The sequence below is a fragment of the Dromaius novaehollandiae genome, chromosome 20, assembly GCF_036370855.1.
Source record: "Dromaius novaehollandiae isolate bDroNov1 chromosome 20, bDroNov1.hap1, whole genome shotgun sequence".
Lineage (NCBI taxonomy): Eukaryota > Metazoa > Chordata > Aves > Casuariiformes > Dromaiidae > Dromaius > Dromaius novaehollandiae.
In genome coordinates this window covers 1,293,057-1,410,500 of record NC_088117.1, presented here as the reverse complement: position 1 = coordinate 1,410,500, position 117,444 = coordinate 1,293,057, and the positions used below count along the sequence as shown (strand labels likewise).

Below are 117,444 nucleotides of genomic sequence, written 5' to 3'. Positions count from 1 at the left end.
AATGGAGAGTAAAAGAAATTCTCATAGCCCTGAAGCTCCGCTGACACTCTCCAAAATGTGCTTGCGTCAGGAAAATTGGCAGCGTTGTATAAAACAAAAGATGAAAGCGATGTTGCTAATGTGTGCAGCAGAAAATAACCTGCTCACCCGGATGTGCTCACTGGCTGCTTGGCTTGTCTTCAGAGGCAAGTGGTGTGGATAGGTTGGCTATTGCTAGCACTGGCACTAGTTTTCCTAACAAATCGCAGCCACTCAGGACAACCCCACCCCCCCCGCTGAAAATGCCATCCCCTGCTGGGTTGCAGCAAGATGCGTGTATCGTGGCTTTTGGCCACTGGCAATCTTGTGAGCTGGCCCTGAGGGTCCCCCTACTACCAACGCATGTGTGATGAGAAGCTACAGGTGGTGCTTCCTTGCCCTGTAATGAGGGAGAACAATGCACCGTGGGCAAGCCAGGTCCGCACTCAAGATTGCAAACCCATGTTAGCTGGGGGCAGCCATTTCTCCCTCTGCCCCACCGGTCTGTGCTGTGGACGGCAGGGCGTTTAGACCTGCCCCAGGGCCTCATGCTGCCATTCCTCTTCTGCGCTCACCGTCTCGAGCAGGGGAGGCCAGAGCTGTGGCCCGGGGGCAATGCAGGTACAGGCTGTTGAGAGGTTTTATGCTGGTGCTCGCTCCCTTTTCTGGCTTTGAGCCCTGGGGAGAGGAGAGGGGACGCGGGCCGGGCACTGCGAGGCCATAACGGCCCAAACCGCGGCCTAGGCCCGGCGTTGCTAGGGCATGTCGCAGCCGCAGGCCGTTGCTAAGGGCGCTATAGAGCCGAGGCCGTGCGCTCGGGCTAGAGCGGCACCCGGAAGCGGCTACTCTGCCCCTCCGCTCTGTGGCCGGGAGGCTGCAGGATAATGGCGGCGAGCGCGCGGGGCGGCGGGTGGCTCGGAGCGGAGTGCGGGGCGGGCTGGGGCCCCTGAGGCCGCCGCCATGTACTCGGCGGCCGCCGCCGCCGCCTCGCCGCCGAGACGGGACTTCATCTCGGTGACCCTCAGCCCTGAGGAGGCGGTGGGGGCTGGTGGCTACAACAACAGCAAGGCCTGGAGGCGGCGCTCCTGCTGGCGGGTGAGGGCAGCCGGGCGGGGAGGGGGCCCAGGGCTGCGGGGGGCCCCGGCCGTGGGGGTGCTGTTGACTTTGAGGGGGGCCCCAGCCGTGGGGTGCTGCCGGCTGTGGGGGGAGCCCTGGCCTATAGCGACCCGGCAACGGAGGGTGCCCGCAGGCAGGGTGGGGGGAGCCCCAGGCAATGGGGTGCTCCCGGGCCGTGCGCTGGGGGTCCTGGGCTTTGGGACCTGGGGGGGGGGGCGGTTCCTGGGCCGTTGGGGGGTTGCAGCCGGAGATGGGGTTGCCCCTGGGCAGTGGGGGATGCGCACCCGGCTGTGGGTCCCCGGCAGTTTGACTGTCCCCAAGCTGTGGAGCAAGGGGGTGCTGCTGGGCTGTGGGCACCTGGCAGTGGGGGTGCCCCCAGACTGTGGGGCATGTCCCACACCGGGGGCTCTGAGAAGAGCAGCGTTGGGGTGGCAGGCGTGAGATGATGTTCGCATTGCTCCCCGCCTGGTGGGCTGCAGGCTGTTTGGGGGGTGCTCTAGGCTGCGTCCTCCTCCGTTTTTGTGAGCAAAGTGGTGGAGAGTAGGGTGTGTGTTTGGGGAAGGAATCCAGCCCTTTACAGGTGAGGTGGGAAGGGGATTTGTTGGGGGGACTGCACTCCCTGGACAGGAGCGAAGGCAAGAGAGATTTGGACTTGGTATCTCTGCTCCCTATTTTGGGGCTTGGAAGAGAAGCCGTGTCCTCTGCCCTGGAAAAGTAAAGGGAGTGGTTCCGCTTTCTGTGGGAAGGTTGAGCGTCAAATGGAGGTCGCTGGCAGGGCTGTGTGGAAGTGATTTTATTTTCTGTTTGGGGGTAAGGAGTGGTCAGGAAGCTTGAATGGGGATGACTGTCTTGGGTTGGAGAGACAGCGCGGACAGGTGTGACTCCAGGAGGTGACCTTGCACCCTTTTGCAAAAAGGGGGGAGAGGAATAGCCACCTAGTAGAGGCTTGACATGTGGTCAGATTAAGAGTATAAACAGTCCCTTTAGGGACATAGGGCTGCAGCTCCTCTCCTATCTACAGTTCGAGGATTGTGGTTTCCAGGTACAAGACATTTCACCCTTCTTTTGTCTTTATTCTTTATCTGCCAGAAAACTAAGTTGCTGATGAATGCACTCCTGGGGATGTGTTCTTTGTTCTTGGGATGGATAGGAATAAAGTACAGAGTTAATGACTCTTTTCTGCCCTGAGTAAGCAGAGAGCTGCTGGCTTTGCAAGCATCCTTCTGAAATTGGGAGGTCATGATACAGCTGGCAGTGCGGTTAGAGTCAAAGGTGAATGAGCAGGATCAGCGTTTTGCTGTGTGCGTAAGGAAGAGTGCGCAGGATCACAGTGCCATCAGCGGTAATAATGTACAGATGTACATTGTGGGCCTTTGCAGTGTGGACACACTGACATTTCCTCATTGAAATATGTGCAATCTGTGGTTCTTACTAAGCAGGTGAGAACTGTAGGAAGTTATTCCTATAGTCAGCACTGAAACCTCCCTTGCCATATGCCAAAGCAAGTCATTAGAAGCAGACTGCTACTGCGGTGCACTTGGATAGCACTGTTAGAAAACTAACAAAATAGTAATTTAACAGTTAGTTAAGATCAAAGTGTTAAAGATTCCAACTGCTATAAATGGGAAAAGCTTCTCTGTTAGGCTAAGGTAGCATTCGATGTCTGACTTTTAGTGGTTTTGTCATAAATACTTGCATCCATTTGAAAAACATGTTTTTGCCCAGTACTAATCTTGTGGATGTTGTGTTCTTGTCTTGTTCATCGTGCTGTTGGTTTACTTCACTTTCACATTGCTGCAGGTTGGTGACTATATTTGTGGTGGCAGGCCCTAGTTTGGATGATATTTTCACAAAGGTTATTTGTCAGAGGCAAAATGCCTAAATTTTCTTCCCTAATTACCAGTCTTTAGCTTTATTTTGAGCTTTTCTTCTTTGCTGCGATACCATTCTTAGTTTTCCCGCCACTTTCTTTTGTTTCTTACTTTGCATATCTCTTCCGTTCTGGTTAGCAAAGTATTATGAAAGAGTCTCATGGCTCATTTCAAGATTTACATCGGGGCAGATGCATAGGTCAGACAGCAAAAGGTTGTGATGGAAATCAGTGTGCTCTAGATGATGCTCTCTCTGGGAGTCTTGGCACTTGGCAGTCCCTAAGGTTCTTGCAGCAAGTGGCTCTGTTTCTCTGAGCCTACTGTGGCATATGCTGGCATGTTATATTTCTGTTCTGTCATCAAAGAAAATAAGTGATGGACTTCTGCAGTTGGAAACTGAGGGTAAAATTAAACTTAATCAGTTTTGTTTGCCTTGCTCTGAATGAACTGATAGGAGTTTATTTTTGACTGAGTGGGCTCTCTAATGTCATGCTAAATATTCTTCTTGTTATTTATTTTCTTTCTCAAAGAAATGGAAGCAGCTGTCGCGACTACAGCGGAGCGTAATTCTCTTCCTGTTTGCCTTCTTGGCAGTCTGCGGAGTCATTTCATATACAAACATGGGAGAGCCGTGGAAAAGTATGTGCTCTGTGTGGCTCAGAATGACCTGAATATGTGTTATATTTAAGAGATTGTTTTAGTTTTTGCAATTAATTTTAGTTTGTATTGACAATGACTGGGTGCATTCATTAAAGTGTAGTTGTTAGATAATTTTATGTGATGTGTTTCAATGGATATCCTTACTCAGAAATGCTTTTAATATGCCTTTTTAGTTCTTTATCTTGACTAGCAGCCACATTTTGTTGATTAAGGTTTGGAGACCGTGAATGTTTTTTGATTGTGTTTGTACGTACATATTGGTAACCCAAATATACACACTGAAGATAAGATAATCCTCTCTTTGGATTTTAAATTGCATGCCTTTCTGAAATGTAAAGGCACATTTACCTTTGGTATTATCTTGCTGCCTGAATTGAAAAGCTGAAATAAAAAAGAAAAGCATACTCTCTTCAGCAGCCTCCTTTTATATTATGGAAATGTTAATACCAAAAGACACTTTGTATCTAGCAAGCAGTGTTTATTTACCAATGTTTCTTAAATGGAAACACTTTTTGGATGTGCAGATAGTATGTGAATGTAGCTGACTATTCATAAATTTCTAGCTGGAGTCTAAATTGTGAACTCCCAATGTTAATTCCCTGTGCTTTCGTGTGTCTAGGTCTAACAAACAAATCATTGGACGATCAGAGAATAGAACCAGAAATTCCTGGGCTAAAGTTGGCAAATCCAGCTGTTTTGCCAGCACCTCAGAAAGCAGATGCCAACCTTGGAGACTACCCAGAGCTTTCACCTCAGGTACCATGAGATGAAATGAGTTTTTATAAACCTGCCAAAGAATTTGTGAAAGCTGCAAATAGTGCTTGGTTCCAACAGTTGTCATGGAAAAAGAAATTATAGCCTGCAATAAAAATTTTCTCTGGATGGAATGATATCCTCTCAGGAAGAGCTTTGGTTATGGTATAATATGTGTTGGCTTTAACTTGTATGCAGACTGAATTGAAAGAAGAGGGACCGTGTGGGGTTCCTGGGAATTCTCTTATTCTATCTGAAGGAGTCATTTCTTTAATATGAATGCTGCTGAATAGTGTAAGCATTTAGGAGGCACTGGGTGGAAGCAGGTGTAGCAGGAATCTTTATATGTAGTATATGCTCTTGTTTTGTTAGTAGTGTTAAGCGTTCAGTGTGCTTTTTCTTAATCACTGATACATCTAGGAGTGAAGAGCTTTAGGTCACGTTGACCTGTTACTTGAGGCTTCACTTTCCTGCTGTAATTTGTTTGGACTTTTAATGCTGTAGAGTGCTCCAGATGTCAGTCTTGCAGTTGCCAGGAGCCTAAATAGTGTGCATGGCTGAATATGAGACGTAGGATACAATGTCACACTGAATTCTTGCTAATTCTAATAAAAATTTACTGTACCTAGTAAAATGAAATCAAATATCTTTATGCTCCTTTGACAATGCCTTATGGTAATTTCATATCTGGTAGAAATAGTGTGAATTAAAGATAATTTGTCAGTGTAGATTTAACAACTGGGTAGTTTTACCAAAAGTTTAAAAACAAACAAACAAATCAGGCAAGGTCTTCAGCATACCTTCCATTCAAGGCAGAATTTGTGGGATGATATCAAAATAAGATTTTTTTGAGGTTATATGTAACATGGGAATGCTTTGAATTATGAATTGGGATGTATGAACTCTGCAAATACCAAGCACATCTTGATTTTGTTTTTTTCCTTTATTTTCTCAGAAGAAGCAGCCAAAGCTGCCTCATGTCCGACGTGGTCCTCCTAATCTTCAGATCAAGCCACCACGGAGGGACATGAGGCTAAAGACCCAACGTGATACCAACAAGGTTGTAGAAGAACCAGTCCAGGCTGATAAGGAAGAGAAAACGGAGAAATCTGTTATCAGGTAGAAATATTTCCATCAGGTTACAGCTTTTCTCATTTTGTTTTCTTCTTTGCAGCATCCATTGGACGTTGCAGCAAAAATTGTAAGGCCTTTTTGTTGTCTGTGTTGGCTGACTTTTTTTTTTTTCTTTATGTGTGTTCTTCAGTCTTGCCTGACAGCTCTTGACATGCTGGGTTGATTTATTTAATTTGGGAAAATGTGCAGCTTTTCTGTTTATATTATTTGTGTTATAGAACTCCAGAGAGGATTTGGAGCCCTGCTAGACTGTCTGTTTCTAATGCATTTATACACTGTTCATACCATGGAGAATTTTCAGTGCGTGTAGATTTCTTCCACTTGTTTTGTGGAAAATGTGAACATACCAGTATCAGTATAATAATACTGTCACAGGTGGCTTTGCCCTGGCCTAGATTCAAAAATTATACCAGTATCACAATGTCGGTTAGGAATATGATGGCAGTAAATGAAGCAAGCCCAAGCGAAACTGGCAGAAGCTGTAGATGTGTAGCTGTGTAGATGTAACTGTGTAAGATATGCTTACCCCTTTCTTGAAAAGGGATTAGTCGTACCAGTTCAAAGCACCTTTATGCAGATAAAATAAATGCTTTATCAAAGGGACCTATGATGCTTTGATTATATTGATACAAAGATATAATTCTCAAGGATATTACTGATGGAAGTCTTTTGATTTGGGGATAACTGAAGGGATGCAACTTTGAAATAGAAAAGACTACTAGAAGTTCAGCAGAGATGCTTAAGATGTGAGAGTGCTAGACTTCGTTTGTGTCCTTGTCAGCACTGACACAGCTCAACTGATCATAGCATCAGATTTGTGCTTGCATCAGCATGCTGTTTTGGCTATTAGGATTATCTGAACGCTCTCAGAATGACTTGAGTATTGTTCCTGTTTCTCTGCTGATGCTATTGCTGGTAGACTTAAACCAGTAGTAACAATTAGGAGAACTTAGGAAAACAGTTATAGCACAGCAAAGACTTGTTACAAATTTTAAGAGTGAAGGTAAGAAAAAGAAATGATTGGATTTATGCAAGTCATAAGGTATGCTAACTGTAAACAGTATGTCCTTTAAAGGTTGCATAAGCCAAGGTCCCTTAGCAGGTATATCATGAACTCAAAGTTAACGTATGTATTTATTAAGCATGGTCAAGATTGTTTGATCTTGACATGAACCTGGCAGGACCCGAGGTCCTTTCTGAAAGAGTTTTCCTTCAAAAGGTTCTTAATAAAACTTCTTTCAATTGTTTTATGCTTCTCTGTTGGTAGGAAAGGCTTGTGAACCCCTTGGTAGTAAAGCAAGTACTTTAACTGGCTACTCCTTTGTGCTTATTCATGAGTTCTTAATGATGTTCATTTGTACAGTGCTAATTTAGTGTTAGTGGCTCCTCTGAACATTACAGTTCTGAAATGAAACAAAATACTTCAAATGCAATCTCAGATGTTTCCATATGTATTAAAATTTCTTTGTTAAATTCCATTGCCAAGATATTTAATAAAATCCCAAAAGCTATAAGACACATTTCTTAATTCAGTAGAATTTCTCTGGTGCCAATGACTTTTTCTTTGAACTAAACAATTAACTAGTGAGTAACACAGTTATTTTGATCTTTGATACAAAATCCAACTGATGTTTCATTAAATGTAGTGAAAAATAGGAAATACACAGGCAAGTCTCGTTCATCTGTGCAATTTTCTGTAATCAAATTAAGCGTTAATTTCAGTTCCTTGTATCTTGCAGCTGGAGAGGAGCAGTGATAGAACCTGACCAAAGCACTGAACCTCCTTCTAGTAAAATAAAGGAACCAGAAAAACCTTCATCTATGGAAGCTGAAAGCCAGAAAGAACCAGGTAAGTAGCATAGTTAAAGATACCTTTATCTCTGACTTTCACAATCGAAGTTGTGCAATTCCTTCTTCTGCCCCCGTACCATTTTTTCCCCCCCAATTCACAGGAAAAAAAAATCTGATGGGAGAAGGGCATAGGAAGGAAAAATTGTACAGGAAGAGATTATGTTCCTAGAACATCAAAGCCTTTCAGTGTCTTTATTCTGCAATGACAGCCTACATGCTTGTTAAACTTTTTCAGAATTTTGGTTGAATTGCAGTCTCAGTTCTCAGTATTGAATAAGGAATATTTTGATGCCTAAGTGCAACTTATCTGATGTGACTCTGTGTTTGAAAGTTACAGAGTGCATGCTATACTTCCCATTTCATGCAGCTCACTGCTACTTCTCTCCTCTCCTAGAGTGTTTGTCTGCTTCTGAAAAATGTGTTGGGTGTCCTCTTTCATTTTTGTTACCAGGACCATAGCTGCGAAGGTGTATAAGCTGTTTACTTATATGAAAATTTATGAGCATATTCCCCCCATGTTATATATTTTTGCAGCAACATTGTTTCCACTGAGATTTTGAAGCAAGGTGATCCCAAGCTAGAGAGCCTTTTGATTTGGGGCTTCTCTGTTGCTTTTCCAGAAGATAACTTCTTCATGTTTTAGGGGATTGTAGATCTGCCCTCAGTTTCATCCTTTATCTTGTGAATTTTGTATGCTTTCCCTCATTGTTATCTTTTCAACCTATAGAAGAGAAACCAGAAGAATGGGCACTGAACATATGCGCTGTTTTTTCTTTTTCTTTTTCCTCTTCTGTTTATGGAGGGCATACGCTCCATTTGGGTTGTCTTGCCCACTTTTTTGCTTACCTTAAACAATTAGAGTGGCATTGAAAATAAATTTTAGTACCAAAACTTTGAAATCTGTCCTCTGGGAAGAGGCAGACATGCCCATCTCTTCTCCAGGAAAAAATAGTTTAAAGAGAGAGAGCTTGAACAGAACAGTTTCCTTTTCCAGCAGTGGTTTTACTTTCCCTGGATTGCAGAACAAAAGGCACTATCTCCTTGAATTAAGCTGAACTGTTTTTAGGGCTCACCAGGAAGCTACAGTTGTTTTTGCATTTGCCATCCTTGTGGAACCTGTTGTTCTGCTTTCCAGGTTCATGCGAGGAAATTCTGCCATGATAAACCCAGACACTGGAATAATACAATGTGATGTATTTGGCTTGTGTTAGTTAAATATAAATGGGGTTACTTATGCTGCTTGATGTCTTCCACTCTAAAATTCTTTCTTCATTAGCTTATAAATTTGCTAAACTTCAGCTAATGTGTTTGACAATTTTCATGCTGGATGTGTAACACAGGCTCAATTTTTATAGTAAATCACAAACATAAATTTCAACCATTTTGAGTAGTAGAACAATGGAAAAAGACATGGCTTTGCCCAAGTTAGAAAATGTCAATTTTTTCCTTTCTTTTTAAATGAAAAATTCAAGAGAAATCATTTTGTGGAGCTGGCTTAATTTAGCAGAAAGGAATGAATAAGGCATGGAAGATGCAGAAAAAATGATATGTAGTAAATTAGCTGAGGACTATAGTTTAAAGCATATGTATACAACAGCTGAATTACAGTTGATTAGGTAATCTTAATTCTGGTATATCCTGACTTTCAAGTATTTGAGCTTTAATGATCTCATCAAGCAATTATGCACATGATCATTTTAATGTTGTATTTGGAGAAATTGCTTTTTTTGTCAGGGAGAGATCTCTGTTTCCACTTGGCTGAACTGCTGACTAGAAATACTGACTGCTTATTCCATGGAGAAAAGGCTGTACTGAAAAAGAATAACTTGATGATGGTTTTTCCTTTCCATTGATCACTTAATTTTGGAGGGGAAAAAAAACCCCTCGATTTGAGGTAGAATTCAGCAAAACGATGTTTGGTATGGCTGTATAACTCCACTGTGGAAGTCTTAAACCAGGTGTTGTTTTTCCTTTTGTAGTGCCCATAAATGAACGTCAGATGGCTGTCATAGAAGCATTCCGCCATGCCTGGAAAGGCTATAAGGAGTTTGCCTGGGGACATGATGAACTGAAGCCTTTGTCCAAATCTTACAGTGAGTGGTTTGGACTTGGGCTTACTTTAATCGATGCTTTGGATACCATGTGGATTTTAGGCTTAAAAGAAGGTAATTTTTTTTTCCTTTTTTTTTTCTCTCTTTCTCACTTTCTCTAAAGTAATTCCTTATTATCTCTTCAGACAGTATGCTCAGACTTCTTTGAAGAGAACACTGATTATGTGTTGGTGATGAATTTAGTTTTCCTATGAGGGTAAATATGTATGTAAAAGAACCTAAACATATTGAAGGATACTTTTGCTCTTGGATAAGAATTTGAGCCACAAACAAATTATGTATAACTGTGGATATTTCTGCTAGAAATTGAGGAGTGGATTAGTAGGCCACCTGAGTTTGTTTCTGTACTAAATCTCTGGTGTTATCTTTGTGGCATTATACAGCCACCATAGGCTTTCTACCTGTCAGCTTTGTCATTAGCCTGGGCTCTCCTGCTTCTGTTTTATGGCACCTCATAACAATATTCACTATCTAGATTTAAGAGGTTAGTTTCTCTAAGGAGTCAGCGAGGGGAGAAGGGGAGTGTTCCATACTTCTTTCCTGAACTACTGTACCGTGAGTATTTTTTCACGGTTCATTGTGGAAGTGACTCTGTTTCTAGAAGACTTTCAAACAGATTTTAAAAACTAAGCCAAAAATTCTGCAATTCTATTGCAAGAAACTACTTGCTTAATTAGTCTTCAGGCAGGTTTTTTTCTTTTTCTTTTTTTTTTCTTTTTTAAAGCAGTATTTTAAAATTTCTGGACCTGGGTCTGTTCAACTTTAGTAGACAGCCCCCTTAGTATAGTTTTAGAAAGGATGCTTTTTTTTTTTTTTTTCTGTCAAGACAGGAAGATCGGAGCTGCAAGTAAGGATGCAATGAACAGTATAAGTTTTTCCCACTTCTTTCTTTTCTACCTTTGAAGTTTGTGTTCATGTAAAATATTAAATCGTTTCCACAGCATGAGTCACCAGCTCTAGGCTTAAGCAGGCTATCTTGAAGTTTGTTCAAGTTGACAGGGTGCTGCTTTTTTAATAAAAAATTGTGAACTGCGTAGAGTTTTTAAAATAAATTATTAGTGATTTAATGTGTTGAAAATGGATTCTAGTTGAAGGCTTTTTCATATTTTATAGCAGTTCTTTTGCTGATTGCTTTAGAAAGCTCTTGGGGTTTCTTCTGAATAACAGATACTATGTAAATGAAAGTTCTGTCTGGGGCTGCTCATCTTTCTTACAAGCTGATGCATGCTAAAGCTCTTGTGGAAGAGGACCTTATTTTTCTATTGTATCATGTTGCTGGATAGTGATAATGTCTAACAACACAGATTTTCTTCTGTGGCTCATCTCAGTAGACTTAGCATGTTTACCCAACATCCAAGAAAACCCAGAATTTACAAAGCTGCGTAAATTTTCCTGGCTTGTGTAGTTAAAACAGTTTGTTCAATTCAGGATAAGCTATCTCAGATTTTATTCTTAAAACACAGGAACGGGAGTTGCAGGTTTTTTCCTTGTGAGGGCGCAGAGGCATCCTTTCACTGAGAGTTAGTCTCCTGTGCAATACCTTGCATTTCTGGGGAACTGGTTGTTCTTGGAGACGGGCTTTTCTCTCTGGCAGGCGTGAAATGGTTTGAAGTAGCTTAGCCCTAAGTGGTGGTAGAGGCATCCGCTAACTCACCAGAGCCTGTGAAAAAGCAATCACTGAGAGATACTGCTGAACAGCTTGCTGTCAAATCTGAAGTCTCTTTTTTTCCATTCCTTTTTGAATTAGTTGTGTGTTATAGAACCGTTTCTGTTTCTGGGGGAAAAAACCTGCAGACTGTCTTAGACACCATTTATCTTTGATGCCTGTAGATTTTGTGGGTTAAGTACTGAAGTAGGAGGCAGGCTCCCCAGGACACTGCTGGGCTGGAGGCATTAATGGCTGTTAATTGAAAGTGTTATCTGTTATGTTGACAGATAACAGCTTTGGCTTAAAAAGACTTCATTTTAAAGATCAAAAGGCTTTTGTGGAAGCGTAACTGATTGTCCAATCAAATGGATGGGCTTGAAAGATCTCCGTGTCTAGATGATTTTCATGGAGATTTATTTATTTATTTAAAACTAGTAGGAGCTTGTTATTTTGCTGGGTGTTTCTCTTTGTATACTCTGTTGCACACTAAATAAGAATTAAGAATTTTCCCCGCATGTGCTCTTCATTTTATTTTTCTGCTTAAGATTATGATCTCTTATATGGTAATGAGTAACTACCTTGGATACATGGAATAGTAATGTCTCTAGTCTGGTGCTTGGAACATGCTGGAAGTTCATCATAGATCTTCCTTTTATGTCTTGCAGAGTTTGAAGAAGCAAGAAAATGGGTAGCAGATGACTTAGTATTTGATAAAAATGTGGATGTGAACCTCTTTGAGAGCACTATTCGTATCCTCGGGGGCTTGCTGAGCACCTACCATCTCTCTGGAGATAGCCTCTTCCTGGAAAAAGCAGTGAGTGATTTGAGTCTTACAATTGAAAGTGGAATATGTATCTTATATTGGGCAAAGATGAGGGAAGATTCATCAGAAAGTTAAATGTTACCGTTTTTTTCATCTGTTTCTTCTTTAAAACAATGGGAGAGTATTCATTTTTAATCTTATTAGCCTGTGCCTTTGTTTGCTGCCTGAGTAACATCAGAGCCCTGCTGTGTTTTATTAGGCATACTTATAGATATGCCTGTTTTTAGTTAAGAAAGGGCTGAGCATAATGAGAAAATTCATGAAGGAAAAGAGAAAATAAATAGCTGGAAAAGAGTATTAGTTGTCTTTTTCACCTTTTCCGTGTATCTTAACAGCTATCAGCCATCTCCTTAAATTAGTGCTCATCTAGCTGCAGATTCAATGATTTCAGAATTAAATCATGTGGTTTAGGGCTTGCAGAATAAACTAAGGCATACGATACTGGGAACAAGGTGGAAACTCGGTAGTCCTTACTGTGAATATGTCCATGATCCTTTTTAATTTTTTACTTCCTTGTACCATCTAAAACTAAGATGGTGTCGCCTTTTTTTTTTTCTGCCAGCTTGCTGAAAGAAAATGTAAAGATTTTTTTTTTCTGTCCCTTGCTCTTGGGTTTTCTTTAGAAAGACATTGGGAGCAGGCTTATGCCAGCATTCAACACACCCTCCAAGGTACCTTACTCGGATGTCAACATTGGCCGAGGCACTGCACATCCACCTCGATGGACATCTGACAGCACGGTGGCAGAGGTGACCAGCATTCAGCTGGAGTTTAGGGAGCTCTCTCGTCTCACCGGAGATGAGAAATTCCAGGTATGGGAGAACCAGTCAATTCCCCCCCCATGTACAGTACCACCTTTAATGCACACGGTCTGTGTGAGCTCTCAGTGATGTTAAATGAATTGTGAAGCGCTGGATGAAGAAAGGAATAGAAAAAAATCATTCCAATTCTTTTCTTAAATAACAAAAGGTAATAGTGGAGGTGAATAATTTTTAATAATAACTTTGATACTAGGTTATCAGATTTATCAAACCTAATATCTGATATTAGGTTTTCAGATTTTGAAAAAATACGAAGCTAAAAAAGGGCTATTAAGCTGTGCCTTGCTTAATATTGTTAGAATTTGGTGTGAGGTTCCTGGCTGCCCTTTTGTAAATGCTAAGAATAAAACCATGGTGTTGTCCTCCCTGAGCCCTCCAAGGAACTTAACTAAAATGTGAAATCACTAGATCTGAGCCCTGTAGAAGGTTCCATTATAAGGGAAAGTTAGTTGAAATGAGTAATTCCAGAGAACAAGAATAATTTCCACTGTCCTTTTCATTTAGCAATTTTTTCTTTATTTAAAACAATATGTATTCATGGCTCATGTTTAAAAGAAGTGCAGTTATTTAAAGAAACTAACTACAGCATGGTTCATGGAGTTGTTATTTTTAGCTGTATTCCTAGTTTGCAAATATCAGTAAATAAAGATGGTTGTCCCATGGCATAGTACTGCCTTTAGAGTAGACTTACAGCACTTACTGAGGAATATAGATGAGCTTTGTGTGAGGGGAGGAAATGGTTACAAATATCTCGGAGCACTTAAATGTACCCAGACCATTGTATTTTGAGAGTCAAAGTTTGAAATCCTGTATTTAATATATTGTATGAGCTGAACTTGATATCCATCATGCTAATTTGAGGAAGACTAGTTAAAGATTTGTTGTTGGCCTGAGGTTATTTGTCACAGTTTTGTGTATCATTTATATATGTAATTTACATTCAATGTATGTTTTTTTTCCTTTTTCTCCTTGTAGAAAGCTGTAGATGAGGTGATGAAGCATGTTCATACCCTCTCAGGGAAAAATGATGGACTAGTGCCTATGTTCATAAACACCAATAGTGGGCAGTTCACTCACCTGGGTGTCTATACTCTGGGAGCCAGAGCTGACAGCTACTATGAATATTTGCTCAAGCAGTGGATTCAGGGTGGGAAAAAAGAAAATGAGTAAGTTCTTTCTACTCTTCGTATTTAGTGTGAGAATGGTGCAAGCTAGAAAACTTTCTGTTGTAGTTTGCTGCTTAAAGAATAATAAGCTATGTACCCAACAGTCCACTAAAGATATCGCTGAGTTTTTAACAGCAAGCTAGGTAAAAAAGAGAATCTGTGGTAATTTGATGTAAGAGGACAGAGCTTAGTCTCAAAGCTTCTCTTCTTTAGTGCATCAGGTGTGTGGAAGGTTGCAGACAGGAAACGAGAATTAAGTCCTTGCAGTAGATGTGGAACATACTTACACTGCCTTTGGAAACACCAGCGACGCTTTGTTTCACCAGTGGTGTCTAATTCCAGATGCAACTCTACAAAGCAAGTTTGTGTCACTGCTTTTTCTGTGCTGTACTTTGACTGTAAACTGAGAACCATTGTCTCTGGGATCATGAATCATGGCTTTTTGTCAACATCAAATGGACTTATTCAACAGGGTTTTCTTACACCACAGTACTTGCATGGTAGCTATAGTTAATTCCCAGTTGATGGTGACTTTCAGTTTTTGTCAGTTTTTGTATTTAATTAAATATCATTTTTTAGACAGAAAGAATGGTCTTCTAAAGGGTTGCGTGGAACATCAGCCATGGTTAAACCTATTCTGAATGTGTGTATTTGAGCTAACTGGGAATGATTTTAATTCACAGACTGTTGGAAGACTATGTGAGAGCCATAGAAGGAGTGAAAAAGCATCTTCTTCAGAGATCACAACCTAAGAAGCTTACCTTTGTAGGAGAGCTTGCTCATGGCCATTTCAGTGCCAAGATGGTAAGGAGCATACCTCCATTATTTAAATAACTAAATAAAAAGACACTCCCCACACCCACCCCTAATACAACCCTTGACAGCTGTTGGGCTGTCGCTCTCTGAGCAAAGACGTGTTCTCTGGATATGTGAATCAAGGGCTTTGCTGTGCTGCTGGAATACGAGTAGCAACAGCTTTTGAGGTTGCACATACATGTGGTGTACCAAGGAGAAACTGAAGTGTATGTGGGGAAGGAGGATTACTGCAGGTCTGTGGGCTGGTATAGTCCTGTTTTAAAAGAAAACCAGGACTATAACCAGTATAATGGCAGTACTTCATAACTTGTTTGCAGATAGTGGTTGCTTGTGCAGACCAGGGGCCTTCTCTTTGGCTTATATTTCCTTCTCTGAGTCACTCTAGAAATTCCATTTATGTTCCTGCAGTAGTGAACTTCATACAATTGCTGTATCTGAAACTGATGAGGCAATGCCTATTTATTTGTGTTTTTCACAAATCAAAAATAGGTGGTTGCTTTCACACCTGGCTTCTCAGATTTACATTTAAAAGAGCAGGTGGTCTAATACTGTGTACTGGATGTAAAAGTCTGAGAATTTTGGATGGTAGTGTCCATTCAGGACATGTGATTCTTTTTCTGCATTTAGGGTTAGTGAATGAAATACCATGCTCTTGGCTGTAGGGAGAACTTTTGAGCTTAACTCCCTGGTCTTAATCTTTGTATTTATTCTCTTTAGAATGCACTTTAAGATTTCTTTCTTTCTTTTTTTTTTTTTTTTCTTCTCAGTTAAAGATCTTAGGCAAGTGAAAGTATTGTGTGTGGGTTTTTTTGCAAGATAAGTGGTGTATTATTAACGTATGTGTAAACTTGCAGGTACTTTTTTCAAATCAACCTGCATTGAACTTCAGTGAATTCTTTGAGTCATCTGGTTTCTGGGTTTTTAGTTTACCAAATGTTCAGACCTGTTCTTGAGCATGTGCTTCTAGCATCTGAATTTCCCAAAGCCTTTCCCAGCCTGCTATTAGTGAGACCAGAGTCTAGGTTTTGGTTAGAGGGGGTTCCCCCCACCTCAAAATCTGACAAGATTGAATTCATTTGAAATTAATTTCCTTGGCTGTAGGCTTCTGCATGAGTGAATGCACTTGCTTTTGTCTCAGGGAGATTTGGTGTTTCATCGATTATCTTTGCCTAAAAGGCTTGACAGGTATCTTGCCCTGGTTGACTGGAAAAGTGAAGGTTGTTAGTCTCGTAGGTTTATGTTGACTCTCACCACCTTCAGCCATTTCTTGTAGGACTGGACAAGGTGCTAAGAGGTTAACAGAGGTGCTGTTTGCGCACCGGGGCTTTTTCGCTATATTTTTGAGTGATGAGAGCTGAGCTTTCATTTTGAATGGTAAGAATTATTTAAAATTCTATATGTGACACTAATGCGTAATTCTTACACTCGTAACACCAGCGGTGGGTTAGCCCCTGAAAGAGGATGATCAGTCTTGTAATGCAAATTGAATTTAAGTGGAGTTGAATTTTTGGCATTTGATATAATGCTGTTCTCAGATGTGTTCATGAACTGACTTAGTTAAATTCTTGGAAATGTGACTAAATTCATCTCGGTTGTTTGCCGATATTGCACAGTTCTTGTGATAATACTGTTCCCCATGCCCTTTGAACACAGTTTACTATAGCATGCAAAAGCTAAGAAAGAAATGTCCCTGTAGTCCTTTCATTGCTGCTGCTTTGTGTTGGGATAGTGAGCATGAATACCATGCACTGTATTATCCTCAAATACCTCTTTCCTGTGATATGTGAGAGCCAAAGATGTTTTGCTCAAGGTGTCTGCTGGTTTTGGCACCCAGCTAGAAGACAGTAATTCTCGGAGAGCTAGCGGTAAGAATGGGAGCCAGCTGTATCGCAGACCCTGTACAAGAACAGTACTTTTGTAGCTTTGATGCTCTATAGATGTTTGGGATAAGGAAAAGCTATTACCCCTTCTCAAGTTGCAAGAAAGGGGCAAGCTTTCAGGCAGAAATAGGCTTGAAAGCTTGTCATTGTTTTTCAGTTGTATCAGTGGGTGAAATAAAAGCTGTTTTCTCTCTCCAGTTACTGTTGTTCTTTCATTACTCTCTGAAACAATCATCTTAGCATTACTGTAAATCTCCTTCAGAGGACCTCTCCCCTTTCCCCTTTGTTTTCTGTGGTTAGCTCCGATCTCCCTGTGGTCTCGCCTCGGTTTGTGTTTTAAAATATTGACACTTGAGAAATATATTTCTTATGTCACAGGGTTATTTTAACTTTCCCTATCATGTTCCTCTCTGTTTGTTCTGGGTGTCATGGCTTAAGTACTCGGGATCACTAAACGTTTTACTATCATCACAGATATTTTTCTGAGAACAGTCAATCTTCGAAATATGCTAGGATGTGTTTTAAATGGTGTCTCAAATTATTTTCTTTTTACAGACTAATTTTGCAATGGTATTTGTATTCCCTTTTTAATTTTTAAGTTCAGATGATGATCAGTTTGTCCCTGACTTAGTTGCCTGTATTGAGAAACCTTGAGATGATTTTTTTTTTTTTTTTTTTTAATGAAGTGTTATTAAAAGAACACTTCTGGTAAACCAAAAGACTCTCTCTTCCCCCTACATCAAACCTTTCCTGTTTTCAATAATTCGTCATAACTATAAAAAAGCAAGCACAGTCTTGTACCTTTTTCAAATTTGGAAAGTCCCTGTAATAATGCTGCCTGCATTACATCAGTTTCTTAAAAATTTACCCTTGAGATGTTGGTACCTGAAATGTAATACTCATTTTACTTTAGTTGATTTGTTTGTTTTTTCCAGTAAGAGTTGTCTTATCTTGCAGGATCATTTGGTTTGCTTTTTGCCTGGTACTTTGGCACTGGGAGCTCACAACGGATTGACTGCTGATCATATGAAATTGGCTGAGGCCTTAATAGAAACCTGTTACCAGATGTATGTGCAAGTGGAGACAGGCCTGAGTCCAGAGATCGTACACTTCAATCTTCATGCACAAAAGGGCCACAAAGATGTGGAAATCAAGGTGAACAGCTAGTTGACCTGAACTATAATTTGATGTCTAGTTGTGTCTTGAGTTAGTTCTGTCCTTTATTCAGCTGTTGAAACACTTCGCAGGACATCAGTGATGTCCTCTATTCTTACTGAACAGCTTTGCAGGTGTACCCTAGCTTTTTTTTTTTTTTTTTTTAATGACCACTGTAATGTATTTAGAAGCTGAATTATGTCTAATAAATCATTTGGGATATATGGAGATGGGAAATACCAGTCTGATCACACTATCTCCCTGCATGTGTGTTGGAGGAAACTCCCTATCTGAATTATTCATGTGTTGATTTTTTTCTTTTTCTCCTCCTCTTGCAGCCTGCAGACAGGCATAACTTGCTGCGACCGGAAACTGTGGAAAGCCTTTTTTATATGTACAGATTCACCGGAGATAAGAAATACCAAGACTGGGGCTGGGAAATCTTGCAAAACTTCAATAAGTATACACGGGTAAGGTCAGCCTATAATGACCTCCTTTTTTTCAGGACTGTATCTTCTCTCTCTCTCTCTCTCTCTCTCTCTCTCACTCTGTCTTGCCCAAGAACTTCTAAAACTTGCTGTCTTTCAAGAGTCATCAAATATCCTGTGGGGAGATTAAGATACTGCATGAACTGATTTTTTTTGGTTCTTAAAGTTTATGCTACACTAAATACTTAGTACGTTAAGGGATGGAACTTGTCATATAATACAAGATTAAAATGAAGATGCTCTATACAGATTATCAAAGTGTCTGTATGTCTTCTTGCTAGCTATCAGAATCTCTGCTGTCATCTTTGTAGGATTCAAAAGTTGAGAGAGGTCTGGCTGGATTGATAGAACACTTTGAAGTTTCCAGGAAAAAAACCCAAACCCCACCTGCCACAAAATAGCATTAATGTTTCAGTAGGCCTAGAGGGTTTTTTTTTTTTTTTTTAATTTTTTATTCATTGAGTACAGTGATCATGGAGCAATCCCTTTGACGCACTGTGAAAGTGCGATCCAGATGCTAGTGGTCATTAAATATCCATGATCTGTTCTTAAAAGAATAGGTGTGGTACTGTGACTAACTCTAATGTAGAAATTACAGTATTTGCTTCCTAAACATTTCTCCAGAAATTTCTGTGTGATGTTCTTTGTGATGCTGCTTTTACACTAAGCATAAATGGACATTTTTTTCCATTTTATTCTAGTGATTTGTATGGTAAAGTGTTTTAAAGTGTACTGTTTTTTTTTTTTTCATAGTAAGTTTTATATATACATGAAAAATAAGTACTTAGTAGCTTAAGTAATTCTGCTTCTTAGTACTTTCATTTCTTAATTAACATTCAGATGCTTTTGGAGAAAATAATTTTTTAGGTTACAGAAATATACAAATTTTCTGCTTCTTTACACAGGTTTCTACGGGCGGTTATACTTCCATTAACAACGTCCAGAATCCCAGTAATCCAGAGCCACGAGATAAGATGGAGAGCTTCTTCCTTGGGGAAACGCTCAAATACATGTTTTTGCTGTTTTCAGATGACATAGACTTAATCAACCTTGACAAATATGTATTTAACACAGAAGCTCATCCACTTCCAATTTGGATGCCAGCATAGACTTGGTGTCAGTAGATGTTCCAATGGTGGCATTTTTATCTTCAAGTCACTTTACTTTTCAGGGTTTGAAGAGAGATGCTGTATTTGCACCTTTCTTGTTTTAAAATGAATGAACAAAACAGTTGGGAAAGCATCTCTGGTTTAGAGAAATCTCGTCAGTCTTAAATCTACCCCCTGCGCTTTAGTTTGGGGATGGACAAACCGTGCCATGCTAAGCTGCTTTGCCTGGCATTGATGATTAGGTCGAGAGAATAATTGTAATGTGGACCATGACATTCACTGGGCTCTGGTGAACCAGAACTCACTTGTCAGTCTTACTAAATGGTAATTAAATATCAGGAATGCAGCAAGCTGTCTTACAGCACAGGATAGATTTCTGGTTTATTCTGGACGTACTGAAACACTTGGTTTATGGTACCATTCCTTTGTAAGAACCTGTAGTGTTTCAAGTGGTAAGTGGAATAACCAATGAACTGTACCATTGTCCCAGGTAAAAGCGAAGGTATCGGTGTTGTTACTGATACTCTGATTTCATTCCAGACTGTTGAGCTATGCTGCATTACGCTAGCAGAAGAAAGTTGCAGCAAAGCACCTGTCGTACAGTATCTTAATTTTCTAGAGCACTTTGAACAGTCTGTTCAAGCTGTGGCTGAAATGAATGATGGAAAGTTAAGTAGAAAATTTGCTGCTGGTTTGGCTCAAAGTGGTATATAATTTTGTAGAGGTGTTGCAGTTTTTTTAACTTATCTGCAGGAATGCAGGAGACAATGTGAAACAAGTGAAACTACACATGTGTTTTATATATTATTTGCATCAGTTAGACTCAGGTATTCTGACTGAAAGCTGCTTTGTGAGGTTGGGCACTGGGAAAGCTTGTGAGCACATTAGATATAGTTCCAGCTCAACCTCCTTCCATCCCTTCCTGTCCAGATCTTGCATATTAAGATGTTTGCTGGCTTAAAACAGGCTTACAATTGTACAGCAACATTCATGCTTTTCTGTTTTTTTTTTTTTTTTTTTTTTTTTTTTTTTAACTGAGGAGAAATTTGCAATTCTTGTTTTTTCTTAGCACTACCTTGGGTGGAAGCATTTTCATCAGTAGTATTAAAAGCAGACAGTCTAAATATATTATGGCAGTTCCTAGTCCCAGTAGACTTACTGAAGTCTGTTTAGTTCCTTGAAGGGAAAGCAGACCACAGATCTGTTTATAAAGGAATCTTACCAGAGCCCTGGGGTCTTTCGTTTTTACATGTGCAAATAGGTTTTAAACCATAAATTTTGAAATTAGCTTTCTAAAGTGCATTTCCTTTTGATTTTGTAGCTACTTGAACAGTTCTGTGTTCAGTAATAAGTTCTCAAAAATGTGCTTTTTCATATTTTTAAAGAGGTTGTTCTCACCAAAATGTTCTTCCCCCTATTATTGGGAGCCGTGGGAAGTTATATGCAGGTGCGTGGCAGTGAGAATGAAGTCCAGTCCCCTCCAAGTCTGGGGCTATGAAACAGAAATAATATAAATCTGACTATAACAGTTAATTTTCCAGTAGATGTGGGGGTTGTATGTGTTTTACAATATCTGTAACCTTTGTTTTGTTAAGTAAGCTACATCTTTATTTGTTTTACGCTGATCAATCCTGTTTGCTGGAGTCAGAAGTTACCCTTTGGACCACTATTTAAGTCTCTTAAAGAATATTTGTCATTCCGTTTACTAATGATGGCTTACGGAAATTGAGAATTTTTTACACATTATTTAACTTTACCATTCTTTGTCATCAAAGAGACCCTGGGTTTTGCAGAGTGTTGGTGTTCCTCCAGTTCAAACACCACGAGTAACCCTGGAAATAGCTGAAGTTTCTCACTTAAGTGTGCAGTGGAATCTAGGAGTCATAGCCTGAACAACTGATTTGTTACTAAGGCTTTTGTTTTCTTTGTCATAACAGTAAAGAAGGAAAATGCCATTGAAATGTAGGAGGAAACACCTTCAGTGTTTTCTTAACTCTGTGGAGCAGGTATGGGGTTACTGTGGAGTTGAGCTTTGGCTAAAAGCCGACGGGTTAAAAAGAGAGGTTGTGGAGGGGGAAACCAACTCAGTGAGACTGCTTAGCCTCTGCTCACTTTTGCTGCTTTGGCCTTGTGCCTTCGATTGAAGCTAGTATTGAACCCCTCATTGCTGATTTTGCTATGGGCTACAAGAATTCCAGAGTGTGGAGGTGTTTCACCTATATGACGGCCTTACTAAACAGGAATAAAGAGCAAATTCTTAGAACACGGGATACGTTTAAAAATACTCGCCAAACATCTACTGTCGAAGTCCTGTGTTAGTCTTAAAAACTGGTCAGCCCTACAAATGGCACTGTGGAGCTTGTGTTATAACTCCCTTCTGTCTCTCACTTGGCTTGAGAGTAAAAAGACGTGGAATTAATTGGCCTCAGAATGAGTAAAAGGGAAGAATAAATCTTCCCTTTCCAAATGCAGTTTTTGTCTTTTACCTGAGCAGGGTCTGATTTCTTCTCTACCTAATTCATCCTAGGAAACTGAGCTCTCTTTGCAAAATACAGCTTTATTGTCCCCGTCCTTTAAATTTGAAATTATTATTGTTCAACTCTCTGCTTAGTGTTGAAAACAAATGATTGTTTCAGACTCCTGCATCGCACGTGAAATGCCGAGAACCTAAATAATCTGATAAAAGCTCACCTGCTTCTTCCTGCTCTTCTGCAGTCACTTTAATTGCTAATATATTTTTACTTCTTTAACATGATAGGTTGTGTCAGATTAGCCTGTGAAATTCATGGCCCATCTCAATTCCACTGTGCATCTCCCCCCAGCCGAACAGGACCTTTGTACATCTCTGGAAAGTTTTCCTTCAGGTACTCTGTGGTTCTTTGAACCAAAGCCTTAACTGCAGGGTGTATAATCCATCTCGATATTTCAACGTGGCACGCTTCTGATGCTTAGATCACCGGACGCTGTGGAAAGGCCACATCTTCATCCACTGATCCTGCCCTTTTGCACAGAGAGCTGCCTTGGTTTCTCTCCAAGAGCTTGAGTGCCTTGCCTAATTTAAAAAAAAACAACAAACAAAAAACCCCCACCCAGCTACACCGTTCATTTATGCTTTCACTGAGAAGCAGAAACGGGTATGGTCACAGCTATAGAGTACCACACAGCTACAGAGCTTGGAAACCTCACACTCTGGAGTTTGTCAGAGCTCAGAAAGAAAAAATATGTACCTTTTTGCTCAAAGTTAATTAGGGAGCTGGATGGAAGCACATCTAAGCATCTAATCTCTAATCACTTCAGAACTGCAGCCTTGCTACCAGTCTTGGAAATTGGGAGTTTTTCAAGGTGCTTACAGGGGCCCTTCCATGTTTCACATGAGTGTCTGTTAGCAAGATTTTCAGCATTACATGCTAAACTCAAATAGAGCTGTGTTCACTCCTTTAAATACTAGGTAGAAAACCAGCTTTGTTTCCAATTCTATTTCAGTGTGATACTGCAGCGATGAGGGATTGCAGACAGGACAGGTTTTTGCAACTAATATGTTAAACAGTGCTGTGCTTTTCTCCTGCCCTTTAAAACTATAGTTATTTGCTTCAGCTATGCTCTCCCAGAAATAATCCTGCAGGCAGAGCAGCTCCTTATTTCCAATGCCACACTCAGTTTTCAGCGTGACACGACAGGTTAGCTCTCTGCTGCTATCTGGCAAGCTTGTTGCTGCTATGGAAGAGTTAAGAGTTTCCTGATTTTTTTTTTTTTTTTTTTTTTTTTTTTTTTTGGATTGAGGAAAAATGGTTTGGATTTTTTTTTTTTTTTTTTGGTCTCTCTGAGGTATTGTTAGAGGCTATTGGCAAATTCAAAGTCTGGATGCCTCAGCTTTTGCTAAAAAACCAAACATGTTCTACTGAAATTGATGCCTTCAACTTCCCAGGGAAACCTGCTAACTTTAACGTTCTGTTTCAAGCTCTGATTGAAAGATATATGACCAGAGACAGTTTTTACTATTTTGTGCAATGTTCCTGTCTTGGCCTTATGCTTTCTGTGCTGGTACGTGATGAATAATACACACCTCTTCTCAACAGTACTGCTGCTATGGATCTGAAATCCTTATGGGGGCTTCATCCATGGATGGTGCTCCCTATCACTTATTGCCTGCTTACATTCCACTTTCCTTTTGTGTTCAGTCATCAGCGCTGTTTTCAAGACATGCAAGAACTGTGACTGTTCTGGTTGGATTCTTCCCTCCAGCTCACAGAGCACCCCACAACCAGCATTTTCCGCTTAGATCCTGTTCTTCCTTGCCAAAGGCTTCAAAGCTGTTTATAGAAGCTTGCTGCATTCATTTCAGACATCTCCAAAGTTTTTGAAGCATCTATTTGTAATTATTTTCAGCAATGCTCATCTTTCATCTGCATGCAAGTCTGTTATGCTTTGAAGTCCACGTGTATCTTTGCTTATCCCTTTGCCATAGTATCTGAAAGCCTTTAGTATTCCTCCTTCTGTACAAATCAAACACTTGATTTGTGTTTCTTAGACTACACTGATTCCTTTGGTGTGAGCAGTATCTGCAAGAAGAGAATAACAGATCTGTAGAATCCCTTAACTTCATAGTTATAAGATTGAAGAACTTGTATCCCTCTGGAAGGTCAAAAAACACCTAAGCATCTGTTCACTCAAAGGCACAAAACAAGCCACTGTCCAAAGTTGGTAACTTGGAGAATACTTTCCAAGAGACTTATACTGAACTTGGGTGCTTTAATGCACTGTAAATCTCAGGCAGATCCTCACTGGGTTGGTTTAATTAGGAAGCCTGCTTGCAGGAGTTAGGGATGTTAGAAAGGCAATATAAACAAGAAGTAATCCTCTTTGTCTGTGGAGATATCCACCATCATCATCTTTCTCCTGGGGTGCTGGTCCTGAATAATTGCTATAGGATAGCAGATCTCAATTCAGAAAAGTCTTGGTTTTAGCACCTCAGTCAGGTTGCAAGTGGGAACATTGTATAAGCCATAGCTGCAACAAACCTGAAGCCTGACTTTTAGGATGAACAAAAGGGACACTTAAGCTCTTACCCAGGTTTTCCTACAGCGTGAATGCAGAAGATTCAAGTCTTAGTGAGGATTGTAGTTCCATTAATAGTCTTAAAATATTTCTGCTTTCTGGGGGTGCAGTTTGACTAATCAGGTCTTTTGTTCTTTGTTTGTAAATATCTGAAAGATCTCAATAATGGACCTTATCTGTTCCTACCCAGTGTGGGAGTGGGGGAGAGGCTTTGCTATTCTGTGCTTAAGAACAGGGGAGCGGTAAGTGGGTTTTATGCAAAAACCTTTTGTCAGCACCTGAATATTGTGAAATAACATCAGTGACTGACATAGTAGCTCTGGGAACCAATTGTACTGTGATAGCAGGAAGGACATAGAAGTGCAAATACTTAATACAAAGCCTTGTTTTTGAGCAATGTAATAGAAGTCGAAGCAATGCTGTGACTTTGCCTGTATAAGTAATGTTAGCATTTGATGACCTGGGAGGCTTCCCCCTACCCTGTATAAATCACTGTAAATTGATCAACTAAGACATTCAATCGATTACTGTGGTGTAGTATTTTTGCAGTTATGCTAATATTTATTGGTACACAGTAATTCCAGTAGGTAAGAATCCACCTGTTAATGTGCAAAGATGAATTTATTACACCTTGAAAGGTGAGAACTATCCTTTTTTATCTTTGGTTATACTACCAAGCCATGAAATTATATCACACACTTTAATAAACTTGTAATTTATTTTAAAAAGATTTGAAGATGTCTTAATTGGAAATGCGCCTTACTGGTACCTGACATTCAGCTCCTGAGTGACAGCAATACATGCTGGCATTACTTTGTGTGAATCACTTATCCACCTGACATCTCTTGTGTGTCTGATCAGTACTGAGACCTTCATAAAAACAATGAGTGAGAGGCTGACAGAGTCTTTTTGTGTGTAACTGCTGACTGGTGGAATCCCATGTGAACTTTTGCAAGTAATGACTAGTGGAAAAGTAGAAGTATGATCATCTGATTTTTATTTGTTTGTCTAAAACCAATTTAACTTCAACTTGCAAGCATACTGCTAGGGACAGTGATGATACCCTGTTCAGAGGAACAATACCTCATGTATTTATGTCAACATTAAAACATGCTTCCTGTGGCACAACAGGTACAAGTGTCACTGTTCTTAAGGCTTTCAAGCAAGCTTTTATTCTTTTCTCCATTTACAATGACTTCTCATTCTATACAAGTAAGCATGAAACCCATGTAAAGTGGTTCTGGCTTCAGTCAGTGGTTTGGCCTTTTGATTTTCTTGTGATGCTTGATTAGGGGCAGATTGGACACTTCAGGTAGATGACTTACTGTCTTGACAGAGGAGATAACACTTTCTCAAACAGTGAGGACAAACACAGCTCAGTGGGCTGTGGTCTTTGTGCCTCCTGTCACAAATGGTGGCAGCCTAGCACATCAGGTGGAGGCCAGGTGGCTATATTCATGGTGATCCACCTGCAAAAGTGCCAGATAACTTCTCCTGTGCTTTTTCCATCCATGCAGATTTTACCCAGTCACTAATGATGCTTGCTTCTAGCTTGCGTGCCTCAATGACAGATGGGGGGTCAGCTGGATTATGTCCTCTAGAGAAAGCAAAATAATATGAGCTAGTTAGCAGGGAGCCCCAAAACATTTCATGAGGTCCAAACTTTTGGTTTTAGTTTTTCTTCTCTTACACTGGGAAAGTCAAGCCAGTGAACTGGAGAACAGAAACTGCCTGTTTAATCTTCTGTTTTGTACTTCCAGTTCATGTCCTGGGAAAACAAGTTGCAATGTGATGCCTAATGGGGGGGGGGGGGGGGGGGGAGAGAGGCAGCCAGAGTGCCAGGAAGAGCACTGAGCTCCCACTGAGCTTCAGTAGCTGCTGACCTCTCTCTTCAGGTTGACAGCCAATGCCCAAAGAGATGCTGGATTACTTTCCATGATTGTACTAATTTCAGTACAAGCAGAATGTTATAAACAACTGTGCAAAGACAATAGTCTAGTGCTTGGCCTCCTCCTTAAGAGCTCCTCCTTAAGAGCTCCTCCTTAAGAGCTCCTCCTTAACAGCAGGGCTTCCATAGGGTCCATATGAGCCCTGCATTAGGAAGAAGATTGCTCTTCCAGTTATGCCCTGACAGTCTGGTATTTTGTTCTGTTTAAATAAAATATCTCCTGTTTCTTTGGACCATTGCCAGCTGAAGATAGAGCACCCAGAGCAATAGGATATTTTTTATCCAAAGAGTTTAGTATCTTGAAGCTCTCAGTTGCCACACACTTACCGGAGATCCAGGTGATGAGCACCTCCCTTAATGGTTATTGCAATTAGTGAAGGACTTAGGCTGCTATTTATCTGGAATGAGAAGAGTCAGTAACAAATGCCAACCAATTTACCAGGCAGAACTGAATACTATTTCTGAAAACTAGAAGAACAGCGGGGCAGGGCTGGGGAAAAGCAAGGGAAGATATCCTTGGTATGGTTGATACTGTGTGTGTGGCTACAGTCATAATGAATCAAGTGGTCTATCTCAAACGAACTGACGCCTTCTGTTGTGAAATATGGAAAGTATCAACTTGCTCCAGTATAGGTAGTCTGAAGTGACAGGCTTCTATGGGCCCACCTGCACCCCAGGTTGTGAACTACCTCTGGACAGGCTGTTTCTCTCATAGCAGGGTGGCCAAGCCACGTTAAAATGAGGATTGCAGGAAAGCTGTATTATAACTAGGGGCTCTACTAACCCAAAATCCAGTTCAGGGAATTTTTGTTGGGGAAGGAGACTCCTGCTGTGTTGGCCACTAACAAAGTCACCTTTGCTGGGGCACTGTTCCAGGCTGTGTTACAACTTGCTGTTCAGGTGCCTGTCATGAATGTCCAGGGGCTCCCGAATGGTTCGGCATAACATGGGAGCCACTTGCAGAAAATCAAATGGGCTAAAGATGAATTGCTAATTTTGGTTTGAAAGGGAGAGGCAGATAGATGTATCACCTGGAGGGGCTACGGTTTGTGCTGGGCATCTGGGAGTGCACATACTTACCCCACCCCCAGCCCATGGGTCCAGGTCTCCGTTTGAAAAAATGATGTTGCTTGCACTTTTCAGATCTGAAATGCACAGAGATGACATTGGAGAGGCCTCTTTCCTGCCCATTTGGCTACTACAGCAAACACAGACAGCAGCAGGAAATGCAGGAGAATAAAACAAATTCTTGGCAGTTTATACATTTCCCACCTCCTTCTAAAGGAAAGACAGAAATGCCTACGTGGCTGAAGCTGGCCTCTATTATCCTCTGCCAGCTGCCCCTGCTCCCCCAACCTCCAGATGGGAGAGGCAACACAAAGTTGTGCTACAAAATGACTCCTGTGCTGTTTTTCAGAAAGAAATGATCCCATTCAACTCCTTGCTGCATGATGGGAGCATTAGAGGCTGGCTGCTGTGTTGGTACAGGGATGGAGGCAGGAAGGAGAGGTGGGCGAAACCAAAAGTGTATCAGTGCTAGAGGAGGTAGTCAGTGGCATGAGAGAAAGGCAAAAGGTGGCTGAGTGCAGGGAGAGGGCAGAGAAGGGAGCTGTACTGAAGAATTGGGAAGGACTGGAAACCAACCTGTTTGGCTCAAGTTGTTACGCAGGAGCACAGCAGCTGCTGGCTGCCTGTGAGTTTCTGCCTGTATTTGTTAGTGGGATGCCCTTCTCCACAGAGCTCATCAGGCCAAGGGGAGCACGTAGAGAAAAATCACAGGAGAATCATAGAATGGTTGAGGTTGGAAGGGATCTCTGGAGATCATCTGGTCCAACCCCCACCCCTGCTCAAGTAGGGTCACCTACAGGACCAGGACCCTCCAAGGATGAAGGCTCCACAGCCTCTCTGGGCAACGTGTTCCAGTGCTCTGTCACCCTGCCAAGGGACGAGCAGCCAACATAACTCACCTCCTCCCCAGAAGTTTGTCTGCAGCCAGCGTGGTCGTGGACTCACACGCCATTTGCTCTGGCAGTACTGCTCTCTCATGGCCTCTGTGAATGGCATCTCGGGGAACATATCAGTCACGTTGTTGCTGTTGAAAGTTAAGTTGATCTCAGTACAAACCTGTAACAGGTACAAGAACAGTCATGGTGGGAGTGATAACCAAGGCAGCTGGTAAAGTCTGTTGCTGTCTCTGAACACAGTACCTGGTAGTCCCACGCCTCAGCGGCCGAGCCAGTGCCGCAGCCCGTGGGGTCGGCGCAGGCCCGGTACAGCTGGTAGATGTTGTAACACGGCGCCGTGCCGGAGGAGTTGTAGAACACTCCTGCCAAGTGGAAACACAGCACAAAGCCCAACTTGTCACTATGTCGCTGCCATATAACCCATCCTAGCCTCATGGCATTCATGGCCAAGACCAAAGAGAAGGATGAACACAACAGCTAGATAGGCATGTAGGGCTGGGACAGACCTATCAGGATCTACGCCATTTTTAGGTAATGATCAAACTTTAAGCCTTAGATGTTAGCGCAGCAAAGCTTTCAGATGGTCTCACTACTGTTTGTGTAATAGCCTTTGCTTTTACAGTATCCATGGTGACGAAAAGGCTCCCAGGAGCTCCCTGCTTTCTCTGCTCAGCCAAAAAAAAAAACCCCTGAGCATCTCTAGCCCTTGGGAGAGCACCAGCCTCCAACTCTATAACGCATTCAGGAACAGGCTGTATAGAAGAAATTAGCTACCAGCGAGATTGTCTTGAATTCTTCAAACTGAACAGGCTTCTCCTATCATCTGCCTCCAACCCCCAGCCAAAAGTAGCTGTAGTTTGAACGCATCAAATTAAGCCAGAAGGCCAAGGGCTGCCCATCACAGAGAGCATTTTGTTTTACTGTTGTTCAAAAAGGGAACCATGGCATGTACAGGCTTGCCCAGAAGAAGAAGCACCTGACCGCTGTGCCCCAGCGAAGCATAGCCAGGGAGTTGCAGAAGAATGGGCCGCTTTTGTACGGCTAAATAGTTCCCAGATAGCGCGAGAGAGGAATGCAGTTATGCAAGGGGCTGTCAGCTACTGCCAGTGTCACAGGCCACAGGCAGGACACGCAAACACTGCACAATAACCAGCACCAATAGTGCCACTCGCAAACGATCTCGCTCAGCCCTGCAAGGCACACGGCACTCTGCTCCTTCAAAAGCACCAAGGACGGTCCCAGCAGGGACAGAGGCTACTGCAGCTACTGCATTTTGGACTGGACCGTGTGAGTTGGCAGAACAGTCCCCCTTTGCCCTCAAAGCATGAAACCACCGTTTCTACTGCAAGAGATTGCCCAAGAGACAGTCTGACTGCGTACGACACCTGCGGCGAGCCCTGGGGTTGCTCTCAGGGCCGAGTGCCTTTTGGAGAGATGCTGCTCAGCTCACAGAGCAGCACAGAGAGGCTCGTGTCAGACACGTACCTGGTTAAGCTCCTGGAAGGGATCAGCAGCCTTCGCTCGCAGAGCGCGCTGTGTGATGTAACACTGGAGGCAGAAGGGGTTTGCTTTCCAGCACACAAGATCATATTAGCATCAGCAAGCAATTACTGTAAAATCCTGTTTGTTGGAAACTTGACAAGAGCTGGAAGCCCTGACAGTAACGTCCATCTGAAAGCTGTCAGTGCTGCAGGGCTGAGGAATGTTCTCAACTTCATTTATTCCAACAAACTAGAGCTCTCATTACAGAATATTGAAGAGACATTCAAAGCAGCGGAAACCCTGTTCGTTCGGGAAGTGATCAAGTTGTGCTTTCGATTTCTGGAAGGCTGCTTGAATTGTGAGAACTGCATGGAAGTTCTCAACATTGCTAAACGACTTGGTCCAGAAGAGTTGAGACAGAAAGCCATGTGCTACGTGGGGCAGCATTACAAACAGATCCTGTCTGATCCCCAGTGCTTGCAAGATCTGGACAGAGGGACCCTTTGTGAAATCTTAGACAGAATTGACACCGTGGGATGCAGCGAGCTGGATCTGTTCAAAGCTGCTGTAAGCTGGCTGCAGCATGACTGCACGAGACTGAAAGGTGCAGCAGATATTTTAAGGCGTATACGATTCCCTCTCATTCCTTTGCGGGATCTGCAGAAATACATCCAGGACATTCCTCTTATGAGGCTGGATTCGAGCTGCCACAGGTACATTCAGGAGGCTCTAAATTATCACTCCCAGCCGTATGCCCAGCCAGTCCTGCAGACTCAGCACACAAGCCCCCGTTGCAGCTCCACTGCGCTGCTCGTCGCCGGTGGCAGAACCACCAATAACCATGTGTGCAGAGAGATGTGGGCGGCAGATCAGAGGTGCAGCTCCTGGCGCAAGGTCGGGGACCTCTGCATGCCGGTGTACAACCACTGCGTAGCTGTCATCAATAACTTCCTCTTTGTCATTGGGGGCCAGCATCAATTTGATCCCACAGGAAAGCAGCCATCAAATGAGGTAAGACAAGAAACCTTTAGGTTGGAAAAACATTTAGTGGAGGGAGGGAGGAAGGAAGGAAGGGAAATGACCTCCGAGTTCCCAGCTCCCACTGGGACTCGCAGCTGCTAAGTGCTTCTGGAAGCAGCAAACCACTCATTTAAAGAACTCATTTTTAAACACTGCAAGTTGGAAATTTCTCCCCTAGGAGATACGGTTGGCTGCTGGGATGGCAGCGTGAAAGCAGCTTGAGTTAAAAAGCATCCCACTAGCAAGGAGGGCTGTGCAAAGCTACATAGGAATGTGTGCGGAGGCCATCACTGTCTGGGAAAGGCAATGGGATGAAAACTCACGTTAGAGATGGGAAGGAGTCATTTCATTTGCTCACCACAGACTTCTTGCCTTTGCGTATTTCTTATAGCTCTGTTCAATAGTGACAGCCCTTGGGAATACATCTCCCACGCTCTCTGGGAAGCAGCCAACTCGTGGTCAGGTATCATCCTGCTTCTACCACAGTGTCATGTATATCTCTAATACAAATCCTGTGCAGTACAGGTTCAGCCATATTCCACATCACTCGAGCAACCCCATGATTATTCATCCCCACCTTCTGTTGCTGCCCTAAGCCTGTTCAGAGGGATCAAACTCACATTTGATATCCCCTACCATGAGAATCACACTAGGAAGGCATGAATTAAAGCCTACCACTTCACTTAAGAACTGCTCCTTCCTTCTTTTTGCACTTGAAAGGTCAATCTCCTCTAGTGCCAAAGACCTTCCCCTTCTGCCTGGAGGGTAAGACTTGCACAAGATTTTACGTTTTCCCGAATTGCTAGAAAAAACAGAACACACCTTTTCCATGATCGTAGGGGGCTTATTGCAGTGTTAGACTTAGTTCAGCAGTGCCACTGCAAACAGGAACTCTCTTTTCTATTGCCTTGAAGGTAGGAGGCAGCTTAGCAACAGCTGAGCAGAAGACACTGAAGCAGCAGGGCTGTGGCTTTCGCGGCTAGGCTCCAGGATACAGCTCAAGCCCAGCCCTCAGAGTGCAGTCCTGCGGATATTTCCCTTGTTCAGTGACCTGGACTTTCTAACCAACATTGACCAAACAAGGTTGGGAAGGTTTTTGCTGTTGAAGAAAACGTGGGTGGCACCCCAGCCATAGCAAAGGTGCTATGCCTGCACGGTGGTGCCAGTGGGGAGGAAGGGGTGGGAAACCCCTCTTGCCTTCGCTCACAGAAGAGCAGCAGGGAGCACCGATTCTGTTTTATAAGAGCTCAGCTGCCCTCTTTACTACATACTCATACACAAGCAGAGATATACAGTGTACTTGTGCAAACCTCATTGGAACAGCTTTTAGGTGACACACGCTAGTTCACGTTTGAAACTCAAAGGTATTTCATTAAACAAACATGTTTTGTCCTGCAGGCAAACCTGCAGGAACACAGTATCTGAGCTAAGTCGGAGAACACACACGGCACTTGCAGGGTGCCAGCTATGTCAGGGAGACACTGGAAGGATTCTGCTGTGTGGCTGGCATCGGATGTTGAGCCTATTTATCCACAGGCCTGTTTGGATCTGAATGTAACCTCTCCTTCATCTCAGAGAAGGCATTTAAACAGTTCTCGACCCCAGACATGAGATGCAAAGCCAGTTGCCTGCCTTCTACTAACCATCACCATTCCTGTTGCGATTCTAGGTTTTCCGATTTGATCCTCGCAACGCTTCCTGGCTCCAGGTTGCCAGCATGCTGGAGAGGCGAACGCGCTTCCACGCAGACGTGCTGTCTGACCACATCCTTGCTGTGGGCGGTGGGACACTGCTGGGGAGCCTCACTCGAACCATGGAGTTCTACCAGCCGGCTGACAACAAATGGGAGTTTGCAGCTCCCTTCCCCATACCTATTGCTGATCACGCAGGCACAATCCACAAGGGAATCCTCTATGTTTCAGGTGATACAGCTCGTAGAAAGCAGCATACTGCCACATAGCTTCATTGAGTTTTGTTGGCATCTTAACATCACAGGCCAAGCCTGAACCCCAGCCAGTAACGCCCACAGCTCCAGAGTCGTCCTTCTGCTGGGTTAGCACAGCCTCACTGCAGTCCGGAATGGCAGGAGCTATTTTCTCTCCAGGATGTAAGAAGTGACATCATCTGCTTGCAATCCACACTCCTGCTCTGAATGGTGGCTTTGCTCTTGCAGTCCTGGCTAAAATCCCAAACCCTTACCAGCTCAAAAGGCAAACCAGGGGGAGACTGCCATAGTGTTAGGGATGGGATTAAACTCTAGTATTAATCTGAATGGAAGATGTGAGACTAACTCCACTGTATTGCTTCGTTAGTACAAAATAAGTATAATGCAGGCTCTTATCCACTGGGCTTGTACAGCTCTCAGCCTATAACGGATCCTCAGGATCCTCAGTCTTTACAGGAACCTTTAGTAGATGGTGTAGTATGTTTAACAATAAAACAGCATGAATACAGTGGTATACACACTTCTGGCAGTTGCTGTAGGATCTTTAGCTTTTGTAAGTACTAATTTGGACCGGAAACATAATTTTCAGTTTGTCCTAGGAAAAGCACTGTACTGTATAAGAGAACAATGTTTGTGTTATTGCTTCTGCACTTAAAAGAGCTGGGCCAGTCTGCCATTGCTGTAGGATCCTTGCTTCTTAAACACACTATGAGCATCTGGGATCGCTGTATTGATCCAGTCTAGGTTCCTGGTTTTAATTTAACTGTGCAACTGCAATGAAGGGCACTTCTCTAAGATGGACCAAGGCCCTGAGAGCAGGAAAGGCAGCACTTGGGCTGAGTAATCATTTCAGGTTATCTTAGAGACATACTCCACTGCTACCAGTGCTGTAGCGCTGGCGATGAAAACAACCAGAAAGAAAGGATAATAGCTCAGAGGAACGACTAAGGAGCTACAAGGCTCAGGTTCAAGTCCCTGCTTTTACAAAGCTAGCCCATGGTGCCACAGACAACTCATTTAACCTCAGTAGACCTCAATTACTATCAGGGAACAAGGACAAAACTGCTGCCGTGCGACACAATTTCAAACATACTGTAAGTGAGCTTGGCTGGATAACACTGTCCCAGAGATATCCCTTACACGTGGGACTTTTCCTGAATTCATTCATTTCCTCCTAAACCAGCGGGTTAACTCCAAATGGGATTAGGCCAGCCTAAAGGCCTGCCTAAGCAAACTGAAAAAATAAAAATGCTAATTTAGTACAACACTTAAAAGCAAGCTCCATGCAGACCGAATTTCCACACTCAGAAAGAGCATCAAAGCCCCAGTGAGTTGTGGCATATGTCCAAAGCTCATATATCATCTTCCTTGTTTGCAAAGGCTCTTTGTGTTTTGGAATTCAACAGGCAGACAATTAAAGAGGTTTACCCTTCAAATCGCAGCACCTTCCTTCTGCAAAAGGTTTTGTTTTTTTTTTAATGCAATCATGAAATGCTCAATGATGAATGTCTAACAAATATGAAAAGTTGCTAATAGCAATGGCAGATTGGCTCTGACTTTCTGAAAAGATCAAGGTTCAAAGAACTTTGAATATTTTTCTTTTAAACAATCATTTTGGTGACTGCATAAGCTGGAAACAGATTCTCTAACCACAGCTGTTACTGCTTCCTGGTTACAGCTGAAATACCTAAAGAGCTGATAGTTTTCTACAGAAAATTTTTCTATCTGCAGAAAGAGCTGGGACTGTCTTTTTGCTTTTAATATCTAAGAAGCTCAGGTTTTAAAGCCACCAAATTTCATTAACATCCAGCAAAAACTGTTTGTGTCAATAAAGCCTTCTCATTTCCAAATCTGGGCATGCCAAGGCAAGAGAGAAATCTATGTCTTTGGGGTAGCATCTATTGAAAGCTCCTAAAGGAGCAGAAATTTCTTTTGTTTCAGTGATACGTTGTCAGAAACAGTTTCTGAAAGCTCTGCTTCTGTTTGCAGAGGGTTCACTGGATGTCTGAGAGAATGGTGAATGGATTTTCAAGACTTCTGCTTTTCTTCTAGGGGGCTTCTCTGGTGGTAAAACCTTACGAGACACTTACAGCTACCTCCCTCGCCTCCGACGCTGGGTTGGTAACTGCGCCATGACTTTCACCCGCTGTGATCACGGGATGGCTACAGTCAGAGACAGGATCTTCTGCATCGGAGGAAGAACATTAAATGCAGTAAGGTCATTTGCTCCTATATTATCAAATCTGATCTAAAATGGAGTCTCTTCACTGCTAGGTTCTGGCTGTATTATTCCAGCAGGATGACCAATAACTTCATTATTTTTGGTCTCTTAGTGGACCGATAGAGTTGTGAGTCAGGCCAATACACTTATGAAAATGTGCCTGCCATTACAATTGTGTGCAGTAAAAGCTGCTCTATTATCCCACCCTATTTGCTACCACTATAAAGGCTGTTTAAAGCATCAGGTTTTTTTAAATAGGAAAAACATACAGTCCTCTGCAGCCACAATCTGCTCATACAGAAAAACTTAAGTGTAAAACTGATCACGTACCAGCCCAAAACACACTGACTACTTGATTTTCCTTGTTTGAGCTAAGAGGGGCTAACTGCAGACTGTGAGATGGATAGACTGTCTGTGGTAAGGACAGTAGCCTCGACTTTAGCTGGGATGGGTTCAAGTCCTGGAATGCAGAAGTCTCTTCAAACCTTAATTTTCTCTCTCTGAAACAGGACTGAAAGCACTGCCTGACCTCCTGTGGAGGGGTGCTTGTAAGGAGACAGCCAGTAGGGACTACAGTGCTCAGTTGAGGAGACTCTCATTCCCTGAAGTCACAGCAACTGAGCTTTCAAAAATCATTCAGCAATTCTCGTTTGAAAGTATAGAGACTCACTTTGCCCCATTTTAGCATGAGCAGCAGTGCTATTTTCAAAGGGAGGATGATATTGAGGAAGGAGTAGAACTCTGTTTACAAAGAGAAACTTCACATCAAGTCTAACATCAAATTCCTTCAGATGACACAAACTCACTTACTGTCCACAGTTCAATGCAATATAACACTCTTCAGATGAGTTCCTCCATAATGCCTTAAATCTATGGCGAGCAAGCAGGACTTGGGCTATGCCAACTCTGATTTTTCTCAGTTCATTCCTCTTCATTTTCACAAGAAGAACAAAGCTCTTTCAGAGCAGTTCTTCACTGCCACTATGGTGTTTTATTCAGTCTCTTCAGAGGCTCTGATTGCTAAATCTGGATCATGAACATGGCACCCTGAGGTCTGCAGTATGCACACACATGTTGAGGCAGTGGCTTCCTTTATCATTTAACCAAATGAATCTGACATGATAGTAATACCCACCTGTGGCATGACACGATGGGTTAGTGTTCATCTGATTATTTGCAGGTGGAAGAATGGATTCACGTCAATGAGACGGAATATTATTGTCCAGTAAGCGATCAGTGGACAACACTAACGATATCCCCATTCAACTGCTGCCAGTTCAGCATCACAGCCTACGAGTCTACATTCTACCTTGTGGGAGGTGGGTCGCTGAAGCACATGCAGAAGGAAGACAATGTTTTCTTGTATGACACTGTTGGGCGGGTATGGAAGAAAGCCAGCTCCCTGCCTAAAGCTTTGGTTGATCATGCCTCTTGCATGATTAAACTGCCCCAAGTGAAAGAAGCCGACTAGGAGGGGAGAAGCATGAAGTGTTCACCCACTGGCAGGAGGAGGAAGTCTACTCTCAGCTTGTTCATCACAAACAAACAAGAGTCCCACCCTGCTTCCGAGAAGTAGGATGTGAATGTGTGAAGTGGCCCTGACAATGTTTGCCAAGCCCTATTAAGTATTTTAAGAGCTCTCAGGTATTTTAACAAACTCTACTAGCTCATAGCCAAAACCTTAACCTGTAATTTGGAATTGGTATGTTCCTTAGTGTTATCGTGGTGATACAAGCAGTTTGCAAGAAAGAAAATTAGTTTCCAACCTTACTAAGCTGGGCCTAAACCCTTTTGTTATCTTAGAAATAAAAAAAATATACTGATCTCTTAAATCTATTTTTCATCATTCATAACTTGTTTTTCCTGAACAAACAATGATGATATGCAGAATCTATTTTTAATGAGCAACTTGAGAGATTTTATCAAGGACATCTTTCAAAAGAACTTCGAATTCAGTCTGCAATAATTTCCTTACAAACACTGCTGGCTGATAAGTATTCACACAGATATACACACAATGTATTTAAAACTGTGTTGCTGCTGGATTGTAGGGCACTAGGATGACAATCTTGTCTGCAACATGTGGACCAGAGAACTTCCTTCAGTGAACCTGTGACTGCTTGAGCTAGAGTATGGGTAAACTTTAAAAAAAAAGAACCAAGTAACTTAAGAGTCCACATATCATGGACAGTCAACAGGCTAAAGGGCTGCAATGGCTGAAAAAATCTCATGAGAGTAAGATTGGAGAGATGAGAGAATGAATTCACTGCCCATAAAACAATAAGTATGCAATAAATCAATACAGGGCAGGGCAAAATATCCCAGTGCAAAAATGAATTCTTATCAGCTCACATGATTTAGGACCTGTACAATAATGGAATTGCTCTATTTACAGATGCTTCTAGGAAATAGGGTTTTAAATAAAAGACCAATCTGATAAGATCAACTCACCAACAAGAGCTGCCAGGCCTTGAATTGGGTCTGCGTGGGCAAGGATTTGCTCACAACCAACCTGGATGAAACACATGACAGGCGAATTGCACATAGGTAATATAAAAGTTGCACATGTTGGAGTTGGTTATTAGGCCTCCATTCCACAGAAGGGCTAAGCTGGAAGATTTGATGAAACTGTGACGGGGGTAGGGGGTGAAAAGTATCACACATTTTAAGGTTCAGGTGCTTTGCAAGGGCCTAATGGAACAGTTCTTTTGCTCCCCCCACCCCAGCAGCAAAATACATAGAAACAAGGAGAAAGTACTGGGACAAACAGTTCATTCACCAAGTTAAGCAACAGCCACTGATGGTTCAGGATCTAAGTTGGTAGACCTTTTAAAAGAAGCTGACTACATAGAAGTGTTTGTAATCCTCTGAGAACCAGGCTCCTTTCCCCCACTTGGGTATCTACTCTCTTGAAAGTAGATAGGTTGTGCAGTCCACACATCAGGAGATATTTCTCTACATTTTATTCTGGGATATATTGTCTTCCTGGCTGATGCTCAAAAAGAAGCCAAATTCTTAGACCTCCCCACCCCGACCACCAAAACAACCCACATCGATGAAAGTGTGTTGAGGTAGGCTACAACAAAACTGTACTTTTTGAAAGCTGCAGAAGGTTTTTAGTTTTTAAAAGCCGAAATCAACAAGCTTGCACAGGCCTTCATATCTTAAGTAAAAGCAGAGAATGATAGGAATGGGTCCAGCCAGCTCTCCCAGATAAGCCTAATGGCAGTGAATTTCAAATACAGCAGTTTAAAACAGGTGTAGATTTACTATCAGAGTGGAAGGACTTTAATATTCACAGCTTCCTCCTCCTGTAACAATCACTGATAGTGTGTTTCTAATTATAGGCTGTGCGGTCCCTCCCCTGCATTCAGGGAGGTGCATGTCCATAGCTTCAGAAATTGTGATTCTCACCAGTGTCTGGTACTCACCTTCACTGGATTAGCAGGGAGGTGACCCATGAAGTCAGTTTTGTAGGGGTAATCCATCATGGCCATCATGGTGAAGGCATTTCTAGCAAACCCAGAAAGCTGGTAAACATCTTCCTTGCTGGAAATCTTATTGCATGTGGCCATTTTGCTGCTGATTTTATCATAAGCTGCAAAATGAAGGAAAACAAAACGCACAAACTTCAACAGAGTAAACTAATAGCAGGCTTCAGCATCTAGTTTCACTCAGGAGTAATGAGCTGCTATAAAACAAAGATGAAGTTTCGAATGGGAAGGATATGTTACCTCTTAATTTACACAAAAATGGATGTTAAGTTGCACAGGAAGGCTGCGCCTGAACAACCCTGCACTGGCCCACATCCAGCCTTCTCCTTCCTTGCTGAGTCACAGAAGCCTCTCTGGAGAACTCCAGATGGAAGAAACACAGTCTGAGACAAACGCAGACCAGGCTGATGCAGTGAGAAAAACAGCTAAGTACAAACCTGTCATCCTCGGAACCCTGTTTGTCAACTTCTCCTCTCCTCTTCAAGCACTACTGACTCCCACAGGGGACCTGCTGTGCTCTGCAGTACAAAGCTTGGATTCCTTAGCACAGCCAGGCAAGAGAGGCTCATCAGCTAAGTTGTTAACACAGAAGGACAGGCTACAGTCACAAAAATCCCAGTGGAATTCACAGATTAGAAGAATTGGCAGGAAAAATATCTCCTCAGCAGCTAGGTACTAGTGCGGTAAGATTTGCCAAATTTGGAGCTTGCAAGTTTACTAAGGACCTTCCTGTCACTTTCCTACCCTGAGATGTGCCTCCAAACTTTAATATAATGCAGAAATGTCAGCTGGAGTCTGGAGACCCATCTTCAAAAAGATTCCTTCAAGAGCTATTCCACCTACCTTCGTATTTCTGTTGGAGAAAGCTGCTCCCTTCCTCTTTCTAATCTTCCGTACTCCAGAGTCACAGCTCCCGTCTGTCCCCAACTATAAAAGCTAGCCCACCAGAGCCTGACTATCTTCAACTGGACACGCAAGGCCTGGGACCTGCCCCTGGATACTGGCTTGAGAGGCTAAGCCTTAAATTTGACCTTATCATAGCCACCCTGCTGCAGAAAGTGTGGTCCCAGGCAGAGCTTGGGTACCTCAGATACTTAAAGGTAACATACCTTCCACTGTGACCCAAAACTGTCTCAGAAAGGCATTTTGGACCCTCTCCTCCTCTGGGCAATTCCCGGACCAGTCACTGCAATGAGTCAGTGACAGCAGCTCACAGAGGAGGCACACAGCCACAGCCTCAAACGTGTACTAGCACAAGACAAAGCCAAGCCTTGATGCTGCCCTCCAAAAAGACCAGGGACTCACCACAGCTGCTCCAAGACCATGCAGGGCTCCCAAGAAGAGCTACATCAGGTCATAGTGTCTGACCTGGCCTAACTGGGACACACTGCAGAGATCAGTCTCTGTCCTTGGCTTAGCCTAACTGTCCAAGGTTGGGGATGAGGAGACTGTGATGGCTGCTACAAGGATTGCCTTGCAAATATCAGTCAGATGTGTGCACTAAGCTGGGCCACACTGTTGCCATACCCATCTCAACAGTTTTGAGCACTGTGGGTGTGGAGGACAAGTATCCAGTAAAAGATCAGGCTTTATCAGTGTCAAATGCAGGTGTGGTTGCACTTTAAACTGGTTTCATTAACACAGTCCAAGCACCCACACAGGTGCTTTCATTTTGATGTCAGTCACTAATTTTAATGCTACTGAAACCATTCATTAAATCAAAAATAAGTCATGAAAGCAGAAATAAGAAGTCAGGTGAGCATTTGCACTGATTTAGCTGAATCAATTTAAGACCTAACTGAAGTAAAACTGACTCAACACTTTTTCCACATCCCCAGGCCTGCCTCCTGCCCAGCTGCACTTGTGAAAGTGTCTGTCCTTACCTCCACTCAGGTACAGATCCTTAATTTGCTTGAAGGCTTTGCGGACAGCTGTGACACAATCTGGGCTGGACTTCTGAAAATCCTGAAGAGACAGGAAAAAGGCACGAGGTTATGGTTGCACAGAGAAGATAATACCTGCGAATGCTGCACCAAGAAGAAGCTGCCAGAAGTAGCAGGAGATCACAGGGGTCACTGCAAGGGCTAACTGGCCCACTGTGACCAGCGTAACACCTGTGTCTCCAGGATCAGTAACACTAGTACTTCTGCCTTGTCCTTCAGACAGTCAGCATGTTCCAGCAGAGGCCAACAGTCTGCACAGCTCACCAGACCAAGCAGCAACTGTTTCATCAGGTCTCTGCTAGGATGAGCTATTAGACAGACCACTTCCCAGGGCTAGGCAATGAGAGGGGACATATTCCTTGGCCAGGACACAGGTACAGGGTGCCAGGTTGCTAGACCCTAAGGCTTTTTTTTTTTTAAAGCAATAAAGTCCTCTTACTGCACTTTGTCTATGAGAAGGAGCCCTGAAGAGGTCAGTTATGCGTGGGGGCCAAAGCACTGGACTGGGTAACAAGACCTGCTTTTCTTCTTAGCCTTGCCAGGTGACCAAGAAGGCCATGTCCTTTTTGATGGGAAAAACATTACTGATCTCCTTGAAAAAGACTTTAAGATATGTTTGAAGACTTAAGGGTGGTTATGCTGCAAGAACAAGTTGTTTCTGCCACTTCAGTTAGCAATCCAAACTGTTTCTCTTCTGTCAGCTTTGTAAGGCAGTTTGAGATTTGCTAGTATCCACTGCTTTGAAATAACAGGACTTATCAGGACTCTTTTGAAGTCTCTTTACCTATCCTAGAGTGATGCTAAGTAACAACCAATAATTAGTTTAACATTTTTCTTACAAAGATCCAGCCATAACTAAAAATAGACTTGGGATCTTTCTTTCATCCATATCTCTTCTTTAGTTTGACAGTTCGGCTTAGAGAAATCACTTTTGGGTTATCCACTAAGTCTACTTGGGCATCCATTTCAGGAGCTCCAAATCCCTTTCTGGATGGCCTCACAGACCTTTACCACCTCATGGCTCTAATTTGAGCATGGGGACAGACCAGCTTGGGACAGAGGAGCAGTTCCTGCTCTGGCCACAGTGACTGCTTAGCTCCCTGCCTGACACATTAAGGAACCAGCACTGATTTCAGTTTTCCTCAGCAGACTACCTTAAACCTGGCAATAGTTCAGCTGAGCCACTGCAGGAGCAGAGGCAGGAACCACTACAGCTGTTCCAAGAAAAGCTGTCCCCATTTGTTAATCAGAACCCTTCGGCTACCAGCTTTAGTCTTTTGAATCACACTTAGGTTAGATGTCTAAACTGATCTAAAGTTGATGGCATAAGCAGTCCCTGTACTAGTAAGCTTGCTAAAAGCATGCATGTGGCTATGTGAGTACTGTTCACACAAGTGCTTTCTGCCCAGCTGCAAGGAGAGCAGTTGGCACACATAACCTAGTCTTTAACAAACCATTTGCAAAATAAACTTTCTGCCCTGCAAAATAAACTTCTTGCCATTTGCTCACCTCTCCCATGAGCTGCAAGTTTAGGAAGCCTGCTGGAAATCCTCAGTAAAAGTCACAGAGAAAGTTGCTCTGGGACAATGCACTCTGACTCATGGAAACAGAGAGGAAGAGAGAGCTCTTGCAATGACTCATGAAAGGTTTGCACCTTGATTAGTACTAATAGCTCTCAGGAGCATTCTCCAACCAAGGGAAGCAACTGAATTCAGACTTGTCTTCTCTTCAAATGTACAGACTGCTGTTATGCAAACACTCTGAAGGTAAAAGGAGTTATTTTAAAAACAACACAAAGTGCTTGTTTAGAATCTCAGCCCAGAGGTCTGTTTACTCCTGTGGAGAGAACATATTTCAAGATTAATTGGAAATATTTTTTCCACAGAAGAAGTCAAGGCCCTAATTTGAGGGGTGTGTAACAATTCACAGCACATTAATAACTGAAACAAAACAGCTATCAGCTGAGCAGGGCTTTTGATAAGAAATTAACTTGACAAATGGAAGAATTCAATGGAAAACTTTCAGGTTGGAATTTGGCCAAGTAACTAGTAATGGGAAAATTAATGGTTCTAAAGGTGCTGGAATTCAGTTCTGCTACTCAACAGAGCAGCACCCTTGGGCCTGTGCTGCCTATAGCTAAGGCACTGCTTAATCACCACATCTGCAGCTGCTGCTGCTTTTCCTTGCAGGTCCTCATTTAACTGCATCCCCTGCCCAGCACTGATGCTGCTAAAACTGATGTCTGCTTAAAGATGAGGAAAAGGAGGGAAAAAAATGCTGCCTTCTTCAAGGAAGAAAAGTAATGTTCCCGGAAAGAACCCTTACTTACTGCAGTTACGTCTCTAAAGAACTGAGCAGGGTCTCCAAGTCCAGCCACAGACAACAGAGGAGCACTAGCAGCTAATGCTCCAGCCACAATGTTTGGGTATTTCATCCTCATGTAAGCGCTCAACATTCCTCCATAGCTGGCATAGGAGAGAGAAGAGAGAGTTACTTCCTTTAACACTCAGCTTACAACATATTAATTCAGACCAGCAGTTACAGGCTCACCTGACCAAGGCAAAAAAGTTTATGGAAGTTTAGATGCCCCGTGAATGTAAAAAGATCTAGTTATGGTTGATGTATAGCACATAGTATTTGCTAACTGGCCTTTCCCCCAAACACTCAAGCCAGCTCCGGTGAGAATATAGCAGACTGATTTGCTTCTGCAGCCAAATGAAAATCCCGCCTCAGTATTTAACACTGCACCATCCTGAGAATTTCCTGATTGCTTCAGTGCAGAACCCAAGTTGGGTTTAAGTAAAGCTGCCCCTGTTTAAAGGAGGAAGAAAACATATTTTGCATAAATGATGTTTAAAAATGGATTATAAAGACTATCTGAGTTCTCAGCAGAGGGTGTCCCTGAAGGCTACACAACAGGCGTCCCTCTCTAGTGCTGGGAAGTGGGAGGTATTCCCCCTTAGGCACCCCGAATAATAGCTGTATAGATCAGTAGCGCAGATACAGGGAAGTGAAGACATCATCAAATATTCCAACAACTCTCAAAGCCATCTTGATAGTTTGAATATCAAGGCCATAGCTCTGCAGATATATCAGACATTGCTAGATAAACCCAAGGCCACAAAAGCTATCCAGCTGCAAATTCTTGTAGAGTTATTCTGAGGCCGCTCCTGGCAATGGCGAATGACTCCCCCAACATATGGGTAATATCCTGACTGACTCCAAATTCCTCATTCACAGCTTAGATGTATTCAAGTCTCCCTCCCCATCACACTAAATGGTTGGAAGAAATACCTTTCCCACATCACCCACAAGTAAAACAATATACGTCTCTCATACACTGCTCTTGGAGAAATACTTTAGCTGAAACCAGCCACAAGAAATTTCAGTTCAAATGACTAAAGTCTGGCAAAGTTATAAGCAACTGAAGATATTTTTTCATGGGAAAAGTTGTGCAGTTCCTACGCTGCCTTATTTCAGCATTCTTCACATGACTTCAGTGCTGTTCAGACCTGTTGCAGATTGAACTCTGCTCCAGCATAAAGAGCTGTAGCAGCCCAGCTAGCTGAGCTAGAATCCCTAGAATCCCTTTCCCATTTGCCTGCCTCAGGACATGCTCAGCTCCCAGCCCCTTTTGCACCAGTTACTGTGACGATATTCACTGTGTAAACACAACTGAGACCCACGCTGAGGGACAGACAGCCCTAAGTCATGTTCAGTCACCATGACAGCAAGCTGGATGTGCGCTGATAAGTTACTGGCCAAATGCTTCATAGCTCACTGCAACTGAGTTAGAAGCCCTGCACTTGATGGTAACCTTTTAAGGGGAAGTGCTTCTTCTAGGTGTGTGGAAGAGCCGTTCGAGAGACAGGAATATCTGATCAACAAGGCTCTGAACTGCAATGGCCGTGGAGAAGGACTTCTGCTGGGAAGCCAGGAGCAGCTAAGCAGTAGGCTGCAGAGCAGAATTATGAAGGAACCTACAATGAAAACAGCCAGGGATCGTTAAAGAGGCTGTGTTTAATAGAAAGTTGGTGGCCCTAGAGAGAACATTTTACCTATTATTAGTTTTCTGCATTTCCAAACTAAAACGTTCTGATCCTGCAGGAGTAATTACCCATCTTCTGCAGTTCTGGCTGACTCATACACTGAAGATGCCTAGAAAAATCCAGTCAGTGGTGCTTCTCCAAAGCAAGCATGCGTCAAGACTGATTTGAGTGATCTAGAGATAGGACTTGTAGATCCAGACGGCTGACATACATTCCTTTCAATTGTCATGCTTAACATCTGACTTAGCAAACAAGAAAATCTCTGATATTCTTCAGTAAAACAACTTTGGAAGCGAAGAGCCCTGCAGCAGAGTGCTCAGTATAGGTGTGTTTTCCTAAATTACACCGTTTATGTCAGAGCAAAGGTCACCTTGTTAAGCCTTTGTAGTGTTTGGGCAAACAAGTCGATTTAAAGAGAGCAACTTGTGGGATCTTTTGACAGACAAAGGAATGATAGAGGTCAGCACTGCGGAAATCTAGTGTTTACTGTATTTCAGTAAAAAGGAAGAAGAGTGAAGAAGGGAGAACTCCTAGAACTTCTGGGTACAGTGGGCTTGGCCTATCTGGTCCTCTGCAACACCATAAAAATCATCCTAGCTTGGCTTCTCCCCCATGACTGCTGCATCCACCCAGCTGATGGTGGCACAGCTAAGTCCAGATGACACCACCTTTTTTGACGCAAGGCAATGGCTTGCATGTCCTCCACCTGCTTTACCACATACTTGTTTGGAGAAGGTGGTATGCAAGATTTGGGAGGGAATGATGAGATGGCTGACCAGGCCTTGGGGTAAGATCTCAAGAGGTCAGGCACAAGCAAATCTGCTCTCTTTAGAACAGCTTAGAGCACAACCTTTACAGCTTACTTCAGGGCCAAATGGATCTAGGAGAGTGTGGCTGGGAAAGAATGTAGAGAAGGGTATGAGCACACAAAAACCTTACCTGCCTCCAAAGGCAATAACAGGGCAGTCTGTGGCACCGTACTGCTGTTTGAGCTCAGTAATTAGCACCGCATAGTCAGCTAGGGCTTGTTCCACAGTGAGCAGACCAGTCTTCTTCCACTGGGTTGACTCGAGTCCAAATGGAAGAGACTTCCCATAGTACCTCTGAAAGGAAAGAGGTAAGCCGCAGAAATGTTAGTGTTGGGGTGTGGGTCTTCTCTCTCCTCACTCGCTGTAGCCTGTCCAGGATAGTCATAGCTATGGTCTCTGAGAAGCAGGTGACCATGAATAACATCACATGCACTATGGGATAAGCACGCACAAAGGGATAATGACAACAGAGCACATGGCAGTGCCTTTTTTCCTGCATCTGATAAAACAGAGATCTTCATTCTTCCTGCAGAGGATGAACAGTCTGTGAGAAGTAGGTGCTAAGTGGCCCCTAAGCATGCATCTCACCTGAAATCCCCAACTAGAAAAAGGGAGGGAAGAGCATAATTTCTTATCCATAGGTTGGGGGATGATAGACTTGTTAGGGTGGTATGCCTAGGCAAAGGCTGGCTTGAGATTTTGCAGGGTAGAGACAATAAATATAATCCAAACAAAGTAACTCCAGTCCAGTGTGGAGTTCAAGGCTAGCAGAAACTACTTACAAAAACACTGCTCGAAAGCAAAAAAACATGGCAAAGGTTTTCTTGTTTCCTGGATTGCTGGTAGGCATATTAAAAGAAGAAAAACAATTCTGGGGCCATGGCTGATTCGGAGGCATCGGACAAGAATCTATAGTATGCAAAATAACTGAAATACTCACATGCTCAGCAAAAATCACTAGTGCTTGCTGTTCTTCTGCTAATTCAAATATGAAGTCAGAGTTCTGAGCAAAAGTCCAGATGTCACCTTCATTGCCAGTATAAAAAAAGATTGGTCCAAATCCTTTGTTCCAGAACTTTGCTGCATGAGACAATTGGCAGAAGCAAATGAAAGAAATCGTGAAAAAAAGAACTGTCAGACAGGTTAATGAGTTAGAACCTGATGAACTGGCTGAACAATTCACTGAGCCCAATGCTGGGGAATACGGATGTTAGAAAGGCAAGGCTACAGAACACCTCTGACTTAGGAAGGGGTAAATAAGAGCCTCACTCAGATCAGTATATGGTATGAACCTACCACTTCCGCCTGAAAAATCCTTAACATCTCAGTTCTGCAAGGCATTTGGAACAGCTGCCACTATAAAAGTAATTTTCCATTTATATAACTTCTTTCAGTCCAAATCATCCCAAAACACTTTCACAGATCAATTTTTCCACAAAACAAACGCTAGGGAATTGCCTGCCTGCTTCTGCTGCTCTTACTGTGATGTATAATATACAACCAAGCTGTAAGTCACATATGCTTAAACCATTACTTCTGTCTATAACTGAAGGCAAATTGAGACTGATAGGACAACCTGACTGTTGATGGCAAGACTTGCTTATGTAACAAACAGTATCTTCAATGCCTGCTGATTTTAACACACATTTGATTTTGGTTTAGCCTTAAATCGTTCAGGAAGAAAGAGGGATAATAAATAGCTTTTTTCAACAACACACCTCAAACTTTCTGTTGAGTGTTGATTTCAACACGTTGCCCTATCACCCATAGGGAACATACATTCTGACATAGGCTGTTCTCGAGGACGCCACTGAAGTGTCTCATGTGAGGCTCTTAGCGCTAACAGAAGTTCCAGAATTTAATTTTTGGCATTCTCAATGTAGACTTGCCAAATAAGAGTCGTCCTGAAACGTTTCATTAGTGAAACTGCTGATTTTCGGTAGGTTTGTTAACAAAGAGGCTGATTCTGGGTTGCATTTGCTTTGGGGATCAGGTAGGAAATTGAAATGCTATCTTTGCTCTGGCATTTCTTCTGATATGCTTCGTAGCTCATGGAGTAAACAATCATTCACATGATCCAAACACATAAATCAAAGAGGTTGCTTAAAATGTATCTATTTTCAGACTGAAATCTTGGACAACTCCCAGCTAATCTCAAGCCAGTCAGCTGATTTGTTGTGAAATAACAGCCTCCTTCAGATTCACTGGGATAACCTGAAAACATTCATGTTGCACAGGAAACAGTAAAGGAGAAAAGGAACTGCTCACAGGCATTTTGAGTAAGAAACAATTTGTAAACCACCAGAACTGCCATGTTAATGCTTTGTTTCAGCTCTAATTTACAGCCTACACAGGCAGACGCACAAATAAAACATAACACTTAAAAAGAAGTTAGCCAACACTTTAAACCAGGCAATCCCAAAGTTCTCTTCAAAAAGGGCCACTTGATTTGTGAAACTGCAGCCTTGGACGCACTGTCAAAAGTCACCCGTGTTACGATATCTTTGTGGTATGGACGGAACTACGATTTCCCCCTCGGTGAAACATGTACAGCTTCCTGGCTCGTGCTCGGGGTGTGTGCTGAGCAAGTGGTGGAATAACAGGCTACAGGGATGAGCTGGGATGGTGCACGCTAAGCCCCTGCAGCAGGCAGTTTGCAAAGCAGCAGCAACCCAGCCCATGAGGACTCAGCAGCCCTCGGGTCTGGTATTCCCGGCTCAACCTCTGCTCGTTCCCTACAACCCTCTCCCTGATTCCTTCGGGCTTCTAATAAGCAGAATTCAAGAGTGTCTGACAGTGGCTATTTAAACCTCTGCCGTTTTAGTCACACGCTGTTTCAAAAAGCCTCCTCTCTCTTCTTGTTGCAGAGAAAATAACTCATTATTTGGCCAGAGACGCAGACACTGCTGGCCCCTTGCTGGAAGCTCCTTCAGTACCCAGCATAGTTTAAGCTATATAAAGTTTTAGAGCTGTGCATAATGCAGAACATCAATCCAAGAGACGCCTGTCTCTGTACTTAATGCAACATTTGGGTCGCTATTTGCTTTTCCTGCTGCACTCAGCAACCTGTGAAGTTGAAGGGAAAGAGAAGGGAGGATAATGAAAAGGAAGAAGTGAAGGATGAATTCTTGCCTACACTCAGATTAAACTGGCTGTTCAGCACAGCTCTTTGAGCACCAAACGGAGAGGCTCTCTACCGCAGCGCGACAGTGGTTAAAGCTTAAAACGGAGAGAAACTCAGGCACAGCCCCTGCCAGGGCTGTACCTGGGCCGGGAGCAGCCCGGTGGCGGGACACAGCCCCGAGACCCACCTGAGACCAGGTAGCGCTGCTGGAAGGTCTCTTTGCCACAGGTCTCGAAGCTGAAGTGGTCCCGTACCTGTGGGAAGAGCCGCTCCTCCAGGCCGGGCCCCGCCGCCCGGGCAGCTGGAGCGCGGCAGGACCGTCAGAGCGGGGGTCACCCCGGCCCAGCTGGGCCCCCCGCCGGGGCCTGGCCGCGTCAGGACCCCCAGCCGGACCCCGAGGCGGTTCGGCCGCCCCTCCACGGACCTCCCACCCGGGCCGGGCCCGGCCTCCCACCCACCGGACGCGCCGCGGCCCTGCAGCAGCGGCAGCAGGAGGAGCAGCAGGGGCGGCGGGCCCGTTCCCATGGCAACCAGCCAGCTCGCGCCTCAGCTCCGCGCGTACGAGACGGCTGCTCCCGCGTGCGAACACCGGGAAGCCGGTCACGTGATCCCAAGGGATTGCGGAATCACATGACGACCGTACACTCACCCTTCACGTGATCAAGGCCGGCGCCATTTCTACCGAGGCGCCGCCATGTTGTCTAACGAGGCATTCCTTCGAGCGTGCTTTCTAAGGGTGCAATAAGGGGGCCCAGCCCCGGGTGCTGTGACCTGATGCGGCCAGTGTTGGGGAGGAGGGTATGGGCCTCCCGGTGCAGGGGGAGCATGTGTGTGGGGCAGGGGGACAGGACTGGAGCCTGGCCTGGAGATGGTGCACCAGAGACAGGGCAGTGAGCAACTGCAGCAAACTAGTGTGGCAAGGGGAGGCCGGCAGGGCCCTGTACCGTCCTGTTGGGCCTGGTGCCCAGCTGCGGCGGGCAGCCCCCACGTGTCCCGGGGCAGATGGGCACCCAGTGCCTCGGCAGGCAGGATGGCACCTTGCACCTTGCTGTGTGTGTGTGGAGCTGCCAGGCTTTCCTGGTGGCCAGTTAGCCATCCGCACGGGCCAGCCATCGTGCCTTGGGTGCTGAGGGCAGAAGCACCGCTCGGAAGAGTGAGGATGACAAAGATGAGTATCAGTGAGGTTTGGTGCCAACCCTTGTTCACTGTGCAGTCTGTGTAAATCTTGGGAAAGCCAATGCGCAGGGGATGAGGTGTTCCCAGGCTAACCTTTCTGCAAGCTTGTACTCTTTGGACCTCTGCAGCTTTCTCCTCGCGTCCCACAAAATCAGCACTTCCCTCTCTAGGAACACACAATGATGCGTAACGTCTGCTTAGTAATGTGTGGTTATGTGACAAGGAGCAGCTGAGAGAGGAGTGAAAGCTCAGCGCACCCCCATGCACTCGAGGGAAGTGGCAGTCCCAGCTGCAGGTGAGGAGGAAGTGGGTGCTCAGTGCGAGAGGAAACTAGGGGCAGAGTGAGGCGTTTGCTGGCGTGCGCTGACCTTCCTGATGAGGATTGGTAAGTGAAAGAGTAACGGGTGAGAAGAAGTGAGCAGGATGCCCCTCACCCCGGACAGAAGGGTGGAAGTGCGTGGCAGGAGTGGAGCGTGTCCCAGTGGCAGGGTTTATCCAGTGGCACCTCTGTGGGTGGTCAAACCAGGGAGAAAGTGCTTACACTGGTCTGAAAGCAAGTCAGAAGCAGAGAAAAAGGGTTTAGTGGGTTTTTCCTCTAGCTTTTTGGTTACACGGAGAGGCCTTGGCAGATATCCCACAGGGCTGCTGCTCTGAAAGGAAAGTGGAATAGAAAAAATGTCTAACAAACTAAGCAGGGATAGATCTGTTAGTACCCTCAGCAGTGTCTGTGATCTAGCTAGATCATGTTCTGCTAAACGCTGTATGAATGTGCAATAAAAAAGCCTGGTCTTACCCCAAAGGGAAGTGGGAAGGCTATATGAAGATAGCAAGTGGGCATCTAGTGATGGATGTTACTGGATTTTGTCAGCTTTTAACAAAATCTTAGATATTTTACAAGACCTCTGTGGATGTCTTCTAAGTTTGTTTTATAAGGGAGGGGCTGTAGCTTGCTGAAGACCAGAAGTGCTGTTATGGGAAGAAGATTTAAAGGATGTGGTTGTAGGTGGGCAGCTGCAGAGTTTTCATCTCTACTGTTACCATCCGAAACCACATAGCGGCAACCGCAGTCACAGGGTAACAAAACAAGTCCGAAGTTGGATCTAGTCTCTCCTGACATAATGAAAGGACAGCACATGGTCAGATGATGAGTGAATAGATGAGGAAAGAAAGGCTCTGGCCAGAGCTCCTCTGAGCCTGATCTCATGCTCAAGTTCCTACCTGAGCAGGTACAAAGAGATCATGGCAACTTATCACTCGAAACTTGAATGAGATTTATCCCTGAGAGGCTGGTCACTGAATTGGAAAAAGTGTTTCTTAGTGTGTTAGGACTTAAACAGTAGCATGTTTTCTTTATAAACTTAATAGCAAATATTATACTGAGATTTCTTCTGGGCAATGTTTTGGTTATTGTGTTCTTTATTTATTTCCCGTATTCTGGGGTTTGTGCTTTCAGTAAAGTTTCATTTTAGTTAAGACTTTGCTATCCCATATTTCTTTGGGCTGGTGTCTTTAAAACTGGTTGGTATCAACACTCCTGAGCATGTGGATGTTTGGAAAGGATGAGGCTTAAACAACCTTCTCCCCACCTGCCTGAAGAAGAGAAGGCTGTGACATGGGACGTCCTTCTATTTCATAAGGCACTGGATTTTCTTCAGGCTTGTTTGAAATGTGAACTCCTATATAAAAAACCTAAACACGTTAGCTGGAAGTTGTTTGCTTTCACAGTGGACAGAAAGGGCTGGAACTGGTTCTTGCAGCGGTTTCTGTGTGGGCTCAGGGTGAAGGCTGTGTTGCACACAGCAGGATTACGATCTTATTTTTAGACTGCTGCTTATCTTAATTCTGTTCCAAAGAGCTTTGCAGAGTTAAACTATAAGTAATGCCTGGGGAGGTGTGTAATCCAGGGCTTTAGAGGAAGAAGAAAGGCGTATTCTAGGCTGAGCTTTATGAAGAGTTTAGGAAAATCCATGAAGTGATGAGAAGCAAAGATGTTAGTCCTGGGGTAAGGAAAAGGTTTTTCACTAAGAAGGCCTTTTGTGTAAACCAATGCTAATAAAATAATGTCTGTACTCTTAGGGTTTTCAGAGATGAAGATACTTGCTTACGGTGGAGCAAAGAGCCAAAGGCTTTCCAAGATCTGAAAAGAAAAAGACATAATCCGTTTTTGTCCCTCCCTAATCAATAATACTGAACCTATCCACAAATACCAAACTGAATAGACAAGTCCCTTTCTAGTGGTACTTTCAGACTGTCAGTCCTGGCTAGCTCCAGCTGGAGTTACTTCAGGTCTTCCTTGGTAAGAACGGTGACCTTGGGAGAAAAGATGAGATAAAAGAGCAAAGGAGGGGGGTGGAGCAAACTCTTGGCCCAAACAGTGCTGTCCTGTATTTTTAGAAGCCTGCATTTATATTCCTTCTATTCACTTTATATTATGTAAATCCTTCCCCTCTCTGCCCCACATTAACTATTTCTCAATGTGTGGTCTTTGAAGCTGGAAAAATTAGACACTTGTCCTGTCTGAACTGAGCAGCATGCCTTAACACTAATAAAGAGACTCTGTGATAGTGGGTTACCTTTTCATGGACTGAATTCTATCATCTTTGTCTGCTAAAAGAACAACCAGTGAAAAGGTCCCCTGGTCCTAGCTGGTAGTATGAAAATGGGATGTTGAAACCTACTAAAAATAAGAAGAGGGATTGACATATAGTCAATTATAAGCAGCCCTGCGTGTAATCATAATATAATATTAATTTCCCCCTCGGAGGAAGTAGGATCTATGTATCTTCAATTCCAAGAATTCCCAGGTGCCTTTAAGCTCAAGCAATATTTCTTAAATGCTCAAAGACTTCATTAGCAGGCCTGCATCTTTGCTTTACTCAGGGGCTCTGTGGAAAAGAAGCAGAGGTGTTCGGTCAGCTGTAACGTTTGGCACCATGGGTGGGAGCTCTGCTTCCTGGCCCTCATGATGTCCACTTAATGTCTTTGACACCAAGGGTTGATAGTGTTTCACCCATGTAACTCCTGAGTGACTGTGATATGAGCCTGCAGCCTCCTTGAAGGGTTAATCATCAGCCTGTCAACTTTCAGTGGTTCACACTAGCTCTGCTGGGGTTCCCTTCCATGCGTTCCTCTTATTGCTTATTAATGACAGTGATGAGCAGCATCACTGGTGACCTTAAGCAGCCTTGCTAAAAGCAGATTTATGGTGTATTTGGAGACTGCTTCCCCCTCCCTTGCCTTCAGTTAACATCCTGGAAGCAACATACGGGATATAAAACACAGCCCCTAGACATGTGGAGCAACAAGTGTGTGTGGGGGGGAAAGAACAAGAGAAAGGTGGTCAAGGATTCAAAATGGGGGCTTTGAACACTGGCCTGTTTACTGCAGAGGCCAGAAAGGTAGTGGAGGTGGGATGCTGGATCCATAATTGCAGAGGTCATTGCAATGAGGCCAGAGTTGCTTGACCAATCTGGTGTATGTCCAGGTTGGAAAAGAGAAGGGAGGGGTACCCATTGCCATTTAGATGCTTGTTCTGTTCCTTTCTATGCAGAGATTTGTGCTGTTGGGTGGAGAGCAGGATCAGGGGGCTGAACCAGCTAAAAAATAACATCCCTTTCTTCCTGACGGGTTAATTTTCTGAGGGATCGGTGTTTTGGTCTTGTTCACAACACAGTCCTTGCAAAGGTGCCAGCCGGGGAGAGGAAACAAGCAGCTGATGTGGGGGGAGAGTAGGGCCATGCTCTCCAGCGGCAGCTGGATTTCTTTTGGATTATAGAAACGGTGTCAGCCAGGAAAATGCTGCGAGGCAGATCTCTCGGCTCAAATTGTGTGAGATCCCTTATGCTGGTCCATGGGGGCATTAAGGATGAGCAATGGGGCTAGTAATACAGCAGACGATGCGATGCAGAGGGCTCTGCAGTGTCTGGCTGGGGGAAGGCCTCCTAGCAGAGATTTGCTGCACTGATAGCTCCCAATTGCCCCCAGCAACTGCTAGATGCAGCCAGCAGATCCTAATGCACTGGGGGAGAGCAAGCTGTTTGCTAACCTGCCTTACCTGATCCTGCAGGCTCTTTTATTTTGTCATTTCTTGCAGCTGACCTAACCTGACTTTGGCCCGATGGTCAGCAGAGGAGAGATGTGATCTTGTCCTTTGCTGCTCCTGTGCCCCTGTAAAGCACTGGGGGATAGGGATGGCTCCTGGGCCCATGCTAGCTGCTGCTTTGAGTCAGAGTTCAGCAATGCGGCAACGGAAGTAGAGACTAAGCCACTAAGTGCAACACGCTGGGAGCTCTGCGGCATGGTGTACTGATTAGCCTTGGATGCAGAAGACTGTGTATCGTTTGTGCCAGCTGGGTAATACAGTGCTAACGTCAACTAACGTACTAGCTTGTCAGAGCAGAACGTGCAGGGACTGGGCAAAGTGGTATTACAGCACTGGCCTCCTGATAAGACGCTTTGGGAGGTCAAGTTTAGTAGCACTGTGACCTTCGCGAGGCTGTTAGCTGAGCAACGGTGTGACTCAGTGGGTGTTCGACCAGGGGAGCAAGCTGCCCCAAGAGAACTGAGGCATTGGATCACACAGAGCTTTACCTGGGTATGGAAACTGGAAGAATTAATGATAAAGGGGCTGTTGAAGGAGTGGTTTCACATGATCTCTCCAGGGTGATGTTTTCGCTGCTGCAGCCAGTTCTGCATCTCTACTGCCCTCTTCTGCCAGGCCAAAGGCAAACCAATCAACAGGCTGAGGGAGGACTGCTTTGGTTCTAGCTGTGAGATGTCTGCTCTGCTCCAAGAGTCCCACTGCAGCTACTTGGCACGGTTTTAGTGTGCCTTGGCAGGAACGAACCCCAGCACAACACCCTGACTGTGCCTGGCCTGGTCTAACTCTTCGTTGGACAATGCAGAGCTTCTTAGCTTGCAGCCAGAGACTATGCTAGGAGTAGTTTCTTGTCTTCGCCACCTTGCTAGCAGTAGCCCTGCTGACCAGATGCTGAGCTGTGACTTCTTTTATTTCTGGTAGTTTGGTTGTTGCTGTTCCCAGTGCCATATGGGAGGGAGGCTGTGCTCTACTCCCCCTGCTTCTCTTCATTACTGCTGGTGAACACATGCCGCCCAACCAGGTATGGCATTGGCTTTCCAGTGAGGAGAAGATTTGACCTTTTCCATATGGTCCCAAGTACCCTGTCCTGCTTTGGCCAGGAGATACAGCTGTGATAACATCCCCATAATAGCTTGCAGTGTTTAGACCTCATGTGAGGTGTCTGCAGGTTTGTCTTGCGTGTGGAGCTGCTGCTGCATAGGTATGATTGCAGCAGCAAGTGCTACTGAAGCACCCAGCAAACTCTGCTAGCAATGTCCTTGGGTCCTGAAAAGACACCAAAGACACCAGGTTTCCAGCTTAGATGCCTCTGCAGTTAAACTGGCAATGGAGGCTTGCTGGAACAGTACTATTTAAGAACTCCCAGCTCAAAATGCAAAGCTCAGAGCAATAGCTCTCAAATCTGCCCATTTGAAAGCATGGCTTTACTCTGAACCTTTTCTACAAGCAATGCCTCCAAACTGAATCAGAAGTAAGGGCATAGTTAGGCTGTGTATGACAGATTCACTACTACTTGGTTATCGTGTTTCACCAGAGGGTACTGACTGCCCCTGCATAAGGATTTGGAAATGACAGAAGTGAGACAGTGATTTGCCTAAATGACAAAAAGGGAACTTGCTTGTAGGCCAGACTGGTGATTTGAAGGGTGTCTGTGCCATGAGTGCTTTGTGGTGCAGAGCAGTTGGTGAAGGTCACATTTTGCTGGTGGAAGAGGTGAGGCTTGGTGTTTCCCTGTACATACCACTTCCACGCTGGAGCCCAAACCTTTCCTGTCTCTGCACAGCATAACGCAAATCTTACAGCTTGGGAATGTGCCAAATGAAAACACATCTGCCTGTGCTCAGGCTAACAGGCAGAGATGTTATCAGTCCTTAAGGGTGTTCAAGGACAAGGTCCTGGAGCCTCAGACCTCTGCTGATGAAAAGCATAGGCGTGCATGGCCTGGTGCAGCTGTGCAGCGAATTGGTGGGAGATGTGTCAGTGTGAGGCACAGGGCTTAGCAGGAACCACAGGCTTGTTTGAAGCGCCAAAGTAAGCCACCAGGCTCTGTGGGGTGACACATCCCCAGCTTTTCCTTCTCTGGGGTATGAGAAAAGTTCCTGGACACAATTTCTCAAGCTATAAACCTCCATCTTCTGGAAGGACCTAATTCCATGGTGCTCTGCTCGGCTGTCAACAGCTCCTGATTGTCCTCTGCAGGCCCAGCCAGGGTTCCCAGGGGCCCCTTACCGAGGGGCAAAATGTCTCTCCCTAAGATCAGTGCATTGACCAAAATGCCATGGATCCCTTCTGTCTGTCTTCAGCAGAGAGATTTTGTGTATGCTGGACCTTTTCCATTAGTTTTTTTTGCACCTGCCAGAGGCTGCTTTTCAGACTGATGCTTTTGGACCAGATCCTGGCTGTGGCTGTCACACCTGTGACCATCAGCACTCTTTCAGCCTCCATCTGCAGAAACCTTCAACATTTGGGACAGCCAGCAGTCACCTCTGTGACTTTCCAATGGGCATGTATGACTGCCAGCTGGTTTGGAAATAGCCAGAACCACTAGATGACCGTCTGCTTAAAGGACCAGCCTGGACTTCAGATAAGAGCCTTAATTTACTGTTCAGCTCCTCCAGGGACACCCTGTGACCTTCATTGTTTAATGACTTCCATTGCAGTAGGCGCACAGAAAATAGCATCCTTGACAATCTCCCAGTATCCTTGATAATCCTAAAGTAATTGGAAGCAGGGGTGGAGGGGACATGTTTCAAACCTCCCCTGAAGGATCAGAGCAGAGATGCTGTCTGATTGTGCTGCTGCAGATGTGTCGGAGCCCCTGTCCCTGGCAGCTGTGCCCATGGGCACGATGGGCTGCAGGAAGCCAGGGGCTGCCAAGGAGGCTGGGAGAGATGATGGCATCATTTATGGTCCTGCCAGAGAAGAAATGAACCTGAGCACTGTAAGATTTCTTGCCAGCCCTCTCTCTCCTTGAGGATGGTGTTCTCAGGTGGATTTGCCTGTCTAGTGTTTTTTTGCCTTAATGACGCAGACATTTGAGCAGCTGAGTCATCTGAGTTAATGGGGCTGCTTGTGTGTTGCTCAGCTGGATTGGGCCTGAGCACAGGGACAGCACCTGTCTGCTCTGACACCTGCCAGTGGTCGCTTGATAACTCTCAGCTTCCCTGCTAGCTGTAAAAATAGACATAGTTGATACCACGGCTGCTATGAATACTGCTTGTTGCCTGGGCCAGGGAAGACGATGGGTGTTCATGGGGTGGACGTGAGGCATGGCAACTTAGCTGAGTAGCTGAAGAACTGTAGCTGGTCACGAGCTCAGCCTGGTGCATCGCACTAGTGGGCAGCTTGGAAAGGGGTGGCTCAGAGGGATGCTGCATGCTGGGTCACTGAGTGCTGAGAAAAGCCAAAGCCGGAGGAAGGAGCCGGGGTTCTCCACTTACATTAGCACCAAATAAATCTACTGGTGAGGGACGTTCTAGAAGGACCCAGCAGGAAGGAGGGAAGTGGAAGTAGGACAGCAAGTTGGCCAGTGCGCTGGGCCAGCTGCTCCCGAAGGGGAGAACGTAATGCAATGAGAAGGGATGTGCCTGGCACTGAAGGCCAAAGTAACCGGTGGTGCTTCTTCAACATGTAGGTCCATTAATGATCCTTTGAACATTAATGGCAGCTTCTTCCTGCAAATGGACTCGCCTGATTGTCATGCTGAATTTGTGGAGATCGCTAGCACATCTGCCCTGCAAAGGGAGTTGATTTTACTACCTGTAACTCTCCCTTCCAGTTTCCCCGGAACGGAAATGGAGACACAGAGAAGCTGGTACCCAGAGCACAGCCCTGCTGACAGCCCTGGGGTGCCAGCCTGCTGTCAAGCTCCTGATGCCAGACCCACAGCACAGGTAGCTGTGCAAATCCGCCCATTCCCATTGTACTCGTGCTGTTCCTTGCAAGGAAGATGTATCCGAAAGGGTTACTGATCTGAGGGAGGAGTTTGTAGCCCGAAGTTGTAGCCTGGTTTGTGAGTACACCTGCGCTGGGCAGCTCTGTCGGTTGGTCGCAGGCTGCCCTGAATCTTGACAGCTGCGATCGCAGAAGCGCTGCGCTCAGATCCTATGCTGCGGCAGAAGGACACTTATGAAGACGGTTTCTCATTTCTCAGCTGCATCGTAGCAACCATGTTTACAAGACAGCAGTAAATGGGCAGTAAATATCCTTGAAGTCAGATATCTAGAGCCATTAAGAGCCTTACAATTGCATCTCTATGCTGTTGTTCTGTATTGGGAAGCAATTTTGAAATCCACATCTTATGGTCTAAAGAATCTTTTACGTGTCTGTCATGACCACCAGGAAAGCCAACCAGCCTCACAGAACGGATTTCTGGTGTTTCCCTCGCTGAAGGTCATCCTAGTAGAATGGGCTGCAAGAAATTATCCGGAACTGAGCCCCTGCACTGGGACAGAGTCAGATATTGCTATTCACTTGCCCTGTGGGCTTTGGAGAAAGCAAATTTCCATGAGGACTTGGTGAGCAGGAAGCAATGCTGTGGTGCTGATCTGCAGCTGGGTATGTCAGCCACACGTTCCCTACCACATTCCTGCCTGGGAGCTGGAGGGCTGCCCTGCATCTGCTCTTTGAGGGACAAGGAGATAAATAAATAAATACAAATAATAAAAAAAACGTGGCTGTGCTACAGAAAGGGGGAGACATCATGTCTGAGGCCTTGGGGAGATCTGGGCAAAGCTTTCTTGTGATGCGTATAGGCTAGATGTTGCTCTCCATGCAGCACTGTCTCCTGCCAGGTCTGACAGAGGGGGTCTAAGAGTGTCCGTGACACTCCTGAAATGAAGTTTCCCGTCATTTCTGACCACAGTTGTCTTTGCTCCACCTGCTTTCATCCTCATCTGAGGAAGCTACCCTGTCTTGGTTAATCCTTCTGCAGTGAGTATTTAATGACTCCCAACCACAAAAATCTGTGTAGCTCTTCCAAGCATCCTCCCTGTGCAGAGAGTCACTGCCAGGGAGGAAGGCTGCTGCCCTGGCTCTGCAGTGTCTCCAGCCATGGACAGCATGAGCCATGCCTGGGGAGCCAGCAGCATTAGAAGGAGGAAAGCAGGGGTCTGAAGCTGTCCTTTCTCACACCTGCATCCCTCATGGGCCTCTGTGCTGTTGGGCGGGCACAGAGGTGGGAATACGAGCACTGCGGAGAGGCTGGAAGGCTGAAGACATGCCTTGATCATGCATTTCTGTCCGGGGAGCTCCATTCTGCTCTGCAGCCCACGGAAGTCATTGGTGTAGCACAGATGTTTCTGGCCTGATACTCAGGTAGCTTCACAACTTCTGTCACCAGCTGTGTTCTGTGAGTCACAGTTATAGTGGCCAGTTTTGTTTTTCTTGTCCTCATCAAATAACCTGCATGGGTCCTTTGTAGTCTCATCGTAGGATTGCTGTTACCTGCGGGGCTTGGCATCCTTCACGTCAAAGCAGCATTGCTGTCGTGAGGAAAACATCATGGGTCCTGCTCCACGAGTGAGTGGGGCCACTCTAGTTATGCCTCATGGGTTCATGGGGACCTGGAGCCTCTGATGGCAGGTGCTGGTCAGCCACCCTCTAAAATTGCTCTTAACCCCAGGCGTACGGGCTGATGGGCTGGCACCAGCTAGGAGAGGGGGCAGAGGCGGGGAGAGATGAGGTGACTGGGCCTTCAGCCACAGAGCCGGGAGCAGGAGCAGGAACTCTGCTCCTTAGCCTGGGATTGTACAAACTCTCCTGGCTTCATGCAAGTACGGGAAGGTCCCTGGGCAAAAAAACCTGTCGCCATTCGTTAGTCTGGGGTCTCACACAGGTGTCCTTGTGAGACAGGCACACGTGGATGCGACGTGTCTGGAATTTGAACCGTCTTTGCCGTGAGCAGCACGCAGCTATCCTCCCTGGGAGGGCTCCTGTGCCGCTGGGATGCCACCTGGGCCCGAAGGACCCGGTCAGGTTTTTCTTCCTTACTCAGCGAACGGCAGTCTCCGCTACCAGACAAGGGGAGTGAGCCAGAAGGGGGAAAGGGCAGGGGAGGGGAGGTAGTTGGGGGTCACCTGCCTTCCCCTTCGCCCTGGAGGCCGTGCGCTGGGAAGGCGGCCGCCTTTGCAGGCGGGGGTCCTGCTCCGGGCGGGCCGGAGCGGCGGGGCGGGGACGGTGCCACCCTCCGGGCCGGGCCGGGCCGGGCCGGGCGGTGCGGGGATGCGCGGCCGCGGCGGAGCGGGGCCGGGGCCGGGGCCGGGGCCGGGGCGCGGGGGGAGGCGCAGCGCCGCTGGGGGCGGGCCGCGCCGCGCCGCGCCGTGCCGAGGGCAGCAGCTGCTCCAGGAGCCGGGCGCGGAGGCCGCTGCGGGGCGGCCCGGCGGGGCCCAGCCGGAGCGAGGTGAGTCCGTGCTCGGGGGGGGGGGGGGGGCGCCGGGCTGCTCCCCCGCTTCCCCCGGGGCACGGGCAGCGCCGCCGCGTCCCTCCGCGGCTCGGCTCGGCTCGGCTCGGCTCGGCGGGCGCTGCCGGGGAGCCCCGGTGTCCCGGAGGGAGCGGGCGGGCAGCACCTCGGAGCGGGGGGGACAGCTCTGCCCGCGGCTGCCGCGCTCCCCGGGGGCTGGCGACCGGGCCGCGGGACTTTCCTCCTTCCCGGTGGAAGTTTGGAAGCGCGCGGCGGGGCTGGGGCGGCATCCCGGGCGCTGCGCCTCGGCCGCTGCGCTCCCCCGGCCCCCGCTCGGCCCCGGCGGGGGGGGGGGGGGGGGGGGGCTGGCGCTTGAGTTAGCCCCCATCCAGCGCTTCAGGACCGTGGGACTGGGGAGGCTGCAAGGGGACGCTATTTTTATTAATTAAGCCGTGCTGGCTGATGGGCTCATGGGAAGGAGGCTGAGCTGATTCTGCAAAGGGCTTTTTAGTCCCAAGAGCCTGCCTTATTCTTTGTGCTAAAGCCTGTTGAACTAGAGAGGCCGAGCCAGGCAGGGGATGGATGAGAGCTGCGCCCGAGAGCAGTGGAGAGGAGGGGCAGCTTGGGAAGACAGAGTGGTCCCTAGGACCTGGGATGGAGATGGTTTCCTGGAGGCTGCCTGCAAGACCTCCTCGGTGGTCCATGGAGACCACTGTCTCTAATACTGCCTGTGGTCTTACTTTGGAGAAGGACTCTGGGTTCTTTGGAAGACTGCAAAAAAACAGTAGATATTAAAGGGGAAAGAAAACAGAGTTTGTGCTTGTGTCTGAGACTACGAGGCTGTTCCTCTTTCTCACCTCTTCCTATGTTTGAGCAAGCGATTTGCCTCTAATGCTGCTCGCCTCTGTTGTGCACATGCTGGCTCAGCTGGTGTGCTGAAGGAGAAGTGTGTTTGCAGCCCAGGCTGTGCTTTGCCAAAAAGGACCCTCTTCCCCTGTGCTTTCCTGCTGTGCCTGGCTTGGAGATGTGGATCGGCCACGGAGCAGCTGTGGAGGAGCAGGGTCCTTCCAGCCACAAGGAACAGCTCAAAGCGGCTCAGGCAGGAAAGTCCCACGTTCGTGGCCCAGCGTCTGCAGGGTCCCCCCAGATTCAGCAGTGTAGGAGCAGGACCAAGGAGGGAGCCTGCTCTGGGGCTGGAGGATCCTGCTTTCAGCTTCAATACCAAATGTACCTTGCTGTTTTTCTTAAAAAAAAACAAAAAAACCCTAAAACAATAGGGAAACTGAGTCAGGGGCAATGAAAAAGCCTACAGGCAGAGTGCAGATAAAGGTATGGGGTAAACAAATGGTAAAAAGCCAGCACTGAGTGTTGAAAGGATCACAATTATCACGCAAGGTTAGTCAGTGTGGCACAAACCTCAAAGGGGCTAAACAGATGCCAGTTAGAGCTCAACGTGTTCAAAGCTACCTGCATGTGGATGTTTATGAACTTAAGCTGTCAGAATATAAGAGTTATAATGTCCCTGTCCTCCGAAAGAAAAAGAATATAAAGGCAAGTTGGGACCCCAGCAGTGAGACTGAAGGACGCTTCAGCCTGGAAAGCTTAGACGTCAGTTCATCAAAGTCTCTGAGAGTATTTGCCTCTTCTCTTCCCATCAAATCTTATTCTGACCACACTCTCACCGGGACGTCACTGCTCTCACCAGACACAGTGTTTGCTTATGGCAAGATGCAGCTGTATTTGCAGTGTCCTTGCCATGGGGGTTCACCAGGCAGTGTCCTCGTCCGGTAAATCCGTCAGCCGTTCCCTTTGCTGATGCTTGCTGTTGATACACTGTTATTATTTTCTCTTTAAATTACTAACCCCATGATGATACGGTTTGGTGCTTTCTCTAGCCCCTGCCGTTTCAGAGGATCCCAAAGCAATATGTAAACTCATGGGTTGAAATTGGACCTCCTCTCACAGTCAAAGCACTTTTCAAAGCCACTTGGCAAAGCTTTCTGGAATATATTCAGCGTCTGCTAAGTGAGCCGAATGCACCCACATCTGGGGAGAAGTGCGGGAGTTGTCCGGAAAACATGATGTGAAAATGCCGAAGGGCTCGTGAAACAAGTGTAAAAGGCAGAATTCAAGATTTTTCTGCCACCTCCCTATTTCTTGCTGTATGTAGAAAGCAGCTGCTTTTCTACCTTATGAGCGCTGAAATGGGTGTAGGGTTTTTTTTGTTTGTTTGTTTTTGTTTTCTTTTTTCCTCTGGAGATTGTAAGCCTGGGGACTTTGTTTAACCGTAATTTAAAACATCAGGGTTGCTGCGTCTTTGAAGAAAACACTTCAGGGTCATTCCTACTGTTAAAATGAAGTCTTGCATAATTCCTGTTCTCCCCCGATGCCAAATTTTGCAATGCAAACTTTCTGTAAAGCAGCTTGCCTTGCTTCATAGTAGGTCCGTGGGGTTTTGACTGGCAGTGCAGTTTTGAGGCAACTTTCAACTCTGAGCACTGATGGCAAATGCTTTGGCTCCTGCTCCGTCTGATCGTTCATGTGAGTGCTTAAGGCTAGAGGTTTAAATCTCTTGCCAGTGAGCACGAAGTGTCAATGCCATTTAATGAGTGATCGGTTGGTGCTGTTTTCTCTCCATTTCATCAGTGACAATATTAATGGCAACTGTAATTCTAACCTGTCACACATTAATAGGATGAGTGGTCGAGTTTAGAAAAATTAATACATGCACTTGGGTCAAATTCTTCACTACTGTAAGTTCATCAAAGCCAACCAAGTTCCTCGCTGCTGTAAGGTCATCAAAGCCAACCAAAGTTACAGTGGGATGGGAATGGGTCTTGATGTCCTAGAGAAATATACTTCATGAACTGTATTTTAACTAGTCTCTTCCTTCTTAACTAGTTGGCGTCTGCCAGCGCTCCTCTTTGCTGAGGGGAGAGCTGTTGCCCTCACTCCTAATCGTCAAATTGGGAAAAGAGCAAACACCACCAGTAACAGCATGGTGTATGCTATGAATGCGGGTTGGTTCGAGGTTTGGGTTAGGCACGGGACGAGAAGGTCAGCTTTTTCCCCCCTCGCCATGCATGAACTCACTGCAGTCACGAGTTTGTCAGTTCTGCTCTGTCAAGGGTTTACTCCACAAACAGCTGGTCTGCTGGAGGCCGTGTGCTGCGAAAGGTGAATCAAGGGAGGAGGCAGCGAGGTTGGGGGGATGCAAAGAGCGATGTGTTGTGATGGGCTGCGCTGACAGAGCTGACAGTCTGGGCTGGGTCTCAGTCTCTGCAAATCTGATTCTTGCCCACCCAGTGCAGTAGGCCACATTGCTGAGCTGTCTGACTCCTGGCCAAAGCATGTTGTGGGGGCTAAAAATTGATGTCGTTTCAAAAGTTAATTGGACAGATTCATAAAAGAAAAAAAAGCATCAAGAGCTAGTAAATACAAATCATTATCTCTGACTCAGCAAGTCCCCAAGTGCCAAATCACTAGACTTTGGAAAGATGCTCTTGGGACATCCAAACTTCCTGTGATCCTCTGCTGTTTCCTAGGCATCCACAGTCAAGGGTGCAGCTGCAGCACATCCACTAGATACAGTTTCGTCTGACCTGGCCTGGCTGTCCTTATGCAGCTGGCTAAGAGGAAAGGGCTGCCGCACGGATCCCCTTCCAGGAATGGTTGTTCTGTGCTGATCTGCTGCCACAACAAGTGGGAAAGCAGAAGGAAAATGAGCAGAGCCTTTTCTGCTGGGTACTGGTAAGCCCAGCGATGTGAAAGTTGCCCTTCTCACCCATTGCAGCTCAGGACTTGGCATCCTGCCTTGACACTGACTTGCCACATGGCCTTGGGCAAGTCACTTAACCTGCTTTTCTTATGCTTTAGCCTTTTTTTTTTTTCCATCTGTTAGGCAATGTAGTGAAGTCTTCCTGGTTTGTAATAGTGGACTGGAAAGTTAACATCTGTCCAGAGCTGGGATTACTTGGGGGTTCAGTCTGCTGTGGTGCATTGCCAAGAAATGCCCATCTCAAGTGCAGACTTGTTTCTTTACCTGAGCTTCCCTGGCCCTTTGGGAGCTGCTGAGCGATTTCTTGTTCCCTGCAAGGAGACTTCATTGCATTTGGCGCTCCTGGCATTAGCTGGCTGTGACATTTTGTGCAGCGCTCCTGAAAACAGCTTGGCTGCCTTGAGAAACTTCTTATAACATGTGCTGTAGTGCAAATACTGCTTGTTTATATAGCTTTACGTAGAGAAGTGGATTTAATCAGGGTAAATGATTGATTTATTTCCCTAGCAGGGATAGCCTGCTTTCCTGAGGCGTGCAGGAGAACCGAGTAGGTTGTCAGCCAGCTGTTGGAAAGTTTAAACTTCTCATAAGTTATCAGGCTGCCAATAACCCAGCAGCGATGAGATGAGGCGGGCTGCAGCCAGCGGAAAGCTCTGGGAGCGGAGACAGGGAAGAGTGTGTTACAGCGGAGCAGTCCTGGCTGCTTGAGGCAAGCTAAGCTCAGAGGATTTCCACCGACAGCGGTGTCTCCCGCTGCCTTTCACCCCCCGCGGCAGCACTGGGAAAGCCGAGAGAGCTGGACATGCTCAGCGGCGCCTGGCTTCAGCCCTCGGCGTCTGCCCAAATACTGCTAACAGAAAGCAGCGACCCCCTCGCCGGCGCCGCGCTCCGGCTGCCCTTCTGCCCGTGCTGTCCTTCAGGAGGGACGTTTGGCTCTGGAAGGGAGCTTTCGGGAAGTCGGTCCCTGTTTGTTCCTCGGCAGGAACGGTTTGGATCCAGCCTCAGAGATGGCAAGGCGGAGGGGGAACAGCCCCGGTCCCGTGCTGCGCCGTAGCCGTGCTCGGAGCAGGCAGCAGGGAGCGAGGGTGCTGCCGGGGTGGGGACCCCAGGCGAGGGCCAGCAGGCGGGTGCTCCCTTCCCGGGTTGGCTACGGACATGGGGCACCTTGGGAGAGATGCCCAGAAGCCTCTGGGCAAAAGAGGTAGAAGCACAAAACCCATCCTGACATAGCATTTGAACTCATCCTCCTTCACTCAATAGTCCAGTTTGGTGTCCGGTGGGGAAGGACTCTCTCTTTCTCTTGTCCTGCACGACCCATCCTGGAGGCTGTCAGAGCCGGGGTCACCTCCTGCATATCCCACTCTGGCTCTCGGGGTCCTGGATGTGGGCTGAGCATGGAGCAGTGAGGCAAAACTGCTGCAGAGAGGGAGACACCAAACCTCTGGGAGAGCGTTGGCCAGGGGTGCCAAGATGGCTCTGGTTGCCTTCTCAAAGCACAGAATTTTAGAGTATTTATTATCTACTTACCTCATACAGCCACTGGCAGGTAGATTACTGTAGTTTTATTCCTTGCACGTATATAGGAAAAGTATATATGCCAGTGACCACCTGGTGCTCCATCGTTGGCCTCTCACGCTCACTAACTGTTTCCTGAGTATCTTTTTTTTCTTAAGGTGAATTAATCTGTTGCAGGAAAAGGAAATACATGAATTAATATATCTCCATTTGCAATTCAATGTCAGCCAGAGCTGAGCCCTGGAGTCTTGGTCATATTTCTTTATTTTAACACAGTCTTCAGGCTGGCTTGTTTTCTTTGCTGTCGTCTCAGGGAAAAAATTGTAGCGGAGGTGTGCAGTTGGCTGTCATGTTGAGGATTTGCTGGGAAGTTTTGGGTGTCAAAGTCTGAAATATGGGCTGGTTGAAATGAACCCTCTTGAATGCTGGTGATCTAAGAGAATTCATTATCTCCAACCTGGTCTGTCTAGTGTGAGAGCGGATGGCTTGTGCCTGTGCGCAGGCTGCATAATGAAATAAAAGGAGCTCTGAAAATGTGTTTTTCTAGCACTGAGAAACATTCAAAGCACAGCAGTCTCTGCAAAATCCGTTGGAATAATTTGTGCTCTAGCTCTTTGCAGGAAGAAGGCTAAGAAGCAGAAGTGGGTTTTTCTCCCCTTTATCTATGGGCTGAGAAAATTTGCCCCAAATTCTTTGTTCTTTGTGAATTTATTTTAAGCTGCCTGGAAAGATCAATCGTTCAGCTGCTGACTACCATAGTTCCAGCTTTGGGAATGAGCCAGCTGGAATCAATGGGACCACCGTGATTAACTTTCCAGTGTTGGGAAAAATAATGTCTGAAATGCTCCTGCTGGATTTTAGCTTTATTAGCTGGATATTTACTAGAGTCCTGCTTGAGCTGGAAAGGGGAAAATGTGTAAGGGGGAACATTTGCCCATGGCTTTTTAAGCTTACGTCAGGCAGAATTTCCCCTGGGATGACAAGGATGACAAGCAAGGTCCCACGGCAGATTTAGCGATGTGTCCCTGTCCTCTGCTGGATTCAGGTTTGCTGCCGTGATGCCTCCTGCTTGGGGACTGTTACGGGCTGCCTCGCTCTTGCGCTGCCGTGCTGAGCACAGGGATGGTTTGCTCCCAGGTGGCCTGGCTGTGAAGGCATTCGATTGATTTTGGCCGTGTGAGGGCTTGAGCTCTTCTCCCCATCCTGCAGGCTGGGAATTGAGGCACAGAAAGGTTACGGAGAACGTACCTGCTGCCTCGTTTTAGGCTCTGAATTTTCTGGCTGGTGTCCCAGAGCCTCCCTTTACTGATGGAGGGGGAGAAATGCATCCAGAGGGCAACTGGGGCATGTGAAGTCCCTATTCTGAGTGACCGCCTCTTCACCCCGGGGGGAACCTAGCTGGCAAGGCTGAGGAATATGGATATTTTGGCATGCCTCAGTCGTGGGGGAGCTTTGCCCTTCCTGTTGTGGTGGATCAAGAGTTAATCAAAGTTAAAGCACAGCCGTTCCCTTGGGTAGGAAAATGTATCATGCAACAGAGGCAGGAGGAGGAAGTATGAGTCAAATTCATCAAGGCACTGCTGAATTACGCATGTTTTTAAATCCAGTCAGCTGCTGTGCTGCATGCTAGTGTGCCCACCACTGCTGCTCCTCTCGGCCGCTTGCCTCCTTCCACGGGTGGGGGAGTCTGCAGGCAGGTTTTCTGCATCCTTTTACCAGCTCTTTGGCCCATCCTCTTTCCTTAACTTTGACCTGCAAATGCAGAGAGGGGGAAAAGTGGTCTCTTTTAGTCTCTTCAGGAGGGGAAAAAGAGGAGGAACGGTTTCTGATTAACAGAGAGGGTGATGCTTTGTTTTTTTGTCTTAGATCTTGCAGAACTTGGAAAACTTGGCAGTGGCCTAAGCATGGCTGAATGGGAAAGGGCATCAGGACAAGGGGGAAGCTGTAACAGCTGGGCAAGGAAGGGACTCTCAGCTTGAGAGAAACTCTTCTACTGTTTAGAATATACCTTTTTGTGACAGAGTCCAATGGGTTGTTCATCGATGTGAGCCCCTGACTGAGTTAAAAACATCACCACCTCTCCGTGGCTTTCCTTACACTCTGATGCTCTTGCATGTGGCAGGTGCATGTGCAAAGGTGGTGAGCAGTAACACCAGGCTGTGCTACCTCAGCTGATGCACTGTGCTCTGCAAAGAGTTGGGGTGGCCCTTAAATTAAAGGCTGTTTTTACTTCATTTTAATTTTTGAGTGATTCCAAGAGGTCTCTCAGCTGCTGTTCCTCTCCTCCCAAATAGCTGCTGTAAATAAAAGAGAAGAGTGAGGCCCAGAGCCTCAAGGGTATTTAGGGCCCAGAGTAACCTCCCATCAGGTTTAGCTCTCTAAAGGTCAGATGTCTGGTCCAAGCTGGTCACTCAAGTGGCTTTAAAAGTTGCTGGAGAAAGATCAGCACTTCCAGATGATGACTGATCCCACCTCCAGGACATGTCTCCTGGGGATACCACTTCTGCAGTGTTCTCAGCACTGCCAGCAAGGTGCAGGATGCATCCCATATTCCCCATGTGCTTTGGGATGCCAGGAGCTGCAAGGAGACTCTCCTCATAGTTCTGATCCTGAGGGGAGACCACAGCTCTCCCTTCCTCTCCCATGGGGCTGTGGATGAGCTGGTGGCTGCACTCTGATCTGCAGAGGTCTTTTGCTACCATCCTTTGAGCCCTGCAGGGCAGAGCTGTGTCTTCCTTCTCTGTTTTTTGGCATAATGATCAGACCTCTAATGTATTAGCTGGACACATATAGCCCTCTCTTTTCTGTTGATAGCTTTAAATCTCCTGGTCGCCCTAATGCACAGAATCCCAAATGGACCTTTTTTCAAATGCAGTGTAATCGCTCTCCATTTCAGGATAGCCAGTGCAATTGTCTCTTATGCACTCACCTACGGAGTGAACCCTCTACTCTGTGTCTTAGACGCTTGCCAAAGGCACGGCCTGGGAGCGGTTAGAAAGAGCTTGTTTGGGTTCTGGTTTACATCCCGTGTAAATGAAGAGCAAAATTAGCAGTGCCTTCTGCTGCTGCTTGGTGCCATAGGAGGTGAGTCCATGCTGAATGCCTACTAGCAGTGGTACTTTGTGGGTAACCCCAGGCTCGAAATGAGAGACTTTGCTTTTCTTGGAGTCGTGAATGGGAAATGCAGGTGATGGAGAGGCGTCCGGCTGCTGAACCAGGTCTGAGATTGGACTCTGGTGTGAGAAGGTGCGTTGCCCGGGTCAGCGGGTTGTTGGCAGGTTGTGGTAGGTCTCAGTTTAGTGAAAAGGGTGGTAGTTCATGTTTCCTTTGGAGTCTGGCGTCAGCCTAGGGTTAACTTCTTTGATTTTGTGTATTTTGCACAGAAGTAACAGAAATTGGGAAGTGCCATGTTGGCTTAAACCAGCAGCTGATGATGGGGCCTGTCTGTGGCTGCCTGGCCGACCCCATCTCGTCAGCACTGTGATGGCGAGTGGTGCTGTGGTTTCTCGCTAGGAAGAAAACCCAGCTGGATCAGTGAGCTGAGCTGGCTCGTCCCACCCCTGCACAGTACTGGAATGGCACTAGAGATAGTGACCAGGGACAGCCGGGGCGGTGACCAGCCTGACATTAGATCTGGCCCCATATAAACACTGTAAAACTGCACACTAAGTGTTCAGAGGTGATGTGCAGGCCCACTGAAATATTCAGTCCTCCCCATGGGATCTGTCTGGGCCCTTGCTGCATCGTTGGGAATTGCTATCATCATTTTGCGTGGAACAGTTGTCAGTGGTGTCCCGTGGCTGAGAGTGAGGGATCAGGCTCCTTTTAGGGAGACGTATCAGCCCTATCCTTTACCTGAGCAAGAATCAAGCATGGATTCTGCATGCAGGAGTGCTGGGAGCGACCTATGAGGCCAGAGCAGCCCTGTATACAGACCCACTCTTGTTAGAGCCTGAAGCAGACCTTCTGGGAGCAGTGGGCTGTTTGAATCTCCTAAAAGCATGATGGGCTTGTGTATCTATCCTCAGCTGTTGCCACACTCCTTTGGCTGTTGGGGCTTGCAATAGCAAAGAGTGCTTTCCATGCCTGGTGAGCCAGGGCTTGATTTCTCTCCCTTAAACTGATCCAGCTGCAGAGGATAGTTGGGAAGAAGAGGAGCTTTGCTCCTGAGACCCCTGCAAAATGTGCCACCTTCCATCCTGCTTTGCCACGTCCTGGAGGCAGTGGGAATTAATAAGTTATAAGTGGACATGGGGCCAAAAAGCCATTTGGAGTCAGAGATGGGGCATGCAGAAGCCCCAAGTTCAGCCTTGGAGTGGCAGCCACAGACACAGATGCCCTGAGGCAGTGTCTGAGACTCTGCAAGCACGGTGTCAGCTCCAGCACACTGCAGAGAGTGGTTTTCATGCAGAAACAGGTCAGCAACTAGATTGCTCAGCAGAACATGTCCTGCAGCACTCTTTTTTCCAGCCCTTCTCTGCTGGCTTGATTCAAACATGGCTTAGGGCTAATGTCGGCAAAGGGACATTTCGTCAGGCACTGGGGACAGTGCAGGACCCTGGCCTCAGACTGCTTTTGCATTGATTGGGAGAGGGTGAAGCTCTGGAAGGGCTCTGACAGGCAGGCTGCGCTGGCTTGAACCTGATCCAGCCTCTGATGGGGTTTGCTGGAGGCTGCTCTGTTCTTTGTGAGCGTGGGGCATACCCAGAAACTCACCCTTTGCTGGCTTCAGAGGTATGGCCTTTTTGCTTTGCACTAAAGTTGCAGTTACATGAGCAGCCAAGACAGATAAAGAGGAGGCAGAGGCATGCAAAAGTGAAGAGCTTGCTGAAGGAGATGCAGGCAAGACCTGGAACCCAGGTGTCCTGAGTCAGCTGCTAACTTACTGGGCTCTGCTATGTCTGTAGGACTTTTCTGTACCAAGACGAATAAGAGTAATCTTCTACAGCAGAACTGTTCTCTCTCTGTTGTCTGCCCATCTGCAGATTTCAAAGACCTTGAAATGTTTAACTCAGTTTATTATGGATAATGTTTTCCTAGGAACTGCCTTAGAAGAGCAGAGTGGTCCATCCAGTTCCTCCCTGATAGTAGCCAGTATCGCTGTGTTGGAGAATGCCAAAGGACCCATTGGACTGCAACAGGCCCCTTTCTTCTGTCACTCACTGGGAGTCTGTAGCAGTCAACAGGAGGTGGATTCCCCATAGTTATCCTCTTCACCCAGCCTATCTCCCTGTTGCTGAGGGATGGAGAAATGGTTGCAGAGAGAATCTTAGATCCACTTGCTTCTCTCTTAGGTATTGCTGGTGACCTGGTACTGTTTGCTGATGATGGTTTTCCACTTATAAAATCATGTTTCTCCCACATGGCTCCCAGAATGTGAAGCCTAGTTAACACCCTATAAACATTCTGAAAATGGATTGCTTTCAGGAGATTTGGTGGTGTTACCATTCAGTGTTTCTAGTAGGTGTTTAATGCATTAGCTGGCAGAAGCAGAATGGTGTCTGATGATTTGAAAAGGAGATAGACCAAGTTTAGGAGGAAAACTACTCATCAAATATAGTTAGAGCTCATGTGTGAAATTCAGAAGGAGCTTTTCCATCGCTCAGAAACAGTTGTCAAAGAGCACGTACCACTCTAGCAGCTTATTGAAAACATGAAACACTGTTAGTGCAAATTATTACTGCCATAGTGAGCTACCAGTGTGCCCCACAGCATAACATGTGGCCATCTCCTGCCAGGTGCATTCTCACAGACTGCAGGTAAAATGCTTAGGAAGAGCAAATGACATGTAAAGAGAACCCGTGGAGCAGACATGTGGTTATGAAACTATGTCCTTCCTGACAAAGAGCAGTTTTGGCAATGCTGATTCTTTCAAGCAGGATTTTCTTTAGGTTTCAGAGTGCTGTGCAAAACCAGAACAGTGTCATTACTGCCTTTTGGCGTGTGAGGAGACACAGATACAGAGGCTCATCCAACTTATGGTGGACCACTAGTAGTGCGTGGAGGACAGCCCAAGTCTTTATTCCAAATCATGGCTTTGGCCATCTGTGTTGATAACAATCCTTGAGTTAAAAATAATCTCTTGGCTTCTAGGAACCACACTGAGTGGCTGAGATTTGCTTATGGAAACCCCAGAAAGAAAGGGTCAGACTTTCACCTGCTGTGGAGCACGTTAGGATGTGCAAGGAGCTTAGTTAGCCCTTTGCACTCTGTTTGACAGTACAGCCCCCACCGTCCTTCCAGGTCCTTCCACAAACTCCAGCCCTGATTGCTGAACTGTAACAAGAGGCAAGTTACTGTAATTGCTCTCAGCACTGTTTGAAAGAGGATGCCTCTAAAACCTTTCAGCAGTAAGGTGACAGTATCTTTTCTGCTACTAATACATTTTTATTGATGGAGAGGGTGGGCTGGGGTTGTTCTAGCCAGCTCAAATGCTTGACAGTTCCCACACGCTATGCTTCCTTTTAAACACCCACGTGCCCTGCTTTGCTTTTTCATTTGTGTAGCATCAAGTAACTATCAGGGGAAAAAAGGTTTTATGTATGCTCATGAAATAAGTGCCTCATGACATCAATTAAAGGTCTTGTACAGTAAGTCTCCAGAATTAAAAAAAATCATAAAAATGTATGAAGAGTATAGCTAAAAGAGCAGAGTTAGACAGGTAATTGTGTGGGATTAGGCTTGTGACTGCTGAGTTATGACTCTTTCTTTTTTTTCCTTCTTTCTTTTGTACCTTTCCATTTTGAAGAAACCTGCCTGCCTTGTAGATCATCATCCATTTTGCAAGGCAAGTTCCTTCAAAGACTTTGCTGCTGCCTGTCCTGGAGAGTTTATTTTCATACGTTCTCGTCTTGTTTCTCTTCCTTTGAAATACACACTAATTTGCTGTCAGGCAGGAAGTGCTTGATGCTTTTTGTGCATGGGAAATGCTACCAGACTGCAGATAGGGAGCCTCACAGGTGGCTTGATAGAACTTTCTTAAAACTCAGGGCAAAACAGCCAAGTCCTTCTTGAAATATTTAGGTGCCTGACTCACCTTAACCCTGCTAGAGGCCAGACTGCGCCATGGATGCCTAAGTATCTTTATGCATTCTGGCCTGATGTGTCTTTATCACTTCTGTAAAAGCAAGGGAAGATCCTAAGCCATTTAAAATTGGATTGACTTCACAGAGGTGTAAACATGACTAAGCTGGAGGTCTTGGTTCCTCGGACAAGGAGGGGGAATGGCCCCATCCTCATCCCTTTTTAGACCCTATCTTGTGGGGTCAAACTGGTCACTGGAGGACTCAGCCCCTCTCCACTGGTGATGGAGGGAACCTAGGTGATTGACTTGTCTTCAGAAATTTAGTTTGCTAAAGCTTGAAGTTATAGTAGGTTAGTCTCTTCCTCAAAAGCTGTGGCAAATACTGCTTTTTAAGGCCAGAGGAGCTTGTCTCGAGCTTGTCTCCCCCTTGTAGGTGATATCAGTCATAGACCTTCACCTGAAAATTTTGTACTTTTCGGTTAGGTTGCTTTTCTGAATAATATATATCTTGATTTAAAGTTCAGTAGAATCAACATTGTATCCACGTCAGGTTTTCTAATAGTTGGATCCTCCCTCTGCTTGATGTGCACAGGGTATTTTAAGTATTTCAGATTTTGAAAGGGATTTATATAACACAGTAGCCAGTGATGACAAAGACCTATACTTGCCTATGCCAGGAAACCTGCTCTCCTCCTGTATCATTTAAATTCCTATTTGCTGGAGCTTAGCTGCCTTTGTCCCTACTACGAGGCATTTTCCCCTGAACAAAAGGACACTTGAACAGTCAGTTGTCTCATAATTTTCCTTTGTGTTTAAATCTCATTGGGAAACAGATTCCCCAGATATTAGGTCTTTCCTAAGATTTGTTTCTTATCTGACAAGGGATAGGTTTGAATCAGAGCTGTGAAATCAGAGCTGTGATAATTACTGAGAAGTTTAGGCTTGGGTCGTGGTCCTGGCCTGGGAACTTGGTGCTATCCAGGGAAGGGAGGATTTCAGCCAGGCCTTCAGCTTGTGGATGTCCCTGTTGACAGCAGCGTAATCAGCACTCGAATGTGCAAAGTGAAAATGATTTATCCTGCCAGTAGTTCACCCGGAGGTTTTAAGTCTTGTTTTCTTTATTGATGTTTTCTTTATTTCATTTTATAGCAAATGTGTTCATGCTCAAATGAAATGCAAATATCCCGTTGTCCCTGCTGTGTAATTTACTTTAACTTTTCTTCCTGTGGAGAGCCTGATTCTGTTGGTTTTTGGGGGGTTTTCTGCCTTTTTTATAACAGAAAATGTCTTTATGATTGGAGAGATCAAATATACTGGGGTTAGCCTGAGGAAAAAAGCCAAGCTTAGATGTTCTCATGTAATTTGAGGATGTCTACAAAAAGCTAATTGCTAGCTTGCGTAATGATGGCATCAGTGGAAAGTCAGCCAGTCCCTGTGATCCTCCCTGTGATCCTAGGAGCTATTGGTTGTAGGGCTTTTCTTGGCATTCCTCGCCCTCATGAAGACCACAGTTTTATCTAAGGGAAATAAATCATCCTTTCACTAGGCAGCAGTAGTTGTGGTCTATCTTCAGCCTCCTCCTTGGGCCTCCTGACAGGTTCCATGGGATAATAATATTTCTTTTCTTGGGGGAGGGCTATCAGGAATTCAAATTAAGGATGACATATTTTTAGCATCAGCAACATGGTTCTGGTCAGCACATGGCTTTGATTTTGCTTGGCTTACTACGTTTTCATTATGCTACAAGAAGATTTGCTGGTGTCTGTTACAAAAAGCCAGAATGGAAGAAGGTTCTTATCTGTTCATGTACGGACATAAATGTGGAGTAATTCTAGTGAAGAGTTTGTTTACCTGGCTTAGATAGATGGTCTGGTCTAATGTGGTCATCATATCTGGATTTGCTTTGTATTTTCACTTGTGAAACTCAAAGTATCCACCTCTGTCTACATTAACCGAGCTGACCTCAGCAAGCAGATAGAGAAGGACGGAGAAGCCTGTAGACTGAGTTGTGCACACACCGCATAAACATGCGCTGCAGGAGAAAAACTGCATGACTGAAATCACATCAGGATTGAAGTGATTTATTGATTTATTAGTGACATGTAATTAATCTGCAATCAGTGAACTAACTATACATTTGCACCTCGCACTGTCAGGCTGCTCGCAGCGCCCAGTGGGACGGTGATCCAGCTAGCCCGGGTGTGGGCGGCAGTGCTGGCAGGGTGACTTCTGACAGTGCCAGACCTGGGATGATTACTGCTCTCTTCCTCTTCCCCACTCCAAGGTCTCTTCCCCCTCCAGTCACAAGGGTTTGGGTTTTCTTTTTACTTCTTCTCAAGCTGACACCTTCTTTTCTTAAAATTCTCTTGAGAATCTCCTGTTTTACAATAAATAAACAGGAATGAGTGCAAAATGCCCTGGAGTGTCCAAAGGCTTCTGGCTCTGGGGTTTTGGGGACCTCTGGGCTCCTTCTGGCTCTTTGCTCCCTTTGCTAGTGCTGTGCAGCTGCTACCACAGGGTCTGAAAACAACTGTGCAAAGCCAGAGACAGGGCTGTGTTACCAGCACGGGCTGTGTCAGATACAGCCAGGACTGAAGGAGTCCATGGTGGAGGGAAAGAATGGATGAAAGCAGCTTTTGCATGGTGCAGGGGGGTCTGCAAGGGCCATCTATGGTACTGGCTTCTGCTCAGCCTCTGCAGAAAGAGCCTTGCCAAGGAGGAAATGCCTCCAGCATTTGCCTGCTGGATGCAGTGAAAGCCTTCCTCTCCGGGGGCTCGTTCAGAGAGGCCCGGAGAGCGCGTGGAGTGATGCTGTGTGCATCACGCAGGCGGCGGGGGGCAGCTGGCCGCTGGTGGAAGCTGATAACCTGGAGCCAGGGACTGTTCTCGTTGATCCTGCTTCCTCAGGAAAGCCTGCCTGGCTGGCGTGGGACAAGAGTCTTGCAGGCAGCTCTGGGCCCAGGGGACACTGGGGCTGGGGGAGAGGCATCGCTTCAACTGGGAAGTGTCCCAGCTAGCCGGGACCCTCCGTGCTGCTGGTGGAGCCCATCTGCCCACAGGGGCTGTGCCGGCAACACAGCCTTTCTGCTGCCCATAGATACAGCTCCTTTCATCCATTCTTTCCCTCCACCATGGATTCATTCAGTCCTGTCTCTATCTGCCACAGCCCTTGCTGGCAACACAGCCCTGGCTCTGGCTTTGCATGCTTGTTTTCAGACTCTCCTAGCAGAGATGTTTTGCACTGTTGCTATCACAGAGCATTTTTGTATGGCATGTTAATAAGCACCAGATAGCGATAGCTTTTGCATACTGCTCCCCTGAGCAAGGATCAAGCCACTAGGCTTCTCAGTCCAGGTCAATCCCTGTGGACAGTCTAGCCTCCCAGTTACTGGCAGAGGTGTCTTTGCTGGGAAGAAGCTGCTTTCTTTCCTTGAAATAGGAAAAAAAAGTCCTAGGAAATGTGGCAGGGGAGACAATTTGACCTTCTGGCAGGTGAGGGGAGGAAGAGTCCATTCCTCCCTTTTTTGCAGGAAAGTTTGCTGTCTAGGAGAGGTAGAACCAGAGGTTGAGTCCTCAGAACAGAGCCCAAGCCTGGTTTGAATGCCCAGGGCAGGCTGGCTGCAGCTGTGAACGGGGTCTGGGAGAGCCTGGCTGCTGTCTCGTGGAGCTGGGGCGAGGAAAAGCCTGCTGGGAGGTGGGTTATTCTGGACACGTGAGCACTTCATCGCTATAATGGGGGAATAAACCAGCCCTGATGTCTCCTCAGTTGTGCTGGGCTGAGGCCGGCAGTGGTGGTGGGGCCTGAGGCGTGCGTTGGGCCATGCAGCTCCTTTTGCAAGGTGCGTGCCCAGGGCTGCTTGCTGCCTCTCTGCCGGCAGCGGCAGCTTTTGGAGCCCTGCAAAGCTAGCAGCATGCCGTCTGGCAAAGGCAGCCCCAGTGAGCCTGCGCAGGGGAGCGGGACCCTCGCCCGCTGCACACGGGCACCTCTCCAGTGGTGCAGGCAAGGCAGGCTCAGAGGAAGACTGTCTCACATCTGCTTTTCAAAGTGACTGTCAATTTTATTTTTTTAAAACTTGCAGGGAGCAAGCTACAGCCCTTCCCCACAATGACATTTCATAGCTTCCAAAAATCTCCCGGCTGCCCACGAGCTGCTTCCCTGGTGCTTATCTCAGCCCAAGAGGAGCTGGGAGGTGCATATCAGTTGCCGTGCATGGGGGCACCTCCTTGCTCACTGTGAGCGGCTGCTGAGTGGGGAATGAGGGAAGTTTCCCCAGAGGATGGCAAAAGCCACCAGCACCCTGACTTCCCCCTGTGTCTCCCTTCTCCCTGCAGAAGTGGCAGCCTCAAAGGGAAGGAGCAGCTCCTCCATGGTGGTGGGGCAGCCTGATGTGGTTGGGCCAGGGCAGACAGTTTGGCACCGGCTTTAGCATCTCCTCCTGCGGCCAAGTCTGTTCCTCCTGCATGGGTTGAATTCCAGCAGGGGATAGCTGGGGGCACCAAGGATACAGGCAGCCGCCCCAAGCGCTTTGCTCGCTCACGCAAAACCACAGCTTTGGATGCTCTAAGCCTCCATGGTGACGTGAGGATGTGCTTTGCCCTGCTGCCCTCCCTCTCGCTGCCTGCAGGCTTGTCCCCTGAGACCTATCTTGCCGCTTCAAGTCCTTCTCCCACCCTCTCCCCCTCCTTCCCCAGATCCTAGGGAGCCTTCAAATAAATCTTGGCATTTCAAAAGGCCATTTTCTCCCCCAGCCTACGTGTCAGCACTAATCTGGGGACAAACAGCCGCATTTATAAAAAGAAAATAAAGAGTCGGCTCCCACTCGGCAGCATAATGCAAGGGGCCGTTTCCAGCATGCTGAGGATACTGCGGGAATTCTTTTGTGGACAAAGAGGTAATTGATGAACTAGGTCAGGCCAGGAAGGGATGGTACGTGGGAAAAGCACTGAACAGAGAGGCCTCTGAAAAGGAAGCCATTCCCTGTGGAAGGGGCACCTCCCAGGCGGCCGGCCTTGCCCTGAGGGGACTTGTCTTGGTTGTGCTGCGGTCATCCAGGAGGCAGGACGAGCTCTGGTGAGGCTGAGGGAGGAGACGGACACCTGCAGATGTGCTGTTCTGCAGAGGAGAAGCTCTTTTTTCTGTTTCTGTTTTTACTAATGCATGCTAACATTGAGGGAAGGGCTTTCAGAGCCTTCCGGAGAAGTGCTTGTGTGTTTAGTGTTTAGAGCAGCAGCTGGACGGCCCCAGCTCTGCTGGTGAATAGCTAGTGCTCCAGGGTAAGTCTGCGCTCCATGCCTGTTTCTCCAGCCACAGAACAGGACAGGACAAACCCCTGCATCCCAGAATTGGGGAGAGAGCTGGGTAAGCCTGGAGAGTGCATCTCCTTTGAGGATGGGGAGCCTCCCTGATCCTCAGGGTGACCATTTGCCATTCATTCTCCATGTTTCCTTAGTGGTTTGGGGTCAGCAGGATCCATCAGACCCTCTCAGCATCTCTTTATGTCCTGGCCAAATGTGCCAGATGTGGAGGAGATCTGCTGCATTTTACGCCCTCAGTGTAAAGCACTGCTCACTTGGCCTGGACCTCCAGCATATCCAGTCCTATGTCCACTCTCATGCTCCATGACCATCAACACTGTCCACAGCCTTGGGCAAAAAAAGGCCCCTTGCTGCGCCCTGCCACTACCTTGTGCCAGTGCCAAACCCTGTTGCACACCTGCCCCAAGCCCTGCGAAAGCAGTGCCATTTTGCATGTTAGAGAAACAGCCCCTTGCAGGATCTGGATGAATCATCCCTTTGGAAAGGAAATGTCTGAAGGGCCCCATCCAGAGCAAGGTGGCTTTAGCAGGGTTGAGTGTGATTGTTTCATCGGGTTGATTCTGCTCCTTGTTTCCATGCAAGGCTCTTCTTTCTTTGTGTCGATGCATGGCAGAGTGTCTGGGCTTGAGCTGTATGGGGTTGGGGCTGGCATGGGCGTCTTTCAGGCAGGTCTCTGCCAGTGCTAGCCCTCAGGAGCAGTGACCTTCCCAACAAGAAGCCCCCAGCAGATCCTTGCAGGTGCATCCCATCGCAGGAGGTTCATTGTTTGTGTGTCCCTGGGTCAGAGCTGGTTTAAATCTCTGTCCCTGTTACCTCTTTCATCCTCCCTGCTTGATCTAAGTGCACTCCTTTCCGGCCCACTGGCTGGCAGACACGAGACCTTCCCTATTGGTGAGCAGTTCCTGGGTCTCACTCCAGCAGGTGTTTGCCATGAAATCAAGTAGGAGCCCATTTGTCCTGTTGGCTTTGGTGGGACTGAGTTTCTGCAGTCCATGGGAGACTGTCTGGTGTTGGCAGCTTTGGGGTCTGGCTGCTTTCTGAAGTTTTGCTTGTTTTTCCACTGCTTTGCAGCTCCGTGAATCTCTGCCTGGAGCTCTCTTACCGTTCGTGCTGGAGAACCCTGCCCTGCTCTGTACCATTTGCCTGCCTTGTGTGCCAGCCATGCCCCATTCTTCAGCCCTGTGCTCTTCTTGAATTCCTGCCCCAGCGTAGCCCTGCCACCACATCTGACCCTGCTTGGGAGCGCTTTCTTTGAATCTTGCAGGAACTGCTCACTTTGCTGGACTGTCGGTGGATGAGGCTGCTACTGCAAATGTTTTATGCATGTCTCAGTGCAGATTTTGCCTAGCTGTGTACAAGCAATGAAGCCCTGAAGTAATCCACTGTATAAAGGGATGCTGGTATAGCTCTTTGTTCAGTGCAAGACCTAGGACAAAAACTTAGGGAAGGCAGAACTTTTCTTTGCTTCAGCTGGAGACTTTGAAGAATTACACTTCTGTTGGCTTTTTTCTCGTTTGGTTACAGTTTGGCAAAGCAGCAGTTGTAAAGGCTATTAGCGGCAGTGTATAAAGGCTAGCTGAGATCTCAGGGCCAAGGGAATCTGACATACCTGTGGACACGTACTGTAAGTGGAAAGTGCTCAGACAGCTTTGTAGCAGACAAGTGGTTGTTTAAAATTATCCGAAAGCAGGTGCATGATTCAGACCTCAGTCAGGCAAGGTGTCAGAATCCCATTTTCTACTTCCTCTGGATTTGCTTTGCCTGCATCTTTGGAAATAATTGGAGGCAAGGGGTGTGGGAAAAGTGGGGCATGGCATATGGCTTTGGAGGAGTGTGAACTTGATGCTGTAAAAAGCAGAAAGAGGAATGGAGAAGGGGGTTTGTAGAGGAAAGTATGAGAATCAGAACAGTGGAAGAGGAAGATAATTTAGAAGAGGGAGCTGGAGGGTTGGAGACAGATTCAGAACAGGCAGACTAGGAGAATGTGTTTTGAAATGCAGAGTTAAAGAGAGATGCTGGGGCTTTTCCTTGTTATGTGATTTTTTAGGGCTTTTAACAGACAGAAAGCACTTGCTGAATAAGAACACTTTAAGATTGCCAGTTTCCTGGCTAGTGCGCTCAAAGCCACAACCCTCTGGCTGCAATAGTAGCTAAGTCCTGTCTTGAGCTCTGGGGTAATCAACTTGTCATTAATATGTGCTAAGTGACCTATATTAAAGCCCAGTTTAGACAAGATGGGTTTTAGCCCAATTTAAACTAGCTGAGCAAGGCAAAGTTCCCCAGGCTTTTCCTGGGCTACTGGAGCATGTGTTGAAGATGATGCATCCTATCCACCCTGGACCCTTAAAAGGTGTAAGTGCACATGTGGTAATTTGACATCTTTAAATCCTGGTCTAAAGAAGTCCAAATATAATCTGCATAAGGCAAGCCTAAGCACAGGGTGATTTATCAGAGAGAAGGCGGCCAGTGCTTCCCAGTGCAATGTGTGCTCCGGGTACTTCATGGCTGAGTAGTGGCTTGTCTCCTCTCCCATCACTCTTGTGGCTTCATCCAGACCAGGTCTCTAGTGCAGATATTTCTTTGACATGTGAGTGCTGCTATTGGCTTACTGTAAAATATGCTGTGTTTTAGCTGCTGCCCCGTGATGTGCGAGACAGGGCTGATCGCATCAGAGCCCTCTAGCCCCATGCAGTACTATGGCGAATCATCTGACACCTACTACCACGTTGACCGCTGGCAGAGGCTCCGCACGGCTGTCAGGAAACTGGAGTTCTGGGAAAACTTCAACGCTGAGCTGATAGGTAGTGGCTTCTTCTCCAAAGTCTACAAGGTAAAAGTGCTGCGGGTGAGCCAACATAGTGCGGGGTGGTCGCCCTGACATGCAAGCAGCCCGTGACCTGTGTGGGAGCAGCATAGTAGTTGGCCAAGTGTCCATGTAGACAGTACCCCATCTCAGGAACCAGCCTGTTTTCTTGTTTTCCTCCCTCCCCACTCACCCTGGCAGGTTGCCTGGGATAAGAGAGGGGAGGACACCCCCTCTGTGCACTGAACACATCTCCTTTGATGTGCATCTCCTTTCTACTAGGAGCCTTGAAGGGTTTGATCTGGCTTTCAAAGAAAAAGGAGACGGGGAGGGCCTGACTGAGCAATGCTCATTGATACTGTAATCTACCGATACAACAGACCTGTCAGGGAGCTAAACATGAACACTGGGTAACCCCAGGATGAGATAAGGGGTTATTTATGCTCTGTACAGGTTTTGTTGTCAAAAATAAAGCAAAACATATAGAGAAAAAGAGTCCAAAACTAAGCTGTGTGTGTGTCCCAGGATACCTGCCACCCATGCCTCTTAGAGACACCAGCTACTTCATCCCCCTCTTGGTGCCTTGCTGCCCCACATTAGAGTGATGCTGAGAAAAAGCAGGGGACCATGTGGTAATGTCAGGCTGGGATGGGCTGCTGCTCCATTGACTTTTCCCCTCTGCTGCCTTCTTGTCAGGAAACCCATAGTTCCCTGCAAGCTGATGTCTAATGCATGATGATGTATCACCAAGGTAAAGCTGCTTTTCTCACTGGGGCTGTTGTGAGTCACTCCCTGCACCAAGCTCCACTGGTGTGGAAGTTTGCTTATCCCTCTCTGGGCAAGCACAAGATCCAGGGTGCTGCTAGCTTTGCTTCCGCTCCGATGCTTCTGCTCTGCCCAGGAGCGCTTTAGCATCTCACCAATGTTTATTTCAGTTGAGCTCTTAGCAGCCCTCAGTGATCACTTTGTTATGAATAACAAAGAGAAAGAAGGTGCTTTGCATTAGGAAGGGAGACTCCAGCCTTCACTGTGGGAACAAATGCCATTTTGCTTTGCAACGTGGCAAGGTTTGCCCACGTGTCATCTCCCTTCCCAGGACCCCTCCAGAATGCAGCTTCTGACACTGACCTTGGTAGCTGGGATGTGACACAGACCCAGTGGAAACAGGTTGCGGGCCTGACTTTACCATCTCCCTCGGCTTCTTAGCTTGACCAGGCCTGGAATGGACATCATGACCATGTGTTTCTCCTGGACCAACACAAGATGCTGCTGCCAGAGCAGTACTTTGATGTTATTCTGGGTGAGATGCCTGGCTGATGTAAACAAGTGCAGCCCTGTCGAAGCTAGTGGAGCCAGCCTGGCAGTGTCTGGCCTTGGAACTGCAGAAAGAGTTATAGCAAATTGGATAGATCACTGCATGTTGCTTTTTCAAGCCTCTATCTTTGCTAACCTCCCCCTCATCCTCTGTTGTATATATAGCCTGTGGGTGAACTTCAGGCTCAGGGAGAGTGAAGTGAAGCTGTTCAAAGGGAATGTCTAGCCAAAGGTCTATGGCAGCTCTTTTCATACTGAAGCAATGCATGACACATACCTCTCCCTACCACACAATATCCCTCCAGTAACTGCTTTCCCCACCTACACAGTGTGCTGTTGCCATTGCCTTCCCTTTCTTTTATCTAGCATATTTTCATAGTAACAGTTGCTGTTTCCTCTGCATGTGACATTTTAATCCTGCCCTGGCAGTGAATGAGATTCCAGCAGTAGGCAGGTTGGAGGCACAGATCGTGAATGAAAATGAAATCACTTTTTGAAACAGAAGGAGAAAAATTGGTATATAAAAAAAAAAGTTTGAATGAAATGCTATGGGTCAAAGGGTCAGAAGACAGTGGAGGAGGACTTGAGATTGTCCTTTATGGGGACTTGACATTTGTCTGGGGACTCAAGCGCGACTGTAACGAAGTGCCCAGATTACTTGTGTTCTTCTCGGGTCAGCCAGTCTCCTTTGGACTCTCAGCCCTGACTGGCAGCATTCCTGCTGCATAGCATCACTCGTGATGGTCCTTTGAAGCTCTTTGCCAATGGATGCTGTCTTTCAAAGAGCTCCTACAGGGTGGACAGAGCCTCCCCAAAGCCACATCTGTGATGCTGGCACTCAAACACTGTTAGTTGCTTTTGCCACCCCTTGTTCTTCAGTTAAGCCCACGTTCAGGAGTCTTTCTATGTCTGTTGGCTAAAGAAAAGGATTCACTTGGTTCTAGATGTGACTCAGAAACAAGAAACCTGGGCAAGACAATGTCAGTGAATGATGTATTGCATGACCTGGGTATAAGGTACTGTTCCTCCTTCTCTGCCTTAGCTTTCTGATGTGGAATAAGGAGCTATTCAAGTATGAGTTTCTCTTGGAGAAAGCAGGGAGTTTCATTCATTGACAGCTATCTGGTGTGCAGGGATCTGAGATGCTGGAAAGCAGGAGAGAAAGGCAAAGTGAATCCTTTTTTCTGGGACTGCTTTAAAGCACTGGTCAAGAGGAACCTCTGAGCACTTCTTTTTCTGTGGGTCTCAAAAAGCTTCATGTGTATTAGGAAACAAGATCCCACTCCCTATCATTCCGCAGCTTTCCAGTGTCAGATTTTCTCCTTTCACAAAGACAACTTTAAACTTCTTCTGATCTTCTCCATCTTAGAAGTTTGTTCTAGAATTCAAGGTAAGGGCCTTAATGGAAAGCGAGTGTGATGGTGTCAGAGCAAAGAAGGAATTCATCTCCTGCATTTTCCCTCCAATGGTTTTTCTAAGCTAATAACAGAAGCAGCTGACAGAAGACTAGGGCTGGGTTATGAACTAATAGAGCAAAGAGTCATATGTCACAGAACTGTGATGGCTAGCATTATGCAATTGCTTCATTACCCCAATTACAGTGTCCGCAATGAGCTGCTGCTGGAGAGGAAGAAGTCAACAAATTAAAAATGAATAATGGGGGAAAGGCATGAGCTCATGGAGCTCTCAGTCACCACTTGACAGCACAAGCTTTGTGTGCAAGATAGAGCAATGCTACCTGAAGTCTGATTCCTAGTGGCGCAGACCAGGTCCTCCAGTTTGGAAAAAAACACCTTCCAACTTTGCACCTTCCGAGGTGACACATTGTGCCTCTACAGAGGCCTGCAGGGTTTGACATCACAATACATTTGACATGGGTAAGGGGCAGGGAACAGGAAGGAAGAATATGGGATCGCACGCTGCTGGGGATGTCATGTTTGTAGAGGAAACCATGGTTGCTGCTGCTGGTGCTGGTGCCTAGTGAGTGTAGGATTGACCTCATGGGCTTGACTGTGTCTCGTCTGCTTCATTTCTCAAGTGCAGCCGTGCTCCTTCTTCACTGTGCTGCTGTGCAGAGCTATTGGACAGACCTTTTTCCCCCAGTTGTTTAGTCATTCTGTACACATTTCATACGCATTTTAAAGCATAGATCCCAATTCAGGAACTTGGAAAAAGTTTGCATAGATCTAACCTCTTTTTATGTTTGGTTATTCATTTCATCTCTCTCCTTTCCCTTCACCTATCTCTCCCACCACTTTTTTGGGGGGTGTGTCCTTACTTTTCAGTCATTTCTTCTCTCTGTTTTGCTGTGTTTAAACTAGGCTGGACTTTGCATTGCCATGGGTGCTCCCTGCAGACAGATACTCCTCCAGCACTCAACTCTATCCATGCCCAGGCAGTGCTTGTGAACTTCACCAGCATCCATCTGGAAAACGCAGCCTTAAATGGAAGCTCAATGTAGATCTCTACCAGAGTTTGTGCAGAGCTAATAAGTCTCACTAGAACTCAATATTAGCTCTTCTTAAAGCTTTTCAGAGTTTCCAGATTGCTGTTGCTTGTTGTACTCTGTCCTGACCATAAGGTCACACAGTCTTTGGGCAAAGATGCTTGATAGCATCTTTTACAGTTATATCTGTACAGTTAATCAATTCCATCTGATTAGTGACTCACACTCTGTGGTTAGGAAGTGCCATTAGGTGATACTGTCAGAGCCCTGGCTTCTTTATGACCCATATGAATACAGAAGCAATGTTTTTCCAGCGATAAGCATCAGCTCTCAGGTTGCGTTCCTTCAGGAAGGAAGCAGCAGTTCATGTTGCTCCCAAGACAGTTTGTTTTGTGACCCTGATTATAATGAGCCTTTCTTTTTCCAGGCCATCTGAGTCTTACATGCAGCTCTTTGTTCTCCTCAGCTATGCTGGTAACCTTATCCATAAGTGGCCTGCACAGAGAGCAATGGGTGCAGGCTTTGGGCCTCAGAGCACTGCTCTTAAGCCAACTCAAGTTGTGCTTGAACTATTTTTATCTTAAAACAAATGGCAAACAAGAAAAGAAAAGTAAGTTAAACATGTGGCTGGATTCTCTGTTAGCCCTGAGAAAGTTGTCTGGACATCAGTCTAGGCCATACCTGGTACTTAGCTCTCCTTAAAGCAGATGTTAACTGAGAATGGAAATACTAAAAGTATCAGGGTGCCCCATCACATAGTCTGGAAACTGCTGTTTGGATCTTCAACCCAAATGTCATGAGCACCAGTGCAGGGACCCTGGATGGTCCTGTTAGGGGTGAGAGCCACAAGATCCTTGTATGTCCAGCAGCCCACATCAAACCCAGTTCAGTACTGTGAAATCCTAGTACCTCCACTGCGGACACCAGATTTCCTCCCCAAAATGCCTGCTTCAGTCTGTTACATATTTTAAGGTGGAGGAACAGTTTTTTGTTTTCTATCCTTTGGCTTCCAATATCCCTGCCAGAGGAAAGTCCTAGGAATGAAATAGGTCTTTTAATCCACAGCAGAGTTTCAGGTTAACATATGGCTGAGAAGCCTAGACATGGAGCTTCCATCTTAGGGTGTGGGGGAGAAACGATCTGGCTCTACACTTCCTTCATTGTGTTTGTGCAGCAGAGCCTTGGTGCAGGGGAAACTGGTCATGGGAAGGGGCCCAGGAGGCTGCGAGGAAAAGGACTGTGGCCAGCAGCCTTGTGCAGTGATCAAATCCAGGCAGGAGGGGGTCAGGAGGGCTGGGAAGAAGCGATGGAGACGCAGAGACAGGCTGTGGTTGGGAAGGAACATTGAATGGAGGGCATCAGAAGGGAGAAGGGTATCTCTGCAGTGCTTCAGTGTAGGTAGAGGAACTACTCTGGCCAAAGTTACACCCAAATTTTGGCTGGGGATGAGGGCTGTGATATGCTGGGACAGGAGGGGCCTGGCTGCCCCTAGGTGGGCATCACTGCAGTGGAGCTTAAGTGGAAGGGACAGTACCTTGCAGTTGTGCAAATGACTCTGCAAAGCCCCTGGCAACAGGGAAATGTGATCTGGGCCTTTGGCTGGGAAGGGATGCCATTGTCCCAGAGGCTGGCAGACCTCTGGGAGCTAAGATATGTCCTACTCCAACCTTGGCTCTAGGTGACCCAGGCTGCCACTTGCAAAGTGATGGTGGTGAAGATCTACAAGAATGACGTGGACCAGGAGGTGATTGTGCGTGAGATCAGCCTGCTGCAGAAGCTGTCCCACCCCAATATCGTCAGGTGGGCACATCCCCTGGCCTTGAATGGTGGGGACTGGCAGGGGCTCAGCTATGGCTCAGTGTCTCTAAGGCAGTTCTGTGATAAGTGGTTGAACTGAACCCTAATGGCTTGTTTTTTTCTGGTGTGTCCTTCTGCCTTAGGTACCTCGGGATATGTGTGAAGGACGACAAGCTGTACCCCATTCTGGAGGTAAAGGTTTCTGCTTGTAAGTGTGCTGCAGGCAGGCAAGGACCCTTCAGTTCTTTGGCAAAGAGGATGGCAGATAACCTGTAATGCACATGTGGCCCCTCTCACACCTTAGCCTGTAAATGACTCTGGGCTAGCAAGATTTCTTGGTGCTCGTAGAAGCTTTTGGTCCTCTCCCCTCTGTAGCTGCTCACAGCTGGAGTGAGGCACAGTCACTGCAGGGCCAAGAGATTCAGGCATAATAGCCAAGAGGTGTCTCAGGTTGGCCCAGTGCCACCAGAAGGCCAGAATGGGCCAGTCAAGGGGTCAGTAGAGGAGCCAGGAGATGGAAGGAATGGAGTAGAAAACGAAGCAGACTCAGGCTGACAGGACTTGCAAGGTGGCTCTGGCATGGTGATGTGGTGTAATGTAGAAGCCTAAGCTGGTGCTGGTGAGACCTTGCCTTGTTCTCTATACTGTTTGTGGCCTGCAGCCCTTGACTGAGTCACTGAAAGTCTCTTTGCCTCTGATTTGCTGCCTGTAAGTGAGGACCGTGGTAGTGAGCCCCTTGACATAGCGCTCTAGGACACAGTGAGAAGTGCTGTAAGAGAGCAGGTGTTAACATATCACTGAGGGACAGAGGAGACCGCTGCTGAATGAATAAGACTGGGAATGGAGATAGAGGACCACTGGATGTGAAGAGCACCTAAAGATAACACAGCAATATCTGATAGCAATGTGGAGAGGAGAAGCACTGCGTGGTGCTGCCAGGCTCCAGACAGACACCCAGGAAGGGGCTGCAGCAGTTGCCTGCAGGTTGTGAGAGCACTGCATAGCACATGTCTCAGTGCAGGTGCAGAAAGTTGTCTGCTGAGGGGTTAATTTCCAGCTGCATTGCCCTGCTGGCTTATACCCATGTAGTGGGGCAGGGCCCAGAGAGCTGCTGTGACTTACCGTGTCTGGAGGGGTACTTAGACTGCATTGAGTACAGGGATGCCCTGATCTTACTTAGGGTGTCTGTGTGCTAGGGCCCTTCAAACCTCCCATCTCAAAAGAGGGGTTCCCAAGTCTGGTGAGTGACTATTTAACATCTAGGCTCCAGGAGTGCCTGTGCCCAGCTCCAGAGCCTCCCACTTTTTCTCTCTGTCTGCAGTATGTGAATGGGGGATGCCTGGAGGAGCTCCTGGCCAGCAAAGACGTCACTTTGACCTGGAAGGAGAAAGTGGACTTAGCTTCTGACATCACCAGAGGCATGATCTACCTGCACTCCAAGAACATCTACCACCGGGATCTCAACTCCAAGGTACACAGCTGGAAAGGGGACGTTACCCCTGGGCCGCTGAAGGCAGGCTGAGTCAAGGGACCTTACAGCACCATTTAGGGCTTAGGGGCTGTAACCAGTAGGCCTCAGGCCTTGTGCTGGTCCTCTGCTCCACGTTAGCTTTGCAGGGAAACTTGATAAAGCCTTTAATTACAGTGCATTCATCTCTTGCCAAGTGGGAAACCCAGACAGAGATAAAAATATATTCCTCCTAGTGTGGTTGCTGTCAGAAGGGGAACTAAGTGGAAACGTGTGCAGGATTGCACATGGTTTTTCTCTGCCTACAGTTGCAAGAGAAGCTCTGCCCAACCTACAGTTTTCTTTTCCTGCTCACAGCAAGGAGGAAGCTTCTGTTAATAGGAAGGTGGTTATGGGCTCTGTGAGCAAGTATTGTGTGGGATGGTGCTCTGTCTGCATTCAGAGCAACACCGGAGCTCTGGAGATGTGTGTCTCCTCCCTCACCTGGTGGGAGGTTGCACTTCCTATATCCTTACGGTTCAGTCCCCAGTTGTAGGTCAGTGACCTCCTCAGCAGTTTCACACTCTGTCAGCATGCAGCCAGTGAAGACTGGCGTCTGAAGACAGGCCAGTGGCTTTGGGTGTAATGCAAAGGCACATCATGTTTCTGGTGTATTGACCCTCTGTCTGGAAGGCCTGCTTTCCTCAACCTGGGCATGTGGTACATGGATGGGGGCAGGAATAGTGCTGAGGCTTTGCCACTCTCAGGTGTGTCTGTAGGGACAGTCTTTGATAAGGCTTTTCCTCTCCCACTGATGTGGAAGTAGGAACATGGTGGGGCAGTGTCTTGTTGTTGATCACTCTTGGGCAAAACCTACCCACACTTCAGGTGAATCTGCAGCATGTCCACAATATCAGAGAGAGAGAGAAGCATCAGTGTATGCGAGTTCGGGGTTTGGCCACCAGCCTGGACCATATCTGAGTCATCTGAACCCAGAGGCCGGCCTGAGCATTTATGGAAATGAAGCTTGCAAGTCATTGCAGTTGATGCTGTGCGAGTGAGTAGTGGTGTATCTCTTACAGGCTCTTTCTGTCAGTGCTCTGTAAGCTTTTTAAAGGAAACTTGAAATATTGATGAAGCAGTGGTGAAGCCAGTCAAGCATTACAGTCTTGAGAGACATGAGCACAGGAAGCAAACCTGCCTTTTTAATCTCACAGCTGTTTGCTTGGCTCGGTTACTAACCATGAAATCATGAACACCAGGGGAAGGACTGGGTAATAGCCTGGTTCATTCTGACCACAGGTTTCTTGGCCAGTGTGCTTTGAAGTCATTTGAGATGTAATTTCCAATTTGGTAATGACTGATGAACTCAGGAGCTTTCCAGATCTGCTCGTGGAAAGTTAATGAGTGTCTGAAGTCACTGCCTGTCCATTCTGTCTTGCTGCAGTGCTTGAGCCCTGGAAGAGTTTTGTCTTTCCCCAGGAATCCTGGGCTTTCCTGCAGTGATGGTGCCTAAAGATATGAGAGGGACAAGTATATGTGTTCACTTGAAATCTGGTTGTTAGTGAGAGCCATCTGAGAGGATCTTTGTTGCTTGTATTAGCTCTCTCAGAGCAGATGCTGAGGAGGAAACCCTGGAGAACTGAATGGGCTGAAACCACTAGGGTTTTCAAGAAACCTTCAGAGAATTCTGTAGAAATTGTTCCAGAAAGACAACAACCAGCATACGACTGAAGAGAAAATCATCTTCATGGGTTGTTCGGTTGGAACCGATTTGTCTAAAGACTGTACAACCTGATCTGTAACAAACATGTTTTCTTTTTGAGTCTGTGCTATGGTACAAAAGCCTACCTGACAGTCTAGCTTTTGCTTTGTACTCTACAGGACTGCTCAGGGCACTGCAAAACAGTGCTGAGGACCTAGGAAGGTCACAGCTGGCGTGTAAGGAGCATATAATCCTGGTCAGTAAGAAAAGTCACCTTTGGCTGAGCAGTGAGCAAGGCTGAAGCATGGACTTCTAGGTCTGTTTCAGATAATCATGTCCCTGTCAAGCAACTTTGCAAATTTCAGTCCAGGTTTCTTAGCACCAAGGGCCAGTGCCAGGTCCTTGAGACTTGTATCAGCAGGCAATCGGAGGCGCAGTGGCGGTGAGTGGGCAGAGGTCTCCGTGTAATGAGGGCTCCTGACAGAGCCCAGGCATGGAATGGACAGTGAACCAAAAGTCTTCCATGGACACAGGCTGAGGAACAGTTCATTCAAAGGACTTTTTTTTAGGCATCAAATATCTTCAGATGTGATCAGTCCGGGTCTAGCATCTGCCCCATGCTCATCAGTGTGTGCTGCCGGGATGATGATGATCTCTGACAAGGAGAGAGCCTGTAACAGTGAGGTGGGGCTGAGCACTGGTGAGGTGCCCTATAGTAAAATTGCCAGGCTCTTACTTGCCTGGGCATCTCATGCTATGTCCCATGGGCTGCTTTCAGAACTGCCTCATTCGAGTGACCCCACGGGGCCGTGAAGCCTTGGTGACTGACTTCGGGCTGGCCAGGGAGGTGGTGGAGCTGCCCATGAAGGATATGGAGAGGAAGTTGTCTCTGGTGGGCTCTGCTTTCTGGATGGCTCCTGAAATGCTGCGAGGAGAGCCCTATGACCGGAAGGTATGCTACTGCTTCCCAGCTCTTTGTTCATCCTCAGAGCTCCTGAGTGAGCACGGGGAATGTCTCCTCTGCTCATTGCTGATATGTCCCAACAGCAGGAAAGCCCTTCTCTCCCTACCTGGGAAACTTTGTCCTTGTACCTGGACCTTTGCTTGATTATGCTCTATTTAGACTTGAAAGCTGCTTATGTGGCCTTATTAAGTTAAACTCTTAGAAGAATGGATTCCTGCTTTGGACAAAGATAGTGAAGTGTCTCCAAGGAAGATGGCTGAGGAGTTACAGCCCAATTAAACTGTTGTGGGCTATTTGTGGGGGGTGCCAGAACTACAGTAGAAGTGCCAGCCATGTTGAACATGTTGAACAAGGGTATGGGATCGCGTTTCCCAGAGAAGGGCCTGGGACCCAAGTGGGGTTGTAGAGTTTCTGGATGGGTTCAGAAACCCAGCAGAAGTTCAGCTGCGGAAGAGAGGTTTGCTGCCTCCATCTCCAAAAGACCTTTGATGGGTTTTGCATGACTAATGGGAAGGCAACGTCATCAGTACTCCCCTTTCTGATGCTTTGCTTCTGTGCTTACCTAATCCCACCTCTCTCTCCAATCCCTCCTGCAGGTGGACGTGTTCTCCTTCGGCATTGTCCTTTGTGAAATCCTGGGCAGGATACCAGCTGACCCTGAAGTGCTTCCTAGGACTCAGGTAAGGATTTCTGGAGCCAAATTTAGCAATGCTTTCTCCATGGTACCAGACTGTGGCTTCTCTCTGGGCGTGAATCCAGACTGGTGAAGTGATGTAATGCTGCATGTATATGTGTACATACACACACAGGTGTGCATGCTCTGGTTTCTCTTTAGAGGTTTTTTTTTGTCAAGAAAATCTTATTTAGTTAAAATTTTTAGTGGAAAAGAGTGATCATGCACAGTTTCAGTGCTGTTGTTAGATCAACCATTTGAGATAAAATATTTTTGTTAAAAACCTTAATACAAAATACTTCATTTGGCTTTGACATTTCAGCTTTTACACTGAAGTGGCAGGTTAAATACAACTTTCATGATGAACCTGTATTTTGAAATGAGCTGTGTTGGGGTTAATACCTAGTTCATGTGGAAAGAGTGGGCTTCCCTAGAAAATATGGCCTTTTTTATTTCAACATTTGCAACCTTTCCCTCCCACAAAGTGTTGTGCTCCTTTATTTTTGTCCTGAACAGGGGTGGAAAATCCAGCAGGAAAACAGCAACTTGTTTCTTTCCAAACAACCTTGCAGGAGCAAAGCAAAGAATTTGCAGTGACCAGAGATTATTCCATGTTTCTATGAGACTAAACAGGAACTAACGCTCCATCTGTGTTCACAAGATGAAGGAGAATTATATATGAGGGACTCTGAAGCCTCCAGGGATGAAGCTGTAGTTATGGAAACAACTGGCTCAATCCTGTGAATTCTCAGTTCTTCTTGGAAGACCAGATTATCTTCCGTTCATGACCTTGGCATTCACTGCTCAGCACCTTACCTAGTGCTGGCAGGCAGGTTTCCATCTCTGTGGCCCTTGTTGCCTTAGTATCTGAGCTTTTCCAGGAGGGCACATACTGCCCAGTGGGGAGAGCACAGAGCAAGCAGAAGGGTGCTGCAACTTCCCACAGTTCTGCTAATGACTTACCATCTGTGCACTCCTGGCAGGGCTAATGTTCCCCTAGGTACCTTTGCATAGCCATCAGTGATAGAGAGAGAGCCATCAGTGGCTGTGATAGAGAACCTAAATGCTTTAATCCATGAGCATTTATGTGCTTTGACACTCTGAGAAGGGCAAAAAGCTTTTAAAGAAATTTATAGCTGAGTCTCCTCTACCTTTTCATTGCTTCTCACAGTAAAATCCCTTTTCCCTGGTGGTCTTGAGTAGAAGGATGGCATCTGAAGCTTAGAGGAGGATAAAACCCAGAAAAGGTCTGTCTTGATAAGCAAATGAAGTGTGGGACACATTCTGAACACCAGAGAGGTTTGGGGCTTCATCAGCCTACTTTTCCGCTTTTCCTGCAGAAGCTCCAGCCCTGATCCCATGTAGCTGTGACCAGTTCTCCTCTACCAGGCCAGTTACTGACCCATGCTCTCCCCATTCCCCACAGGATTATGGCTTGGATGTCGTTGCCTTCCAAGGGATGATCAGTGAATGCCCCAAGCAGGTGATGGACCTTGCTGCTTGCTGCTGTCGGGTAAGATTCTTGCTATTTTTTTTTCCTCTGGGTTTACTGGGTTTGTATCACACTTGTATAATAGAGCCTAAAATTCTTGTGACCCACCCCAGGCTTGAACCTGCTCCTCTCAGCGGCAGCACACAGGGCTCTGCCACTTGAGCTGTGAAGTGATGAGACCTTCTTGGAGCAGTAGTATGCTTTTATCCACCATGTAGTTTAGCCCCAGGAGAAGGTGTTGAGTTTGTGTATTACAGCTATACAGGAAAACAGAATGTGAGAGAACTGGGCAATGTGGCCCTAGATTTTGGATCAGCTCCTGACTTTTCCCCTTTGCATCATTAAAGGCAGCCCAAAATGTCCCAAAGTCCTACATATCAATCCCAGGGCAGGAGTGTGGGCTGATGCGTGGTGTCCAATTCCTACATGGTCAGGCTACAGGCAGACGTGACAGCTGACCCTCTCTGGAGGATGCCGGCTTGCTGTTACCAGCCCTACTGATATCATTGGAGTATGTTTCTCCAACCTTTCTTGTCTTCACATAGAAGGGAATGGTGAAAGCTGGAGGGCCTCACCATGCTGCCCAAAGTCTCGGGGGACAAAGCAGAAAGAAAGCAAAGATTCAAGTTAATCTCTTAGAAGAAAAACAAGGCTGTTGCTCTGGCAGAAAGTAGAGAAGCTGGGTGATTATAATGCAGCTAATTGCTAGGTGCTTGCAAATGAATTCTAAGGACATGTGAATAACTTGCACTGAATCAGAGGAATGATTCACATCAGGAACTGGCTTGGATTTATATGTATTCAGCTCTTGTATCTCTGCAAGGCAGTTTTCTAACACAAGTTGATCTAACAACTGGCTTCTGCCAGAAATGGCCCTCAGGTCTGTTCTTTTCTGCACTTGCATAGTGTGCAGGTTCGGGGAGCTTTCGGCTCATGTGGCTCCCCGGACTGCCTCTCTGTGGGTCAAGCAGGTAGCATGGTAAGGACAAGGGGAGCCTCAGGAAGGCATAGTGGGAGCAAGGGCTGTGGGTGTTATGGCTGTAGCGGTGGTGCACCGTGCCACCAGGCCATGCCCCTCGGCAGCCCTCACCCACACGGAAGGAGTTGATGGCATCTCCTGCAGGATGTGAGATCTGGTCTCTGCTATGAGAGATGGAGGGGGGTCTGGAGTTCTTTGTATTCAAGAGGAAAAGGGATGAACCACCTCTCTGGGGACTCCAGCATTCCCTGATGGAACCGGGACAGCTGGGGCATCACAGCCCACAGAAAATGAGCTATATCTGGGAAACAAGATGATTAGACCCTGAATGTTGTGAAAAGGCTGGGGGAACGAGGCATCTCCCTCCTGATGCCAGCCTCAAGTCTTTCCCCTCATAACCTCTGGCCCTATGCATTTCAAATGGGCTTTGCAGTTGACATTTCCCACACCTTGTTGTGGATGGTGGGAAGCGTGCTTGGCCTGGTATGCTGGGCTGGTTTTTAGCAACTCACTGCAGGCTGCCTTTGCTTGCACCATCCCACAATCTGGGATCCATCGTACAGCTGCTTGCTTGCAGCAGCCCAGGCCTTGACCGTCATGCAGCGATGCCAGAAGGTTCCACTGCTGGGTGCGTGGCCTAGGCCAGCGCTGATGCTGCATGAGTGCTGCTGTCCAGCCTTGAGCAGCCAGGAGAGCTGCTGCACAACACCCACCTCCTGTCCTCTTCAGCTTCTCCCATCTTCTTCCAGGTGGAAGCGTTTAAGAGGCCATCCTTCTCCGAAATCTTGGATGAGTTGGAAGACGTCGCAGAGAGTCTGGAGCCTAGGAAGGACAATCAGCTTTCGGGCTGACCTGCCAGGCTCCTGTGAGGCCTGATGGAGTATCGCACAAACTGTAAATTAAGTGTCTGAGGGGTCAGGAGTGAAGAAGGAAGGTGGGGAAGGGAAGAGCTAAGTGATGCACTGGTATTTATTTAATCATAGTCTGTTTCTAATTTCTTGGATGGAAAACATGGTCAAAAATGGAGAAGGGACTTACCAAGAGTATATTTTTCCTAGCTAAGGTTTTTAACAGATGTAATTTGGACACTGAACAGCTTTGCTTGTAAAAAAAAACAAAAAAAAAAACAGATGATCCTGGAGGGCAGGCCAGGGACCTGAATTGCCTTCAGGATGCTCTCCAAATCCCCAAAGAAAATGTAGTTCTCTTCTGCTTCCGCTCCCCACCTGGTCCCAGGGCCTTCCCCTTCTCTTGCTCCTCCAGCCTTGGGGAAGAGCCTCTCTGGAGGCTGGGGGTCACTGCAGTGTGAAGGAGAGGGGCTTTGGGGTGCTCAGTGAGCACCCCAGGGTTGCCTTACAGTTCAAAGCCTTAAAACACCTGTCCAGTAGCCTTGCAGGGACAGATTTGTTCTGTAATGTTTCTAGTCACGTGCCCTTCTGGATGGGGGCTGCTGGAACTGTGTGCAGAGCATGGCTGGGTGCTGAGGTGCCTCCTGGGTATGGAGGTCCTGCCAGGCTGTTCATGGGACACCAACCTGGGACAGGTTGAGGGGTGGGGAGGGTGTGCCTTATCAAGATACAAACTAACAAACTAATATCTCTTCTCAGAAAAGCTTTGTCAGACATGTCTGTCATGTGAGAGCCATGTCCCAACACAATGGCAGTCTGGATTTCTTCCCGATGTCCTCATCTAGGATTCAAAGATGGAGGGGTCTGCCTCCTCCCTCCTCATCCCGCTGCAAATGCACGGTGACAAGTACAGCAATGACAGCTTGCAAGGCCAAAACAGGGGAGATCTGGGTCCAGTGTCAGCTATCCGTGCCTGCAAATAGGCAGGATGACACCAAACATCTCACCAAGTTTTCTGCCTGGCTCAGCACCCTGTGGCCTCCCTGGTGACACCCATGTGGGCCTTAGGGCTCACACAGTCAGAAAAGGACTTTCTTTTGTTACCATGTTTTCTTCTGCGGGCTGGAGGAGGATGCCAGGGCTGCAGATCTAATCCAGAAGTGGCAAAAATTGTGGCTAGAATTGCTCTTGCGTTGCAAATTAAGAGAAAGAAGTGAGCGATCAAGTCCCAGCCTCCAGATCAGCTGCCTGCTGGGCCATGGCTCTGAAAAACTGATGTTCTACTAGGACCAATTTTTTTGTGGGTGTAAGTAGGTGTAATGTCTGTACGGTGGTGGAGCTGTGGCTCTGTTCTTATAGACTGTAAGCTCTTGGAGCAAGGATCTTTCATCCATCCAAAAAGTGCTTGTACACTTTTTAGCCCAGTGGAGCCTTCAACTGAGGGTTTTGCTCCTGTATGGTGGTAGACCTAAATGGAGGCCTCTTCTCATGCTCTTGAAGCCAGATGTGGTGTCCTATGGAGCCCAGTGTCTCTGTGCCATGGTGCCTATGTAAGGGACTGTTGGCAGTGTACTGGGACAGAGGCATTGTAGAAGCACGTGGTGCATCTTTGCCAGGGACCAGGAGGAACTGGGAGCCGGCATGAAATGCACTGGGTGCTGCGAGGGTCACCAGCTCAGCCACATGTCTAGACACCATCTGTTGATCCTCATTCTCCAGAGCTGTCACCAAGCTTTTGTGGTGTGCTGATGTTTGTGCACAAGAAGCCTCCTGCTCAAGAATAAAACTACTCCTGTACTGCTAGCTGGGAAGAACAAAGCCTCAAGGAGCAGGAGAGTGAACATAAGGAAATTTTTCAGTCTGGAGAAGGGAGAGTGGCCACTTTTTGACTTGTGCCAGTTTGGGGGCTTCAGACCAGTGGAGTGAAATGGAGTACAACAGCAGTGAAAACAGCATTGATACACATGTGTATCTTCAGTCAGAACCAGCCATGACTTGTGTCACAGTAGAGTTTTGGAAGGAAATCACAGGGTGCATATTTGGCTACCAGAAGTTGAACTGGCAGAACTAACTGCAACCTCCCAAGACTCCCCAGGCTCCTTTGTGCTGAGTGGGAGGAAACTTTTCTTCCCTAGTGGTATAGGCTCAAGAATGAGGAACCCAATGTTATGTCCGAACACCTGAAGCATTAAGGATAGGAAACTTTTCCCAAAGGCCGTTGCAGACAGAGGATTGCTGTCCACCTTGTATCAGGCCCTGGCTAGGTGAAATGCCTTCACGTAGCCTTTCTCTAGCTTTCTCCATGCTGCCTAGTCTCCTTGGCTGGAGTCTACTCTTCCTCTGCTCCTCCTGCACAAGAATGGGATAAAGGAAGACAGACAAAATACTGCTTCCTCATATGGCCTGTTGTGGGGTGAAAGTGTCTTGTCCTGGGTGGCTCTTCCGCAGGGCTCCTTCACTGCCAGCTGCCCCCTCTCCAGGACCACAAAAACTTGGTGCTGGTGTTTGAGATATGTGCCCTACCGCAGGTCAGGCTGATCCTTCCTCCAGCAGTGCCTCTGAGCCTGGGCCTGCGAAGTAACAACTGCGGGGCTGAGACACGGTAGAAATGGCATGTGGTGTTGTGGATAGTCCAGCGAGGCTTTAGTATGAAGGAGTTTCTTTCAGTTTTATTTGTCTGCCCAGGTGTAAGAAGCTCCCAGATTAAACAGGTCTGTGGGGATATTATTCTTTGCACAGTGCACAGGGGAATTTGACAACATGCTCTGAGCTGTGATGGGATAGCCAGTCCTGCTGAGCTAGCCAGACAGAGACTGATGCCAGTCAAGGCCAAAAATGATGCTTTCACTGGAATTAGTAGTTATATCAGTACTTGTGACTAAAGAGGACATGGGCCTGGGTGCTGTCTTGCCATGGCTCATAAGATTAATGTGTTGGTGCCTCCCTGGTATGGAGTGGACCCCAACCACCAGCATTGCCCTCAACTTTCTTGGTCATGGTTTGAGAGCTAGCATGAGCTGGGAACTATTCCCAGTGACTTTACCCAGTGGGATGTGCAGACTGTCCTGAAGAGAGAGAGGCTGGTGGTCTGGACACAGCAAGCCTGGACCATGCAGCCCCAGGGCCAGACAACAGGCCTTTTTCAGTCTCCCAGTATAGGTGTGGCTGGTGGAACAAGGTCTACGTGACACCTGTTGCTCCCAGTGTCCATGGAAGCATCCGCAAAGGCTGGACTCAGAGCTGTGTTTCTTTGGGCTTCCCCTGTGTCCCATCTGCTCCCATGGTAAGAACACATGCCAGATCTCACGTGACAGGAAGACTCCAGGTCCTTCCAAGAAGGACCTTTGGTATCCACTGCAAGGGCACTTAGGACTGATGGACAGGGACTGAGACTGTCTGCAAGCACTATGTGGACTAGCAGAGCCGATGCTGGGAGCTCGCAGAAAACAGAGGTGGTTTGGGAGTTTGGCTGGTGCATCTAGTGGAGCAAGGATTTCTACTCCACCATTCAGAGCTGGTGGAAGAGATGAGCACCGGCAACCAGCTGAGATCCCTTTTAGCTGTTTGCCTCCCTGCTGGGACTGCTGTCTATAGGAAGCAGGGCCAAGTTTCCCCACACCAGTGTGGCACAAAGTCCAGGTCAGTAGTTGAATTTCATATCTTGGAGTCCTCGCTCTGAACTGAAGCAACGACAATAGTGGATGGAGAGTCTGGGTGACACAGCAGGCTCAACTTCACCAGATACGAACAGGAGCTTCCTCCTCTCCCACTCTCTCCCCTGTTGACTATTCCACTCTGCAGATGCTGACGGCATGGACCAGGCCATGCTGTGCCCCATGGGCCCATGCATTTCCATGTCCTGCAATATATCTTTGTTAGTTTTTTAAAATATCATTTGGAAATAAAGTTTAGTGGTTCTTTCCCACATCAGTCCTGGGCTGCTGCGTGTGTTTCGTCATCCTGTGTCTGCTGAGTGGTACCGCTGAAATGCTGTGTGTATTTAAGCAGAGTCACTGAAGACATCTAAATGACCATCTTCATGCTCCATTTCAGTGTAATGGACATTATAAAGCTTTAGTTAAAGGACATTTACAGAACAGTGTTAACTATGAGAGAGTGATATTTGCCCCCCTACGGCCTTGGTTTGTGGCAGGGTCAGTCAGCTCCTTAAATCGCACCCTTCAGTTAGAGTGGCACAGGAAAACAGCAGCAACACAAGCATAGTATAGAGGGACTTAGATTCACCTGTTCTATCTGAGCAGCCCATGGTAATCCCCAGCTGTAGTTTGTTTGTTTTTCTCTGACTCATATGTGACATTAATTGCTCTTCAGATACAGCCCACTCACAAGAACACCTCAGAAAATCAGAGGCACCTGTATTCATTCTGGCAGAAGGTTACAGACCACTGGGTCTGCTGTATCCAAACACAAATCATATGGAAATGCTGAAGCCCAGTTTTCTTAGCCCCTCACATGAGAAATCATTTGTGTTATGAGGAAAGATACTTTCCTTCCTGGCCTGTCCAAACAGCCCTCAGGGGGTGCTAAATGGGGATGGATACAGTTGAGCTTCCAGCTGCTTTTGTTCTATAGTGGCTGCTTGTCAGAGGTGGCCGTGGGAATCCGTAGGCGTTAGGACCCCCAGTGCCCAGACACAAAGGCTGGTTTTATTACATCTAGACCAGCATGCCTTTTGGTCCTGAATGGTTTTCTGAGGGTGCTTGCTACCCGTGCATGGTGGCATATAGCATCACATGCCCTGAGAGGGTGAAACCCAGCCCTGCTCCCCTGAATGCTGCCTCCAGTGCTGAGGAACAGGTTGGCACCCCAGCCCCTGGGGTCCGGTCCATCTTGGTGCTTTATTGGGGATGCACCCTGAAAAAAAGCAGTCCTAAGTCCCCCCTCCAGGCCTCAGGCGTGGCCCCGCAGTGCACAAAACACAAGGGCATGCAGCAGGAAGGTGGAGTGGTTTCTGTGGGGAGAGTGCAGCAGGTCCGAAGGGCAAAGGTTTGAAGGGTGGACTTGGAGGCTAATTTATTCCTGGGGCACCTGGAGAGCCCTGGTAGGGGCAGGTAGGAAGGCCAAAGCTGGGAGATCCAGCCTTCCTGAAGAAGTCAAGGATGGTGGCCAGATAAGTGTATTTCTCTAGGGACAGGAGCTGGCTGCCTGCCATGGCAAGGAGCAGGCGCTCTCAGGTGATGGTCTTTGCTGCCAGGAGCAGATCCTCTGCTTGGGAGTGTGTTCACCAGTATGATGGCTTGGGTGCAAATTAAATTGGCTGGGGAGAAAACCCACCAGTGTCCCACCTCATACTGCCCTGAGGAAAACCAAGGCAAGGTGACGTTGCCAGGCTGGACCAAGCAGGGAGCATGCAGGGAGAAGGCCGTGCTCTGACTGAGACAGATGGCTGTCCTGTCTGTTTTGCCTCAAGATGCAGAACAGACAGGGCCTGGAGCCAGGCTCCATGGTACCCTCTCAAGTGCCAACAGGCCTGTAAGGCAGGAAGGGGATCTCTGCCTTTCTGCCAAGGCCCCTGCAGAAGGCCACATCCTAGGAGTACAAGGCTGGGGGGTGGGGGGCACATTCCATTGGGACAGGCTTCTCTGTGTGCTTTAGATGACCACGGTGCACCTGGTAAGTGACAGGAGAAACACAGCAGGTCAGGGCCATCCAGGGCAAGTGGCGGATGACGGCTCATCCTCCCTCTGGAAGAAGCATGGAGCAGGCTGTGGAGATGGGAACTAGCTCTCTGCAGTGCCTGTGGCATACCAGTGTGCTCTCTACCAGAAGCAGCTGCTGTGCTGGACACTATGACCTCTCAAATAACCTTGTTCCACACCTGTGCTGAGCTGGAGGACTGGGTCCTGCTTCACTGCGCTCATACAAGCAATCAGGGGGTGTTTTTTGCCTGGATTAGTTCTCCAGAGTAGCCACCATCCTGTTACCTAAATGATGGAGCCAACACAGGAGAAGGTGATGCTAGGGTGGGAATGCATGTAAGGACGCACAGGCGGGAGGGCTCTGACGCTGATGCCAAAAAGCCAAAAGTGATCAGGCAAGGCAGCTCTCATCTGCTGCTTTGTCTTTGTGCCAAAGTGACATAGCACACAAGCATCTGAACTGCTGTGCCTAAATGACTTCTGACCGCTGGACCAGGTGGTATGTGGGGAGTACAGTAGTGATGGCTACTGCTCAACAACCTGTTGGATCAAGGCACTATCCAGTCTAGAGTGATAATTTAGCACATCTGCCCCAGATCTGTCAGTGCCCAGCCCAGAGGGTTTCTGCTGCGAAGAGGTCAGGTCTGGGCCACCAGAGGTATTTAACGATCTTCTGAGTCCTTGAACACTGGGTCTTGCAGCCACTGACAAACGGACAAATAGATGGGGAGGGAGAGAGTGATACATTGCAGTTCCAGGCGGAAAAGCTTGACTACTCTGGGTGTTGCCTCTTACAGACAGATGTGGGGTGATGGCCCTAACGTGCAGAGACCCTATCTGACACCAGGAGGGAGCTAGCAAATGAGTCCAATGAGCACAGAGGGCTAAAACCAACAGTAGATGCTTGCTCATGTTCAAGATTCCTTGGGTTTTGTGACTGCATAGTGTGAAGAGCTCATCTGATCTCACTGGAGTCAGTGCGAGTCCTCTCTATTTCTGCCTGCTGCAGACCTGGTGTATGTGATGGACCATCAGGATTGGGGCTCCCTCTCCCTCTGTGCCTGTATCAGCACAGGGAGCCTTTGCCTGCCTTGCAGTGGCTGCGACTTGTGCTGAAGGGGATGCAGTGCCCTCTCATGGCTCACTGCGACAGCCTGAGATGCAGGAGAATTTCACTCTCCAGCCAAGTCTAAACCACCTCACTTGGGGCTAGTGATGGCTTGTCACATGCCCCCCAGATACCTGAATATTTCCTCTGCGGAGCCAAACTGAGGTCTGGGAATACTGACCAGATGGGCATGGGTGGACAATTCCTGGCATGCTCTTAATTCCTCCAGCATGGGTGTCCTTCAGGGACTAAGTTTAAATGCTAAAGCTTTCTATATAGTAAGAGGGGAAGGTAGAGGGGAGAAGCAAAAGAGTATATGGTGCTTTCAGCTGGGTTAATGCAGAGATTGTCAGCACTAGCTCTGACTAATGTCTCAGCAGAGGAGCCTGTGGTTCAGCAAACCTATTTGTGGAAGTGCTTCGGGCTTCTCTGAGAAGCTAATCTTGGTGGCTCATCTGGCCAGACAGAGCAGATGCTGTGGGAGTGGGCTCCTGCTGTGGACATGTGAATCTGATTGGAGTAGGAAAAAACAAAGGTGAGCCCCTGAAAATGGGGAAGTGAATGTGGGAAATGCAGTGTGTGCTTCCCTGCTCAAAAATGCACTTTCTTGCAGATCTAAAAATGAGAAATGAGCACAGACAGGACCTAGCGAATGAGGACGTGCAAAACCTGGGCTTTATTTCTCTGCACATTGTTGACCTGCTGTTTTGTTCTGAGTTCTGTCTTCCCTTTTCCCACGCACATGGTTTGTATTCAGTGTTGTAGGATGGGCTGCCTTGCTACATGTCCATGCACTAACTATGTGATAGCAATAGGCTCTCCTCCCCTGCATAAGCTGTGGGGGAGGAATCCAGGAGCAAGAAATTCTCTTTTAACCAGTTCTACTAATAGTCGAATGACACATCAAACACGTTTTCAATGAACTTCCTCCATCCATCAGTGGAAAGCCCATCCTCAAATACTATTTTAAGGGAGGTGAAATGAAAGATACTGGCATCTGTTGGCAATTCGCATGTTGTCCACTTGTGTGAGGCTTGACTCAGGACTACTGTAATGGGCTCAGTACCATATATGTCACCGGCAGACTGTCTTATATCCAGCTCTCAGTCCACAGAAGCTAAAGAATGAGATCTAGAAAGCATGCTCAGGATGAGTGATTGAAGCTGGGCCTGGCTACTGCTGTGCTGCTGGTGGAAAGGGCTGGGCAATATTACTGTGCTTCCAGGACTTGAAGTCCTGGAGCACAAGTCATGTGAAGCAGTGGTAAGGGGTGACGGTCAGGTGCACTGCCGACAGCCCTATGCTGGAAGTTCAGTTCATTCCACGACAATCTTTGTGGTGGCTCCATCGTGGCCTGCAAGGAGGGGGAGAGCATTCAGAGCCTTTCAGGTGACTCTTTGGTCCAACAGAAAAAGGCTGCAAGAACCCTGGTGTCTTCACATATATGGATCAGAGATAAAAGTACAAGTATTTGCCAGCAAGCATAATACCATTTGAGAGTTTTGCTGAGATGTGGTAGCCTCACCATCACTTGGTCTTCAAATCAAGGTAATGCACTTTTCAGGAAAATATGCCCAAGCTCAGTCAGCATCTGTGGGCCTGCTGGAGGTATTCCATGGTGAGGTCTGGGGCTTACAGGAGCTCAAAGCAGTACCAGTCTCTTCTGGTCTCTGAAATCTACGGTCTGCTCTGGGCTGAAGGCACAACCTATACTACTTTATCCAGTTTTGCCCTAGAACAACTTTATCTCTCATTTTGTATCTTCTGCTGGCTGCCAAGTGGCATATATGGGTGCTAGTAAACAGCCTCTTGCCCTCTAAACTGGCCTGAATTTCATTTCTGTCCGCTTATGGGAGTAATGGTACTCTTTGCCTGTCTTCCAGTTTATGCCATCAGCATAGCTCCCATGAACACCCAACCAGTACATCCCATTCAGGTTGGAGTAATGGCAGTCGTTGTACCACCATGCACCCTTGTAGGCTGTGGCACAGTTAAAGGAGCTCATGTCATTGTCCTGGTCTGTTGTTGAAAATGGCATGTCCTTGTGGTATGAGAAGGAGTCTCCTGCAGAGAGCACAAGTTCAGATTTACTGTAATAGAGTAAAAAAGGGAACCTAACGCATCTGTACACCACTGAAGGGTGGCATCTGGGCCTTGCTGAATGCAAGGCAAGTTTTATAAATCCTTCTGTTGTTTGGGTAGCCCAGGTTTCCTCCTTGGTCCTGGGGAAAAGGAGCATCCTGAGCTCTGCTAATACACACACACAGGATTTATCTAAGTCTGTGGGTAAAATCAATCAGATTCTTCTCTCTGTTACATGGGTCTCACTTGTCTTGCACTGCACATGTTCTCTGCAGACTTACTGAGATATGGACTATCAGGCTGAATTGCAATCTACAAAGCCACATAAACCCATGGCACTGCCATCTCAGGTGTTGGTTGTGCTCTTACTCCTGCATGAAGTCTGTTAGAGTCTGGGGAGGCTTTATTTGTTTTTTAAAGAAAAACAAAATGTTGGGAGTTAGGAGGCTGTAGTGCTGATGCCGCAAGTGTACAACAGCCTATTGGTGAATAATGCCAAACCTTACTGGCAAATATTTAGTCCTTCAAATGTAAACAAAACCAGAACTTGGCCTAGCTGCTGCAGAGCTGTGGGTGTGCTATGCTGGACATGGCGCTGCATAGGAGCAGATTCTGCCTTTGCTGATATAGCATGTGACTGGGCTTGCAGGTACTACTGTGATTCGTAGTTCTGTGGTAATGAATGTCCCTTCCTACATTGCACTCAGAGGTCACTCTGCACTTTGGGCACAACGTTCAGTTTCTAAAAATTGACCCAAAAATCTACACTGTGCAAGAAGTCTGCATGATACAGCTTTGCATCCAGGCAGAAAGGACTGTAAATGGAAAATGCTTCTGAATTCGTCCCTAGAAAACAGCCTTTACCAGTGAACTGCTAACTTACCAGCATTTCCACCAAGGTAGTCTCCTAGAACGAGTTTGTATTTCTCAGACTCTCCTAAAACTCTAAATGAAGCATACTTGGCAAAATAGTAGTTGTTTTCAAAGTCTCCCAGATCAATTCGAAGTTCACAGGTTTCTAGAAGAGAAGGTGAACAGAGGTTATGACAGTCTGACAGCATCTTGCAGACAGCTCTGCTCAGGGCCATCCCTCAGTAAGGATTTTGGACCATAAGGTATGGAACTGGAATTCAGGGGTTAGTATTTTAAGGAGCCATGAGCCAACTTGGGAGGACCTACCAGTACTTGAGAAATCATGATTTATTTCAAATTCCTGCAGAACCTTCTATATCCTTGATGGCTTTTTTTCCTAGCCGTGTGAAGCCCTTTTTCTGATTCTACATTTGCTATAGTTCTGGGCATTAAGAACAACATGCCCAAGAGTCCTAGACACAATTGTGAATCCAAGCCTGTGGGTGAACTCCATGACTGTCACCATAGGCAGTCCTAGCAGGTAGATGTCTTAGCCTACTGTAGTCATGCAACCAGCTCATTCACTTCTCTGACTTCTATCTTTTCTTTGTTTTTTTTTTTTTTTTTTCAGAGAAAAATTCCCCACGTGCAATGGGCTGCAAGAACCTAGATGCTGTTTAGAATGAAGTGTTGGGGCCCAAGAGGGATGCAAGAGGTTCAAACTTTTAATAGCCCAGTACCCTGCAGTAATTGCATTCTGAGTATAACGACCTCAGCCCTATGGGAGAAGAAACACCTTACCCAAGGAGGTGAGGAAGTGAATGTTGTCATTCCCCAGCCAGAACTCTGTCAGCTGGTTGCCAAATCCTCGTTTATATGAATTCCAATCTCGTAAAAAATTCACTGACCCATCCAAGCGTCTCTGAAAAACCTGCAGGGAACAAGAGAGTCTTGGCACTGCCAAGTCATTTCTTAGTAAAAGACCCAGCACCACCTGGCAGGTAAAGGTGGATGGTACAGCTCTCATCAGCAAATTCCCCTGTTAGGCTGTTCTTGAGTGTAGCTGGGAGGACTGAACTCAAAAGGAAGCTCTCTCACAGATCTGCTCCATTTGAGCTTGAAAATGAGGAGGGATTTGATGACCTAAGCAGGAATGGGAGTGGGCCTGAGGTGCTTGTCCTGCTACCTGAGAAATGCCCCAGGAGAATACCTTGCATTCAAGTGGAGTCACCTGAATGACATGGTCCTCATGACATGGACCTTCACGACATGGACTTCAGCTGTCCCTTCTAAAACTCAGCCTTTGTCCACACTACTGTCAGTATGTGTTTTTCCTGTCTTTGGTGCTTTCCTCCCCTTGTGCTACTATTTTGGTGCCATCCTTTGGAGCTCTAGTGAAAATCACCATTGCTATATACAAGTCCCCTTTGCCTCATTCTACTCACAATCCATCCTCCACCATCTGTGTCCATATCACAAAAGACCATGGTGGCGTTGCAGCCTTGGGGGTAGATGGTGTACCAGCCGCTCAGGATCTTCCCTTTATGCAGCAGCTCTTGGCAGTTCCTGGCTCCTGTGCAATTCAGGGAAAGACTTGAAGTGAAAGTCCTATATATATATATGTAACATGTATGTTATATACAGCATGCTCACCATGTCCAGAGAGCATACCAACCTCAGGACCTGAGCTGGCTGCTTTGAGCTTTTCAGCCCCTCAGCTGGCTCTTCACACTTCAAGACTTGCACCTACTCAGAACCAAAGCATGCTGCAGTTTCTTGGCCAGAGCTGCTCAGAGCAGGATGACAAATTCATGATCCAGGAGTTTGTCTGGGCTTGGGAAGTGGGAGGCCCTGAGGGCATGTGGGTAGCTGGCAGCAAAAGAATGTTGACACAGAAGATATTGCTCAGATCATCTTCTCCTGAGGACTGGACAGATGGCACTCTTGAATCTATACATATATCTATTTGTATGCATTTATTTTTCCTCCCTAAACCATTCCTGATCACAACAACTCAGGTTCCTAGGTGCCAAGGGATTGACTGGAAAGGTCCCTATCAAACATCTCAACTTAGAGCTGGTTATGTGACATGCTGTCATAGGGGGGGGCTTGGGAGATGATGTGAGTTTGAGCATCCTCGGTAGGTCAGATGAAAAGACCCCCTGTCCTAGCCCAAACCTAGTGCTGGGACAGAGCGCCATGAATGGCAAGAAGTACACCAGTGTTCCCTGGTGAGATGTACTGCTCACCTCCTGCAGGCAGGACTTCCCTCTGCTCGCCAGTGTTTCTCTGTGACAGGTTGTTGCTGGTGGCTGGTGCTGCAGACATCTGTCTGCGGGGGCAATATCTAAAGGATGAACTCACAGCTGTACAGCTGGGCTGTCCCAGGTGACAGTGAGTGGCTAAAGGCTGGTCACTGGACTTGCCCTGTTCATTATTAGTCAAATCCTTTTTCATGGCCAGCCAACATAAAAGGGGATAGGAGTGCCTGGCACAGTGATGGTCCGGACAGTTCAGTGGTATCTTAATCTCTCTCTTACGACTGTTAAGGTAAATGTGGTGGTTTAACTAGCTTTGAAGTAGCCAGGTGCCTACAGAGGGCTTTCGAGTGATCCTTGGAAACAGGGATACTGAGACTGTAAAGACTAAGATAGACCTCATCTAGCTCACACAGGAGTCTTGTGGGAGTGCAGGAAAGCAAATTACTTGACTAGCACCCAAAGGACATGACTTTCCTGTCCTGCCTGGAGTGACAGAATAGCCACTCTGAAGCTGTGTTGATGTGAGAAGCAAATGGGTTAATAGAATGGTATTTCCTTAGTCTGTCCTTCTGTATTGGTCTGAATTTGTTTTTATTGCTGCCCTGCCCTGACTTCTGGTGCAAGCGTCTGCCTTCCTACTTGTCATCATCGATCTGCTCTGCAAAGCCAATGGTGGTAGGAAGGCCCCAGGGTGAAACTCACCCGAAGTTTCTGGAAATCCAGGTTCTCCTTTCGTTCCTGTTGGACAAACAACATTATCAGTTGCTCTCTGCCCTTTGTACCAAGGCCTCCCCTCTTCCATCTCTTGACATTGCTTGCTTTTCAAGCCAAGTCCTGCTGAGACAGTGGTGCTGGTGAACGATACGATTTGCAGCAGGGAGGGCCAAATAGCAAAACTGGCACAAGCCCTCTTTCTGCTAGAGCTGGCTGCTCTGTCTGCTGCTCAGCCAGTCCAAGAAGATAGCTGCAAACATTTTGTGCAGGTGAGTCTTGCTGGGCTGAGACACTTGGGACAGAGGCAAGTGGGTGTGGGAAGAAAGGGGAAACGCACCCAGAGGGGAAGGCAGGGGAGGAAAGCCTGAGAGGGGGAACAGTTAGTGCTGGCAGAGGGCTTTACTAGGTGCTTTGGAAGTAGTTGTGACAGCTGAAGGAAACGTGCCAAGCTGGTGACCAGATCAGTGGTATTTGGCCCATAATTATTACAAACCAAGCTCTAATGTTAGAAGCTGTAGTGTAGGCAGTGCTCAGGCATAAATACCGGTGGCCCTAATATGCAGGATGATGGTATCATGAAAAAACCGTTTCCCATGTATCCTATCGCTAGTGCTGGTAGAAAGACACGTTCCTCTTGCACTAGCATGGATGCAGTTTCATCGGAGCCTTTCTGCCTTTTGACATAGCATAGGAAGTTGAATGGTCTGCCTGGATCTAGCTGGCCGCTGAGGCTGGCGTGTGTGAAGCCTTGTGGTTTCGATAGGCAGCAGTGCTGGGCAGCAGCATCAGGCAGCCCCGGCTCCTGGGCCTCTGTCACCATACAACTAGTTTGGTGGAGAAGGGCTCCTCACACGGTCTCAGCTGGGGCTGAACCTCACTGAATGCCTTCGCAAGGTGCTTCAGCACCCCAGGCCCTACACATGGGGGGCAACTATCTTCAAACAGCCCCATGCAGTACCCAGTGAGTATTTGCATTTACTTATAACCGGTCCCATTTGTGAGTTGTTCCCAAACAGCATGCAGTTTCTTTGTGTTGTTAGAGAAACCCATCCCCGGTCATGCTGTGATAGTTCAACTTAACAGGCCCCAAACCTAAATTCAATTCAGCACTATTTACCTTTAGGTCCTGGGAAGCCAGGCTCTCCAGCCACTCCTGTGGGAGAGAAGAGGAGACAGCTCTTCACAAGTTACTCAATGGAAGTGAATTAATTGGATTCCCCAAACGGCTGGTCCAGCCCCTCCACATTTCCAAAGTGCACAAGCGAGGCTGTCCTAAGTGATGGAAAGCTACGGTGCTCTGCCAGGTTTGCTGAAGGCATGGCTGCTATATGCCACTCCTGCCTGCATAGCCCTGGCTGCTCGCTTAGTCAGCAGAGTCTTTCAGGAACACTAGGCGGAGCAAGTACATAAGGGAGAGAAAATTGCTTTTCCATCTCTTGAGATATATGGAGGATTCACTTCCCTGCCTCAGTGACTTTTTTTGTAGGCTTTCTGTTTTCAATCAGGCATCTGTGGGATTTTGGGCAATAGCTGCCATTTCAGCATGTTCACCCATTTCCTGCTGGGGTTTCTGCTGAAGTCCTAAGTCCTTTTGGCTGGGAAATAGATACACATTCGGCATGCAGAGTGGCTGATTTTGCTGCTAGTCTGTGCACCAGTGCTCAGTCCCTGGGTGGCAGCTTGTACAGGGAGCTGAAATCAGTCTGAAATGAAAATATTTGCTTCCTGAGACCTTGGGCCATGGCTTTGAACACTTTGGAGGCAGAGTACAGCAGTCTTGTCCTATGAACCCTTGCTTTCAGCTTGGGTCTGTGAAGAAGCCAAGGCCAAACACAGCCCAAAGTTCAGATGAAAATGGCCCCTGAAGGCTTTTCTTTTCAAGGAAAGTGTAAAAAGGTAGGGAAAAGATACAAATGCTGGGTTTTTTTAGAAGAGAGACTGTTCCAACATTTGGAGCACACAGATCCTGCTGAAGAGCTTAAGCACTGTCTGGATGGAGTGAAAGCTGATTTCCTGGCAGACACACTCGTCCCCTTTTGTGGGTTATCTCACTGCAAAGAAACCTCCATTCCCTTCTTGCTTCACCCTGTGCCATCTGTTCCTAGGTGGTTTGATCACCATCCTTCTGGTCAAGGGGGACATGATGGAACTGCACCAAGAGTCCAGGCCTGGAGGCTGCTGGAAGCACCCAGAACCCATGTTTCTGCATCAGGCCTCCTGGCAGAGCTGGCTCAAGACTCCTTAGAGAGGAGTGGCATTTTTTTGGTGGCTGGGGGCTGAGAAGGGTCCATGGGGACCTCTGGGAAAAAGAGAAATGTATTCCTCTGAGATATGTTACCACTGAAGGAGACTCTGTTCCTAGTACCCATCTCATGCAAGAGCCATACCCCCAAATCCTGCTTTGCCTGTGCTTCTTCAAGGCTGCTTCTTGGACTATGATCAGCTCCCAGACAGTTATATCTCTAGACGCAGTCTCCCTGTGTGTGCTCTCAGCCTGGGAGAGTTTATGGATTATAGCTGAGAATGTTATTCATTACCTTTTGTACCAGGCGGTCCTGCTTTCCCGGGATTTCCCTGGGCTCCCGTTTCTCCTGCAAAGAAAAGCTCTGTTTATGTAGGCACATTGCAAATTAACTAGAGGGAAGATGATACAAAAGCCTTGGAAGCTGGCCCTTGACTTCTGCAGGTACAAGGAAGCTGGTTTTGTTAAAAATACAACCGATCTCACTCTCTACCTTCCACTAAAGCTACACGATGTGGGTAGTTCCAGTGAAAGGTGCTAATTTGTAGTTCATGAATGAATTCCTGTGAGCCTCCTACATTTTGGCTTTTGCCATGTGGAAGCTGCTCGCTCGACTGAAGTGATTTGGCTGCCCCGTATGTTGTCTCTGAAAACCCTAAAGGACCTCCTTCTCCCTCGCTTTCTGGAGTAGGGGTGCTGTTACAGTTCCCAAATGATGCACATTCGTGGCCCCATGTAGACATGCAGGAGCATCCCAGACTTATTCCCACCCTGCGGTTGACCAGACCATGGTGGTGTTTCTTGGCAAGCAAGGCCACTGCAGCAGGCTGGTCCCAGCTAGTGTGTCAGCTCCACACTCCAGACTGCTTCTAGCCTTTGGGTTGTTTCACAACAACAGTAGACTGTTGAATAAAGGCTCAAGGAAGAAATGGACATTACTAATGCAAAAAAAAAAGCAGGTTATGACATTTCATGCCCCAAGAGCTCTTCTGACTTGTGACAGGACTCAGGAAAGAAAGACATTCCTTGTGTATCAGTACATTTCTAGCTAGGGTATTTTCCCCTTCTATTTGACTCTCCAGCTCTTCACAGAAACCAGCGCTAGGCTAGCCAGTGCTCCAGCCTCAGTTTTCCCCTACTTAAAGCAACAAAACAATCTAACACAAAAACATTCTTTGCTGGCTTTTGGGATCTCACCTTTTGTTCCTGGGAGACCTGGTTCTCCTTTTGGGCCAGAGGCACCTGGGATCCCTGGACATCCTTGGAGGACAGCAAGCCGATCAGCATCACCCAACCCCACTATTCTTACACCTGAGGAAATGAAGACAACCATCACAGAGATTATTAGGACTCTGAAATGCCTTGGAGAGGAAACTGAACTGTCTGGGATCTGGGAATAGTGCAGGCAAAAGCAGTATCCCTCCTGAGTTGAGGATGGGAGTTTGGAGTTGTTGTGTGGATTAACAAATGGCAGTGAGGAACTGGCTTATCACATATAACCCAGAGCAGGTTGCCTAGGACCTTGTCCAGACAGCTTTTGAATGACTCAAAGGATGGAGACTCCACAACCCCTCTGGGTAACCTGTTCTAGTGCTCAGTCACTCTCACAGTAAAAAGATTTTTTTTTCTTGTGTTCAGATGAAACTTCCTGTGTTTCTGTTTGTGCCTGTTGCTTTTCATTCTATCATTAGGCACCACTGAAAAGAGTCTAGCCTCATCCTCTTGACACCCTCCCTTCAGATACTTATACACATGGATAAGATGAGCTTTCTCAGCCTTCTCTTGTCCAGGCTCAACAGGCACAGCTCTCTCAGCCTTTCCTCCTATGACAGATTCTCCAGTTTCTTAATCATTTTAGTAGCCCTTCGCTGCACTCAATCCACTATGACCATGTCCCTCGTTTACTGGGGAGCCCAGAGCTGGACACAGCACTCCAGGTGTGGCCTCACCAGGGTTGAGCAAAAGGGAAGGATCACCTCCCTCGACCTGCTGGCAACACTCTTCCTAATGCAGACCAGGATACCATTGGCTGCCTTGGCAACAGGGCACATTCATGACTGATGGTCCACTTGTTGTCCCCCAGGACTCCCAGGTCCTTCTCTGCAGAGCTGCTTTCCAGCACGTCAGCCCCCAGCCTGTACTGGTGCCTGGGGTCATTCCTCCCCAGGGGCAGGACTCTGCTTCCCTTTGTTGAACTTCATGAGGTTCCTCTCTGCCCATCTCTCCAGCCTCTCGAGGTCCCTCTGAATGGCAGTGCAGCCCTCCGGTGTATCATCCACTCCTCCCAGTTTGGGATCATCAGCAAGCTTGCTGAGCGTGCACTCTGTCTCTTCATCCAGACCATTGACGAGTAAGATGAACAATATTGGACACATTATTGACCCCTGGGGGACATCATTAGTTATGAGCCTCCAGCTAGACTTTGCGCCACTGATCACAACCCTCTGAACTTGGCTGTTCAGCCAGTTTTGAATCCACCTCACTGTGTGCTCATCTAGCCTGCACCTCATCAGCTTGTCTATGCAGATGTTGTGGGAAACAGTGTCGAACACCTTACTGAAGCCAAGTGAGACAACATCCACTACTCTCCCCTCATCTACCTACTCCTGGCATGGCTGAGCCCTGCTGTATGATACCTGGTGTGATATTCCTGCCACAGTTTTGTCCCTACATGGCTGAGGTGCAACTTTGGCAGCAGCCTGAATTAACGGCTGTGAGAATCCAGCTTGAGGTGCATGTTGGGGAGCAATTTTATACCAACACAGAATCTCTCCAGCTTCACAGGAGTTCAGTCTGAGAGGATGCTATTATACATGACATTGCATGCGTGACAAATACGTTACAGTTTAATAAAACAAAAGCCAAGAGATGCCCTGTGGGATATTGACAGCAGAGACTAAGCGGCATTGACAGATCTGCGGACAGTAAAGGCTCTGCCGAATTTCCCAGCACCAGATCAGTTTGGAATTGTTGCTACCACCCTCCCAGTGAATATGGACAGAAAGCTGCTTTGGGCAGTCTCCCCAAGCTGCCAGAGTGCCTGACATCCTGTGAGCACTCGAATGCTCCATCATATTGCTCTGCATCCTTCAGGAACTGTGTCAAGGCACCCCAAGGTGGGGTGGGATGGCTGCTGAGACTTCATCCCCCCTTGCCCTCCTCCTGCCTGCAGCTGAGTTAAAATGATCCCCAGGAGGAAAAAAATCCACCCCCAAGCTCATTTTTATGGCTCTTGTGTCATAGAGGTGGGGGGTGAAGCAGACTGTCTCATTAGGGAGACAGTGGGAGTCGTGCTCCACTCACCTGGGCAGGAGTCCTGGGCATCAGAAACTGCCACCGTTAGGCTGAGCAGAACGAGGAGGGTTGGGGCTGTCCTCTCCATGGCAAGCGCTGGTCTACGCTCTCCGCTCCCCTCTTCCGTGTCCCAGGCACTGTGGTTACCATTTGACCCATTTAAGCCTTTATTTCTAACAACAACAACAACAACAACAACAACAACAACAAATCTAGCACTAAGCTCCACCCCTGCACTTTCCCACCACCTGCCTATCAAGTCTGGGGCTCGGGAGAGTTCCCTGGGAGCTGTTTCACAGAGAAGCAGTTTCGCAAAAGTCCGATGGGGAAAGTTCTTGTCTGGCTGTTGTAGCTCACGCCTCCTGGGTCCTTAGCAGACTTCAGGTGTCTTTCCCCTCCCTCATTTTATCACCAGTGGAAATGAACCAGCAAAAACATGCATTTGATTAAAGCAGACAGCTATTCTGCTTCTACCTTAGTGGCACTTTACAAAGACAGAGCTTACTTTGCAGATGGTAGAGCCAAGACCACGTGCAGAAGCTGAACTGCCTGACTCATGCTCTAGTGCTCTACCTGCCAGGCAGCACTTTGCAGCCCTTCAAACAGAGGTTTATAGGTGATCCAGGACTGATTTAGAGATAAGACTTTGTATGTCCAGACAATGCTAGCTGGGCAGAGTGTGCATGAATTTTTTTTTAACCCAGTCCCTATTCATTGTAATACTGAGCAGAATTTCAGTTTTGCTTTGCTGCTATGCTGTGTGCTCTGCTCATCAGTGGCAGCATTATGTGAAGTCCAGACTGCCTGACTGAATTTGACCCTCATGTTACCTTCAGATAGAGAGCCCATAAAGTTTATGAATTTTATCAGAGGGCAGAATTTAAGGTTTTTCTCCTTATTGCTTCATCCCAGTTCAGATGAGACTGTTATTTCTGGAGTCTTTCTCAGCTATTGGGATATCAGAGGCAGAACATAGCTTCCCCACAAGCATTTACTTTCTTCATGAGATCCCTCTAATATCCCAAACTCTATCCTGAATTCCAATGATAAATGAAAGCCTGCTTTAATGTTAAGCAAAAGGGAGTAGGCAGGAGAGAGGTAAGAAAAGTAATTGGTTGCCACTTAAATTCCATATCCCCAAGTAGTCAGTACATATACACATACATATACGTGTATATATAAAATAATAGTAAACAAGTAGATCGTGTGACTGTTGTTGCTCCCGAGACCTAATTCTGGCAGGGAAAAGCATACATCCTTTCCCTGCCCCTGTCTGAAAAAACTGCATTGAAATGAGAGGGACTGTGATCAGACTAGCCACATTCAAATCTGGGGTTTGCTTTAAGTGGGGGGGGGGGGGGGGGGAAATCATCATCCATGCCATTTTCTGTGCATGCAACCTGAGGAGAACTGAGAATACCTTCTTTCTTCAGCCTTTCAAAAGGAAAGAGAAAAAGGATGAGCAGATGCCTCTGAGCTGCTAGGGAGGGAGAGATCTAAGCAGCTGTAGGCTGACTAGGGCCATCTGCACCCCCCTCTTCTCTCAGTCATACTGCTCTGTGCGGGGCAAATGCTTCTGAAGCACAGCTGATGCACCCTGGTCTGGCTTAGAGCTGTGTCTGCCCAAGGGGCAAGCAGTGCTGCAGAGCCAGCCCCTAGCACCGAGAAGCCTTCTGCTGTAATAGCATGTGCTATGTGCCTGGAAAAGGCTGTAATACTTTCTTTCGACTCTCATGAGGCTGAAGCTCCTCCTCAGCTGTTTCCCCTGGTAAGTCACTCTAAAAAGCAGTGGCAAAAACTAGACTCATAGATTCACCCAAATTTATAATCTTTCAAGGGCTCCTGGTTAGATATGTCATGTGAAAAAAGTAGGAATGGGTTTGTCCAGCTTTTTCCAAGCTGCTCCCTTACAGGAGCAAAGAGTTCAGTGTTGGACGGAGAATACACGTTATGGAGGCAGTTTTGATGTACCTGCCCAGCACTGATGGATCCACTTAGGTGTTGCTGGCTGTGGATTCCTTCCAGCCTAGTGGGATGCTTGGAGATGTCACCTCAGCTTTCACCCTAGGAGGTAATACCAGGCCATTGCTGCAGTGTCCCTGCAGATGCAGCTACATTTGGGAGCAGGGGGGAAACAATGAGCAAGCTTAGTCCAAAGTAGGTCAGGACCCTGAGGGTAGCTTTTGAAACTGGCCTAGTGATCAATGTGTCCTAAATTACTTTTACTCATCTAGTGAAGATCTCATAGGGATAATCATTTACATCATCTGCAATTCTTTTTTCTATGTAGATTCTTCCTCGACCCCTGGGAAATGACCCCATCTTTTTCTTAATTCCAGGATCAGTTTTGAGATGTAGTAACAGGGGTTTGAAGCATTTTAGGAGAATGCGGAGTACCTCTGAACACTACAACTTGCCTCTTCACCTCTAGAGAAATAAACGTCAAGAATGAAAGCCCTCAGGATCAAACTAATCTGCAGATCCCAAGAAAATAAGCTTAGCAAATTAGAAGACACAACCAGATGATGAAAGTGCCTCAAAAAGTGGATGTGGAAATATGATTATTGTGTCCAACAGCTGATTTAACACTGATTAATGCAAAATTGTACATGAAATTCTGGCTCCCTGTGTGGTCCTGGGAGCTTTGCCATTAGCTTCATTGCCACCAGGATGCTAGAGCCTCACAGTGGAGATGGGGAAAGCAGCAAAGGCTGTAAGCAGCCAACAAAACAAGCAGAGAGTGCCAGTCATTGCATGCCTCTGCTCTGTGCTAACCTGAGGACATTGCCATGAACCTCTCCTAAAGCTGCAAGAAAGGCAGACAGCTGGCATTGTGAAGCTGGAAGGTAAACTCTCTGGCAGCTCTAAATTTAAGAGATGTGAAATAAGACCTCGCTTGAGAGGGCCGGCACCATTGTGCATGCCAATGGCTGAGCTTCTGTGTGCTCTGGAGGCTTGGCTTGCTGGGAAAGGAATGATGTCTGGATAGCAGACCTGCAAAGGCAGGTTGTTATCCAAAGCAGCAAGGAGGGATTTTCTTCTGGCTCAGCCTTGCCTGGGTCATGCTATTTGGCACTCTTCACTGAGTGCCCATCATGAAGTTATTAATTTCTTTGGGTGAACACTAGCAATTTCCATGGGAGAATTTCTCCAGCCCATGACCAGTCTTAGCATTTATGGTGGAAACATTTGCCTAAGCTAAGAAGGCACTTTTTTCAAAAGACATCGTTTGCTTTTTCCCTTTCTGCTGCTGGATTTTGTGAATATGGAGTGTGCTAAGTGCCCGAGTCCCTCACTTTTCAGAAGAGTTACACTGCACCTTTCTCTCATCCTTGCTAAATGATGTATATTTTAGCTCCTGGCTCAGGGATTCCTGAGGATCCAAAAGGGGACAGATTAGAGGTGTATTTTCTAATGACAGCTGTGCTCACCAGTGAGTGGGAAATGTGGGGAAGCAAAGGGAGGAGACTTCCCCTCCTGCTCAGCCCTTTGGCGTCACACTCTGCGTTGCTGAACACAGTTTCACTCTCTGCTTTCCCACTGCAGTCTCAACAGGAACTCCTTGCTATGAAAAGCTCAAGCTGTTGGTTTCACTGGTCTTGATTGGTTTCCACAGACCTGTCCTGCAGAGCTGACCTTTTCCGTAGCTGGTGCTGACCACAGCACACATCTCAGTACCTGGAGAGCCAGGCAGTGCAGTGATTTATGAAGCATACAGAGAGCACCAACTTTGAACCTGTGAATGTGGGGTTCCTTCTCCACTTTCCCATACAGTGTTTTTTTTTGGGGGGGGGGGGGGCAAGAGTCGATTAGGAAACCTCCCTATCCGTTATTGCACGCCAGCTGCGTGCCCTTCTTGAACATTTGGTTTGGTATTTGCTTGGTTTCCTCCAGGAGCTGGCATCGGGTGGCCTTTGTTTAACTGCACTTACGGTGATAAATTGTGACCACTTACCAGAAAGGACTCTTTCCCACCAGCCTCTGTACCAAACTTTCAATTTTTAACATCTTTTATAATCTCTGGTAACACCTTTTCTGTTCTGTGAAATGCTGGCAGCCATTCATCACTGAAAGAACAGGAATAGTTCACATACAGAGTAATTCCTGCAGGCAAAGATATGATTGGTAGGAGAGGCAGAGGATGTTCTGTGCCCTCCCTGTTCAGATGATTCCTTAAGAGCAGAAGGTCAATTCCCAAGCCCATTTTCTTTGCTTATTGTATTTCTGTCATGTACAGAGCTGCAGAGATGCAGGTGGGATTGGTCACTCTGGCACAACTGGTTGGATGAGGAATGTGCTCAGGAAAGCCTTCCTGCCAGGCTACACAGGCCTGAATTTTATCTCTGACAGCTGGCAGGAGTAATTGTATCCTTTGCCTGTCTGCCACTTCCCTCCATCTGCAAAACTGTCCTGGGCTCCTCGGTGTTAAATCCATTTAGGTTGGAGTTGTGGCACTGGCTGTACCACCAGGGCCCTCTGTAGGTTACAGCACAATTATTGTGGATTGCATCATTATCACGGTCTTTGGTTGAAAACAGCATGCTTTTGTGTTTGATCAATGAACCCGCTGTGGAGAAAACTAACAAATCTTGCTAAAACTCCAGCTTCTGTGTGTCTCCACAGTCCCAGCCCCTCCATCTAGGCCTGTCCTCTCTGGGCCTCCAGGAACGTGCAGTCCTCTGCAGTGGAGGCAAAGTCCCTGTCCTCACACTCCCCTTTACTAAGCCAAAGGTGGCAAGGATCCATTTAAATAGACTGGCGCAGGCAGGGCAGACTAGTAGTAAGATCTCTGGAATCCCAGATATTTGGGTCTGTCTTGCCAGTCTGCTGCTCTGTTATTTGCTTATGTTAGTGTCCTATCTCAAGTGCTAGAAAGCCCAGACATGAAAACAACTGTCAGTTATTATTTTTAGTGTCCAATAAATTCCATATTCGGACCCTTCCTCAGCAAATGGAAAGCTCAGTCAGAACAACTAACTCA

General features: G+C 46.7%; 5 protein-coding genes across 5 annotated transcripts; 3 read left to right on the top strand and 2 right to left on the bottom strand.

The window, feature by feature from the left end:
• The first annotated feature begins 864 nt into the window (after positions 1 to 864).
• Positions 865 to 25,203, top strand: MAN1B1 (mannosidase alpha class 1B member 1). Its single transcript, XM_026106211.2, has 13 exons — positions 865 to 1,113; positions 3,536 to 3,644; positions 4,285 to 4,421; positions 5,374 to 5,537; positions 7,292 to 7,401; positions 9,383 to 9,568; positions 11,828 to 11,976; positions 12,609 to 12,797; positions 13,782 to 13,972; positions 14,656 to 14,776; positions 17,626 to 17,823; positions 18,162 to 18,293; positions 19,217 to 25,203. Exons 1-13 carry the CDS (start codon positions 979 to 981, stop codon positions 19,418 to 19,420), a joined length of 2,025 nt encoding a protein of 674 aa, XP_025961996.2. The 5' UTR covers positions 865 to 978; the 3' UTR covers positions 19,421 to 25,203.
• A 252-nt stretch (positions 25,204 to 25,455) lies between these two features.
• DPP7 (dipeptidyl peptidase 7) lies at positions 25,456 to 49,100 on the bottom strand. Its single transcript, XM_026106208.2, has 13 exons — positions 48,933 to 49,100; positions 48,662 to 48,775; positions 46,291 to 46,430; positions 45,481 to 45,644; positions 42,822 to 42,957; positions 40,433 to 40,514; positions 38,487 to 38,653; positions 37,507 to 37,567; positions 28,631 to 28,749; positions 28,391 to 28,547; positions 27,504 to 27,568; positions 26,751 to 26,821; positions 25,456 to 26,072 (listed from the first exon to the last, which is right to left on the bottom strand). Exons 1-13 carry the CDS (start codon positions 48,997 to 48,999, stop codon positions 25,931 to 25,933), a joined length of 1,485 nt encoding a protein of 494 aa, XP_025961993.2. The 5' UTR covers positions 49,000 to 49,100; the 3' UTR covers positions 25,456 to 25,930.
• On the top strand, positions 29,517 to 36,878 carry LOC112986765 (kelch-like protein 9). The gene is given in 4 exon segments (XM_026106209.2): positions 29,517 to 30,880; positions 32,559 to 32,811; positions 34,887 to 35,047; positions 36,236 to 36,878. Coding segments are annotated over 4 exon segments (1,869 nt in total). The 5' UTR covers positions 29,517 to 29,821; the 3' UTR covers positions 36,632 to 36,878.
• Positions 49,101 to 60,068: 10,968 nt separating the features above from the next.
• Positions 60,069 to 98,180, top strand: LOC112986789 (dual specificity testis-specific protein kinase 1-like). Its single transcript, XM_064523530.1, has 9 exons — positions 60,069 to 60,149; positions 80,414 to 80,612; positions 86,024 to 86,145; positions 86,286 to 86,334; positions 87,464 to 87,613; positions 90,073 to 90,246; positions 90,855 to 90,938; positions 92,358 to 92,444; positions 94,152 to 98,180. Exons 2-9 carry the CDS (start codon positions 80,427 to 80,429, stop codon positions 94,251 to 94,253), a joined length of 954 nt encoding a protein of 317 aa, XP_064379600.1. The 5' UTR covers positions 60,069 to 60,149; positions 80,414 to 80,426; the 3' UTR covers positions 94,254 to 98,180.
• Positions 98,181 to 102,744: 4,564 nt separating this feature from the next.
• Positions 102,745 to 112,551, bottom strand: LOC112986763 (ficolin-2-like). Its single transcript, XM_064524050.1, has 9 exons — positions 112,473 to 112,551; positions 110,367 to 110,480; positions 109,465 to 109,518; positions 108,045 to 108,080; positions 106,916 to 106,951; positions 105,397 to 105,525; positions 104,754 to 104,894; positions 103,984 to 104,118; positions 102,745 to 103,082 (listed from the first exon to the last, which is right to left on the bottom strand). The coding sequence occupies exons 1-9, from the start codon at positions 112,549 to 112,551 to the stop codon at positions 102,835 to 102,837; spliced, it is 972 nt and encodes a 323-aa protein (XP_064380120.1). The 3' UTR covers positions 102,745 to 102,834.
• Between the last annotated feature and the right edge of the window lie 4,893 nt (positions 112,552 to 117,444).

Coding starts and splice junctions, on each gene's coding strand:
- LOC112986763 (XM_064524050.1), bottom strand. CDS start 112,551: ATGGAGAGGACAGCCCCAACCCTCCTCGTTCTGCTCAGCCTAACGGTG. Junction 109,519..110,366: donor AGGTCTCCCAGGAACAAAAG/GTGAGATCCCAA, acceptor TTTTCTTTGCAG/GAGAAACGGGAGCCCAGGGA. Junction 106,952..108,044: donor TGGCTTCCCAGGACCTAAAG/GTAAATAGTGCT, acceptor TTTGTCCAACAG/GAACGAAAGGAGAACCTGGA.
- LOC112986789 (XM_064523530.1), top strand. CDS start 80,427: ATGTGCGAGACAGGGCTGATCGCATCAGAGCCCTCTAGCCCCATGCAG. Junction 80,613..86,023: donor TCTTCTCCAAAGTCTACAAG/GTAAAAGTGCTG, acceptor CCTTGGCTCTAG/GTGACCCAGGCTGCCACTTG. Junction 90,939..92,357: donor AAGTGCTTCCTAGGACTCAG/GTAAGGATTTCT, acceptor CATTCCCCACAG/GATTATGGCTTGGATGTCGT.
- DPP7 (XM_026106208.2), bottom strand. CDS start 48,999: ATGGGAACGGGCCCGCCGCCCCTGCTGCTCCTCCTGCTGCCGCTGCTG. Junction 28,750..37,506: donor AGGCCTGGCAGCTCTTGTTG/GTGAGTTGATCT, acceptor TCCACTTGGCAG/GAGTGTTCTACAACTCCTCC. Junction 26,073..26,750: donor GCTCATCACCTGGATCTCCG/GTAAGTGTGTGG, acceptor TGCTTTCTCTAG/AGGACATAATCCAGCTGACC.
- MAN1B1 (XM_026106211.2), top strand. CDS start 979: ATGTACTCGGCGGCCGCCGCCGCCGCCTCGCCGCCGAGACGGGACTTC. Junction 3,645..4,284: donor CATGGGAGAGCCGTGGAAAA/GTATGTGCTCTG, acceptor TCGTGTGTCTAG/GTCTAACAAACAAATCATTG. Junction 17,824..18,161: donor ACAAAGATGTGGAAATCAAG/GTGAACAGCTAG, acceptor CTCCTCTTGCAG/CCTGCAGACAGGCATAACTT.